At 47.1% G+C, this 144,179-nt stretch overlaps 2 protein-coding genes across 2 annotated transcripts; both read left to right on the top strand.

Annotated features, from left to right (window-relative positions):
* Positions 1 to 53,822: 53,822 nt before the first annotated feature.
* On the top strand, positions 53,823 to 90,851 carry LOC147092665 (NACHT, LRR and PYD domains-containing protein 12-like). The gene is made up of 7 exons (XM_085975979.1): positions 53,823 to 53,886; positions 58,417 to 58,583; positions 62,173 to 62,344; positions 62,445 to 62,510; positions 80,305 to 82,042; positions 85,523 to 85,609; positions 90,677 to 90,851. The coding sequence occupies exons 1-7, from the start codon at positions 53,823 to 53,825 to the stop codon at positions 90,849 to 90,851; spliced, it is 2,469 nt and encodes an 822-aa protein (XP_085832105.1).
* Positions 90,852 to 90,859: 8 nt separating this feature from the next.
* LOC147092664 (NACHT, LRR and PYD domains-containing protein 14-like) lies at positions 90,860 to 92,004 on the top strand. Its single transcript, XM_085975659.1, has 5 exons — positions 90,860 to 90,900; positions 90,978 to 91,148; positions 91,290 to 91,460; positions 91,594 to 91,754; positions 91,931 to 92,004. Exons 1-5 carry the CDS (start codon positions 90,860 to 90,862, stop codon positions 92,002 to 92,004), a joined length of 618 nt encoding a protein of 205 aa, XP_085831785.1.
* Positions 92,005 to 144,179: the final 52,175 nt, after the last annotated feature.

Here is a 144,179-nt window from a genome sequence, read left to right as displayed (position 1 = left end):
CAAGGGTAGTGCGGTTGATGTAGTGTATATGAACATTCAAAAGGCGTTTGACAAAGTACCACGTAATAGACATGTTAGCAAATTTGTAGCACATAGGGTTAAATGGGCAGAGGCACCGTTGATAGAATGAAAACAGAGAGCAGTTGTGAACGGCTGTTTACCAGACTAGAGGAAGGAGTGCAGTGGTATCCCACAGGGTTCAATATTAGGAGGACTGCTTTTTTCGATATATGTTAATGACCTGCACTTGGGTATACAGAGAATAATTTTAAGAAATTGCAGATAGCGCAAAACTCAAAAAGGTAATAAATATTGAGAGGGGTAATTGCAGACTTCAGGAGGGCATAGCCAGACTGGTGGAATGGGCATACACATGGCAGTTGAAATTTATCGCAGAGAAGTGTGAAATGCTATCGTTCGGAAGGAAGAATGAGGAGAGACAATACAAACTAAACTGTACAAATTTAAAGGGGGTGAAGGAACAGAGACCTCGGGGTTAATGTAGAGAATTATTTGAATTTGGCAGCATCAGTTGAGAAGGCTGTTAAAAAGCAGCTGGGATTCTTGCTTTTATAAATAGAGGCATAGAGTACAAAAGAAAGGACGTTATGCTAAACATTTATAAATCACTAGTTAGGCTTCAGCTTGGAGTATTGTGTCCAATTCTGGGCACCACACGTTATACACTGTCAAGGCCTTGGACAGGGTGCAGAGGAGATTGCACTAAATTAGTACCAGGGATGAGGGACTTTAGTTACATGGGCTGATGGAACTGCTCTGTGGACAGTCTGTTTGACACCTCTGATCTAGATCTATAAACAGGGTCACTTTCATGTAATTCTTTGGTATCCCGTGCTGAGAACATGCCTGAATTGGTTAGTATTCACACACTTGCAGGACGTACTATTACTCGATTGGAAAATTTCCACTATCCTGCTTGGAACAGAGAAGGTTAGCAGGTGAGCTAATGGAGGTTTCAAGATGGCAAGGAGTTTTGATACAGATAGAGAAAAACTATTCCGTCTGGCGAGTGGGTCAATAACAAGAGGTCATAGATTAAAATAATTGGCAAAGATTTAGAGGGCAGTTGAGGAGAATTGTTTTCACTCAGACTGATGTCGGGATCTGGAACTCTCGACCTGAAAAGGTGATGTAAGCTGATGCCATAAATAATTTTAAACGTAGTTAGACAGGTACTTGAGAATGAGGAAATTGCAGGGTTACAGACAAATAGTGGGGATGTGGGCCTAAGTACGGCTGCTCTCTCAAAGAGCCACCATAGGCACTTATGTCTACGCTGTAAGTTTCTGTAATTCTACTAATTATAGCTGTATAATTTGCTTCAACAATCTGAGGATCTTCATAGATCCAAACAGTTGATTTAGCTCTGGTATCAGAATCAATATAATTTGGATCATTCTATTCTGTTCAGCCAACAATCCCCACAGATTTTTCGGCATTGTTTGGGTCCAATACTTGTTCACTGGTTTAGCATTTTATAAAAGTATCACCCCACAGATGCTTTTTTTAAATCATGTCATATTTCCTCAATTTACTTTATATACTTTGTAGGAGACTCAACCTTCCCTTGTCTCTCTTTGACAGAACCTGCTAAAAAATGTTGTTACCTTTGACTTCTGCACAGAAGGGTTATATCGTACCCATTACCCTTTCCTTTGTACAGAGACTGATGGATCCGGTGGGTATTTTCATATTTGTGGGGTTTTTTCAGCTTACAATATCAACAGCTTTAACCATTTCTTTCTTATTTGTCCTGTTTCTCTCCTGTAACATTCTGTGTCCTGTCAGTTCTCTGATGCTTAAATAATACAAGCTCATTCTTTGTCCCTCCCAATTACCCGACATTCTTGTCCACTGAAATGTCTCCGTCTACCACGCCTTCAATCGCCTGTTCCAGTCTGTCCCGGTAGAATTTCGTCAACTGGAACAGCTGATAATCGTCACACTTTGTCAAGAACTCATTGATTGTAAAGTTCGGATCTCTGAACACAAATTTCGAAAACTAAACTAATTATCCACTTTATATGCAAGCTACTACATTGCCTCTTATACCAAACAGCTGAAACCTCCTGTGAGCCGCATTATCAAACACCTTCTTAAGCCACATATACACCGCAGATGCTGCATCCCATCGATCTATACAGTCCATTCTTTAAAAAAAGCTTGCAAATTTGTCAGACATATCTTGCCTCCATCTAGTCCATGCCAGCCTCCGCTGGTCATCCTCTGTATCTCAACATTCACTAATTCAACCTTAAATTAAGGACTCCAGCATTCTGCCCATAACTGCCATAGACTAATTGTTCTAGTTACCCGATATATCTTCTCTCTTCCACTGTTGAACAGAGACGTTATTGGGCTCCTTCAGTGCTCAAATGTATTGTTTATGTCTAAAACGAATTGAACAATTGTGGAGAGTCTGTCCTCCCTCCTCTGTGACTTGATTTAACAGCCTGGAGTGCGTTATCTCTGGGCCCAGTCATTTACCCATCTCGACTATTATTTCAGCTCCAAATCCTTCCCTACATTTAACTCCAACTATGAACCCACATCCTCCTCTAGTCCACCTACATTCACACTGACACCATCATTTTTAGAAACAATTGCAAATATTTGATACCTCCTCAAAACGTCATTCTCCACAACTGGATTCCCCCTTCATCCCCAGTGATAGAACCATGAATTATTACTTTAGTTTTCATAAACCCTGACTTTTTATATTATCAGATGGCCTTGAATCCAAATCGCATTTAACCACCCCACCTCCACCCTACATCCAGAGATCACCACCTTGATGCTTTGTTTTACATTTCATTGCCTGACTTTAAATTCCCTCAATATAGACTTCAAACCAGGCCAGCGTCCTAGACTGAGCTATTCCCAGCTGCTTCATCAGTGACCTTCGCTCCATCATAAGGTTGGAAGTGGGGCTGCTCGCTGATGGTTGCAGTGTGTTCGGCCCCATTCACAATTTCTCCAATAATGAAGCAATCCATGCCCGCATGCAGCAATACATGGATAACCTCCAGTTTTGGGAAGATACGTGGCAAAAAATATTCGCACCACACAAGTGTCAGGCAATGCCCATCTCCAACAAGAGAGAGCTTAAACATGTGCCATGCCAGCCAATGACTTTACCATTAACAAATCCTCCACATCAAGCAAAATAGCACTGGACCAACCACATAAGTCACCCATGTCTACTGGGCCAGGTCAGAGGCTGGGTATTCTGAGGCATGTGGCTCAACTCGTGTCACCCCAAATTCCTACCCCCACCTATAACGCATGTCAGGAGTGTGATGGAATTCTCTCCATTTGTCTGGCCGAGTGCAGTTGCAACAACATTGAAGATGTTCAACAACAGCCAGGACAAAGCATTATCCTTGATCAGCACCCCATCCATTGGGTTAAACATTCACTCCCTCAACCATTGGCTTACCGTTTTTGCAGATTGCTCGCTACTGGATGCCCTCCAGTAAGTCAGCAAAGCAAGTTCGACAGCACATCTCATACCCCCGACTTTCACCAACTAGAAGGACAAGGGCACCAGGTGCATGGGAACATCTTTGCTTCCAAGATCTCCTTAAAATCACATAAAACCATAACTTGGACATAGATCACCTCTACTTTACTGTCGCTGGATTAAAACCTTGGAACACCCTACCGAACAGCACTGAGGGAGTACCTTCAACACATGGCCAGCAGCGATTCAAGAAGGTGGCTCACCATCACCGATTCAATGGCAACTTGGTATGGGCAGTAAATGCTGGTCTTGCCAGCGAAACTCACGTCCCTGGGACAATTCTCTGCCCTACTTGCCTGCACAGAATAGGTCCCAGTGGTTCAAAATCTTCCCTCTGCAATCAGATAACTTTATCATTCTACTCTAACACACGGCTAACGCTGTTGCTCAGGAAGACTATCCTCTGAATCACTGACTCTATCCACCTTACACTCCCCAATACCAGGTATCTGTTGGACAGTTCCAGCACTCAGGGGCTCCCACCGCCTCTGCTTGTAATGCACCTCTAGATGGTCACTCACTTCCCTCTCAGTATTCAGTCCCTGTGGTGTTCCCTTTTCCTGTGTGAGCTGCAGGTTTTTGAACGAGATCTGGACCATTTGTCAGGTCAGAAATTATATTGTAAATAATAGTGTGTGTTCTTACCTGTGTCCATTCTAATTCTTGTTGAAGACGTTGGATCTTCTCCCCTGTATGGACCTGCAGCCATGGTCGTGACAGGCCGAGATTCTTATACTCTTTAATAAATATAATATTAATAGGAGGGTTAGATAGAAATTTTAAAATGAGAATGTAGCCTTGTTAAACATGATATCAAATTCCTTCTCCCCCATCAGTACAACAGTTGTTAGCTCTGTGATCGAGCATTTCCCGAGTGTTACGATGAACTCTCGACATCAGGTGTGACACAGACAGCTGCCCAGTGAAATCCTGTGAGTCCCGCTGATCTCCACAACCGAGTTCCAGACGGGCTCCCGTCGGCCGAGACTCCACACTGGGAGGACCCATTGGTGAGATTTACTCATACAGGCCAAAAGCAGCCTCATTCCTGAGGTGGAGAATATTCTGCAGGGAAATAACGAGCGAGTGATCATTGATTAATTACCTGATCATCTACTGAATATTACAGAGTGTGGCGCTATTGTATTTATTAGTCACATATTTGCATTTATTCAATTTGATTCGTGTTTTGATATTAATTTCTGGTAGTGTATGAATATGATTTCTATCCACGCACAATATCTGTATCTGCTTGTGAGCCCTCTGGTTTTTATGGGCAGTGACATTGTCTGTGTATTCGTGGAGATGTGTCCTGGTTGGTGTTTCTCTTTGAATAATTTGACCATATCTCTCCTGGTGTCAGCACCTGACTAATGGGCACTGCAGGAAGTGAAGATATTTACCGCTGTTCCACTGTATAAACCCTAATGTATAATCTTATGATTCATGTAATTTTAATCAGTAAGGTGATGCAAAGCATTGATTTGAGGAATATTTTTACACGTTTATCGATCTCAGGAATGGCCATGATTATATAAGTGTTAGATTTGGCTGCTCTTTTACAGTGAATATTCTCCACTTGTGCTCGTGTCTCGGTGTGTGCATGCTCACTTGCGTCGAAACAAACCCTCAGTCAGCGTCCTTTCCTTTCCCCACTGTGGAAATGTAAAAGCGATTCAGTCTCAGCCCAGTAATTTCTGCTAGCTATAGTTGAATTTATTCTCCGGCATTCAGTTATAACCAAGTTTGAGATCTTGTAACATTCAGTTTTCTGCTGTGTCACTCACGCTGAAACTGGTACAATAAACACACAGCAACACCAATTTGCATTTCTATAGAAAGGTGCTTCACAGAAGCCAAATACGATAAAAGATGGACTCAGACTAAAGGGGGTAGAAGGAGGCGTGGTCAGAAAGTTGTTCACAAGAGTGAGCTTCGCAGGGTTCTAAAGCAGGAGGGAGCTGGAGAGGTTAGGTGAGGGATTCAGGAGCATTGAGCTGGGACAGCCGAAGGCACAGCCGCCAAAGGTGGAGGAAGGAGAGGGTGAAGTGCCACAAGAGGCCAGAGTCACAGGAATAGAGAAATCTTGGTGTTGATGATTTTAGGTTAGGAGGAGTTTAGAGACAGGAAGGGACATGACCATGAAGGGATATAAAAGACGATGGGAGTTTTAAATTGGAGACGTTCAGGGAACCGGGAGCCAATGCAGGATTAAAAGCACAGGGATGATCAGTGAGCAGATCTTTGATGCAATTTGTCACACCGCAACCGCAGCCACACACACCACTGACCAAGCCTCGCTTCCCACTGACCCAGGCATGCTCAACACTAAAACAACACAACACCCTATTGACCAAGCCCCACACCCCACATTCCCAGCCGCACACTCTACATACACAGTACAACAACTTACTGATACAGCATCGCACTACACTGACCCAGCCCATTACCCCAAATACCCAGCCACACACCACAATGACCCAGGCTGCACCTCCACAGACATAGCCCCACACACCACTGACCCAGCCCCACAACCCACTGACCCAGCACCACACCCAAATGACACAGTCCCACACCCCATTGACCCAGGCCCGCACCACACTGACTCAGCCCCAAATCCCACTGAACAAGCCCCACACACCACTGACCCAGCCCCACAAACCACTGACCCAGAACCACACCCAAATGACACAGCCCCACACCCCAAATACCCAGCCCCGTACCCCACTGACGCAGCCCCACATCCCACTGCCCAAGCCCCACACACCACTGACACAGCGCCACTCTCACTGACCCCACCCGACACCCCACTGACACAGCCCCACACCCAACTGAACCAGCACCACACCCAGCTCACCCAACCCGGCACCCTCACTGACCCAACCCCTCATTCAACTGACCCATCCCTGCACCCCATTGAACAAACCCCACAACCACATTGACCAAGCACCACACCCCACTGACCTCGCCCCGCACCACACTGACCAAGCCCCACACCCCGCTGACCCAGAGCCACACACCACTGACCCAGCCCCACAACCCACTGACCCAGATCCGCACCCCACTGACCCAGCCCCACAACCCACTGACCCAGAGCCACACCCCACTGACCCAGCCCCGCAGCCCACTGAACCAGCCCCAAACCCTACTGAACCAGTCCCACACCCAACTTACACAGCCTCGCAGATCACTGACCCAGGCCCACACACCCCACTGCCCCAGCACCAAACCCCACTGACCAAGCCCCACACCCCACTGACCTAGCTCCGCACCCCACTGACACAGCCCCACACCCCACTGACCCAGCCCCACACACCCCACTGCCCCAGCACCAAACCCCACTGACCAAGCCCCACACCCCACTGACCTAGCTCCGCACCCCACTGACAAAGCCCCACACCCCACTGACCCAGCCCCTCACCCCACTGACCCAGCCCCACATCCCACTGACCCAGCCCTGCACCCCACTGCCCCAGCAACAAACCCCACTGACCAAGCCCCACACCCCACTAACCTAGCTCCGCACCCCACTGACACAGCCCCACACCCCACTGACCCAGCCCCACACCCCACTGACACAGCCCCACACCCCACTGACCCAGCCCTGCACCCCACTGTCCCAGAGAAACACCCCACGTACCCCGCCCAGTACCTCACTGACCAAGATCTGCACCCTACTGGCCGTGATCCACAACCCACTGACACAGCCCTGCACCGCACTGACTTAGCCCCTCACCCCAGTGACCCAGCCCCACACCCCACAAACACAACCCCGCAACCCACAAACCCAGCCCTGCACCCCACTGGCCCAGCCCCACACCCCAGTGACCCAGCACCACACCCTACTGGCCCAGCCCCACACGCCACTGGCCCAGCCCCACACCCCACTTCTAGCCCCAAATCTACTGAGCCAGCCCCTCACCCCACTGATAAAAACTTACACCCCACTGATTCAGCCCCACAACCCACTCAACCAGCCCTGACACCCACACTGACCCAACCCCGCACGCTACTGATAAAGCCCCACACCCACTGATACAGCGTCGCACTCCACTGGCCTAGCCCAACAAACCCCACTGACAAAGCCCCCACACCCCAGTGACCCAGCCACAGATCCAAAGACACAGCCCCACAGACCCCACCGAGATAGCCCCACATCCCACTGACCCAGCACCACATCCGACTGACGCAGCCTCACACCCCACTGACCCAGCCACACACCACAGTGACACAGCCGCATACAACACTGACCCAGCCCCACACACCCAACTGAACCAGCCCCAAACAGTCCACTGATCCAGCCCCACAATCCACTGAACAAGTCCCATACAGCACTGACCCAGACCTGCACCCCACTGAGTCAGCCCGAAACTCTACTGACCCTGCCCCACACCCCACTGACCCAGTCCCACACCCCACTGACCCAGCCGCACACCCCACTGATGCAGCACTGCACACCACCGACCAAGCCCTAAACCCCACTGACTCAACCCCACATGCCACTGAGCGAGGCCCAAAACCTACTGAACCAGCCCACAGACCCAGCCCCGGGCCTCACTGACCAGGCCCCGCAGCCGACTGGCCCAGCCCCAAATCCACTAACCCAGCCCCAAACCCAAATGACCCAGCTCCACAACCACTGACCCAGCCCCACCCATCAAGGACCTAACCCCACACCACTCTGACCCAGCCCCACACCCCACTGACCCAACCGCACACCCCACGGACCCCCACCTCAAACGCCACTGACCCAGCCCTGCACCTCACTGACACAGCCCCACAACCTACAGACCCAGCGCCGCACCCCACTGACCCAGCCCCTCACCCCGCTGACAGAGCTCCAGTTCCCACTGATCCAGCGCCACACCACAATGACCCAGCCCCGCATCCACACCACACTGACCCAGCCCCGGACCCCACTGACCCAGCCCCACACCCTACTGACCCAGCCCCACACCTTCAATGACCCAGACACAAACCCACTGACCTAGACCCCCACACCACTGACCCAGCCCCATACCCCAATGACCCAGCCCCACACATCACTTACCCAGCTGCACACCCCATTGCCCCAGCCCCACACCCCACTGACCAGCCCCATACACCACTGACACAGCAGCACATCGAGGCTCCACTAACCCAGCCCTACACAGAGAAGCCACTGACCCAGCCCTACACAGACAGCCCACTGACCCAGACCTACACAGACACTCCACTGCTCCAGCCCTACACAGACACCCCACTCACCCAGCCCTACACAGATACCCCACTGACCCAGCCCTACACAGATACCCCACCGACCCCGCCCTGCACAAACAACCCACTGACACATCTGTTCAAAAACTGCTGCATCTCCTTCATCTCTGGTTCCAGGAAGTTCAGTGAAATAGAGAGATTTGCTATTGATACCAGGGACCTCCCACCTGTTGGTAATTTGAGTAATTAGTTCTTATATGTTTTATAATAAACCGTTCCTCCTATCTGTGAGAATGTGCTCGGCAACAGTTTAAGTCTAAAACATTCCTGAAGTTTATTCCTCTCCAAAGGGAGCGGCCTCTCTGATTTCCTATTGAGCCAGTTTGACAATTACTACCTTATTAACATGAACGTTTCCTCAGCATAAACGGAAATCCCTGTTCCTTTCTTCCACCTAATTCAACTCCTTTTCCAACTGACTGACACTTACATTTCTCGGTTAAAAATTCAACTGGGCCAGTTTTATCTCCGAAGTTAGGTCTATCATGTGACTGGATCGCTTTAAGTTCGGCCTCAGGGAATCAGAGGTGCATTTTCCAGGTACTCGTCCGAAAGCGATAATCGGCCAGTCAGAATGCGTTAGAAACAAAGAAACATAGAGGAGATTGTTGTGTATGTAACCTGTTCCACCTTAAGAGAGCTTAAGCCTATTCCACCTTAAGAGATGTACTACTTTCTCAGGCTGCTGTAGACGTAATACCGGGGGTGAACACACCGATATATAAGCACTGTGCAGTATTCCTGTATTCAGTATAGTCCCTACCTCCAACCAGTAAAGACCTGTTTTTATTGTTACTCATTAGTCTGTGTCTTAATTAACTAAATAATTCACAGACGTAACACTGGCGACGAGTCAGGTTCTTACCCTGTGGCAGTTATTCCACGGTGGTTGAAGAGAGGTTTCAAACCTCACCACCCCACTGGAAGCGACAGGCATTAGGACCCTGAAGCCTCCATCAGCTTGTGAACCGGAGTAAAAGACAGGGCTGTGGAAGACAGAGGTACAGGGCGATAGCGATCGGCAGATAAGGGCCGGGCCGCTTTCAAATCGATCGCATCTGCGATAAGGGCGCGAGAGCCGCTTCGAGCGGGAGGCATTTCAAGCCAGTGATCGCACTCCAGATAAGGGCCGAGAGCCGCTTCGGTCGGGAGCCGCTTCGCAATCAGCGATCGCATAAAAGATAAGGGCCGCACTCGGGCTTACAGACAGCGTCGGGGGACGGGTGAAGACCGCCAAACGCGGGAAAACCGCCATCTTGGGAGCGGAGGGCGACGACAAAGAGCGGGAAGCCGCCATCTTGTGTAACATAAAATTCCAACAAAATTTAACAATGCCTAAACACGGGAATATTGGCACCTTTGATAGTGACATCGAGGATTGGGCCATATATGTAGAACGAGTAAAAAATTATTGTAAGGCCAATAAAATTCGTGAGCAAGATAAAGCATTAACATTATTAAATTTAATGGGTGCGAAGACATACGGGCAATTGAAACACCTGTTATCACCAGATGAACCGGCGGATAAGACGTTCGATGAGATTGTTACTGTCCTGAAAGATCATCTAAACCCCACGCCGCTGATGCTAGCGGAACGATTTAAATTTTACGACAGAAGGCAACTACAGAATGAAAGCAATGCTGGATATTTGCTGGAATTGCGTAAATTAGCGAAATATTGTCAGTTTGGAACGGGACTGACAGATGCACTACGAGACAAATTTGTGTGTGGTTTATTTAAACAAGATACACAAAAGCGACTGCTCGAGGAGAATGAGCTGACGCTTGAGAAGGCGGTCACTATGGCAGCAGCACACGAAGCCGCAGCGAGAGGCACGGCAGTAATGCAGCTATGGTCACCGGAGCTCAGTGCACACAAATTGGGTGTGAGTTCTGTTAAATGTTATCGTTGTGGAAAGACAACACATGATCAGAACCAGTGTTGGTTTAAAAACCAAGAATGCAGAACATGTGGTAGGCTTGGACATATAGCTAGAGTATGCAGGTCAGGGAAGAAGACCAGCAACAAGAAGTCACCGCAAGGGAAATACGCAAAGGTACACAAGGTGGCCGAACAGGAGTCCGATTCAGACGCTAGCAGTAATGAACTGGCTGGTTTAAGCAGTATTGAACTGGCTAGCTTAAGGGTACTCAACGTTGGTAAGGGTGCAGACCTCCAGACAATTTGGGTTACTCTTCAGATAGAAGGAGTCCAAGTAAAAATGGAATTGGACACTGGATCGGCATTGTCGGTCATGAATAAGAAAGATTACAGAAGGTTTTTACAACATTTTCCCCTACAGGATACGGAGATTATATTGACAACCTACACGGGGCAGAGAGTGTACCCCATCGGGACAATAAAGGTTGCAGTGGCCAACAAGGGCAAAGGAAGTCAAATAATGGACTTATATGTGCTACCGGAGGGAGGTCCACCACTATTAGGCCGGGAGTGGTTTAGAAACATAAATATGGACTGGCATTCGCTAAAAGCCATAAAGAGTGAGAACTCGGTGCAGATAATCAGCCCAGACTCTAGAACTGATGATGGTAAGACCAACCCATGTGCAAAAGACAAAGTTTCAGCACAGAATTCCACTGAGCAACAACAACATAGTTTAACAGAGAATTCTGAGTCTGTCAAGTCTACTGATATGCACATTTTTGAGGGACACTGGGCTCGAACTCAACTCCATTTCAAACTACAACAGCAATTAGAACAAATGATTCGCCGTTTTGAGCAAGAGATGAATGAAATAAAAAAGTTCTTTGTTACAGAGTGGGAGAATCTGGAAAGGCAACAGAAGCAACTGATGGAGAAAATGGAGCAGGAGCACACCAACCATCTGCGCGAGGAGGCCGAACGAATCAAAGCTGATTCAGGTTCTGAAGGTGCGTGCCATAATCTGGTGTCAGAAGAGTTAACGGTCAGCCAACTCCTTCATATGCTGAGGGACAAGACTCTGAAATGGGAAAAACTTAAACACGAGCTGCGATCTTCAAAGGAAAAGGGTTCGGAGCTCTCAAAAGTCATTGAGATGGCTGATGTGACGACACAGACTGAAACGACTGCAACAGAGCAGCCTTTGGATGCCAAAAGTACGCTGACTCACGTCAATGTAGAACAACAGACCGCTGAAACAGCTGCTCCGGTAGAGGGATTGCATAGTCCAATCAATCAATCTCCAAAGGAAGTTGAAGTATTAAAATCACAAATGAGGTCACTAGTAAACGACTTGCTGAAAGCCCAGAAAAAGCTGGATGCAGAGGTACACATGAAGAAGTCTCTTCAGGAAAGATGTCTGGATTTGGAACAGGAGCTGGCTAACGTCCAGCTGGGTATGGAGGAAATAGACGACCCTCTCACTGGTCTAGCTCAGGACGACACCGAATATTACCATGACCTGGTGGACGACACCGAATATTACGATGTCCTGTCCTGCCCAGCTTGTAACTTCGACTCCCAAAGTGCAGAAATCATGGAGGAGCACCAAAAGTCTACGGAACATCGGGAGAAGCTGGCTCTACGACGGAAACAGGAGGAAGAGAAGGAGGAACTGCGCATGCAGCTGGCAGCTGTGGCAGCTGACAATGGAGCCCAGAGAGTCTCCAAGAAGCAGAAAAGGAAAAGTAAAAACAGAAGATGACCCAACTGAACCATTATCACCTCTACCAGATCACACACGTAGTCCCTCCGAACGGAGACAAATCAGTTCGGAAGTTCAAGCTGTTAAATCCATGAAAGGACTATTGAATGAGTAACGTGAACCGACTACACCACAGAGATTGAATCTGTGAACTGTTTTCCACAGAGACTGAATCTGTGATATGTTACGTTAAACATGAAGTTATATATGTATATATGTTATTACGTTATGTTAAATGGGGGGATGACTATAAAGCTAAGAAGGGAGGAGTGTTGTGTATGTAACCTGTTCCACCTTAAGAGAGCTTAAGCCTCTTCCACCTTAAGAGATGTACTACTTTCTCAGGCTGCTGTAGACATAATACCGGGGGTGAACACACCGGTATATAAGCACTGTGCAGTAATCTTGTATTCAGTATAGTCCCTACCTCCAACCAGTAAAGACCTGTTTTTATTGTTACTCATTAGTCTGTGTCTTAATTAACTAAATAATTCACAGACTTAACAGAGATGAGCAGGAGTAGGCCATTCGGCCCCACGAGCCTGTTCCACCATTTAATGAGATCATTGCAGAGCATCCAAATTCAGTACCCTGTCGCTGCTTTTTCCCCATACCCCTTGATCCCTATAACCTTAAGAATAATATATAACTCCTTTTTGAATATATTTATGAATTGGCCTCAACTGCCTGCTGTGGTAGAGAATTCCATAGGTTCACCACTCTCTGGGTGCAGAAATTCCTCCTCATCGCAGTAGAAATGGCTTACCCCTTATCCTTAGAATTGACCCCTGGTTCTTGACTCCCCCGCCGTCGGGAACATCCTTCCTGCATCTAGCCTGTGTAGTCCTGTTAGAATTTTATAAGTTTCAATGAGATCCCCTCTCATTCTTCTAAACTCTAGCGAATATAAGCCTAATCGACCCAATCTCTCTTCATTCATCATTCCTGCCATCCCAGGTATCAGTCTGGTAATTCTTCGCTGCACTCCCTCCATGGCAAGGACATCCTTCCTCAGATAAGGTGACCAAAACTGCACACAATACTCAAGGTGTGGTCTCACCAAGGCCCAGTACAACTGTACGCGAATCCTCTTGCTATGAGGTCCTACATGCCATTTGCCTACTTAACCACTTGCTGCATCTGCATGCTTACCTCCAGCGACTGGTGCACAAGGACACACAGCTCTCGTTGCACTTCCCCTTTTCCAAAGCTATTGCCTTTCAGATAATAATCAGCCTTCCCGTTTTAGGCCCCAAAGTGGATTACCTCGCATTTATCCACATTATATGCATCTGCCATGCATCTGCCCAAGCACCCTAACCTGTGAAATTCAAACTGGAATTTCTCTGCATCCTCTTCACAGCACACACGCACACCCAGCTTTGTGTCATCTGCAAACTTGGAGATATTAAATCTAGTTCCCTCGTCTAGATCATTAGTATATATTGTGAATAGCTTGGGCCCTAGCACCGATCTCTGCGGTACCCCACTAGCCACTGCCTGCCACTTGGAAAAAGACCCGTTTACTCCAGCGCTTTGCTTCCTGTCTGCCAACCAGTTCTCTATCCAAGACAGTACCTTACCCCCAATCCCATGTGTTTAACATTGCATGCTAATCTCTTATGCAGGACCTTATTGAAAGCCTTCCGAAAGTTCAAAAACACCACATCCACTGCTTCTCCCTTATCTATTCTACCAGTTATATCCTAAAGAAATTCCACTAGTTTAGTCAAGCATGATTTTGTAGATCCATGTTGACTTTCTGCGATCCTGTCACTGTTTTCCAAGTGCTCTGCTATTACATTTTTTATAATTGACTCTAGCATTTTGCCCACTACCGATGTCATGCTTACTGGTCTATAATTCCCCGTTTTAGCTATTCTACATTTTTTTAATACTGGTGTTACATTAGCTACCCTCCAATCCATGGGACCTGTTCCATAGTCTCTAGAATTTTGGAAGATGACGAGCAATGCTTCTACTATTTCTAGGGCCACTTCCTTAAGTACCCTAGGTGTAGATTACCAGGCCCTGGGGATTTATAGGCCTTCAATCCCGTCAATTTCCCAAACACCATTTCCCTACAAATACTGATTTCATTTAGTTCCTCCCTCTCATTGGACCATATGTTCCCCGACATCTCTGGGAGGTTATTTATGTCCTCCTTTTTGAAGACATAACCAAAGTAATATTTAATTGGTCAGCCATTTCTTTGTTCCCCATTATAAATTCCACTGGATCTGACTGCAAGGAACCTACGCTTGACATCACCAATCTTTTTCTCTTCACATATCTATAGAAGCTTTTACAGTCAGTTTTTATGTTCCCTGCAGCCTTACTCTCATACTCTATTTCCCACCACTTAATTAATCTCTTTGGCCTGCTTTGCTGAATCGTAAACTGCTGCCAATTCTCAGGTTTGCTGCTTTTTCTGCCCAATTTATATGTCCTCTCCTTGGATTGTATGCTATCCCTAATTCCCTTGTTAGCCACGGTTGAGTCACCTTTTTTGTTTTATTTTCATGCCAGACAGGGATGAACAAATTCTGTAGTTCAGCCATGCAATCTTTAAATGTTTGCCATTGCATAGCCACCGTTAATCCTTTAAGTAACGTTCCCCCATCCATCCAAGCGAACCTGCGCCTAATACCATCGTAGTTTCCTTTATTTAAATTCAGGACCCTAGTCTCTGAGTCAACTATTTCACCCTCCATCTTAATGACGAATTCTGGCATATTATGATCGCTCCTCCCTAAGGGGCCTCGCAAAACAAATTGCTAATTATTCATTTCTCATTAGATAATACCCATTCTAAGATGGCCTGATCTCTAGTTGCTTCCTCGACATATTGGTCCAGTAAACCATCCCGTTTACACTCTAGGAACTCCTCCTCCACAGTATTGTTACTAATTTCGTTAGCCCAATCTATATGTAGGTTAAAGTCACCCATGGTAACTGCTGTGCCCTTATTGCACACGTCTCTAATTTCCCATTTAATCCCATCCCCAATTTCAGCATTACTGTTTGGGGGTCTGTATACCACTCCCAGTGATGATTTCTGCCGAATGGTATTTCTCAGCTCTACCCATACAGATTCCACTTCATCAGAGCTAATATCCTTCCTTAGCATTGTAGTAATCTCCTCTTTACCCAACAATGCTACACCACATCATTTTCCTTTTTGCCTGTCCTTCTTGATTATTGAATACCTCTGGATGTTGAATTTCTAGCCTTGGTCATCCTGGAGCCAAAGCTCCATAATCCCAATTATATCATATCCGTTTACTTCTATTTGCGCAGCTAATTCATCCACCTTATTACAAATGCTCCTCGCATTAAGACACAAAGCCTTTCAGTCTTGTTTTTTTAAACCTCTAAGTCCCTTTAGAATTATGCTTTACAGTGGCCATTTTTGATTTGCACCCTTGATTTCTCTGCCTTCCACATTGGCTTTTCTCCTTCCTGCCTTTTGCTTCTAACCTTGCTTCCCTTTCCACTGTCTCCCTGCACAGGTTCCCAGCCCCATGCCATTTTAGTCCAAAGCCTCCACAACAGCACTAGCAAACACTCCCCCTAGGACATTGGCCTGGTCCTGCCCAGGTGCAAACCGTCCAGTTTGTACTTGTCCCACCTACCCCAGAACCAGTTCCAATGTCCCAGGAATTTGAATTGCTGCCCTTTGCACCATTCCTGTAGCCACGTATTCAGCTGAAATATCCTTCTATTTCTACTCTGATTAGCACATGGCACTGGTAGCAATCCTGAGATTACTATCTTTGAGGTCCTATTTTTGAATTCTCCTCCCAACTCCCTATATTCAGCTTTTAGGACCTGATCCGATTTTTTACCCATATTTTTGGTACCTAATGCATCATGACAACTAGCTGTTCAACCTCCCCCTCCAAAATGCCCTGAAGTTGCTCCGAGATATCATTGACCCTTGCACCAGGGATGCATCATTGCATCCTGGAGTCTCGTTTGCGGCTGCAGAAACGCCTAACTATTCCCCTTACAATACAATCCCCTATCACTATAGCTCTCCCGCACTTTTTCCTCCCGTTTTGTGCAGCAGAACCACTCCTGTTACCAGGAAGTTGGCTGCTGCCTCCTTTCCCCGATGAGCCATCTCCCCCAACAATATCCAAAGCAGTATATCTGTTTGAGAGGGGGTAGGGCACAGGGGCCCCATGCACTATTCTGCCTGGTGGTCACCCTTTCCCTTCCTGCCTGTGCAGCCTTTAACTGCGTTGTGACCAACTCATTAAATGTGCTAGCCACGACATCCATGCATCGCGAATGCTCCAGTGTGTATCCATTCGCAGCTCCAGCGCCACAATGTGGTCTGCCAGTAGCTGCAGCTGGATACACTTCCCGCACACATCATCATCAGGGACACAGCAAGTGTCCCTGATTTCCCACATAGTGCAGGAGCAGCATGCCATGGGTTCGAGCTGTGCTGCCATGACTTACCCTTTAATTAATTTAAATTGAAATAAATCAAATCAATACCACTAATTACACTATAATTAAATGATATACTCAAGGGCCCTTGTTAACTAGCACTCCCCGCTACACAACAGTGAACTTGGAAACTATAAACCACTAACTTTAAGACCTTCTAAACTTTATAAACTTTTAACAACTGTCAAAATATAGAGTAGTATAAGCACTCATCCAATCAGCTGCTTCCTCTTGCCCGCATCACTTTTTGAATCATTACATGGCTCTGGCACGCTGCCGCTGGTCTCCGAGATTGGTAAATCTCTGAGGAAAAAAGCCCGCGAAAGTGAGTTTAAATATTACTGTACTGCCATTCTCCTGCTGCTCCCGACACTGGTCTCTGAGGATAAAAGCCCGCATTAGTGAGTTTAAATTCTCACTGTACTGCCACTCTCCTGCTGCTCCTGTCACCGGTGTCTGAGGGAAAAAGCCCACGAAAGTGAGTTTAAATACTCACTGTACTGTCGTTCTCCTGCTGCTCCCGACACCACTCTCTATTTACTTTACTTTAACCCTTTACTTAACTGAACTGTGTGCTCGCTCTGAACTGCTGGTCCTGATTTTGAACAGTTCAATTAAAATGTACTGGACACCAAATGGTTCAGCGAGTGATATAATAAAAATTTACATACTGAGTCGGATGGACACAGGTTCCCTCCCCTGTCAGTCTGAACTGTAAGTTATACAATAAGGAGGACTAGAATGGGGTCAATCCCCAGAATTCGTGTTCCTGCTTTTGGTCCCACAACAGCTTTAAACTGTGTCTGTGGGGAGACTGATGGCGACCAGGAGTGGGATTAGCCCTGAAATCCCTGGTGTGAAATGGACTGTCCTCAGTCAAGTCTGAGACCTTACTCACAGAATAGCCGCAACCCAAGCTGGCGAACATATCAGAACACGGAAAATAGGCTTTAGGGAGGAAGAATAAAGGGAGAAATGAAATAAAATACAGAAATGAAGCTTAGAAGCTACATTAACCTTCCCCAAATATTTTCTGTATCTTTATTTCCATGTAGATTTTGCGAGTTATATCTTTGTTATTTCACTACAACCAACCAGGTTGAGGTTCTTTTTTGATTTTCACAAATCACAAATTGTGAATTTGATCTGATCCTTGTTCTGTGAGACTCAGTTCTCCACCCTTTGTGTGAAAGAAGCTGCCCGCCCTCAGGATGAATTTCAACTCAAACATTCCTCATTTGCTTCAGAACGGGAAGCGGCCAGTATAATCAAATCGAAGTTGAAGGCACTTTATCTAAATGGACGTAGCATTCACAACAAGGTGGATGAATACATGGCACAAATAGAAGTAAATGGTAATGATGTAATTGCCATTACAGATACATGGTTGCAGGGTAAACAAAGCTGGGACTGAATGTTCCAGGATGCTCAACATTTAGGAAGGACAGACAAAAAGGAAAAGGAGGTGGTGTAGCACTGTTAAGAAGGGATGAGATTGGTACGGTAGTGAAAAATGTTCTTGGCTCAGCAGATCGTGATGTAGAACTGGAATCAGTTTCGGTGGAGCTAAGAAACATCAAAGGACGGAAAACATTGGACTTTAATCTACATATTGACTGGGAAAATCAAATTACCACTAATGGCGTGGAGGACAAATTTTTGGAATGCATACGAGATGGTTGCCTGGATCAATATGTGGAGGAACCAACCAGGGAAAGGGCTATTCTGTATCTGGTTCTGTGTAATGAAAAAGGGTTAATCAATAATCTTGAGGTAAAGGGGCCTTTAGGGACAAGTGACCATAATATGATTGAATTTTATATTAAGTTTGAGAGTGATGTCATAGAGTCATAGAGTCATAGAGTTTTACAGCACAGAAAGAGGCCCTTCGGCCCATCGTGTCTGCGCCGCCCATCCATCCCTGTCCAGTCTAATCCCATTTTCCAGCATTTGGTCCATAGCCTTGTATGCAATGGCATTTCAAGTGCTCATCCAAATGCTTCTTGAATGTTGTGAGGGTTCCTGCCTCTACCACCCTTTCAGGCAGTGAGTTCCAGCTTCCAACCACCCTCTGGGTGAAAAAGTTCCTCCTCAAATCCCCCCTAAATCTCCTGCCCCTTACCCTGAATCTGTGCCCCCTTGTTATTGACCCCCCTACTAAGGGGAAAAGTTCCTCTTTATCTACCCTATCTATGCCCCTCATCATTTTGTACACCTCAATCAGGTCCCCCCTCAGCCTCCTTTGCTCCAAGGAAAACAACCCCAGCCTGTAGAGTCTCTCTTCATAGCTAAGGCGCTCCATCCCAGGTAACATCCTGGTGAATCTTCTCTGCACCCTCTCCAGAGCAATCACATCCTTCCTATAGTGAGGCGACCAGAACTGCACACAGTACTCCAGCTGTGGCCTCACCAGCGTTTTGTACAGCTCCATCATAACCTCCCTACTCTTATATTCTATGCCTCTGCTAATGAAGGCAAGTATCCCATATGCCTTTTTAACCACCTTATCTACCTGCTCCGCTGCCTTCAGGGATCTATGTACATGTACACCAAGGTCCCTCTGACCCTCTGTACTTCCTAGGGCCCTACCACCCATTGTGTATTCCCTTGCCTTATTTGACCGTCCAAAATGCATCACCTCGCATTTTTCCGGGTTAAATTCCATTTGCCACTTTTCCGCCCATCTGACCAACCCGTTAATATCGTCCTGTAGCCTGAGACTTTCCTCCTCGCAATTTACCACCCCACCAATTTTCGTGTCATCCGCGAACTTACTGATCATACCCTTTACATTCTCATCCAAATCGTTAATGTAGATCACAAACAGCAAGGGACCCAGCACCGATCCCTGAGGTACCCCACTGGACACAGGCTTCCAGTCACAAAAGCAACCTTCGACCATCACCCTCTGCCTCCTGCCACTCAGCCAGTTTAGGATCCAACGCGCCAAGGCCCCCTGGATCCCATGGGCTCTTACCTTCTTGACCAGTCTCCTATGCGGGACTTTGTCAAAAGCTTTACTGAAGTCCATGTAAACCACATCCACAGCATTTCCCTCATCTACACAGCGAGTCACCCCCTCGAAAAATTCAATCAGATTGGTCAGACATGATTTACCCTTGACAAAGCCATGCTGACTATCCCCGATTAATCCTTGCCTCTCCAAGTGGAGACTAATTCTGTCCCTCAGAATTTTTTCCAATAATTTCCCTACCACAGATGTTAGGCTCACTGGCCTGTAATTCCCTGGTTTATCCCTGCTACCCTTCTTGAATAATGGTACTACGTTAGCTGTTCTCCAGTCCTCTGGTACATCCCCTGTGGCCAGAGAGGTTCTGAAAATTTGTGTCAGAGCCCCCGCAATCTCCTCCCTTGCCTCACACAACAGCCTGGGATACATCTCGTCCGGGCCTGGGGATTTATCCACTTTTTGGCCTGCTAAAACCGCTAGTACCTCCTCCCTCTCGATGCTAATATGTTCAAGTATGTCACAGTCCCCTTGCCCGATTTCTATGCCTACATCATCTTTCTCCACAGTGAACACGGAGGCAAAAAAATCATTTAAAACCCCACCTACTTCTTCTGGCTCTACACACAGCTTGCCACTTTGGTCCCTAATGGGCCCTACCCTTTCCCTGGTTATCCTCTTGCCCTTAATATACTTATAAAACATCTTAGGATTTTCCTTTATCTTGCTCGCCAGTGTTATTTCATGGCCCCTCCTCGCCCTCCTAATTTCCTTTTTAAGTATGCCCCTGCACCTCTTATACTCCTCTAGGGCTTCCACCGTCTTTTGTCTTTTGTAACTGCCAAAAGCCCCCCTTTTTTTCCTAATGCATTTTTGTATTCCAATCTGAAACTCAGGTCTTCAATCTAAGCAGAGGAAACTACAAGGGTATGAGGGATAAGTTGGCCATGGTAGATTGGGAGATACACTAAAAGGTATGAAGGTGGACATACAATGGCTAACATTCAAGGAAATAATGCATAATTTGCAACTAACATATATTCCTCCAGTGCAAAAAAACCCAAAAAGAAAGTTATCCAACCACGAGTAACAAAATAAATTAAAGCAATTATTAAGTCAAAGGAGGAAGCTTATAATGTTGGCAGAAAAACGCTCAGCCTGTGGATTGGAATCTTTATAGAAATCAGCAAATGGGACCAAGAAATTGATAAAGAAAGGGAATATGGAAAATTAGCACAAATTAGCGAAAAAATATAAAAACGGATTGCAAAAGCTTCTTTAGGTCTGTGAAAAGGAAAAGACTGGCAAAGTTAAATGTAGATCCTTTACCGTCAGAGACGGGAGAATTTATAATGGGAAATGAGGAAATGGCAGAGAAATTAAATAAATACTTTGTTTCTGTCTTTACGGAGGAAGACACAAAATTCCTTCGAAAAATATGAGAACACCAAGTGGGAGGTGAGAATGAGGAACTTAGAGAAATTATTATTAGTAAAGAAACAGCACTAGAAACATTTATGGGACTAAAAGTCGATAAATCCCATGAACCGGATGACCTACATTCTAGGGTTTTGAAAGAGGTGATCATTGGGATAGTGGACGCATTGGTTGTCATCTTCCAAAATTCTTTATAGTTTCTGGAATGGTTCCTGCAGATTGGAGGCTAACAAATGTAACAGCACTATTTAAGAAAGGAGGGAGAGAGAAAACGGGGAACTACAGACCTGTTAGCCTCACATCAGTAGTTGGCAAAATGCTTGAATCTATTATAAAGGTTAATAAGTGGACACTTAGAAACTAACAGTAAGTTTGGGCAGAGTAAACATGGATTTATGAAGGGGAAATCATGTTTGAAAAACCTATTCGAGTTTTTCAGAATGTAACTAATGGATTAGAAAAACGGAAATCAGTAGATGTGGTGTAATTGGATTTTCAGAAGGCCTTCGATAATGTCCCACACAAGTGGTTGGTGAACAAAATTAGGTCACATGGAATTGGAGGTAATATATTAGCATGGATTGAGAATTGGTTAACGGTCAGAAACCAAAAAGTTGGGATAAATGGGTCTTTTTCAAGATGGCAGGATGTGGCTAGTGGGGTATCGCAAGGATCGCTGCTCAGTCCCTAGCTATTCACAATCCATATCAATGATTTGGATGAGGGGACTAAATGTAACATTTCCAAATTTGCTGAAGATACAAAGCTAGGTGGCAGTGTCAGTTGGGAAGAGCATGTGAAGAGACTTCAACGGAATCTCGACAGGCTCAGTGAGTCAGCGAGAACATGCCAGATGGAATACAATGTGGATAAATGTGAAGTTATCCACTTTGGTAGGAAAAACAGAAAGGCAGAGTATTTCCTAAATGGTAAAAGATTGGGGAATGCAGATGCTAAAATGGACCTGGGTGTCCTTGTACATGAGTCACTGAAAGTGAATGTGCAGGCGCAGGAAGCCATTAGGAAGGCAAATGGTATGCTGGCCTTCATTACAATAGGATTTGAGTATAGGAGGGAAGAAGTCTTACTCCAATTATATAGGGCCTTGGTGCGACTACACCTGGAGTACTGTGTAAAATTTTGGTCTCCTTACCTAAGGAAGCATATACTTGCATTGAGGGAGTGCAACGAAGGTTCACGAGATTGATTCCTGGGATAGCAAGACTTTCGAATGAGAAGAGATTGTGTAAACTAGGCCTGTATTCTCTTGAATTCAGAAGGACGAGAGGGGAGCTCATTGAAACATACAAAATTATCACAGGGCTTGATAGGGTGGATGCTGCAAGAATGTTTCCCTTGGCTGGGGAGTATAGAACCAGGGGCCACAGCATCAGGATAAAGGGTAGGCCATTCAGGACTGAGATGAGAAGTAATTTCTTCACACAGAGGGTGGTGAATCTTTGGAATTCTCTACCCCAGAGGGCTCTGGAGGCACAGTCATTGGGTATATTCAAAACGGAAGTCGATAGATTTCTGACTAGTAAATGCATCAAGGGATATGGCGATAGGGCTGGTGAATGGAGTCGAGGCAGAAGATCAGCCATGATCTCATTGAATGGCAGAGCAGGTCAACGGGCCGAGTGCCTACTCCTGCTCCTATTTCTTATTTTCTTATGTTCTTAAATCCAACTGGTTTCAAAATTCGCTGACGCCTCGCCTGTGTACAAAGTTACTTTTACCTTATCTCTTCTTGTTCCAGTGAAGTTCAGTAAAACAGACACATGGTTTGAAGTAAATTGCTACAGTTCCATGTGGAACATTGATTGCTAAAATTCCCATCGATTTCCTGATGTTTTAGCTTTGACCCCAGGGCCCCACAGCTAGTTTCCTGTCAGTGAGCTGAGAGGAGGCTGTCGGTTTTGGCCAGATTTAGATTGATAAATATAGCTATGGAAAGTCAGAACTCATTCCCCAGTAGCTGAGGCAATTGATGCTCAGGGACAGTTTACCTCAGCAGTTAAATCGTTAATGCCCTCACGTACAAAAAATGCCTCTCCCTCAAGTCACTGGCTCTATGACCCTGGGCTCAAAGCGCAAATAGAAGAGCATATTAGTAAACAACGTCACAGATGGAAATGTAACAAATTATTAATAATTACCTATCTGTCCAGAGAGGCTACTCCCTGTTCTGAAGCAAATCAGGAATGCTTGAGTTGAAATGCATCCTGCAGGCTGGCAGTAGTTTCACACAGAGGGAGGAGCTCTGAATCCCAAAGAACAAGGATCGGAACAATCATACAATTTCTGACTTGCTAAAATAAAACATGGATTTCGACCTGATAGGTTGCAGTAAAATATCAAGGATATAACTTCCAAAATCTACACGTAAATAAAGAGGCAGAATAGCCTTGCGGGATCAAGGAAAGGTTAAAGTCGCTACTAAGCTTCATTTTTGGTTTATTTCATTTCTCCCTTTCATCCCTTCCCTATAAAGCCTATTTCCCACGGTCTGATACATTCCCTTGTGCCGGGGTTGCAGCTATTCTGTGAGTGTGGGCTCAGACTGTGGCCATTTTACATTAGGGATTTCAGGACTAAAGCCACTCCTGGTCTCCACGAGTTTCCCCACGGACACAATTAAAGTGGTTGTGGGACACAAAGCAGGAAGACGCACTCTGGGACTTACCCCATTCTAGACATGATCCCGATAAAATTTGAAACCCAATATACAATTAGCAGCACCCCAATACACCGTGACACTCTATACGCACCAGGCAGGATCCTGAAACACCTTGAAACCCCATACACACCTGCCAGGATCCTGATACACAGAGAAGCCCCATACACAACTGGCGGGATCCTGACACACTGTGAAACCCCATACACATATATCAGGGTCCTGAAAAACTGTGAAATCCCATAAACACCTGACAATATCCTGATATACTGTGAAACTCCATAAAACCCTGTCAGGAACCAGAGACACTCCAATTCCCCGTAAAGACCTTGCAGAATCCTGATTCACTCTGGAACCCAATACCACACCTGGCAGTAACCTAACACAATGAGGAAGTACATACACATCTGGCAGGATCCTGATACACTGTGAAAGCAAATAGACAGCTGGCAGGATCCTGATACACTGTGAAAGCAAATAGACAGCTGGCAGGATCCTGATACGCTGTGAAACCTAATACATATCTGGCAGAATCCTGATACGCTGTGAAACCTAATACATATCTGGCAGGATCCTGATGCAGTGTGAAACACCGCAGAAACCTTGCAGCATTATGATAAACTTTGACATCACATACAAACGTGGAATGATCCTGATACACTGTGAAACCCCATACAAATTTGGCAGGATCATAATTCACTGTGAAACTCCCTATAAACCTTGGAAGTTTCTGATACACTGAAACCCCATACACACCTGGCAGGATCCTAATACATGGTGAAAGCCTATACAAATCTGGAAGGATCCTGATATACTGTGAATCCCCAAACACACCTGACAGGATCTTGATGTACTGTGAAACCCCATAGACACCTGACAGGAACCTGATACAACGTAAAACCCCCTACACACATGGCTTGATCCTCATACGTTGTGAAAGCATATACACAGCTGGCAGGATCCTGGTAAACTATGAAATCCCATACACACCTGGTACGATTCTGATGCCTTGTGAATCCGCATACACACCTGTCAGCATTCAGATACACTGTGAAACCCCATATAAACCTGGCAGGATCCTGATACTCTGTGAAACTCTATACACAACTGGCTGGTTTCTGATACACTGTGAAACCCCATAAAATCCTGGCAGGCTCATGAGACACTTCGAAACACCATAGACACCTGGCAGGATACTGATAAAGTGTAAAACCCCATAAACACATGGCAGGATCCTGATAGACTGTGAATCCCCAAACACACCTGGCAGGATCCTGATACACTGTGAATCCCCATAAACACCTGGCAGGATCCTGATACACTGTGACACCCCATATACACCTGCCAGGATCCTGACGTACTGTGACAACTCATACAAACATGGGAGGATCTGGATACAATGACAAATCCCATACACACCTGGCAGGATCCTGATAAAATGTAAAACACCAAACACACCTGTCAGGTACCTGATACACTGTGAAACCCCATACACACATGGCAGGTTCCTGGTGCACTGTCAAACACTTACATGCCTGGCAGGATCCCGATAATCTGCGAAACACCATACAAACGTGGCAGGATGCTGATACCCTGTGAAACACCACAAAAAGGAGAAAGGATCCTGATATACTCTGATCCCCCATACAAAACTGGCAGGATCCTGATAAACTGAGAAACCCTATAAACTCCTGCAGGAACCAGATACACTGTGAAATCCCATATACACCTGGCAGGATTCTGATACTCTATTGAACCCCATAAACACCTGGAAGGATTCTGATACCTTGTGAAACCTCATACACACCTGTCAGGTTCCTGCTCCACTCTGACTCTCCATACACATTGGCAGGATCCTGATGCACGTGAAATCTCATAAACACGAGTCTAGATCCTGATACCTTGTGAAACAGCATACACAGCTATCCAGATCTTGATACACTGTGATTCCCCAAAAAATCCTGGGAGCATCCTGGTGCACTGTGAAACCACATTCACACGTTAGGATCCTGATACAATGTGAAACCCCATAAACACCTGGCAGGTTTCCGATAGATTGTGAAACCGCATTAACCCTGGCTAGATCCTGAGACACTGAAACCCCATAAACACCTGGCAGGATACTGATACACTGTGAAACCCCATATACACCTGGCAGGGTCCTGATAAAGTGAGAAACCCCATAAACATCTGGCAGGATATTGATACTCTGTGAAACACCATACACACCTGGCAGGGTCTTGACAAAGTGTGAAACCCCATACAGACCTGGCAGGATCCTGATGCATTTTGAACCCACATACACAATTGAAACTATCCTTAGACTTTGAAACCCCTACGCACCTGGCAGGATCCTGATGCACTGAGAAAACCCATACAAACCTGGCAGGATCACGATACATTGTAACACCCCATACACATCTGGCAGGAACTTGAATACTTTGAAACCACATTCCAAACTTGGCTGGAACTTGATGCTCTGAGAAACCCTATACACAACTGGCATGTTCCTGTTACACTGTGAAATCGCAAACACACCTGGATGCATCCTGGTACATTGTGAAACCGCATATACACCTGTTAAGATCCTGATAGAATGGGAAACTCCATATGCACCTGGCAGGATTCCAATAGACCGTGAAACCGCAAGAAACCCTGGGAGGATGCTGAGACACTCTGAATTTGCACACACGACTAGCAGGATACCGGGACAGTGTAAAATTGAATAAAAAATTGCTTAAACCTGATACACACCTGGTAGGATACTGATAAACTGTGAAACCCCATACACACCTGGCAGTTAACCGATACAGTGTGAAACCCCATGCACACCTGGAAGGATCCCGATACACTGTGAAACCCTATACACACCTGACAGGATACTGATGCACTGTGAAACACCATTCACATATGGCAGGCTCATAACAAACTGGGAAACCCCATAAATACCTGGCAGGATCCTAATACACTGTGTTTCCCTACAGACACCTGGCAGGATCCTGATACACTGTGAAACCCCATACACAGCTGGCAGGATCATGAATAACGTTGACAACCGACACCACACCTGGCAGGCTCCTGTTACACTGTGAAACCCCATACACACTGGCAGGATCCCGATACAGTTTGAAACCCCATACACACTGGCAGAACCCTGGAACACGGTGAAACCACATTCACACCTGTTCGAAACCCGATACAATGTAAAACCCCATACACACCTGGCAGGATGCTGATAGTCTGTGAAACCCATATAAACCTGGCAGGATACTGAGGCACTCTGGAACCCCATATGCACCTGGCAGGATACAGATACAGTGTAAAACCCCATACCAAACTAAGCAGGAACCTGATACCCTGTGAAACCCAATCAACAACTGGCAGGTTACTAATACACTGTGAAACCTCATTAGACCCTGGCTAGATCCTGAGACACTGAAAACCCATACACACCTGGCAGGGTCCTGATAAAGTGTAAAACCCCATACACACCTGGCAGGATCCTGATAAACTGTGAAACCCCATACACACCTGGCAGGATCCTGATACACTGTGATTCTCCTTACACACCAGGCAGGATCCTGATAGATGTTGAAACCCCAACGCACCTGGCAGGATCCTTGGGAAAACCCTACGCACCAGGTAGGAACCGAAAACACTGTGAAACCCCATCAAATCAATCAAATCAAATCAACTTTTATTGTCATTGTTAGTGCACAAGTGCAGTACAACGAAATGTAGGCTTGCGGCTCCCGAGAGTGTACATTTAGATTAAGACATTTAAACGTTCAACATACATTTGGCTTGTAATACATTAACATAAACATAACCATAATAAAGTGCATTGGCAGATGTGCAGGCTTTAGAGTTTATTTGTGGAGTTCAGTAGGATGACAGCCCTGGGAAAGAAGCTGTTCCTAAATCTGGTCGTACGGGTGTGAATGCATCGGTTTGATCCTGATGTACTGTGAAAACCCATACAATCCTGGCAGGATCCAGAAACAGTGTAACACTCCATAGACATCTGGCAGGATCCTGATATACTTTGAAACCCCATCCTAAACTTGGCTGGAACTTGATGCTCTGAGAAACCCCATACACAACTGGCAGGTTCCTGCTACACTGTGAAATCGCAAATACAGTTGGTAGAATCCTGGTACATTGCGAAACCTCATTCACACCTGTTAAGATCCCGATAGAATGTGAAACCCCATTCACACCTAGCAGGATTCCGATAGACTGTGTAACTGCATGAAAACATGGCAGGATACTGAGACACTCTGAATTCTCATACACATCTGGCAGGATACCGGTACACTCTAAAATCCCATACCAAAACTTGAAGAAATCTGATACTCTCTGTACCCCATGCACAACTGGCAGTTTACTGATACACGGTGAAACCCCATAAAACCTGGGCTAGATCTTGAGACACTGAAACCCCATACACACCTGGCAGGATCCTGATAAACTGTGAAACCCCATACACTCCTGGCAGGTTCGTAATACACTGTGAAACACCATTAAAACTTGGCAGGATCCTGATAAACTGTGAAACCCCATACACAGCTGGCAGGATCATGATAGACTTTGAAACGCAATACCACACCTGGCAGGATCCTGATACACGGTGAAATCCCATTGACAGTGGCATAATCCTGTTACACTGTGAAACCACATTCACACCTGTAAGGATCCCGATAAAATGTGAAACCCCATACACACCTAGCAGGATTCCGATAGTCTGTGAAACCACATAAAAGCCTGCCAGGTTACTGAGGAACTTTGAGTCCCCATACACACCTGGCAGGATAGAGATATTTTTGTTTATATTATTATTCATTCATGGGATGTGGGCGTCGCTGGCTAGGCCTGCATTTAGTGGCCATCCCTAATTGCCATTGAGAAGATGGTGGTGAGCCACCTTCTTGAACCGCTGCAGTCCATATGGTGTAGGTACACCCACAATGCTGTTAGGAAGGGAGTTCCAGGATTTTGGCCCAGCGACAGTGAAGGATCGGTGATACAGGTCCAAGTCAGGATGGTGTGTGGCTTGGAGGGGAACTTGTAGGTGGTGATGCTCCCATGCGTCTGCTGCCCTTGTTCTTCTAAGTGGTAGAGGTCGCGGGTTTGGAAGGTGCTGTTGAAGGAGCTTTGGCGAGTTGCTGCAGTGCATCTTGTAGATGGTACACACTGCAGCCACAGTGCGCCGGTGGTGGAGGCAGTGAATGTTGAAGGTGGTGGATGGAGTGCCAATCAAGCGGGCTGCTTTATCCTGAATGGTGTCGAGCTTCTTGAGTGTTGTTGGAGCTGCACTCATCCAGGCAAGTGTAGAGTGTTCCATCACACTCCTGACTTGTGCCTTGTAGATGGTGGAAAGGCTTTGGAGAGTCAGGAGATGAGACACTCGCCGCAGAATTCCCAGCCTCTTGCCTGCTCTTGTACCACAGTATTTATATGGCTGGTCCAGTTCAGTTTCTGATCAATGGTAACCCCCAGGATGTTGATAGTGGGGGATTCAGCGATGGTAATGCCATAGAATGTCAAGGGGAGATGGTTAGAGTCTCGTTTGTTGGAGATGGTCATTGCCTGGCACTTTTGTGGTGCAAATGTTACTTGCCACTTGTCAGCCCAAGTCTGAATATTTTCCAGGTCTTGCTGCATATGGACCCGGACTGCGTCAGTATCTGATGAGACTCGAATGGTGCTGAACAGTGTGCAATCATCAGCGAACATTCCCACTTCTGATCTTATGATGGAAGGAAGGTCATTGATGAAACAGCTGAAGATGGTTGGGCAAGGACACTGCCCTGAGGAACTCCTGCAGTGATGTCATGTGATTGAGATGAATGACCTCCAACAACCACAACTTCCTTTGTGTTAGGTATGATTCCAACCAATGGAGAGTTTTCCCCTTGATTCCCATTGACTTCAGTTTTGCTAGGGCTCCTTGATGCCATACTTGATCAAATGCTGCCTTGATGACAAGGGCAGTCACTCTCACCTCACCTATACAGTATAAAACCCTACACCAAACTTAGCAGGAACATGATAACCTGTGAAACCCAATACACAACTGGCAGGTTACTGATACGTTGTGAAATCTCTTAAAATCCTGGTAGATACGGAGACACTGAAACCCCATACACACCTGGCATGATACTAATACACTGTGAAACCCCATACACACGTGGCAGGATTATGATAAAGTGTAAAACCCCATACACACATGGCAGGATCCTGAGAAATTGTGAAACCACATACACAACTGGCATGACTGTGATACATTGTGAAACTCCATACACATCTGGCAGGATCCTGATAGACATTGAAACCCGAAACTACACCTAGCAGGAACCGGATACAATGTGAAACCCCTACACACCAGGTAAGATCCTGATAAACTGTATAACCCCATAAAGAACTGGCAGGACCGGATATTTTGTGATTCCCCAATTAGTCCTGGCAAGATCCTGATACACTGTGAAACCGCATATACACCTGACAGGATCCTGTGTACTGTGAAAAGCCACAAACATCTGGCTGGATTCTGATAGCCTTTGAAACCCCATCCCAAACTGGCAGGAACTTGATACCCTGAGAAATTCCATACACAACTGGCAGGTTCCTGTTACACTGTGAAATGGTAAAGAAACCTGGCAGAACCCTGGTACACTGTGAAACCGCATTCACACCTGTTAAGATCCAGATAGAATGGAAAACCCCATACACACCTGGCAGGATTCCGATAGACTGTGGATCCGCATGAAGTCCTGGCAGGATACTGAGACACTCTGAAGCCCCATACACACCTGGCAGGATACCAGTACACTGTAAACTCCCATAACAAAAAATGTAGAAACCTCATACTCTGTGAAACCCCATACACAACTGGTAGGTTACTGATATACGGTGTAACCCCATAAAACCCTAGCTAGATATTGAGACACTGAAACCCGATACACACCTGGCAGCATACTGACACATTGTGAAACCCCATACACACCTGGCAGGATCTTGATACACTGTGAAACACTATTCATACCTGGCAGGAACATGATAAACTGTGAAACCCCATAAATACCTGGCAGGATCCTTGTACACTGTGATTCCCTATACTCACTTGGCAGTGTCCTGATAAACTGTGAAATACCATACACATTGGCAGGATCCTAATACACTGAGAAACCCCATACACATCTGGCAGCAACCTGATTCACTGTGAAACCCCATCCCAAACCTGGCCGGATCTTGATAATCTGTGAAACCCGATACACAACTGACAGTTTCCAGATGCATTGTAAAAACCCATGAAAGCCTGGCAGAGTCCTGAGACACTTTGACACCCTATACAAACCTGGCAGGATACTGATACACTGTTAAAGCACATACCACACCTGGCAGTAACCGGATACAATGAGAAAGCACAAACACACCTTGCAGGATCCTTATACAATATGAAACACTAAACAAACCTGTCGGGACCCTGATACACTATGAACCCGATTCACACCTGGCATGTCCCTGATACAATATTATACCCCATACACACCTGGAACGATCCTGATACATTTTGAAACCTCATACACAATGGCAGGAATTTGATACATTGTGAAAACAAACACACAGTTGGCAGGAACCTTGACACTGTGACACTACATGGATAGAGAACTGGCTGGCGGATAGAAAACAGAGAGTTGGAATAAACGGCTCGTTTTCGGAGTGGCAGGCAGTGACCAGCGGGGTGCCGCAAGGATCTGTCCTGGGACCCCAGCTGTTCACAATATATATAAATGATCTGGATCAGGGAATTGGATGCAATATTTCCAAATTCGCTGACGACACTAAACTAGGAGGAGGGGTGGGCTCTGATGAGGATGTCAGGAGGCTACAGTGTGATTTGGACAGGTTGGGGGAATGGGCGGATACGTGGCAGATGCACTATAATGTGGATAAATGCGAGGTTATCCACTTTGGGGGTAAAAACAGGAGGGTAGATTATTATCTAAATGGCAATAGATTGGGAGATGGGGAAGTGCAGAGGGACCTGGGTGTTCTTGTGCACCAGTCACTGAAGGAGAGCATGCAGGTGCAACAGGCGATTAAGAAGGCAAATGGTATGTTGGCCTTCATATCAAGGGGGTTCGAGTATAGGAATAGGGATACCTTACTACAGCTGTACAAGGTGCTGGTGAGACCGCATCTGGAGTATTGTGTACAGTTTTGGTCGCCCCATCTGCGGAAGGATGTTCTTGCCATGGAAAGAGTGCAACGGCGATTCACCAGGCTGATACCTGGAATGGCGGGAATGACCTACGAAGAGAGATTAAATAGTTTGGGCTTGTACTCACTGGAGTTTAGAAGATTGAGAGGGGATCTCATCGAAACATATAAAATTATGGCAGGCCTGGACAGGCTGAATTCAGAGAGAATGTTTCCAATGGCCGGGGAGCACAGAACCAGGGGCCACAGTCCAGAAATAGCGGGCAAATCATTTAAAACAGAGATGAGGAAGAATTTCTTCACTCAAAGAGTGGTGAGCCTGTGGAATTCCCTGCCACAGAGGGCTGTGAAGGCTAATTCAATAAATATTTTCAAGAGAGAATTGGATATATTTCTGAAGGCTAAGGGGATTAAGGGTTACGGAGAAAAGGCGGGGACGGGGTACTGAACTGGTAAGATCAGCTATGATCTCAGACGAAGATCAGCCATGATCTCATTGAATGGCGGAGCAGGCTCGAAGGGCCGAATGGCCTACTCCTGTTCCTATCTCTATGTATCTATGTACATACACAGCTAGACGGATCCTGGCACATTGATGATCCCGTACAAACCTGGCTGCTTCCCGATGCTCTGTGAAACCCAATACACATCTGGCAGGACCCTGAAACACTGTGAAACACCGTAAAAACGTGGAGAAATTCTGATACAATATCAAGCCCCATGCACACCTGGCAGGAACATGATACACTGTGAAACCACATACAGAGCTGAAGGAGCCTGATATATTGTGAAACCCCATACAACCCTGTCAGGTTCCTGATAAACAGTGAAACCCCATACACACCTGGCAGGACCCTGGTGCACTGTGAACCACATACACACCTGGCAGCAACCTGATACACTTTGAAACCCTGTACACCCCTGTCTGGTTCCTGATAAGCTGTGATACCCCACACACACCTGGCAGGATCCCATTACATTGTGAAATCCCATACACACCTGGCAGGATCCTGATACAATTTGAAACCCGGTACACACCTTGCAGGATTCTGATTCACTGTGAAACCCTGAACACACCTGGAAGGACCCTGATACATTTTGACCCTAACCCTAACCCTAACTCTAACTCTAACCCATACACAACAGGCAGGAGTCTGATTCACTGTGAATCTCCGTACACACCTGGCAGGACCCCGATACTTTGTGAAACCCCATAAACACCTGACAGGAACCTGATATATTGCGAAACCCCATAAATACCTGACAGGAAACTGATACATTGTGAAACCCCATAAAGAACCGACAGTATCCCGATACATTGTGAAACCCCATAAACACCTGGCAGGATCCTGATAATCAGTGAAACCCCATACACACCTGGCAGGATCCTGCTGCACTGTGAAACCCGTACACACTTGGCAGCATCCCGATACATTTTGAACCACAAACACACCTGGCAGCAACCTGAAACACTTTGAAACCCTATACACCCATGTCAGGTTCCTGATAAACTGTGAAACCCCACACACACCTGGCAGGATCCCGTTACATTGTGAAATCCCATACACACCTGGCAGGATCCTCATACACTGTGAAACATCAAAAACACCTGGCAGGACCCCGATAAAATTTGAAACCCCACACACACTTGGCAGGATTCTGATTCACTGTGAAACCCTGTACACACCTGGAAGGACCACAATACATTTTGATCCTAACCCTAACCCTAACCCATATACAACGGGCAAGAGTCTGATTAACTGTGAATCCCAGTACACACCTGGCAGGACCCCGATACATTGTGAATCCCTGTACACACCTGGCAGGACCCCGATACATTGTGAAACCCCATAAACACCTGACAGGAACCTGATATATTGTGAAACCCCATAAACACCTGACAGGATCCTGATACACTGTGAAAGCCCATACTCACCTGGCAGGACCCCGATACATTGTGAAACCCCATAAACACCTGAAAGGAACCTGATGCATTGTGAAACCCCATAAACACCTGACAGGATCCCGATACATTGTGAAACCCCATACACACCTGGCAGGATCCTGATAAACTGTGAAACCCCATACACACCTGGCAGGATCCTGATACATTGTGAAACCCCATACACACCTGGCAGGATCCTGATACATTGTGAAACCCCATACACACCTGGCAGGATCCTGATACACTCTGAATCCCCATACACACCTGGCAGGATCCTGTTGCACTGAGAAAACCCACACACACCTGGCAATATCCTGATACACCGTGAAACCCCATACACATCTGGCAATATCGTTATACATTGTGAAACCCCATATACACCTGGCAGGTTCCTGTTACACTGTGAAACCCCATACACGCCTGGCAGGATCCTGATACACTGTGAAACACAATACATACCAGGCAGGATCCCGATTCACTTTGAAACCCCATACACATCTGGCAATATCGTGATACACTGTGAAACCCCGTACACACCTGGCAGGATCCAGATACACTGTATAACCACATACACATCTGGCAGGATTCTGATTCACTGTGAAACCCAGTACACACCTGGCAGGATTTTGATAAAGTGTAAAACCCCATACACACCTGGCAGGATCCTGATAAATTGTGAAACCACATACACAACTGGCAGGACCGTGATACACTGTGAAACTCCATACACACCTGGCAGGATCCTGATAGACTTTGAAAGCCAAAACTACACCTAGCAGGAACCGGAAACAATGTGAAACCCCTTCACACCAGGTAAGATCCTGATAAACTGTATAACCCCTAAAGAACTGGCAGGACCGGATATTCTGTGATTCCCCAAACAGTCCTGGCAAGATCCTGATATACTGTGAAACCGCATACACACCTGAAAGGATCCTGTGTACTGTGAAAAGCCACAAACATCTGGCAGGATTCTGAAAGCCTTTGAAACCCCATCCCAAACTGGCAGGAACTTGATACCCTGAGGAACCCCATACACGACTGGCAGGTTCCTGTTACACTGTGAAACCGCAAAGAAACCTGGCAGAACCCTGGTACACTGTGAAACCGCATTCACACCTGTTAAGATCCAGATAGAATGGAAAACCCCATATACACCTGGCAGGATTCCGATAGACTGTGGATCCACATGAAGCCCTGGCAGGATACTGAGACATTCTGAAGCCCCATACACAACTGGCAGGATACCAGTATACTGTAAACTCCCACAACATAACATGTAGAAACCTGATACTCTGTGAAACCCCATACACAACTGGTAGGTTACTGATATACGGTGAAACCCCATAAAACCCTAGCTAGATATTGAGACACTGAAACCCGATACACACCTGGCAGCATACTGGCACATTGTGAAACCCCATACACACCTGGCAGGATCTTGATACACTGTGAAATACCATTCATACCTTGCAGGAACATGATAAACTGTGAAACCCCATAAATACCTGGCAGGATCCTTGTACACTGTGATTCCCCGTACTCTCCTGGCAGGATCCTGACAAACTGTGAAATACCATACACATTGGCAGGATTCTATTACACTGAGAAACCCCATACACATCTGGCAGGAACCTGATACACTGTGAAACCCCATCCCAAACATGGCCGGATCTTGATAATCTGTGAAACCCGATACACAAATGGCAGTTTCCAGATGCACTGTGAAAACCCATGCAAGCCTGGCAGAGTCCTGAGACACTTTGAAACCCTATACACACCTGGCAGGATACTGATACACTGTTAAAGCCCATACCACACCTGGCAGTAACCGGATACAATGAGAAAGCACATACACACCTGGTACGATCCTGATACATTTTGAAACCTCATACACACTGGCAGGAATTTGATACATTGTGAAAACAAACACACAGTTGGCAGGAACCTTGACACTGTGACACTACATACACAGATAGACGGATCCTGGCACATTGACGATCCCGTACAAACCTGGCTGCTTCCCGATGCTCTGTGAAACCCAATAAACATCTGGTAGGACCCTGAAACACTGTGAAACACCGTAAAAGCCTGGAGACATTCTGATACAATATCAAGCCCCATGCACACCTGGAAGGAACATGATACACTGTGAAACCACATACAGAGCTGGAGGAGCCTGATACATTGTGAAACCCCATACACCCCTGTCAGGTTCCTGATAAACAGTGAAACCCCATACACACCTGGCAGAATCCTGGAGCACTTTGAAACCCTTACACACTTGGCAGGATCCCGATACACTGTGAACCACATACACACCTGGCAGCAACCTGATACACTTTGAAACCCTGTACACCCCTGTCAGGTTCCTGATAATCTGTGATACCCCACACACACCTGGCAGGATCCCGTTACATTGTGAAATCCCATACACACCTGGCAGGATCCTGATACACTGTGAAACCCCATACACACCTGGCAGGATCCTGATACACTGTGAAACCCTGAACACACCTGGCAGGATCCTGATACACTGTGAAACCCTGAACACACCTGGCAGGATCCTGATACACTGTGAAACCCTGAACACACCTGGAAGGACCCCGATACATTTTGACCCTAACCCTAACCCTAACTCTAACTCTAACCCATACACAACAGGCAGGAGTCTGATTCACTGTGAATCCCCGTACATACCTGGCAGGACCCCGATACATTGTGAAACCCCATAAACACCTGAAAGGATCCTGATACACTGTGGAACCCCATACTCACCTGGTAGGACCCCGATACATTGTGAAACCCCATAAACACCTGGCAGGAAACTGATACATTGTGAAACCCCATAAACAACCGACAGGATCCCAATATATTGTGAAACCCATAAACACCTGGCAGGATCCTGATACACAGTGAAACCCCATACACACCAGACATGTTCCTGATAAACAGTGAAACCCCATACACACCTGGCAGGATCCTGGTGCACTGCGAAACCCGTACACACTTGGCAGGATCCCGATACATTGTGAACCACAAACACACCTGGCAGCAACCTGATACACTTTGAAACCCTATACACCCGTGTCAGGTTCCTGATAATCTGTGATACCCCACACACACCTGGCAGGATCCCGTTACATTGTGAAATCCCATACACACCTGGCAGGATCCTGATACACTGTGAAACCCCATACACACCTGGCAGGACCCTGATAAAATTTGAATCCCTGTACACACCTGGCAGGATTCTGATTCACTGTGAACTGTGTACACACCTGGAAGGACCACGATACATTTTGACCCTAACCCTAACCCTAACTCTAACCCTAACCCATATACTACGGGCAAGAGTCTGATTAACTGTGAATCCCCGTACACACCTGGCAGGACCCCGATACATTGTGAAATCCCATAAACACCTGACAGGATCCCGATACATTGTGAAACCCCATACACACCTGGCAGGATCCTGATACACTGTGAAACCCCATACACACCTGGCAGGATCCTGATACACTGAGAAACCCCATACACACCTGGCAGGATCCTGATACACTGTGAAACCCCATACACACCTGGCAGGATCCTGATACACTGTGAAACCCCATACACACCTGGCAGGATCCTGATACACTGAGAAACCCCATACACACCCGGCAGGATCCTGATACATTGTGAAACCCCATACATAACTGGCAGGGTCCTGATACATTGTGAAACCCCATACACACCCGGCAGGCTCCTGATACACTGTGAATCCCCATACACACCTGGCAGGATCCTGTTGCACTGTGAAACTCCACACACACCTGGCAATGTCCTGATGCACCGTGAAACCCCATACACACCTGGCAATATCCTGATACACTGTGAAACCCCATACACACCTGACAGAATGCTGATACATTGTGAAACCCCATACACACCTGGCAGGTTCCTGTTACACTGTGAAACCGCATACACACCTGGCAGGATCCTGATACACTGTGAAACCCAATACACACCTGGCAGGAGCCCGATACAGTTTGAAACCCCGTACACACCTGACAGGATCCAGATACACTGTAAAACCACATACAGATCTGGGAGGATTCTGATTCACTGTGAAACCCAGTACACACCTGGCAGGTTCCTGTTACACTGTGAAACCCAATACACACCAGGCAGGATCCTGATAACCTGTGAAAATCAATACACAACTGGCAGGTTACTGATACATTGTGAAATCACTAAAAATCCTGGTAGCTACGGAGACACTGAAACCCGTTACACACCTGGCATGATACTGATACACCGTGAAACCCCATACACACATGGCAGGGTTTTGTTAACGTGTAAAACCCCATACACACCTGGCAGGATCCTGAGAAATTGTGAAACCCCATACACAACTGGCAGGACCTTGCTACACTGTGAAACTCCATACAAACCTGGCAGGATCCTGATAGACTTTGAAACCCGAAACCACACCTAGAAGGAACCTGAAACAATGTGAAACCCCTACACACCAGGCAAGATCCTGATAAACTGTAAAACCCAATACAGACCTGGCAGGATCCTGATACACTGTGAAACCCCATACACACCTGGCAGGAGCCCGATACACTTTGAAACCCCGTACACACTTGGCAGGGTCCTGATACATTGTAAAACCACATACACATCTGGCAGGATTCTGATTCACTGTGAAACCCAGTACACACCTGGCAGGATCCTGATACAATGTGAAACGCCATAAACACCTGGCAGGATCCTGATAAACTGTGAAACCCCATAAACTCCTGGCAGTTTCTTGATACACTTTGAAACCCCATACACAGCTGGCAGGATCATGATAGACTTTGAAACCCGATACCACACCTGGCAGGATCCTGATGCATGGCGACACCCCATTAACAATGGCATAATCCTGATACACTGTGAAACCACATTCACACCTGTAAGGATCCCGATAAAATGTGAAACCCCATACACACCTGGCAGGATTCCGATAGACTGTGAAACCTCATAAAAGCCTGCCAGGTTACTGAGGCACTTTGAACCCCCATAAACACCTGGCAGGACACGGATACAGTACAAAACCCTATACCAAACTTAGCAGGAACCTGATAACCTGTGAAACCCATACATACATGGCAGGGTTTTGATAAAGTGTAAAACCCCATACACACCTGGCAGGATCCTGAGAAATTGTGAAACCCCATACACAACTGGCAGGACCTTGATATACCGTGAAACCACATACACACCTGGCAGGATCCTGATAGACTTTGAAACCCGAAACCACACCTAGGAGGAACCGGATACAATGTGAAACCCCTACGCACCAGGCAAGATCCTGATAAACTGTAAAACCCAATACAGACCTGGCAGGACCCTGATAATCTGTGATTCCCCAAACAGTCCTCGCAAGATCCTGATACACTGTGAAACCACATATACACCTGACAGGATCCTGTGTACTGTGAAAAGCCACACACATCTGGCAGGATTCTGATACCCTTTGAAACCCCATCCCAAAATGGCTGGAACTTGAAACCCTGAGAAACCCCACACACAACTGGCAGGTTCCTGTTACACTGTGAAATCGCAAAGACACCTGGCAGAACCCTGGTACACTGTGAAACCATATTCACACCTGTTAAGATCCAGATAGAATGGAAAAGCCCATACACACCTGGCAGGATTCCGATAGACTGTGGATCCGCACGAAGTCCTGGCAGGACACTGAGACACTCTGAATCCCCATACACACCTGGCAGGATACCAGTACACTGTAAAACCCCATAACAAAACATGTAGAAACTTGATACTCTGTGAAGCCCCATACACAACTGGTAGGTTACTGATTTGCGGTGAAACCCCATAAAACCCAAGCTAGATATTGAGAAACTGAAACCCGATACACAACTGGCAGGATATTGACACACTGTGAAACCCCATACACACCTGGCAGGATCTTGATACACTGTGAAACACCATTCATACCTGTCAGGAACATGATAAACTGTGAAACCCCATAAACACCTGGCAGGATCCTTGTACACTGTGATTCCCCATACTCACCTGGCAGGATCCTGATACACTGTGAAATACAATACTCATTGGCAGGATCCTGATACACTGAGAAACCCCATACACATCTGGCAGGAACCTGATAAACTGTGAAACCCCATTCCAAAACTGGCCGGATCTTGATAATCTGTGAAACGTGATACACAACTGGCAGTTTCCAGATACACTGTGAAAACCCATGAAAGCCTGGCAGAGTCCTGAGACACTTAGAAACCCTATACACACCTGGCAGGATACTGATACACTGTGAAAGCCCATACTACACCTGCCAGTAACCTGATACAATGAGAAAGCCCATACACACCTGGCAGGATCTTGATACATTATGAAATACTAAACACACCTGGCATGACCCTGATACACTATAAAGCCCATTCACACCTGGCACGATCCTGATACAATATTATACCCCATACACACCTAGTAGGATCCTGATACATTTTGAAACCTCATACACAATGGCAAGAATTTGATACATTGTGAAAACAAACACACAGTTGGCAGGAAGCTTTACACTGAGACACTACATACACAGCTAGACGGATCCAGGCACATTGTCGATCCCGTACAAACCTGGCTGCTTCCCGATGCACTGTGAAACCCAATACACACCTGGCAGGACCCTGAAACACTGTGAAACACCGTAAAAACCTGGAGACATTCTGATACACTATCAAGCCCCATGCACACCTGGTTGGAATATGAAACACTGTGAAACCACATACAGAGCTGACAGGAGCCTGATACATTGTGAAACCCCATACACCCCTGTCAGGTTCCTGATAAACAGTGAAACCCCATACACACCTGGCAGGATCCTGGTGTACTCTTAAAACTGTACACACTTGGCTGGATCCAGATACACTGTGAACCACATACACACATGGCCGCAACCTGATACACTGTGAAACCCTATACACCCCTGTCAGGTTCCTGATAAACTGTGATACCCCACACACACCTGGCAGGATCCCGTTATATTGTGAAATCCCATACACACCTGGCAGGATCCCGATACAATTTGAAACCCCGTACACATCTGGCAGGATTCTGATTGACTGTGACACCCTGTACACATCTGGAAGCACCCCGATACATTTTGACCCAAACCCTAACCCTAACTCTAACCCTAACCCATACACAACGAGCAGGAGTCTGATTCATTGTGAATCCCCGTACACAGCTGGCAGGACCCCGTTACATTGTGAAACCCCATAAACACCTGGCAGGAACCTGAAACATTGTGAAACTCCATAAACGCCTGACAGGATCCCGATACACTGATAAGTCACATACACGCCTGGCAGGATCCTGAAAAATTGTGAAACCCCAAAAACCTGACAGGATCCTGATACACTGTGAAATCCCATACACACCGGCAGGACCCCAATACATTGTGAAACCCCATAAACACCTGACAGGGTCCCGATACATTGTGAAACCCCATACACACCTGACAGGAACCTGATACACTGTGAAATCCAATGCACAACTGGCAGGATCCCGATACACTGATAAACCCCATACACGCCTGGCAGGATCCTGACAAATTGTGAAACCCCATAAACACCTGACAGGATCCTGATACACTGTGAAATCCCATACACACCTGGCAGGACACCGATACATTGTGAAACCCCATAAACACCTGATAGGATCCCGATACATTGTGAAACCCCATACACACCTGACAGGAACCTGATACATTGTGAAAGCCCATAAACATCTGACAGGATCCTACTACACTGTGAAACCCCATACACACCTGGAAGTATCCTGAAAAACTTTGAAACCCCATGCACACCTGGCAGAATCCAGATACGAAGTGAAAACCCATACACACCCGGCAGGATCCTGATATACTGTGAAACCCCTTACATACCCGGCAGGTTCATGATACACTGTGAAACCCCATACACACCTGGCAGGATCCTCATACATTGTGAAATGCCGTAAACACCTGGCAGGATCCTGATACATTGTGAAAACCCATACACACCTGGCAGGATCCTGATACATTGTGAAAACCCATACACACCTGGCAGGATCCTGATACACTGTGAAACCGCATACACACCTGGCAGGATACTGATACACTGTGAAACCACATAAACTCCTGGCAGGTTCTTGATACACTTTGAAACCCCATACACAGCTGGCAGGATCATGATAGACTTTGAAACCCGATACCACACCTGGCAGGATCCTGATGCATGGCGACACCCCATTAACAATGGCATAATCCTGATACACTGTGAAACCACATTCACACCTGTAAGGATCCCGATAAAATGTGAAACCCCATACACACCTGGCAGGCTTCCGATAGACTGCGAAACCTCATAAAAGCCTGCCAGGTTACTGAGGCACTTTGAACCCCCATGAACACCTGGCAGGACACGGATACAGTACAAAACCCTATACCAAACTTAGCAGGAACCTGATAACCTGTGAAACCCATACACACATGGCAGGGTTTTGATAAAGTGTAAAACCCCATACACACCTGGCAGGATCCTGAGAAATTGTGAAACCCCATACACAACTGGCAGGACCTTGATATACCGTGAAACCCCATACTCACCTGGCAGGATCCTGATACACTGTGAAATACAATACTCATTGTCAGGATCCTGATACACTGAGAAACCCCATACACATCTGGCAGGAACCTGATAAACTGTGAAACCCCATCCCAAAACTGGCCGGATCTTGATAATCTGTGAAACGTGATACACTGTGAAAACCCATGAAAGCCTGGCAGAGTCCTGAGACACTTAGAAACCCTATACACACCTGGCAGGATACTGATACACTGTGAAAGCCCATACTACACCTGCCAGTAACCTGATACAATGAGAAAGCCCATACACACCTGGCAGGATCCTGATACATTCTGAAACACTAAACACACCTGGCATGACCCTGATACACTATAAAGCCCATTCACACCTGGCACGATCCTGATACAATATTATACCCCATACACACCTAGTTGGATCCTGATACATTTTGAAACCTCATACACAATGGCAAGAATTTGATACATTGTGAAAACAAACACACAGTTGGCAGGAAGCTTTACACTGAGACACTACATACACAGCTAGACGGATCCAGGCACATTGTCGATCCCGTACAAACCTGGCTGCTTCCCGATGCACTGTGAAACCCAATACACACCTGGCAGGACCCTGAAACACTGTGAAACACCGTAAAAACCTGGAGACATTCTGATACACTATCAAGCCCCATGCACACCTGGTTGGAATATGAAACACTGTGAAACCACATACAGAGCTGACAGGAGCCTGATACATTGTGAAACCCCATACACCCCTGTCAGGTTCCTGATAAACAGTGAAACCCCATACACACCTGGCAGGATCCTGGTGTACTCTTAAAACTGTACACACTTGGCAGGATCCCGATACACTGTGAACCACATACACACATGGCCGCAACCTGATACATTGTGAAACCCTATACACCCCTGTCAGGTTCCTGATAAACTGTGATACCCCACACACACCTGGCAGGATCCCGTTATATTGTGAAATCCCATACACACCTGGCAGGTTCCTGATACAATTTGAAACCCCGTACACACCTGGCAGGATTCTGATTGACTGTGACACCCTGTACACATCTGGAAGCACCCCGATACATTTTGACCCAAATCCTAACCCTAACTCTAACCCTAACCCATACGCAACGAGCAGGAGTCTGATTCATTGTGAATCCCCGTACACACCTGGCAGGACCCCGTTACATTGTGAAACCCCATAAACACCTGGCAGGAACCTGAAACATTGTGAAACCCCATAAACGCCTGACAGGATCCTGATACACTGTGAAACCCCATACACAACTGGCAGGATCCCGATACACTGATAAACCACATACACGCCTGGCAGGATCCTGACAAATTGTGAAACCCCATACACACTCGGCAGGTTCCTGATACATTGTGAAACCCCAGACACACCTGCCAGGATCCTGATGCACTGTGAAACCCCATACACACCTGGCAATTTCGTGATACACTGTGAAACTCCATACACAACTGGCAATATCCTGATGCATTGTGAAACCAAATAAACACCTGACAGGATCCTGATACATACACACCTGGCAGGATCCTGATACAGTGTGAAAACCCGTACACACCTGGCAGGATCCTGATAAATTGTGACACCCCATAAACACCTGGCAGGATCCTGATACACTGTGAAACCACATACACACCTGGCAGGATACTGATACACTGTGAAACCACATACACACCTGGCAGGATCCTGATACACTGAAACCCCATACACACCTGGCAGGATCCTGATACACTGTAAAACCACATACACATCTGGCAGGATTCTGATTCACTGTGAAACCCAATGCATACCTGGCAGGATTCTGATTCGCTGTGACACCCCATAAACACCTGGCAAGATCTTGATACATTGTGAAACCCCATACAAACCTGGCAGGATCCTGATGCATACACACCTGGCAGGATCCAGATACACTGTGAAAACCCCTACACACCTGGCAGGATCCTGATACACTGTGAAACCCCATACACACCTGGCAGGATCCTGATACACTGTGAAACCCCATACACACCTGGCAGGATCCTGATACACTGTGAAACTCCTACACACCTGGCAGGATCCTGATACAAAGTGAAACCCCATACACACTCGGCAGGATCCTGATATACTGTGAAACCCCTTACACACCTGGCAGCATCCTGATACACTGTGAAACCCCATACTCACATGGCAGGATCCTGATACATTGTGAAACCCCATACACACCCGGCAGGATCCTGATACATTGTGAAACCCCATGCACACCTGGCTAGATCCTGATATATTCACACCTGGCAGGATCCTGATACACTGTCAAAACCCATACACACCTGGCAGGATCCTGATACACTGTGAATCCCCATACACACCTGGCAGGATCCTGATACACTGTAAAACCACATACACATCTGGCATGATTCTGATTCACTGTGAAATCCAATACATATCTGGCAGGATTCTGATTCACTGTGATACCCCATAAACACCTGGCACGAACTTGATACATTGTGAAACCCCATACACACCTGTCAGGATCCTGATACATACACACATAGCAGGATCCAGATACACTGTAAAAACCCGTACACACCTGCAAGATCCTGATACACTGTGAAACCCCATACACACCTGGCAGGATCCTGATACACTGTGAAACCCCATACACACATGGCAGGTTCCTGATACACTGTGAAACCCCATACACACTCGGCAGGATCCTGATATACTGTAAAACCCCTTACACACCTGGCAGCATCCGGATACACTGTGAAACCCCATACACACCTGGCAGGATCCTGATTCATTGTAAAACACCATACACACCCGGCAGGATCCTGATACATTGTGAAACCCCATACACACCTGGCTAGATCCTGATACATTCACACCTGGCAGGATCCTGATAAACTGTGAAAACCCATACACACCTGGCAGGATCCTGATACACAGTGAAACCCCAGACACACCTGGCAGGATCCTGATACACTGTAAAACAACGTAAACATCTGGCAGGATTCTGATTCACTGTGAAACCCAATACATACCTCGCAGGATTCTGATTCACTGTGAAACCCCATAAACGCCTGGCAAGACCTTGATACATTGTGAAACCCCATGCAAACCTGGCAGGATCCTGATACATACACACCTGGCAGGATCCAGATACACTGTGAAAACCCGTACACACCTGGCAGGATCCTGATACATGGTGAAACCCCATACACATCTGGCATGATCCTAATACACTGTGAAACCCCATACACACCTGGCTGGATCCTGATACACTGTGAAACCCCTACTCACCTGGCAGGATCCTGATACAAAGTGAAGCCCCATACACACTCGGAAGGATCCTGATATACTGTGAAACCCCTTACACACCTGGCAGCATTCTGATACACTGTGAAACCCCATACACACCTGGCAGGGTCCTGATACATTGTGAATCCCCATACGCACCCGGCAGGATCCTGATACACTGTGAAACCCCATACACACCTGGCAGGATTCTGATCCACTGTGAAACCCATAAACACCTGGCAAGATCCTGATACATTGTGAAACCCCATACACACCTGGCAGGATCCTGATTCACTGTGAAACCACATACACACCTGGCAGGATCCTGATACATTGTGAAACCCCATAAAAACCTGGCAGGGCCCCGATACATTGTGAATCCCCATACACACCAGTCAGGATCCTGAAATATTGTGAATCACCATACACACCTGGCAGGATGCTGATTCACTGTGAAACCCCATACACACCTGACAGGATCCTGATACACTGTGTAACCCCATACATACCTGTCAGGATCCTGATACATTGTAACATCCCAGACACACCTGACAGGATCCCGATACACTATGAAACCACATAGACACCTGGCAGGATCCTGATGCACTGTGAAAACCCATACGCACCTGTCAGGACCTTAAACATTGTAACACCCCATACAAATCTGGCAGGATCCTGAATACTTTGAAACCGCATCCCAAACTTGGCTGGAACTTGATGCTCTCAGAAACCCCATACACAACGGGCATGTTCCTGTTACACTGTGAAATCGCAAACACACCTGGTTGAATCCTGGTACATTGTGAAACCACATTCACACCTGTTAAGATCCCGATAGAGAGGGAAACTCCATACGCACCTGGCAGGATTCCAATAGACCGTGAAACCGCATGAAACCCTGGGAGGATGCTGAGACACACTGAATTCACACACACGACTGGCAGGATACCGGTACACTGTCAAATCCAATAAAAAAACTTGCAGAAACCTGATACACGCCCGGCAGGATACTGATAAACTGTGAAACCCCATACACACCTGGCAGTTAACTGTTAAACTGTGAAACCCCATACACACCTGGAAGGTTCCTGATACACTGTGAAACCCCATACACACCTGACAGGATACTGATTCACTGTGAAACACCATTCACATATGGCAGGATCATAACAAACTGGGAAACTCCATAAAACCCTGGCAAGATCCGAATACACTGTGATTCCCCATACAGAGCTGGCAGGATCATGATTGACTTTGACAACCGACACCACAACTGGCAGGCTCCTGTTACACTGTGAATCCCCATACACACTGGCAGGATCCTGATACATTTTAAACCCCATACACACTGGCAGAACTCTGGAACACGGTGAACCCACATTCAAACCTGTTCAAAACAAGATACAACCTGATAAACTGTGAAACCCCATACACCCCTGTCAGGTTCCTGATAAACTGTGATACCCCACGGACACCTGGCAGGATCCCATTACATTGTGAAATCCCATACACACCTGGCAGGATCCTGATACACTGTGAAAGCTCATACACACCTGGCAGGACCCCGATACATTTTGAAACCCCGTACACATCTGGCAGGATTCTGATTCACTGTGAAACCTTTACACACCTGGCAGGACCCCGATACATTTTGACCCTAACTCTAACCCTTTACTCTAACCTTAACCCATAAACAACGGGCAGGACCCCGATACATTGTGAAACCCCGTAAACACCTGACAGGATCCTGATACATTGTGAAACCCCATACACATCTGGCAGGATTCTGATTCACTGTGAAACCCCATAAACACCTGACAGGATCCTTATACATTGTGAAACCCCAGACACACTGGGCAGGATCCTGATACATTGTGAAACCCCATACACATCTGGTAGGATTCTGATTCACTGTGAAACCCGATACACACCTGACAGGATCCTGATACACTGTGAAACCCCATACACATCTGGCAGGATTCTGAATCACTGTGAAACCCCATACACATCTGTCAGGATTCTGATACACTGTGAAACCCCATACACATCTGGCAGGATTCTGATTCACTGTGAAACCCCATGCACATCTGGCAGGAATCTGATTCACTGTGAAACCCCATACACACCTGGCAATATCCTGATACACAGTAAAACCCCATACACACCTGGCAGGATTCTGATTCACTGTGAAACCCCATAAACACCTAGCAGGATGCTGATACATTGTGAAACCCCATACACATCTGACAAGATTCTGATTCACTGTGAAACCCCATACACACCTGGCAGGAACCTGCTAGACTGTGAAACCTCATACAGACCTGGCAGGATCCTGATAAGCTGTGAAACCCCATACGCACCTGGCAGGATTCTGATTCACTGTGAAACCCCATAAACACCTGGCAGGATCCAGATACATTGGCCCAATAATTCCAGGCCCAACGCGTGAGTAAGGACGGGGTACTCACGCATGTGCCCGGCGGAATTGCCGGTTTTCAGCATGCACAACGATTACGCAGAAAACCGGCATTTCCTGCTGAATGCGTGCGTGGTATCGGGCAGCACGTGTGACTTGGATTTCCTCTATTTTTAGAGAGTTGCGCGTGTGTAAAGGCCTCCGGTATTTACACATTGAAAAACCACACGTAAGTACTTAGTTTTACAGGTAAGTGGTCTATTAATACAATTGAGAATTTTTTTTTCCACAGATTTGTTATTTTTAAAGAATTTACAGTAAGGTAAGTTTAGTTTTAGCTCCGATTTTTTATATAAAAGTTTATTTCAAATTTTAAAATTATTGTTTAAAATAGTTTTTCAGAGGTCTTTACGGTTCATTTAAGTAGTGCAATGTTTTTTTATAATTTACTTTCAGGTTTAAGTAGTGTTTTGGGGCCAGGAGTTTTCATGAGTTTGACAGCTCTTACTGTCAAACTCATGAATGAACTTTTGCAACCTCCCATTGGTTGCCCTGTGCTCACGTGATCCCAGCCGGCTCATCGCACTAAGTACGCTGCTGGGTCATGCATGCACAGCGTGGCAGGACCTCAAGCAGGCCAGTGAGAGGAAATGCATTGCGGGCCAGAATTAAAATGTCAGCGCGCCGGGTAAGTGAACATCTGGGGCTTGCATGCGCAGCAAGCTCCCAATCCTAATTTCAGGGCCAATGTGAAACCCCATACACACCTGGCAGGATCCTGATACACTGTGAAACCCCATACACACCTGGCAGGATTCTGATTCACTGTGAAGCCCCATAAACACCTGGCAGGATCCTGATACATCATGAAACCCCATACACACCTGACAGGATCCTGATACACTGTGAAACCCCATACACACCTGGCAGGATTCTGATTCACTGTGAAGCCCCATACACACCTGGCAGGATTCTGATTCACTGTGAAACCCCATACACACCTGGCAGGATCCTGATACATTGTGAAACCCCATACACACCTGGCAGGATTCTGATTCACTGTGAAGCCCCATACAAATCTGGCAGGATCCCGATACATCATGAAACCCCATACACACCTGACAGGATCCTGATACACTGTGAAACCCCAGACACACCTGGCAGTTTACTTATACACAGTGAAAACCCATACAACGCTGAAAGGATGCTGAGACACTCTGAAACTGGCAGGTTTCAGTTATACTGTGAATTCCCATACACACTGGCAGGAGCAGTGCCGAGTACCCTGCTTCAATAAATGTTTTATTTTCCCCTTAGTATTAGACCAGTTTTATCGCATTAGTGACTCTATAATGACCTGCTTTATAGACATGGTGTTACTGCCATGTGCCAGTGTCTGTTTTGATTATAGAGCTGCTAAAATCATTGATAAAGTGATGCCGGAAATGTCAGGAGTGAACAGCCAGTCTGTAACTCCCTCCCCCAGCAACGGCTTAATCCAGAACGTTAAAGCAGACAAGCTAGACACAGGCCAGAGCATCGCATCAGTGGTCCATAAGTTGCACAAATAAAATGGTCGGGGCAGGGAGGCTGTGTTTGTGCATTGCTGCGGGTAAAGCAGGCCAGTTAGATGGCCTGCATTGTGCCGCTCACCAACAACACAACAAGCTTCTGTGCAAGTGTAGTCCTGTCCCGCCAGGTGGATGCAGGAGAACTGCTGGGACTCGCTCGGCAGAGGCGGAGATTCTGAAACGAAGCCAGAAAGCGCTTTGTTCTGACCTGTCCCACTGTTTGTCGATTTAACAACAAGTTTATTATTTTAACTCGGGGGAGGGTATATAGTTTGCGATCCAGAATCCTGGATGCATCAGCTCAGCATCAGGGCACGTCATAAATCAGCAATTTCAGAAACTTTGTAATTAAAAGCTATAGATAGAGTATCTCTTGAACAAAAGTTGTAACTTTCTCCGAAATAGAACAACTGGTAATTGTCATGGCTTCACTTTTTAATTCTGACCGGACACAGGGTGGGACATTGGGTGTATTTAATAAACTATATTTTGCAAAGTTTTCCCTCGATTCTCCTGCACCGAGTATCTGACCTTTACCCCCCTGGAATTCTGAGAAATTCACAACAGATGTAGCTCAGCCTTAAATAAAAACAGACAATCAGATCCGTTTAAAGGGGATGTTCAAACCCACCAGTGCTGAAGTCACTGTCCGGAAACTCCAGTTAATCTTCACATTTACCAAATGCTGGAATTCATTATTCAGGAGCTGATTTAATGTAGGAACAGGAGGGGGAGGCCATTCAGCCCCTCGAGCCCGTTCCTTTATTGAATCAGATCATGGCTGACCTGTATCTTCACCCCATGAAGCTGCCTTTGATTCATTTCTTTTTATACGCTTAACTAATAAAATCTGTATCAGTCTTGAAAAGAGCAATTGACATAGAATTCAACATGTTTGGGGAGTTAATTCCATATCTCAACTAACCTTTGTGTGAAAAAGTGCTTCCTGATTTCACACCTAAAAAGCATACCTCTAATTTTAATATAACCCCCCAGTCCCCCGCCGACCACCCGCCCCTTCCCACACACTCACTCCCCGTTGTGGATTCTCCCACCAGAGGAAATATCTCACTGTATCGACTTTCTCGAATCCTTTAATCATTTTAAACACCTCAACCAATGGCCACCGGCTGCAGCAAACCCACCATTTACCCGCACAGTAAATGTAACAGTGAATTGAGAGAGCTGGACTTGATTTTTTTTATATAACACTCATTCAACCTTTAGGTACGTAGTACATTTTTTATGAAATGAACAAAGGCGGGACCAACAGGTCAGACCGAACACATAGTTCAGCTCAGTAAAACTTTATATAATAAATAACTACTCAAGTCACCAACAGGTAGGAGGGCACCGGGACTTTTAACAAATCTCTTGGTTTTTCTGCACATCCCTGGAACAAGAGTAGATAAAGTAAACATTATAACAAATGAACTATAACACAGGTGAATTGGCAGCGAATTAGCAACCCGGTTGGATTTGCATTGTGCAGAGAGGCCGCTCCCTGTTCTGAAGCAAATAAGGAATGTTTGAGTTGAAATCCATCCTGCGGGCAGGCAGCAGCTTTCACACAAAGGGCGGAGCTCTGAATCTCACAGAACAAGGATCAGATCAAATTCACAATTTGTGACTTGCTAACGTAAATCAAGGAACTTCTACCTGATTGGTTGTAATGTAATAACAAGCATATAACTCGGAAAATCTGCACGGTAATAGAAACAGAGAATTCTTGCGGGATCTGGGTAAGGTTAATGTAGCTTCTACTATTTATTTCTGTGTTTTATTTCATTTCTCCCTTTGCTCTTCCTCTCTAAAGCTTATTTCCCGTGGTCTGATAAGTTATCCAGCGTGGGTTGCGGCTGTTCTGTGAGTGTAGGTTCAGACCGTGACTGAGGGCAATCCATTTTACACCAGGAGTTTCAGGGCAAAACCAATCCTGGTGACCACCAGTCCCCCCGCAGACTCGTTTTAAAGCAGCTATGGGACAGAAAGCAGGAACACGAACTCTGGGGATTTACCCTATTGTGGTCCAGCGGCGCCTCCTCCCCATGTTAGAATTTCCAGTTCCGAGACTCGGGTTGGAGACTGGGTCCTCTGATTCAGGATGATATTTTTTTTTGTATCTCTGAATGAACCTTTTTGGTGCCCAGTACCGTTTTATGTAACTGATCAAAGGTGGGACCAGCAGTTCAGACCCAACACACAGTTCAGTGCAGTAACTGATTAATACGTTCGCACTGGTCGATTATCGGTCTCGGCCGAGCAGCTGGAAAATCAACTTATGGTTACCTGACGATGGACTGAGCGTGATCGAGTCACGGGATCAGAGCAACTTCGAAGATATAACTTTTCCTTGATTAATTATAATGAGAAATGAATTTTAACGCAGCAACATCAGTTTCAGTCAGTTAGAAACGGATGTGGATTAGTTGGGCGAATGGAGCAAGCACTTGTGTTTAGCTGATACAAGTTAACATTAATCTGGTGTTTATTTGCCAAACTGGCTGAACAAGAATCAGAGAGGCCGCTCCCTTTAGAGGGAAACAAACTTCAGGAATGTTTTATTTGGAAACCGACCACAGGGCAGAAACCACATTTTGCGTAGAAAGTGTGATACTAATGGTTAATCGTTAAATTACTAACAGGTAGGAGGTTATAAAAATCAATATTTAGGGAAATATAATTTCAAATTAATCTTGTCTTAAAACACTAATGTAATTAATGTAGATTTAATTGCAAATTGTTGCTGCTGTGTGTTTATTGTACTAATGACAGCATGAGTGCAGCAACATATAAATTAAATTTACCAAGTCTCAACTTGGTTATAATTGAATGCCAGAGCATAACTTCAACTATAGTTTGGAGGAAATATTTATACGAGACTGACTCGCTTTTACATTTCCCTAGTGGGGAAAGGAAGGGACGCTGACTGAGAGATTGGACACACGTGCGTGGACACACAGACAGTGATGCACACGCACCAGTGGAGAACTGTGATTGTAAAACAGCAGGCAAATCTACCACTTTTATATTTATGGTCATTTCTGAGATTGCAAGACACCTACAGATATTACACAAATCAATGTTGAACGTCATCTCACCGTTTAAAGTTAAATCATTCACAACATTATACACTAGTGTTAATATTAGTGGAGCAGCGGTAAATGTCTTCACCTCCTACAGTGTGAATTAGTCAGGTGCTGAAAACATGAGAGATATGGTGAATATATTCAAATAGAAACACCAACCATGACACAGCTCCATGAACACCCAGACAATATCACTGCCCGTAGAGACCAGAGGAATTACAGCCAGCTATATATTTTGTGTGTGGATAGATATACCATAATTTAATATCGAAACTCAACAAATCCAAAATATTAAACACAAATCTGTGAATTAACATAATACAATACCACCAAACTGTTTAAAACCAAGCGAAGGATCATTTAATATATCAATGATCACCCCGCTCCATATATCCCTCCATAATATTCCCTACCTCAGAAATAAGGCTGGTTTTGGTCTGCACTCAGGAAATGTTCGATCTCAGAGCGAACAGCTGTTGTATTATGGGGGAGGAGGGACTTCATATCATGATTATCAAGGCAATGTTCTCGTCCTCCTTTTTATATTTCCACCTAACCCCCTATTAATAATATATTTATTACAGAGCAGCAGAGTCTAGGAACGCCCGTCACCACCATGGCTGAAGCTCCATACAGGGGAGAAGATCCAATTTCATCAAAAAGAATAAGAATGGACACAGGTAGGTTCAGAAAATTCTTTCAAATATAATTTCTGACCTGAAAAGAGGTCCTGATCCTAAGCAAGTACTTGCAGCTTACACAGGAAGAGGGACCAGGACAGGGGCTGTGTAGAAAGAAGGTAGTGAGTGACCATCTAGAGGGGCATCACGGTCACAGGTGGAGGGAGACCCTGGGCACTGGAAATGTCCAATAGATACCTAGTATTGGGGACTGTACGGTGGATAGAGGCAGTGACTCAGACTCTTACCGCCCTGAGCAGGCCCCGAATGGTACGTTACCTCCCTGGTGCCAAACGGAAGAACATCCTGGAATGGGTTGGACCACCTCTGGGAAGGGAAGGAAAGCAGAAAATATTAAGTGTCAGAACCATAAATACGTTTATAGAAGAAATATTAAGATTGAGGCCTTAGACAATAAACCAAGGCCACATGGTAGTGATCAGCAGATTGTTTTGCACTGGGCTGTTTAATGATAGAATCATGGACATTTGCGGCATGGAAAGAGGCCATTCGATCCATCGTGTATGTTCCGGCCGACAAAGGCTGTCCAGCCTAATCCCACTTTCCAGCTTTTGATCCGTAGCCTTATTTACGGCACTTCAAGTGCATATCTAACTACTATTAGATTTTTTGGGTGTTATTGCATCCTCCACCCTTTCAGGCCTCCACCATCCTCTGGTGAAAAATGTTCTCCTCAACTCCCCTCTAATCCTTCTACCAATTACTTTAAATCTATGCCCCTGTTTATTGAACTATCTGTTAGGGGAAATAGGTCCTTCCTATCCACTCTATCTTGGCCCCTCATAACTTTATACAACTCAATCTTGCCATACTTGTCATAGAGGGAGTGCAACGAAGTTTCACGAGATTGATTCCTGGGATGGTGTGACTGTCATATGAGAAGCGATTGAGTAAACTCGGCCTGCATTCTCTTGAATTCGGAAGAATGAGAGGGGATCGCATTGAAGCATACTAAATTATTACAGGGCTTGATAGGGTGGATGCTGGGAAATTTTCGCCTTTGCTGGGGAGTCTAGAATCAGGTGCCACAGCCTGAGGATAAAGTGTAGACCATTCAGGACTGAGATGAGAAGAAATTTCTTTACACAGAGGTTGGCGAATCTTTGGAATTCTCTACCACAGAGGGCTGTGGAGGCTCAGTCATTGGGTATATTCAAACAGAAGTCGATAGATTTCTGACAATAAGGGCATCAAAGGATATGGCGATAGGGCCGGTGAATGAAATTGAGGCAAAAAATCAGCCATGATCTCATTGAATGGCGGAGTAGGCTCGAAGGGACGAATGGCCTACTCCTGCTCCCATTTCTTATGTTCTTTATCATATCTCCCTTCAGGTTCTTCAGTTCCAAAGAAAATAACCCCAATCTTTCCTCATAGCTAACATTCTCTAGTCCTGGCAACATCCTCATAAGTCTCCTCTGTACCTTCTCTACTGCAATCACATCTTTCCTGTAAGGTGGTGACCAGAACTGTACACATTACTCCAGCTGTAACCAGCGAGTATTTTACACAGATCAAGCATAACCTCCCTTAAGGAGGGAAATAGGAGGCAGGTCAATGTGCGGAGGCAGGGCTGGAGCAGCAGGGCAGGGTTCACACTCTCTGGGCACTACAGTGAGTTCAGAGAGAAGTGACAGCCGCGATCTGAACGCACCAACAACAATAGTTTTACAGAAAAGGTGAATGGAGCAGTGGGATTGGTATCAGCTTATGTGACTGGACGGTGGGAAATATCAATTCTGAGATTGGAGAGCGGAATTACTGAAACGGTTGGAGCTGAGCCAGAAGATTTATGATCTAATGTAAAGTTCTTAGCAGGAAATAATGAAGGAGGTTTTGGATTAGTGAGAGAAAGTCATTTGGTATCTAAAAAATAAAGCGGGTTAACATTCAAGTAAATTATAGTTAGTATTGATTGTTGTGTCTGTGAATGTACAAATCATTGCAAAATCATTTGGAAAATCAGAAGCAGGAGAGATGTGATCTTTTATCTATAAGACAGGATATCGGTTTTCACAGGACTCAGGGAATTATTCTTGGTTCGAACATTTTGAGGGGAGAGAATAATAGTTTTCTATGCCCATATTAAGAAATGGTTCTATACGACCAATGGCGGAGAGATAAATACCATCTGGTTCACCCAGCCTGTCCCACACAACTGCGATACCTTGTGTATCACAATATATACACTGTCCACCCCACCACCTTGTGTATCACAATATATACACTGTCCACCCCACCACCATGTGTATCACAATATATACACTGTCCACCCCACCACCTTGTGTATCACAATATATACACTGTCCACCCCACCACCTAGTGTATCACAATATATACACTGTCCACCCCACCACAAACCATGTGATCTCCTGGGAGAGGCAGAAGGAGCAGGTAAATACTCAAGCCAATTTGGGGGAAAAATAAGGAAAATTCCTCTCCAGCCCATCTGCGCGATCCAAACAAGTCCAGGAAATCACTCTGACCCAGAACTCCTTCCAGTACCTGCCTTTTGTAAGAGGTGATCTCGGCCCCAGCCAGACCAGGTCCAGCTCTAGCTTGAAGGAATTCAGCAAATTGGGATAAACCGCACGAGACTGCACCCTGTTCCAGAGGTCCACTATTCTCTGGGAAAAGAAACATCTCCTGACATCTAATCTAGATCTGGCCTTATACACCTTAAATGTTGAACCCCCTGGTCCTCCCTAACATATTTAATTGAAAAGATTGTCATCTGGAATACAATCTATCCCCTTCGTTATCTTTTAAACCTCAATCAGATCCCCTCCAAGTCTACGCTTCTCTAAAGTGCACATTCCCAACTCATTTAGCCTATCATGATAACTAAAATGCTATGGCTGGGAATTAATCTAAAGTCCCTCCTCTGCGCCCCTTCTAAATCCTCAATATCTCCCACCATGTGAGGAGACCAAAATTGGACACAATATTCCAAGTGCGGCCTGATGAAGGTTTTGTACAAGGACCAACAGTCTTCTTCGTCTTAAAATCAAGTGTCCTATGGACACACCAATACCATATTTTCTCAAGCTATCGCTTCATGACATTGCTCATGTGCCTTTAAGGAACTATGCACTCGAATGTCCAAATCTCTTTCTATCTCCATCTGTATTGATTTTCCCTAAAGTTGCTTCCTCGATCCTATTCACATCAAACTGCTGACCACTCAACTTCGTTTTCTGGCTCCTATGCTAGCTGACATTGTTAATGGTTCACTCCCCTCAGGTACTTTCCCCCTCTCCCTCAAATCTGCCATCATCACCCCTCTCCTCAAAAAGCAACTCTTGACCCCTCCAACATTCCAAACTACCGCCCCATCTCCAAACTTGCCTTGCTCTCCAAAATTCTTGAACGTGTTTTCGTCTCCCAAATCCGTACCAATCTTTCCCGCAACTCCATGTTTGACTCCCTCCAATCAGATTTCCACCCCTGCCAGGGTACGGAAACAGCTCCCAGAGTCACACATGACATCCTGTGTGACTGAGAAAGGTAAGCTATCCCTCCTCATCCTTCTATACATGTCTGCAGCCTTTGATAGTTTTGAACACTCCCTCCTCCTCCAACAACTCTCCGCCGTCCAGCTGGGTGAGACTGCAGTCGACTGGTTCCAATCTTACCTATCGTAGTCAGCGAAGCACGAGCACTGGCTTCTCTTCCCACTCCCGCATTGCTGCCACTGGTGTTTCTCCAAGGATCTATCCTTAGGCTCGTCCTAGTACTCATCAACATGCTGCCTTGGCGACATCATATGAAAGCACAGCATCAGTTTTCACATGTAAACTGACGACACACAGCTCTACCTCGCCATCACTTCTCTCGACCGCTCCACAGTCTCTAAATTTTCAGACTGCTTGTCTGACATTCAGTACCGGATGAGCAGGAATATTCTACAATTAAATATTTGGAAGAGGGAAGCATTTGCTTTCGGTCCCCGCCACAAACTCAGTTCCCTAGCCACTGACAACATCCCGCTCCATAAGATCTGTCTGAGGCTGAACCGCACTGTTTGCAACCTTGGTGTCACATTTGACCCTGAAATGATCTTCCGACCACACATCTGCAGCATAACTAAGAGCACATATTCTACCTCCGTAGCATCGCCCCTCTCCACCCCTGCCTCGGCTCTTCCACTACTGAAACCCTCATCCATGCCTTTCTTATCTCTAGACTTGACTATCATTACTATTCTACCCGACATAAGCTACCCTACATAAATTTGTGGTCAACCAAATGCCGTCTGCCCGTGTCCTAACACGTACAAAGTCCCGTTCAGCCATCACCCCTGTGCTCACTGACCTACAATGGTTCCTCCATTGTAGCTGCTTCAAAAGTGTACCCCTGCCGCCCACTCCCTCTAGAAACACAGGTCGTGTTTGACAAATTTGCAATACTTGTTGTTAAGAAGTGATTATACAAGTCGATGGAATGTAGCATGTGCGATGTATATGGACTTACATAAAGTGTTGATAATGTGACCATTTCTGTTCACAGATGCGAACTCGATATTCAGAAAGTTCTTGGCAAAGTGCGATGATTACCAGTTGTTCCAGTTGACGAAATTCTACAAGAACAGACTGGAACAGGCGGTTGAAGAGGGTGTGGAGGGACTTGGTCTCTTTTTAACAGGCGAGGACCATTTCAGTGGACAAGAGTATCAAGTAAGTGAGAGGGACACTGCATGAGGTTAGATTATTCTAACATCACAGAAATGACAGAATGTCATAACAGAGGAACAAAGGAATTATTAGGTGAGACAAGGCCAAGGCCTGGTAGACGAGTGCTACAATGCTAATGGAGTTGTTGGCTAATCGAACTCTACCAATTACTCTACAACAGACACAGACATGAGGTGAGGAAACCCCCAGTGGTGGAGAGCTTTGGGAACAACAGAACCAAACGCACATGTTCCTCCCGACTATGCTGCCCTTGCCACATGTCATATCTCAAATTACTCATATACTACATCCAAAAATGTTATTTTCAGAACTAAATCTATCTAATTTGCCCTACAATGAATGAATATAAACTGCTTCCTTCAATTCCCTAGGGGGCCTGTTCCCCAGATTGACCAATCACTCACTGAAATATTGCTTCCACAGAGTAGTTTTGAATTTACCCTCCTTCAAGCCCAGGCTGTGCCTTCTGTCTCTACCATATTGGACAAAGTGAAACAGCAATAATATTACCTCTCAACCTACACTTTTCCAGTGAGAACATTTCCAATTTACACAACAGCTCCTCCTAATCCAACCCCTCCACCCTGTAAATCACTCTAGTTGATCTCTTCAATAGTTGTGACAATCTTTTTGTACTGAGGCAAGCAGAACTGTGCACAGTATTCGAAGTGTGGTCAGACCAATGATTTATAAAGTAGTTGGATTATCTCAAAAAAATCATTTACTTTCCTCACTGCACTGAGAATTGTTTCAATATCAAATCGTCAAATCGTAGAAAATTACAGAATAACAACCGGCAAAATAGGAAATAAATACACCAAATGGCGAATATTGTGTATCTGAAACAATGATGCGAAGTGCTGAAAATTCCAAGCAGATCCATCAGTTTCTGTACAAAGGACAGGGGAACGGTTCAGGCATAACTCTTGTGTGGACTGAAAACAAAGGGAAACCATTTTAGTTGGGAAAAGGAGAGCCAAGTGACAACGTACTCGAGTTAAAAGTAACAGATTTGGGCAGTGCTGCTGAAGAAGCCTTGGCGAGTTGCAGCAGTGCATCCTGTAGATGGCACACACTGCGGCCATGGTGCACTGGTGGTGGAGGGTGTGAATGTTTAACGTGGTGGATGGGGTGCCAATGAAGTGGGCTGCTTTGTCCTGGATGGTGTCGAGCTTATTGAATGCTGTTCGAGCTGCATTCATCCAGGCAAGTGGAGAGTATTCCATCACACTCCTGACTTGTGCCTTGTAGAAGGTGGAAAGGCTTTGGGGAGTCATCAGGTGAGCCAGTCGCAGCAGCATACCTAGCCTCTGACCTGTTCTTGCTGCCACAGAATTGATGTGGTTTGTCCAGTTACTTTTCTGGTAAATGGTGGCCTCCAGGATGTTGATGGTGGGGGAATAGGCGATGGTAATGCCGTTGAATATCAAGGGATGGTCGTTAGATTTCACTTGATGGAGATAGTTATTGTCTGGTACTTGTGTGGCGCAAATGTTACCAGCCACTTATCAGCCCAAGACTGAATTCTGGCCTGTTCTTGCTCTATGCGGGCATGGACTGCTTTATTATCTGGGGAGTTGTGAATGGAACTGAACACTGAGAAATCATCAAAGAACATCCCCACTTGCGATCTTTTGTTGGAAGGAAGGTCGTTGATGAAGCAGCTGATGATGTTTGGACCTAGGGCACTGCCCTGAGGAAATCCTGCAGCAATGTCGTCGGGCTGTGATGACTGACCTCCAACAACCACAACCATCTTCCTTTGTACTATGTATGACTCCAGCCAGTGGAGAGTGTCACCCGATTCCCATTGACTTCAATTAATAGTAATTGATGGATTTCTGTTCCATTTTAGATACACTTAGAAAGACTGAGAGGTGAAATATTAATAGCTGCACATTTTTATGTTCTTTTCCTGTTTAGATTTTATGATTGTTTGCGATCCTGCTATTTCATTAGTTTTAAATTTCCTCCACTCATCCATGCCTTTGTCAATCCAGACTCGAGTATTCCAATGCTCCCCTGGCTGGCCTCCCACCTCCCACCCTCTGTAATCCTCAGCTGCTCGAAAATTCTGCTGCCTGTACCCTGTCCCTCCCCGTGTCCTGCTCCGATTTCACATGCGTGCTCGCTCACACATTGTGGCTCCGGTTTCTAGAAATCCTCCAATTTAAAGTTACCATCATTCTGTTTAAATCCCTTCATGGCCTCGCCCCTCACTATCTCTTTAACTCACTCCAGGCCTATAACCGTCCCGTGCTATTTGGAATTATCTGTTCCTCTGACTCTAGCCTCTTGTGCACCCGCTTCCTTTACATCAACACTGGAGGTCGAGCGTTCAGTTGTCTTAGGACCTACACTCTAGAATTCACTCCATAAGCCTCTCCACTTTCTTCTACTCCTTAAAACTTACCTTTGCTCTCGATCTGTGTCACCTCTACTAGTATACCCTACTTTGGCTCAGCTCCATTGTCTGAGTGCGACACTGAACCCCCATAAACCCGAAGTGTAACAGCAGGAAGGGTGTGTTTGAAGCTAGTGGCCTAGAAATTCAGTTGCCTTAGCGCCGCTTTTGAGGCGCTAGAGGGACTAGCGCCAGAGGTATGGCCAGTTTAAAAATTCCCTGGGGCCCTAAATCGGCGTTGCACCGGTAGCGCTGCGCCGGCACCGATGACGTCATCGGTGTGCGCAGCGTCCCGGTTGCCGTGGTAACCCGCCCGAACTCCGAAATTGAGTTGCGGCCGCCTCACCCGTGGCAGCCGCACGCAACGTTCTGTCAGAGGTGCCTTACTCCAGTTTGCACCGGCGCATTAAAGGCCCCGCGGCGGCCGGCCACTTTCCCGCCGGCCGCCTGCCCGCAGCTCCCTCCCCGGACTTCTCCCCCCCCCCCGAACAGATGCAAGCCCGGCACTTGTCCGAGGTGCCGGGCTCATTTTTAAGCTGATTTGCGCGGGCCGCGGCCGGGTGCAGGCAGCTCCTCCTTAACGGGAGGAGGAGGCCTGCACATCCCCAGCCTGCCGCACCTCATCGGGTGCCGCAGCGCCGGAACAGCGCCGCAATGGGGCAGTTAGCGCCCATTGGGAGGCGCTGAAACCCTCCAGTAGCGCCGGCAGCCGTTTGCGCGCGGCGCTACTGAATTTTTGGCACGCGCAGGGGGATTTAGCGCCAGCACTAACTTCCGGCGCTAAAGCCCTGGCTGCGCCAAAACTCAATTTCTAGGCCAGTGTATCTTATTGTCAGTTAGTAATCGGATGTCATGTTGGACACTGAGGAACAGAGAAAACTCATGGCATTAACACTAGTGCAGATTGTCAGTGATTCCTCACTCCCCTAGAAATATATTCCTGATTTCCGTTTTAGTTTTATCTCATACAATGGCCGTGAATGAGGGAATCATGATGTTTACAGAATATTCAGTCCTTGTTGAGAATGGATCAGTACCCAGCCCAGTGACTGCTTTCTGTGCTCAAATAACTGAGAGATCCCATCACAAAAGCAGATCCTTTCCTTCTCAATCTCAGTGTTTGTCATTCACTCCAATCCTCAATATATGCATTATTATTCTTTACAGAAAGTCACTGAGCTCGCGGAGAAGGGAACCCGGGCAGACAGTTCCAAACTTCTACTAAATCTGGTGATGGAGAAAGGCTTTCAGGCCCAAAGGGTGATGTGGGAATCTTTTGTGAAAATGCGCCACAGGTTACCAAAGTTGAACAAAATACTGAATGAAATTCAGGAACGTGGTATGGAAAAGTCACACGTGGAATTCAATGTCAGATTTCAGCAATTCTGATTTTACTATAATGTTACAGACATCTGATAAATGTTAATTGATTTAAACAGGTTCTGATGCTTTTGCTTACCTGAACACCCCACGAGGTTTATCCGAAGTTCCCAGTCACCTGAAAGGTAAGTGAGGAAATGGAGATTTCAAACAGTTTATTTCACTCCTGAGAATCTGAATGTTTGAATGCAGCCGTTTGTTTCGAGATTGTCAGAATCCGGGAATCAGAAGATCAAAGGCTGGGGAAACAATTGAACTTCATTTGTATTTGTGATTAATGGTCAAATGATCTGCTTAAATTTAAGGTCCAATGCCCTGTGATTTTGGAATAATTGGTAAATTTGCAGGTGTTGTATCAAACTCATTAACCCAGCTACGTACATACCTGCAGGATCTCGATACACTGTGAAATCGCTCACACTCCTGGCAGGGTCATAAGAACATAGGAAATGGGAGCTTGGGTCGGCCATTTGGCCCTTCGAGCCTGCTCAGCCATTCACAATATCATGGCTGATTGTTTACCTCATCTCCATCTTGCTGCACGAGCCCCATATCTCTTAATTCACTTAGTTCCCAAACAATTGTCGACCTCAGCGACAGAGCATCTATAGTTCTCTTGGATAGAGAGTTCCAAAGATTCGCCACCCTCTGAGTGAAGAAATGTCTCCTCATCTCAGTAGTAAATCGCCGACCCCTTATGCTGAGACTGTGACACCGTGTTCTAGATTCCCCAGCCAGGGGAATCATTTTCCAAGCATTGACCCTGTCAAGCCGCTTAAGAACTTTATATGTTTCAATTAGATCACATCACATCCTTCTAAACTCAAGAGAATATAGGCCTAGTCTACTGAATCTCACCTCATAGAGCAATCCCCTCATCCCAGGAAACAGACTAGTGAACACTTGTTGCACTCTCTGTAAGGCTAGAATATCTTTTCTTAGGTAGGGAGAACATAGCTATACACAGTGCTCCAGGTGTGGCCTCACAAATGTCCTGTCTAATTGTAGTAAGACTTCTTTACTCTTATATTTTAATCCCTTTGTAACTAAAGCTAACATAATTTACTTTCTTAATTGCTTGCTGTACCTGCCTGTTAACTTTCTGTGATTCATGTAAAGGACACAAAAATACCTTTGAATGCATACATTTCCCAGTCTCTCACCATTCAAAAATAGTCAGCTTTTCTGTTGCTCCAACATAAAGGGATAATTTCACACTTCCACACATTTTATTCCGTTTGCCAGGTTCTTGCCCACTCAGTCAACCTATTCTATATCTCTCTGCAGCCACTTTGCATTCTCCTCACAGCTTACTTCCGTACCTAACTTTGTATCATCAGCAAACGTGGAAACAATACACTAAGTCCTATCAAATAAGTCATAGATACAGATTGTGAATAGCTGAGGCTCAAGCACTGAGGCATGCGGTACCACATTAGTTAAAGCTTGCCAACCCAAAAAGGTCCTGTTTAATCCTATTCTCTGTTTTCTGTCCATTAATCAATCCTCAATCCATGCTAATATATTACCCCCAATCCCATGAGTCCTAATTTTCTGTTATAAACTCTTGTGTGGCACCTTATCAAATCCCTTTTGAAAATCCAAATAGAATGGTGGTAAACATAAAAGGGAACCCAAAAATATTCTACAATCATGTAAACAGTAAGCGGGTAGTAAGAAGTGGGGTGGGGACTATTAGAGAAAAAGAAGGAGATATGTGCTTAGAGGCACAGGGCAAGGCCAGAATACTCAATGAGTACTTTGTATCGGTGTTTACTAAGGAGGTGAATGCTGACAAAGTATCGGTAGAAGTGGAATAGGTAGAAGCAATGGAAGGGGCAAAAATTGATTGACAGGATGTACTAAAAAGGCTAGGTATACTTAGAGTGGACAAGTCGCCTGGTCCAGATGGTTTGCATCCCTGGTTGCTAAGGGAATTTGGGGAGGAGATAGTGGAAGTGCTTGCCATAATTTTCCAATCTTCCCTAGATGCAGGGGAGGTGCCTGAGCATTTGAAATTGGCAAAAGTGACACCATTTTTCAAGAAAGGGTGTAAGGACAATCCTAGTAACTTCAGGCCGGTCAGTTTAACATCAGTGGTGGGTAAAGTTTTAGAAACAATAATCAAGGAAAAAATTAACGGTCACTTGGAGAGGTTTCTTCTAATTAAGGAGAGCCAACACGGATTTGTAAAATGCAAATCTTGTTTGAGTAATCTAATGAATGGGTTGATGAAATAACAGAGATGATTGATGTAGGGACTGAAATGCATGTTGTCTGCATGCATTTGACAAAGTACCACATAGAAGGCCGGTTATCATAATTGAGGCTCATGGAATAGAGTGAGTCAGTGGCTGCTTGGATAAGGAATGTAATTAAGGCCAGGAAATGGTGAGTTTTGGTAAATGGCTGTTTTTCAAACTGAAGGATGGTAGACAGTGGCGTTCCCCAAGGATCAGTGCTGGGGTCACTGCTATTTTTGATATATCCATAAATGACCTGGTTATTGAAATACTTAATTTCTAAGTTTGCCGATGACAAAAAACTTGGGGGTGTGGCAAACAGTGATGATGATATCAATCTACTGCAACAGGACTTAGAAAGGCTAGCAGAATAATCAGACATTTACAGCAAGGAAAGAGCCTGAGAGCGGGAGCAGTCAAACAACAACAACTGCGAAACCGCTAAAGTGACGTCACAACCAGGGAAGGCGCAAAGTGATAAGTAGGACCTGGTGAGTATTTCTACAGTCCAGACGTTAAAGTCAAAGTAAGGTCGCTAGTTTAGAGTAAGTAGTGATTAACGGGAAGTAAGGTCCCTAGTGTATTTAATATTCTTTAATTTAAAGGAAGTAAAGGGAGTAAATTAAGTATAGGACATGGCAGGGCAGCTCGGCTGCATGTAGTGCTCCTGCTGTGCTATGTGGAAAGTCAGGAACACTTTAGGTGTCCAGGGTGAACACATCTGCAGGAAGTGTCTTCAGCTGAAGTTATTGGAAACAAGCGTTTCGGAGCTGGAGCTGCAGCAAGAGTCACTGTGGAGCACCCAGAAAGCTCAGATACTCGTGGGTAGTGCGTTTAATGAGGTGGTCACACCGCAGGTAAAGAGTGCACAGGCAGACAGGAAATTGGTGACTGCCAGACAGAGTAAAAGAACTAGGAAGGTAGTGCAGGAGTCCCCTGGGTGCATCTGCCTCTCCGACAGAATTTTCGTTTTGGATACTGATGGGGGAGATGGTTTCTCAGGGGAATGCAGCAAGAGCCAATTCTGTGGCACTATGAGTGGCTCAGCTGCACAGGAGAGGAGGAAAAAGTGTGGGAGGGCAATAGTGATAGGGGATTCTATCGTAAAGGGAACAGATATACGTTTCTGTGGCCACAGACGTGACTCCAGGATGGTATGTTGCCTCCCTGGAGTAAGTGTCAAGAATGTCACTGAACAGCTGCAGGGCATTCTGAAGGGGGAGGGTGAACAGTCAGAGGTCATCGTTCACATTGGTACCAACGACATAGGTAGAAAGAGGGATGATGTCCTGCAACAAGAATTTAGGGAGCTAGGTAGCAGATTAAAAAGCAGGACCTCGGTGCCACGTGCTAGTGAGAATAGGAATAAGAGGATAGCGCAAATGAATGCGTGTCAAAAGAGTTGAGGCAGGAGGGAGGGCTTTAGTTTCCTGGATCACTGGGTCTGCTTCTGGGGTAGGTGGGACCTGTACAAGTCGGACGGGTTGCACCTGAACCAGAACGGGAGCAACATCCATGCGGGAAGGTTTGCTGGTATTGTTGGGGGCGGGGGGTTAATTTAACTTGGCAGAGGATGGGATACAGATTGGAGCTACAGAAGGGGGTGATGCACAGCCAAATATAGAGGGATAAACAAGTCAGCCAGTAAGGCAGAGCAAATATGTAACGGCACAATAGAATAAGGCAAGGCAGGATGGCATTTATTTTAATGCAAGGAGTCTTGCGAGTAAGGCAGATGAATTGAAGGTGTTGATGGATGCATAGGAGTATGATATTGTTGCTATCACAGAGACATGGTGGAGGGAGGGGCAGGACTGGCAGCTCAATATTCCGGGGTATAGAAGCTTCAGGCGTGACAGAGGGCGGTGTAAAAGAGGATGAAGTGGTGCAATATTAATCAAGGAGTCAATTACGGATGTAAGGAGGGATGATATCTTAGCAGGTCCCTCTAATGAGGCCATATGGGTAGAACTTAAAAAGAAAAAGGGGACAAGCCCTTTGTTGTGCATGTACTATAGGGCCCCAAACAATCAGGGGGAGATAGAGGAAGAGATATTGAGGCAAATCTCAGAGAAGTGTAGAAATAATAGGGTAATAATAGTATGGGATTTCAAATTCCCCAATATTAACTGGGATAGTCAGAGTGTGAAAGGCTTAGAGGGTGCGGAATTCTTAAAGTTCAGCAGGGGTGACTCATTTGGCTGTAAACAAACAAACAGTATAAAAAGACCAGTCCTAGTGCGAGCAAGCAATGAGTGCGAGTCACCAAAGAGTGCTCTCAGTTTGGGTAAGTGTAAGAGTTCTTTAATTGTTATTTCTCTTTAAATCATTCTTGATAAGATTACTTAAGCAGTTTAAGTAAAGGGGAAAAGTTAAATAATTGGGATTCTGTTGGTTTAAGAAGAGTAAAACAAGGTTACACTGCAGTAGCAGTAAATTGGCACAGAAGGCAGTGGAATCCACTTTTCTAACCAATCAGCAGGGGTGACTCATTTGGCTGTAAACAAACAAACAGGATATAAAGACCAGTCCTAGTGCGAGCAAGCACTGAGTGCGAGTCATCAAAGAGTGCTCTGAGTTTGGGTAAGTGTGAGTTAGGGTAAGTGGGGTGTTAGGTGCTCTTTTCAAACTTTAACTCTGTGGGTTGTAATTAATAAGGCCTTTCTGGTGCAGAGTGACTTTTGGTAAACCACTTAACTGGTGTAATGAGTGGGATTGATTTAATTTAAATGCAACTAATTAAAGGGGATACTAGCATCTAAAATCTGGCAGAGGGTGTCCATAACTAACAATAAAAAATGTAATTAATTACATAGAATGGAGCAGGTGATGTGTTATTGTTGCGAGATGTGGGAGCCGGTGAACCCCATTGAGGCTCATGGTGATTACATCTGTGACAAGTTTCTGCTGCTACAGGAACACCAGCTCTGTGTTGATGAGCTGGAGTCTGAGCTTCAGACACTGCGACACATCAGGGAGGGGGAGAAGTACCTGGACTCTGTGTATCAGGAGGTGGTCACACCTATGAAGTTAATTTATTCAGATGTAGCCCATGGTCAGGGACAGGACAGTGTGACTACGAGTGAGGCAGGCACGGGGATCCAAGAGGTAGAGCTGGAGGAGCCGCAGCCCTTGCTCTTGTCCAACAGGTTCGAGGTTCTTACTCCCTGTGGGAACAGGAGCAGGGACAGCAGGGAGGATGAGCAACCTGGCCACAGCACCGTGGAACAGGGGACCATTCAAGAGGGGGAGTAAATAGAAATGTTATAGTGGTAGGGGATTGTATTATTAGGGGGATAGATAGAGCTCTCTGCAGCCGAGAGCGAGAGTCCCGAAGGCTGTGTTGCCTACCCGATGCCAGGGTTAAGGACATCTCCTCTGGGCTGGAAAGAAACTTGCAGTGGGAGGGGTTGGATCCAGTTGTCGTGGTCCATGTTGCTACAAACGACGTAGCTAGGACTAGGAAGCCGGTTCTGTGAAAGGAGTATGAGCAGCTAGGGGTCAAATTAAAAAACAGAAACTCCAGGGTAATAATCTGGATTATTACCTGAGCCGCAAGCGAATTTGGGTAGGACCAATAAAATTAGAGAGTTAAATGCGTGGCTCAAAGACTGGTGTGGGAGAAATGGGTTTTGCTTCCTGGGACACTGGCACCAGTACTGGGGCAGGAGGGAGCTGTTCCGTTGGGACTGGCTTCACTTGGCCAGTGCTGGGACTAGAGTCGTGGCGGATCATATAACTAGGGCTGTAGAGTGGGCTTTAAACTAACTAGTGGGGGGGAGGTTCCTAGAGATCAAATAATAAAAATGACAACAGAGAAGGTCATAGATTAGGTAGCAGTGGGGAAATTAAAAACCAGAGCGTGTCAGGAAGGAGCAGAAGGTATGGAGTAAAAGGTAAAGTAATAAAAAGGGCAAAAGCAGGAACTAAGTGTCACAAAACATATTTGAAAGTTCTCTATCTGAATGCACGTAGCATTCGTAACAAAATAGACGAGTTAATGGCACAAATAACTACATATGGGTATGATCTTGTGGCCATTACAGAAACATGGCTGCAGGGTGACAATGCCTGGGAATTAAACATACCAGGTTATTTAACGATCAGGAAGGACAGGCAGGAAGGATGTGGAGGTGGGATGCCTATGTTAATAAAGGAAGGAATCACTGTAATACAGAGAAATTATATTGGCTCAAAGATCAGGATAATGAAACAGTTTGGGTGGAGGTAAGGAATAATAAGAGGAAAAAAACACTAGTGGGCGTAGTCTATAGGCCTCCGAACAGTTGCAACACTGTTGGACGGAGTATCAATCAGGAAATAGTTGAGGCTTGTAATAAGGGAACATCTATAATTATGGGGGATTTTAACTATCATATTAATTGGACAAATCAAATTGGGCAGGGCTGCCTTGAGGATGAGTTCATTGACTGTATTAGGGATGGGTTTCTTGAGCAGTATTTAACTGAACCGACCAGGGGGCAAGCAACCTTAGATCTGGTCCTGTGTAACGAGACAGGATTAATTAAAAATGTCCTAGTAAAGGATCCCCTTGGAATGAGTGACGATAACATGGTTGAATTCTATATTCAATTAGAGGGTGAGAAGGTTGGATAAAGGAAACTATGAAGGTATGAGAGCGGAATTGAGTAGAGTGGATTGGGAAAATAGATTAAAGGATAAGACGATACATGATCAGTGGTGTACATTTAAGGAGTTATTTTACAACTTCCAAAAAAATATATTCCACTGAGAAGAAAAGGGTGTAAAAGAAAAGACAGCCATCCATCGCTAAGTAAATAAATTAAGGATAGTATTCGACTAAAAACAAGGGCATATAAGGTAGCCAAATCTAGTGGGAGGAGAGAGGATTGGGAAAACTTTAAATGACAGCAAAAAATAATAAAAAGATTGATTAAGAAAGGGAAGATAGATTATGAAAGTAAATTAGCAAAAAATATAAAAACAGATAGTAAGAGGTTTTATATTTATATAAAAAGAAAAGGGGTTGCTAAAGTAAATGTTGGTCCCTTAGAGGATGAGGCCGGGAAATTAATGGTGGGAAATATGGAGATGGCAAAAACACTGAATGAATATTTTGTATCAGTCTTTACAGTAGAGGACACTAAGAATATCCCAACACTGGACAAACAGGGGGCTAAAGGGGGGGAGGAGCTAAACACGATCAAAATCACGAAGGAAGTGGTACTCGGTAAAATAATGGGACTCAAGGCGGATAAATCACCTGGACCTGATGGCTTACATCCTAGAGTCTTGAGGGAAGTGGCGGTAGGGATTGTGGATGCATTGGTAATAATTTTCCAAATCTCCTTGGACTCAGCAAAGGTCCCGGCAGACTGGAAAACTACTAATGTAACAACCTTATTTAAAAAGGGCAGTAGACAGAAGGCTGGAAACTATAGCCTAACATCTGTGGTAGGTAAAATTTTGGAGTCCATTATTAAGGAGACAGTAACAAGACATTTGGATAATCATAATTGAATAGGACAAAGTCAGCATGGTTTTATGAAGGGGAAGTCATGTTTGACAAATTTGCTGTAGTTCTTTGAGGAAGTAACATATAGGGTGGATAAAGGGGAACCAGTGGATGTAGTGTATTTAGACTTCCAAAAGGCATTTGACAAGGTGCCACACTAAAGATTATTGCTTATGATAAAAAATCACGGGATTGGGGGTAATATTCTGGCATGGATAGAGGATTGGCTATCTAACAGAAGGCAGAGAGTTGGGATAAATGGTTCATTCTCAGACTGGCAATCAGTAACTAGTGGTGTTCCGCAGGGGTCAGTGCTGGGTTCCCAACTCTTTATAATCCATATTAACGATTTGGAGGAGGAGACCGAGTGTAACATATCAAAGTTTGCAGATAATACTAAGATTGGAGGGAAAGTAGTGAGTGAGGAGGACATAAAAAACCTGCAAGGGGACATAGACAGGCTAAGTAAGTGAGCAGAGATTTGGCAGATGGAATACAATACTGGAAAGTGTGAGGTTATGCACTTTGGCAGGAAAAATCGTAGAGCAAGTTATTATCTTAATGGCAAGAAACTGGAAAGTACTGATGTACAAAGGGATCTGGGGGACCTGGTGCACGAAGCTCAAAAGGTTAGTATGCAGGTGCAGCAAGTGATTAAGAAGGCCAATGGAATGTTGGCTTTCATTGCTAGGGGGATAGAATATAAAAATAGGGAGGTATTGCTTCAGTTGTACAAGGTATTGGTGAGACCGCACCTGGAATACTGCATACAGTTTTGGTGTCCATACTTAAGAAAAGACATACTTGCTCTCGAGTCAGTACAAAAAAGGTTCACTCGGTTAATCCCGGGGATGAGGGGATGGACATATGAGGAGAGGTTGAGTAGATTGGGACTCTACTCATTGGAGTTCAGAAGAATTGGAGGCGATCTTATTGAAACATATAAGATTGTGAAGGGGTTGGATCGGGTGGATGCGGGGAGGATGTTCCCGATGATGGGTGAAACTAGAACTAGGGGGCATAGTCTTAGAATAAGGGGCTGCTCTTTCAAAACTGAGATGAGGAGGAACTACTTCACTCAGAGGGTGGTAGGTCCATGGAATATGCTGCACCATAAAGCTGTAGAAGCTACATCATTACATAAATTTAAAACAGAAATAGACAGTTTCCTAGAAGTAAAGGGAATTAAGGGTTCCGGGGAGTGGGCAGGAATTTGGACATGAGTCTAGGTTCGGATTGGACATGGCCCTGTGGGTAGCAGAGCGGCCCCAGGGGCCATGTAGCCTGATCCTGCTCCTATTTTGTGTGTCTAATTCTGTTAGATTCAGGAGATGGTTCTGTGATAGTAGATTGACGGTTAGGATCAGATCAGCCATGATCTTACTGAATGGCGGAGCAGGCTCGAGGGGACGATTGGCCTACTCCTGCTCCTATTTCTTATGTTCTTATGTTCATCCAGGAGAGCTTTTTGAGCCAGCATGTTGAAAGTCCTACAAGAGAGGGGGCGGTACTTGAGCTAATTCTAGGGAATGTAGCCGGGCAAGTGGTAGAAGTGTCAGTGACCACAATTCAGTGAGATTTAAGGTAGTCATGGAAAAGGACAAAGAACGACTGAAAATTAAGGCTCTAATTGGGGGAAGGCCGATTTTAATATGATAAGGCAGGATCTGGCCAAAGTGTACTGGGATCAGCTACTTGTAGGAAAATCCACATCAGAGCAGTGGGAGACTTTCAGAAAGGAAATAGAGAGAATACAACGCCAACATGTCCCTGTAAAGGTGAAGGGTGGGACCAATAAACCCAGGGAATCCTGGATGTCAAGCGATATACAAGAATTGATTAGGAAATAAGGGAATATTTTGGCAGATACAAAGGACTGAAAACAGTGGAAAACCTAGAGGAGTATAGAAAGTGCAGGGTGGTACTTAGAAACGAAATTAGGAGAGCGAAGAAGGGGCATGAAAAGACATTGGCAGGCAAAATAAAGGAAAATCCCACGGAAATTTATAAGTATATAAGTATACTAGCTGGGGGGGGGCCCGCGTTGCCAGGGCTGTTTTGGGCCGGGCGGTTTAAATCGAGTCCCAGGCTTTGGGCCCTGTCTCTCTGTCCCTCTGTGAATCTGCTGCCGGGCAACATTTGTACCTTTTAATACCTTCAAAGATGAAAGTGAAAGTACTTATAAAACGTTTTTGGTAAATGTTATGTTATTTTTACAAGAGATACTAACTTTTTCGAAGCTGGTTTAGCAGATTTTGAGCTGGAAGTAGTTGAAGCTGCCCGATGCCTGAGTTCAAAATGATTAGTCCCGCCCACAGATGCAGCGATTGGCCAACCATCAGGTGACTGAACTGTAGGATTGGTCAATCATGACGGCACAGGATTGGTCGACCTTGACGTCAGTCAATCAATGCTAATGAGTGGATAATGAGTGGAATTTTGAAGGTTTTTTGTATAACGCGCGAACAATTTTTGTCCGACCGAAAAGTAAATATGCTTACGACCGTCCTGGAATCGTAAGCTTTCTTTGGACGTAACGCACGTGTAGGTACGCTCTATAACTTTCGAGTGTATAGCCGGACAGACACACCGAAGGACAGAGACAGACAGACAGATAGACAGACAGACAGACAGACAGATCTATCCTTTTATATATATATAGAAGATTAAGGGCAAGAGGATAACCAGGGAAATAAAAGGGTAATAATAGTACGTGATTTCAACTTCCCCAATATTTATTAGGACAGTCAGAGAGTGAAAGGCTTAGAGGGTGCGGAATTCTTCAAGTGCATCCAGGGACCAAAGTGGCGAACTGTGTGTAGAGTTGGAATAGATGTAGGTGAGGTTTTAAATGAATATTTTGCATCTGTGTTCACTATGGAAAAGGACGATGTAGGCATAGAAATCAGGCAGGCGGGTTGTGATATATTTGAACAAATTAGCATTGAGAGGGAGGAGTTACTAACGATTCTAGCGGGCTTAAAATTGATAAATCCACAGGACCTGATGGGATGTATCCCACACTGCTGTGTGAGGCAAGGGAGGAGATTGCAGGGGCTCTGACACAAATTTTCAGAACCTCGCTGTCCACAGGGGAGCAGCCAGAGGGCTGGAGAGCAGCTAATGTAGTGCCATTGTTCAAGAAGGGTAGTAGGGATAAACCAGGGAATTACAGGCCAGTGAGCCTAACATCAGTGGTTGGGGAATTATTGAAAAAAAATTCTGAGGGACAGAATTAATCTCCACTTGGAGAGGCAGGGATTAACCAAGGATATTCAGCATGGCTTTGTCAGGGGGAGATCATGTCTGACCAATCTGTTTGAATATTTCGAGGGGCTAACTATGTGTGTGCATGAGAGTAGTGCAGTTGATATAGTCTACATGGACATCAGGAAGGCTTTTGACAAAGTCCCACATGGTTGACTGGTCAGGAAGGTCGGAGCCCATGGGATCCAGGGCAATTTGGTACATTGGATCCAAAATTGGCTTAATGGCAGGAGGCAGAGGGTGATGGTCGAAGGTTGTTTTTGGGACTGGAATCCTGTGTTCAGTGGTGTACCACAGGGATCGGTGCTGGGTCCTTTGCTGATTTTAGTGTACATTTATGATTAAAATATGAATGTAGGAGGTATGATCAGGAAGTTCGCAGATGACACGAAAATTGGTGGAGTGGTAAATAGCGAGGAGGGAAGCCTCAGGCTACAGGACGATATAGATGGGATGTTTAGACGGGCAGAACGGTGGCAAATGGAATTTAACCCTGAAAAGTGTGAGTTGAAGCATTTTGGGAGGACTAACAAGGCCAGGAAATACACAATGAACTGTAGGACCCTAGGAAGGACAGGCTCATAGGGACGTTGGTGTGCATGTACATAGATCCATGAAGGCAGCAGGACAGTTAGATAAGATGGTTCAAAAGGCATATGGGATACTTTCCTTCATTAGCCGAGGCATAGAATATAAGAGCACGGAGGTTATGAGGGAGCTGTACAAAACGCTATTTAGGCCACAGTCGGAATACTGTGTGCAGTTCTGATCACCAAACTACTTTTACGGATGTGATTGCATTGGAGAGGGTGCAGAGGAGATTCACCAGGATGTTACCTGGGTTGGAGCACTTCAGTTATATGAAGAGAGACTGAACAGGCTGGGGTTGTTTCCTTAGAGCAGAGCAGGCTGAAGGGAGACCTGATTGAGTTGTACAAAATTATGAGGGGCCTAGATAGGTTAGATAGAAAGGAACTTCTCCCCTTAGTGCAGGGGCCAATAACCAGGGGGCATAGTTTCAAGGTATGGGGCAGGAGCTTTTGAGGGGATTTGAGGAAAAACTTTTTCAACAGGAGTGTGGTTGGTTTCTGGAACTCACTGTCTGAAAGGGTGGTAGAGGCAGGAATCCTCACAACAATCATGTAGCATTTAGAAAAGCACTTGAAGTGCCACAGCATACAAGGCTAGGGAGCAAGCGCTGGACAATGGGATTAGAATAGACAGGGCTTGATTGCTGGCACGGACACGATGGGGCAAAGGGCCTCTTACTCTGCTGTATAACTCTATGACTCTATGACAAGTGGCAGATGGAATTTAATGCAGAGAAGTGTGAGGTGATGCATTGTGTCAGAAGGAACAGGGAGAGGCAATGCACACTTAATGGCACAGTTTGAAAGAGTGTGCAGGGACAGCGGGTCCTGGGAGTTAACGTGCAAATGTCCCTGAAGGTGGCAGGATATATTGAGATTGAGATATTGAGATATATTGAGGTTAACAAAGCTTATGGAATCGTGGGCTTCATAAATAGAGGTACTGAGTGCAAAAGTAGAGAAGTTATGCTGAATCTTTATAAAGCGCAGGTTAGGCCACAACTAGAGTATTGCGTCCAGTTCTGGTCACCACCCTATAAGAAGGATGTGAAGGTCCTTTCGAGGGTGCTGAGGAGATTTTACCAGAATGGTAAAGGGTGGTAGAGGCAGGAGCCTTCACAACAATCAAGTAGCATTTAGATAAGCACTTGAAGCGCCATAGCATACAAGGCTAGGGACCAAGCGCTGGACAATGGGAATAGAATAGAATGGGGATGGTGGATCTCAGCTACAAGGACAAGTTGGAGAAGCTGGATTTGTTTCCATCAGAGCAAAAGATGTTGAGTGGTGATTTGATAGAGGTGTACAGGATTATGACGGGTTTGGATAGGCTAGCCAGAGATAGGCTGTTCCCACTAGTTGATGGTACAGGGACTAGGGCACACATATTTAAGGTTTTTTGGCAAGAGTTACAGGCGGAATTTATATTTTTTTGTAAATTATGTTTTAATTCTTTAAATGCTCAGCATTGCTTGTCTACCGTCATAACTTTTAAAGTAGTTTACCAATCTGCTTGTGCCAACACGCCTCTCATACCTATGCAGGTTGCTTTGTTTAGATTAAGACCCTAGTTTCGGAAGTAACTAATTCACTTTCAAACTCAATATGAAATTATAATCATATTATGGTCGCTCTTCCCTAAAAACCCCTTTACTACAATGTTATTATTTAACCGCTTCTCATTGCACAATAATCGATCTAAAATAGCCGGTTCCCAAGTTGATTCCTCAACATACTGATCAAGAAAACTATCTTGTATACATTCCATGAACTCGTGCTCCACACTGTTACTGCAAATTTGGTTTACCCTAGTCCGTATGTAGAATAAATTCCCCCATGATTACTGTATTACCATTGATACATGCGCCTCCAATTTCCTAATTTATATTCTGTGCTACATTGGAACTATTGTTTGAAGTCCTCCAATTTCTATTTCCATATCTCCCCACCACTTTTCTGACAGTTTATAGGATAGAGCTGGAGGAGCACAGATAACCTAACATAACTAGCTCAAGGTGCTGTCATTTCCCTGTGAGTCGAGGGCACACAGCAGGAAGGATAGGTAGAAAGGAAAAGGAAATGGGGCCGCTCTGTTAATAAAAGATGAGGTCAGTACAATGGTGAGAAATTATCTTGGCTCGGAAGATCAAGATGTAGAATCAGATAGGGTGGAAATAACGAATAGAAAGGGAAAACAGTCACTGGTGGGAGTACTCTATAGGCACCCTAACAGTATCTACACTGTAGGACAGAGTATAAATCAATTAATAATGGGGGCTTGTAAGAAAGGTACTACAATAATCATGGGCGATTTCAATCTTCATATCGATGGGACAAATCAAATTGTCAATGGTAGCCTTGTGGACAAGGTCATAGATTGTATTTGGGATGCTTTCTTGGAACACTACGTCGTGGAACTGACCAGGGAACAGGCTGTCTTGGATCTGGTAAAGTGTAATGACACAGGCTTAATTAATGATCTCATAGTAAAGGATCCTCCGGGGAAAAGTGATCATAACATGATAGAATTTCACATTCACTTTGAGGATGAGAAACCTGAGTCTGAAACTAGTGTCTTAAACTTAAATAAAGGCAATTACAATGGAATGAAGAAAAAATTGACTGAAGTGGACTTGGACCATAGATTAAATGGCAAATCGGTAGATAGGCTGTGGCAGACATTTAAAGAGATATTTCATAACTCTCAACAAATATGTATTCCATTAAGAAAGAAAGACTCTACGAGACAGAAGAACCATCCGTGGCTAACTGAGGAGTTTAAGGATGGTAACAAATTGAAAGAAAAAGTGTACAATGTTCTGAAGATTAGTGCTTGGCCAGATGATTGGGAATTTTATAGAAACCAGCAAAGGATGACAAAAAAATTATAAAGAAGAAGAAAATACATTATGAGAGTAAACTAGCAAGAAATGTAAAAAGAGACAGTAAGAGCTTCTACAAGTATATAAAAAGGAAGAGAGTAGATAAAGTAAACGATAACCCCTCAGAGGATGAGACTGGGGAATTAATAATGAGAAACAAGGAAATGGTAGAGACTTTAAACAAAAATTTGTATCGGTCTTCACGGTAGAAGATACTAAAAGCATCCCAATAATAGTACATAACCAAGAGGCAAAAGGGAGGGAGGAAATTCAAAACAATCACTATAACCAGAGAAAATGTGCGAGACAAACTATTTGGACTAAAGGCTGTCAAGCCCCGTGGACCTGATGGCCTGCATCTTAGGGTCCTAAAAGAGGTGGCTGCAGTGAGAGTTGATGCGTTGGTTGTGATATTCCAAAATTCATTTGATTCTGGGAAGTTTCCAGTGGATTGGGAAACCGCAAATGTAACGCCCCTATTCAGGAAAGGAGGGAGACAGAAGTCAGGAAATTTTAGGCCGGTTAGCTTAACATCTATCATTGGGGAAATGCTGGAATCGATTATAAAGCGAACAGTAGCACGACATTTAGAAAATCATAATATACTCAAGCAGCATCAACATGGTTTTATGAAAGCGATATCATGTTTCACAAATTTATTAGAGTTCTTGGAGGATGTAATGAGCAGGGTGGTTCAAGTGGAACCAGTAGATGATTGTATTTGGAATTCAAAAAGGCATTCGAAAAGGTGCCACATAAAAGATTACTGCACAAGGTAAGTGCTCACTCTGTTGGGGGTAATATATAAGTATGGATATAATATTGGACAACTAACAGAAAACCGAGAGTTGGGATAAATGGGTCATTTTCAGGTTGGCAAACTGTAACTAGCGGGGTGCCACAGAAATCAGCTTTAACTATTTACAATCTATATTAATTACTTGGATAAAGTGGCCGAGTGTTGTGTAGCCAAATTTGCTGATGATACAGATATAAGTGGGAAAGCAAGTTGTGAGGAGGACACAAAGAGTCAGCAAAGAGATATAGATAGGTTAATGAGTGGGCAAGGATCTGGCAGATGGAGTATAATGTGGAAAATGTGAGGTTATCCACTTTGGTAGGAAGAATAGAAAAGCAATATTTTATTTAAATGTAAAGAGACTACAGGATGATGTGGTACAGAATGATTTGGGTGTCCTCGTACATGAGACACAAAAGATTAGCATGCAGATACAGCAAGTAATTAGGAAGGCAAATGGAATGTTGGCCTTTATTGCTAGGGGGATGGAGTATAAAACTAGGGAAGTCTTGCTACAGCTGTACAGGGCGTTGGTGAGACAACACCTGGAGTGATGCGCACAGTTTTGGTCACCTTATTTAATGAGGGATACACTTGCATTGGCGGGTGTTCAGCGAAGGTTCACTATGTTGATTCCTGAGATGAAACGGTTGTCTTATGAGAAAAGGTTGTGCAGGTTGGGCCTATACTCATTGGAGCTTAGAACAATGAGTGGTGATCTTATTGTAAAATATAAGATTCTGAGGGGGGCTTGACAGGGTAAATGCTGAGAGGATGTTTCCTCTCATGCGAGAATCCATAGCTAGGGGACAAAGTTTCAGGATAAGGGAACGCCCATTTAAGATGGACATGAAAAGAAATTTCTTCTCTCAGAGGGTCGTGAATCTTTGAAATTCTCTACCCCAGAGAGCTGTGGAGGCTGAGTCAGTGAATATATTCAAGGCTGAGATAACAAGTTATATGAGCTACAGGAGAGTTAAGGACTATGGGGAACAGGCAGGAAAGTGGAGTTGATGCCAAGATCATATCAGCCATGATCTTATTGAACGGCGGAGCTGGCTCAAGGGACCGAATAGCCTACTCCTGCTCCTATTCTTTACATTCTAATGCAACCCACATACCGCTCCTCTCAGTGTCTCCACCCGAACTCGTTCAATAATCTCTGGACCCCACTGGCACTGCCCCTTCCGTGTCCTTCACTGGTAAATAAACCCCTCTCTGTTACTTTTGGATGAAAAATCTCAACCTGATTTCCCTTCTCAATCCTCACTTCAGACCTTCAGTTGATCCGTTATTAAATACTTGTAGTCTGTGAGTCTCTTTCCATCATTTGTTTAATGTATTCCTTTCAATGTTTGGATCAATATGTCAACATCCTATATCTCATCCCCCAAACAATACATGTCCAACTCTCACGCCCTTTCCTCTGTCTTAATTCCTGGCACATATAACCATATTTCTAATTCTCCTCAGTAACTTCAATGTTGCAAAAACACTCTTCCTGTGGTCAGCTGACTAGAACTTCATAGAATATCCAAGATAACCTGCCCACGCTCTGATAAAATAAAGGTGAAACTCCTCTCCAATAACAGTCTGCCCCTCTCCCAGTGAAAACAATAACCCAGGTAACTTGCCCACGGTCTGATACAATTATAATAGAATTTTTTATAGTAGTATCATAGTATGATACAGCAGAGAAGGAGGACATTTGGCCCATCGTGCCTCTGCCAGCTCTTTGAAGAGCTCTCCAATTAGACCCAGTCCCCTACTCTTTCCACATAGCCCTGTATTGTCCCCTTTAAGTAGCTGTATAATTCTCTTTTGAATGTTATTTTGAACCCGTTACCACCACCCTTTCATGCAGTGCATTCCAGATCATCATAACTCACTGCATAAAAAATTGTCACCTCTGGTTCTTTTACCAATCACTTTCAATCTGTGTCCACTGGGTACTGACCCTTCTGCCACTGGAAACAGTTTCTCCTTATTTACTCTATCCAAAAACTTCATTATTTCGAACACCTATCAATTCTCCTCTTAACCTTCTTTGCTGTAAGGAGAGCAGCTCCGGTGTTTCGAGACTCTCCACATAACTGAACTCCATCATCCCTGGTTCCATTCTAATAAAACTCTTCAGCCCCCTGATATCTTGCCTTGAATATGATGTTCAGATTTGAACACATTACTCCAGCTGAGGCCGAACCAGTGTTTTACAAAGGTCTAACATAACACTGTGGCTTTTTTACTCTATTCATCTTTTAATTAAACCAAAGATCCTTATGCTTTTTAACAGCATGCTCAGCTTCTCAACCAAAGATGTATGTACGTGTATTTGTAATTAGATGTCTAGAGTACAGGGCAGGCTGGATAGTTTAACCATCAGATGAAAAATATCACCTTCATAGAAGTCTCCATGTTCAGTAAATATATAGAATTAAATGAGGATTTGAAACTTTTATCAGCCATTGTTCATTTTCAGGCGCAATTTCCATTAGCTGATTTTAATTTCAACACACACCGATATTGAAGCTGTGAATTAAATTTCGCAACAGTTTACTGAATAGTGGAATCGGATTAAGCAGTTCCTTTTATGTCAAATCAATTAACATTAGGAACAAATTTATGGCTGTTTTAATTGAAGATGTTCAACAGAAACACAAGGAAACACTGCGGGTACAAACTGAAACACTGAGAGTGAACACTATCCTAATAAAGGAGAAGGTTAAGATTTTCAGGTTGGTTGATCGATACGCTGAGCTAACGGTCATTTCTACTGTTCGAGATCGGACACTTGTTGAACAGGAACTGCTGGCAAGAGGCCGAGACCATGAAGAGTGTAGAGAGAAACATCTCAGACGAGAACTGGAGAAAATCCGAACTGATCAATTGTTCCAGAGCAGTTTTTCCCCGAGAAAATCCAAATGTGGGAGTTCAGCAGCAGTGAGCGGAGTCCCGGGAATTGGAAAAACAACAATGTTACAAAAGATTGTTCATGACTGGGCCACTGGGAAAATATACCCACACTTTCAATTTGTTTTCAGCTTTAAATTCCGGGATTTGAACTCTATTAATTGTAGAATAAACCTGAGGAATCTGATACTGGATCTGTATCCTTACTTTGGAAATATTCTGGGAGAGGTCTGGAAGAATCCAGAGGTATTGCTGTTTATATTCGATGGTCTGGATGAATTCAAGGACAGGATCGATTTTGCTGACAATCGGAGAAATACAGAACCTCAGCACATGTGCACAGATCCCGAATACTGGTGTGAAGTGTCTGACATTGTGTACAGTTTAATACAGCACAAGCTGGTCCCAGGATGTTCAGTGCTAGTGACCAGCCGCCCCACTGCATTACATTTATTGGAAAAAGCTGAGATCAGTTTCTGGGCTGAAATCTTGGGATTTGTTGGTGAAGAGCGGAAGCAATATTTCAACAAGTTTTTTGAAGATCAGACAGTGGCAGCAGCTGTTTTTAAACACGTGGAGGAGAACGAGATCCTGTACACCATGTGCTACAACCCTTCCTACTGCCGGATCCTCGGGCTCTCACTGGGCCCCTTCTTTACACAAAGAGAAAGGAAACAGCAGCGAGTTCCCAAGACTATCACCCAACTATATTCCTACTATATTTACAACATTCTGAAAAACCACAGCCGAGAGATTGAAAGCCCCCGTGATGTGTTACTGAAGATGGGTGAGATGGCCTTCACAGGAGTCTCTGAGAAGAAGATTGTATTTAGAAATGGAGATTTGATCAAATACAATCTGCAACCTTCCCAGTTCCTGTCTGGGTTCATGATGGAACTTTTGGAGAGAGATGTTTCTGTCCAGAGCGTGGTGTACACATTCCCGCACCACACCATCCAAGAGTTTGTAGCCGCACTCGCACAATTCCTGACTCCAGATCCCGGGGACATCCAGAAACTGCTCAGTGAAGCCCACAGCAAGGAAGATGGGCGATTTGAGATATTTCTCCGTTTTGTTTCTGGTCTCTCCTCCCCACAGGCTGCTCAAACCCTGGAGGAGTTTCTAGGTCCATTTCTTTATCAAACCACCTGCCGAGTGATTGATTGGGTGAAGGAGAAGATTGAAGGCCATATTGGGAACACGGAGAGTGAAGCTGGTAAAAAGAAGCTCCTGAACACATTGCACTACCTGTTTGAATCTCAGAATACAGCACTGGCTCGGGCCACAGTAGGATCTGTGGGAACACTTACATTTAGTGGCTTGACATTGACCCCGATTGACTGTGCAGTCCTGTCACATGTTATTGGACTCTGTGATACAATAAAACACCTTGATCTGGAGAACTGCTCCATTCAGTGTTCAGGACTCCAACGATTGGGACCCGTACTGCACAAATGCCGGGTGTTGAGGTAACTGTTAATTTGTCTCTAACTGTTGGGTGGATTGTAGAACAGTCACGGACTATGTTGTTGCTCAGTATTGAAGGGAAACAAGCAGTTCAGTTAAACCTGAGAGAAGCAGGTTCAACACAAATATGCCTATTAATAACAGGATCGGTTAGTAATTCCCAAAGTACTGCTAAATCAAAAATGGATCCTTGTGAACAAGTCGGGATTTTACAGTCTTTATCAGATCAGCAATTACAGGTCACTGAGAGTCTGATAATTTAATAACAATAAGTCTTGTTTGAAAATGTTGGACGCCTGAATGCAAATACAAAATAGAAGCCGGCAGTAAAGATAAAGGCCTAGAAATTCACTAGCCTTAGCACCGCTTTTGAGGCGCTAGAGGGACTAGCGCCAGAGTTATGGCCAGTTGAAAAATTCCCTGGGGCCCTAAAGCGGCGTTGCACCGGTAGCGCTGCGCCGGCACCGATGACGTCATCGGTGTGCGCAGCGTCCCGGTTGCCATGCCGACGGGCCCCAGCGCCGAAATTCAGTTGCGGCCGCCTCGCCCGTGGCAGCCGCAACTAAGGCCTAGAAATTGGGTTTTGGCTTAGCCAGGGCTTTAGCGCCGGAAGTTAGTGCCGGCGCTAAGTCCCCCTGCGTGCGCCAAAAATTCAGTAGCGCCGCGCCCAAATGGCTGCCGGCACTACTGAAGGGTCTTAGCGCCTGGAAAAGGGCGCTAACTGCCGTTTAGTGCCGCAATTCCGGCGCTGCAGCACCCGATGCGGTGCGGCAGGCTAAGGAAGTGCAGGCCTCCTCCTTCATGTGTTTGCGGCCCGCGCAAATCTGTTTAAAAATGAGCCAGGCACCTCGGACAAGTGCCGGGCTTGAATCTGTTCCGGGGGGAGGGGGGAGAAGTCCGGGGAGGGAGCTGCGGGCAGGCGGCCGGCGGGAAAGCGGCCGGCCGCCGCGGGGCCTTTAATGCGCCGGCGCAAACACATGTTGGACTCTGTTGCCAGAGTCTTAGTTGCGGCTGCCACGGGCGAGGCGGCCGCAACTGAATTTCGGCGCTGGGGCCCGTCGGCATGGCAACCGGGACGCTGCGCACACCGATGATGTCATCGGTGCCGGTGCAGCGCTACCGGTGGAACGCCGCTTTAGGTCCCCAGGGAATTTTTCAACTGGCCATAACTCTGGCACTAGTCCTTCTAGCGCCTCAAAAGCGGCGCTAAGGCTAGTGAATTTCTAGGACTAAGACTCTGGCAACAGAGTCCAACATGTGTTTGCGCCGGCGCATTAAAGGCCCCGCGGCGGCCGGCCGCTTTCCCGCCGGCCGCCTGCCCGCAGCTCCCTCCCCGGACTTCTCCCCCCCCCCCGGAACAGATGCAAGCCCGGCACTTGTCCGAGGTGCCGGGCTCATTTTTAAACAGATTTGCGCGGGCCGCGGCCGGGTGCAGGCAGCTCCTCCTTAACGGAAGGAGGAGGCCTGCACTTCCCCAGCCTGCCGCACCGCATCGGGTGCCGCAGCGCCGGAATTGCGGCGCTAAACGGCAGTTAGCGCCCTTTTCCAGGCGCTAAGACCCTTCAGTAGCGCCGGCAGCCGTTTGGGCGCGGCGCTACTGAATTTTTGGCGCGCGCAGGGGGACTTAGCGCCGGCACTAACTTCCGGCGCTAAAGCCCTGGCTAAGCCAAAACCCAATTTCTAGGCCAAAATGAATTAAAATATTTTCCACATCAATCATTTAACCAGAAACAGGACAGAAACCCAAGTTTAAACAACTAACAGTTACATATTTAATCCAATACAGTCTAGGAGGTGTCTTGTCATTGGGGAGTTTTCCTGGATTGGGATGTTTGGGAAACGAAAATTCTTTCAGCTGTTAATGTTTACAATTATTCACATCCGTAATATTAAGAAAATAATGACATTCAGGATATTAAATCTGCTGGTAAAAAGGTTCCAATCTTATGTGTTGTGGGGTAGTAGACCCGGAGTACAGACACACACTGGCCAGCGGGGTAAACCAGGGGCAGTAAACCTGGGAATTCCCCATAATCCGCCCCCTTGGTGTTCGGCCCCGCTTGGAGAGGGAACTTCCGAAAATTCCCCAGAACTGTCGGGCCAGTTACACTGTAATAAATGTAGAGTCAGTGTAATGGGAAATTAAGTGAGCGACTCCGCTCCCCTATAAACGAGGGGCTCAGGGACATTTAAAACTTGTAACGGGACAGTATAAACTCTGCTTGTTACATTAAACCCTGGGGGCGGATTATAAGGCAGCAATTAGCGCCGCTTCACAATATAACTCACCCCGAGATATTATATAGATTAATATAAGGCACAGACTATAAAGTATATGGAATCACCGCTTTATCAATTAATTCCGGGAACATTGGCCTTTTCCCATAAACACCGGAATTTAAGGAGCAGCAGAAATGAAATAAATTTCCCCAAACATGATGGGGCCGGTCATAGGAGGCTGATTCTGATCATGAGGGAATGATACCGGACTGAGGGACATTTAAAGGCTTCACACAGACAGCACTTTATTTAATGGCCCAGAAATTCGTGTCACGGGCTTCCCGCAGGTGCAAGCCCCCGATCTGCACTTACCTTGTGCACCGGCCATTGAGCTCTGGGCCCCCGTGGAATTCCATTCCAGGGCCTGGTCCAGCTGCCGGCGCGCAGTGCTTGTGTATTCCAGGGGCGCAGTTAGTTTGATGCATCCCCTGGGATCACGTGGGCCATGGGGAGCCAATCAGAGCAGGGAATGCTCCATTCATAAGTCTGACAGGAAGTGCTGTCAAGACTTATAAATACTACGGCCCCAAAATAGCACTAAATCTTCAAATAATTTTTTTTTAAAGCACATTTTTTAAATCAACTATAAATTACATGAAATAACTATTTCAAACAATAATTTAAATTTTTGAAAAAAATATTTTTATTTTCTAATGGGTCTAAAAATAAACTTACCTTGCTTTAAAGTATTTAAAAATAATAAACCTGTGGAAAAAATGTTTTAATTTTAATTAATTTACCATTTACCTTGTAAAAAGCAGGCCTTACGCCTGCTTTTTACATGTCTAACTTCTGCAGGCTTAGCCCCCCGGGAAAACCTGTAACAAAAAAGAAGTTCAATGCGCACGCGCAGCCTCTCCCGCGCACGCGTTCGACCTTTGAACCCCTTCGTTCAGAGGAACGGAAGTGCCGGTTTCCCATGCATGCGCGTTGCATGCAGGGAACCGGCACTTCCATTGGGCCTACGGGTGAGCACCCCGTGCGTACTCACCCGTGGAGAGCCGAATTTCTGCCCAATAAATACATTTACTGACAGTCCCTGAATATATGTGCAGTTGGACAGAGTGAGATTCATTGTCAATAACAGGAAAACCGGGTTATTAATTTCCTGAAGAAATCTCAGTGATTGCTCTAATATCCGAGAGAGAAAATATATCCGATCCAGGGTTTCATGCAGTTTGTTTCTCCCGCTGTGTGTTTAGACTGAAGGAAGTTAAACTGGGAGATTCTGGAGTGAAGCTGCTGTCTGCGGCTCTGAGGAAACCGGACTGTAAAATACAGCAACTGGAGTAAGTACCAGACTGTTTGAGATTGTGTTTATAATAACTGGATGTCTGACAATGTACAATATTATTACTATCAGTAATATTGTTATTAATAAACATTGGGGGATTTACGCTGATTCCTGTTATTTCTCTCTCTGATCCCCAGTCTATGGGGTGTCAGTCTTACAGCCTATTGTGCCGGGGATCTCGCCTCCGCTCTCAATACAAACCGGTCAGTCACGGTTCTGAACCTGAGTTTTAGTAAACTGGGAGATTCAGGATTGAAACTACTGTCTGCGGCTCTCAGGAACCAGGACTGTAAAATACAGGAACTGGAGTAAGTAAGAGACAATGTGAGATTGTGTTTATAATAACTGGATGTCTGACACTGTAAATAATTATTAGGATCAGTAATAGTGTTATTAATAAACACTATGGCCTAGAAATTCAGTTGGGCGCCCAAGCCGTTAGCGCCTTAGGAGGAGTAGATCTCGAGCTCTAGGCGCTTAGCGCCCGGGCGCAGCGCGATCTGCGCCTCGCCCCAACTTCAGTACACATTTAGCGCCTGTGCAAAGTCTTAGCGCGCCCTGCTGCGCACGCAGATCATGACGTCATTTACTAGTGCAACGCCCTTTGTGCGCCCCGAACCGGAACTTCACTCGCGCCGGGCCATTGTGCGCCGGGCGGCCCTAACGACTGTGAAGTGGAACGGTACACAGCTGAGGCGGACCGCGGGGAGTGCTAATTAAAGGGCACTTACCCTGCACTATAAAGGCCAGCCATTTTGCAGCATTCACTCTTGTGCAACGGTTTTTTGGAGAGAGACCAAGGAGGAGAGCTTACTGGTTTGGACCAACACTAGGACAGGTATTTTTGGCTCAGGCCAGAGCCGAGCAATTATCTTTGCCTTCATTGAGAGCTCAGTGTTTGCCAGCATATAATGGAGGCTGCATTGGGTGCCAACGCTGACTTTCAGCCTTATGCCAGAAGGGCTTACAGACGCCGTGAGAGAGTGGCAGCCCTGGCTAGACGCAGAGGGGGCAACAGGCGTCGCCAACTGAGGCCTTACCCACCCAGGGTATAACGCCAGCAGTCCTCCTATCTGACCATGTCTGCCGCGATGTGTGTAAGGAGGCTGCGATTCAGAAGGGAGGTGGTTGCAGACACCTGCCAGCTGCTTCCCAGAGATCTGCAGCCAAAGCTGATCCACAGGAAGTCTCTGTCGGTGGCAGTGACGGTGGCTCTCAACTTCTATGCCACCGGCTTCTTCCGATCCACTGCTGGGGACATCGCTAACATCTCCCAGTTCGCCGTGCATTGCTGCATCCACCAGGTGACCGAAGCCCTTTTCAGAAGGAGACATCAATTCATCTCCTTCCCCATGACCCTGGACAAGCAGCAGCAGCGTGCAGTGGGATTTGCAAGAATAGCAGGCTTCCCCATGGTGCAGGGCACCATTGACTGCACGCATGTGGCTTTGCGGGCACCTCTGGAGCATGCCGAGGATTACCGCAATCGGAAGGGCTACCATTCCCTCAAAGTACAGCTGGTGTGTGACCACAGGCAGCGCATCCTAGCTGTCAATGCCCGCTTTCCAGGCAGCAGCCACGATGCCTTTATCCTGCGACAGACAACTGTGGCTGACATGTTCCAGGCACAGCCTTACCCAAGAGGATGGCTTATCGGCGACAAAGGCTATCCTTTGTGTACCTGGCTCATTACCCCGCTCCGCGCGCCCACGACCCCTGCTGAAGAGGCATACAACGAGAGCCATCAAGCGACTAGGAACATCATAGAACAAACAATCGGCATCCTCAAGCAATGGTTCCGCTGTCTCGATTGCTCCAGGGGAGCCCTCCAGTATTCGCAGGAGCGAGTCTCCCAATTCGTCGTCGTTTGCTGCCTGCTGCACAACCTGGCTATCCGCAGGACTCAGGCACTGTCACCTCACGTTGGACCCCCAGCTCAGGAGGAGGAGCATGAGGAGGAGGAGGAGGAGGAGTACCGGCCCAGTAGGGAGGTAGAAGGTCCAAGGGCCGCCCATCGGCGGCTTATTGAGCGTCACTTCTAGGGCCCTTGTCAGGGAATGGCTTGTGCCAATGAAAGAATATGATTGCAGCCGCTCCGCAAGCCCTCAGCCGGTTAAGGCAACAAACACTTGAAAGATCAAACATGGACAATGTTAATAAATAAAATGCTTTATTGTACAAACTCAGGGCCCTTCCCACATGAAAACCAAAAACAGACGAAACCCCCAAAAAACACTCAAACACATTACTCGCTCCCACAACCTGGAGAGGATTAACAAAACAGTGCAACTAAAATGGCCGTCATCCTCGGCCTTCGTAAAAAACATACATCACATCCTCGGCCTTCAAAAAACAAACATCCAATTCTCGGCCTCAAAAAACAAACATCCAATTCTCGGCCTTAAAAAACAAACTCAACTGGCCACACATTCAACTTTTTGGCCCGCTAGGGCGATGCCTTGGCCATCTTTGTGTGGCCCCTGCCCGCCCTGCTGCTCCTCCTCAAAGTAAGGCCATTGGCTGCTGCAAGGCTGGGGGCAGGCTCCAGAGGGGCACATGTCTTGACGGCAGATGCCCTTGGGGGTCAGCCTAGTCGAGGTCTGGCCGTCGAGCGGGCGGCTGTTGAATGCTGCAGCTGTGGCTGGCCAGCATCAGTCACTGCAGCAGCTCCTGGAAGCTCCACTGGGGGAGTGGCAGTGGCGGCTGGAGGAATGGGGGCAAGCTGGCGGATGGCAGGTGCTCGCTGGTCGCCTGAGACACTGGCACTCGCCCGGGCCAGCACTGCAGCATGCGCACCAATCTGCCGAGGGACAGACCGCTGTGCTGCTGCGGCGCGCCGGATGCCCTGGCAATGCCTGGCTAACACAGCGAGTGTGGCAGCAGTGAGTGCCTGTGTTGACCTGTTCAGTGACCTCATCAGAGCACCCAGTGACTGCACAGCACCACTGATCAGCTGTCCACTCGCTGCCTGAGCTGCCCCGAATGCCGCCCGACTCGCTGCCTGCTCTGCCCCGAATTCCGCCAAACTGATGGCCTGTGAGGCCCCGACGTCGGTGACACTCCGAGAGAGGGACTCGATGGCCTCAGGCAACCGTGCCACTACCCCCATGAGCTCCGTGTGCCGGCGCTCCGAGTGCGCGGACAAGTCCTCGAGGCATTCCATCTCCTCGGCGAGGACCATCTCCGGACTGGAGGCCGGACTCTCCCTCTGGGGAGAAGGCTGCTGAGCTGGCCGACCCTTCCTGCGTTGCTGGATGCCGCTGGGCCCAGCAATTGGGCTCCCCTCCGACCCTTCCCCCCTCTGGGGAGAAGGCCGCCGAGCTGGCACCCCCCTCCTGCGTTTCTGCAGGCCGCAGGTCCCATGAGCTCCCCTCCCCTCCAACACTTCCACCACGCTCCCCTCCAGGGAAGACGTGTCCCCTACATTCGCATGGGTTGCCACTGCTGAGGTATCCCCTGATGGGCCGCCTTCCTCTTGCTCCTCCTGCTCCTCCTCTTCTAAGGGGCTGTCACTGGCAAGTTCAGGGACCTCCTCCTCACCATCTGAAAGCAGGAAGGCACAAGAGTAGCTTTAGAGTGAGGAGAGGGCGTCAGCGAGGGATGCATGAGTGGTGGCATTCAGCGCATTGGTCGGACAGTGGCAAAGGATGTAGATCTGATGCACAAGTGGGACGAGAGAGGTCCAAATGTTGATGTCCTTACCATTGGTGCCCAGAACAGGGTCGGCATCTCCACATGCAACGGGGCCAATCACCCGGCCACCCATGATGCGCTCCATGCGATGTTGCAGCTTGGTGAGCGGCTGGATCTGGGGTCGGCCTCCCCCAGTCGCAGTCCGGCTCTTCCTATTATTGGCCAGCTTGGCCTGCAAGAGAAAGGATGGCCTCTAAGTACAGTGTGTAGCCCTGATCTTGTGTGCACTGCCTCCCATGTTGGAATAGCCTGTCCAGTGTGTCGCCCTGATCTTGTGTGCACTGCCTCCCATGGTGGAATAGCCTGGCAAGTGTGTCGCCCTGATCTTGTGTGCACTGCCTCCCATGGTGGAATAGCCTGGCCAGTGTGTCGCCGTGATCTTGTGTGCATTGCCTCCCATGGTGGAATAGCTTGGCCAGTGTGTCGCTCTGATCTTGTGTGCACTGCCTCCCATGGTGGAATAGCTTGGCCAGTGTGTCGCCCTGATCTTGTGTGCACTGCCTCCCATGGTGGAATAGCTTGGCCAGTGTGTTGCCCTGATCTTGTGTGCACTGCCTCCCATGGTGGAATAGCTTGGCCAGTGTGTTAAGTGCAGAATGTGCAATTGATGTTCATGCCTGTCCCATAGCTGCTGGATGAGGGCTGGCCATTAGGGCTTTCAGGTCCCTTTGCCCATAATGTGAGGTGCACATGCAAGGATGAGGAGGTCACTGGAAAGGGTACTCACCCTGACAATCCGCGTGAGGTCATTAAACTTTTTGCGGCATTGGACACCGGTCCTGGGGACCTCGCTGTTGGCTGACAACTTGCTGGTGACATGCCTCCAGGCTCTCCGGTAGGCGCGGACCGGCGCCTTCCTGCCATTGTCCGGGTACAAAATATGGCGCCTCTTCTCCACACCACCAACCAGCACACTCAGATCATGCTCTGAGAAGCGCTGCGCTCGTTCACGGGCCTTCTGCATGGCTTCAGGCGCTATTTGGGTCCAGCAGCAGTGTTCAGGCCTAGCTGGAGGGCTCCACTATCCAGGGCGTGGCAGCAGACCAAGTCGACCCTTCCCCCTTAAGAGCTGGCCGGCGCCAGGGTGTCTGCTGTCAATCACGAGATGGCCGCACCTGCGCTGCGCCCGGCCTTGGCGCTCTCGCTCAGCACCTCCGGCTTAGCGCCTAAAGAGAGGCGTCCAGCGCCGGTTTTAGCACTCGAGCAAACTCTTAGGGCGAAGCTAATGAATATCGGAGAAGTGGCCTCGATTTGACGGCGGGCGCAAACTTTAGCGGCCGCCCGACTTTACCGCCCCAAAATGGCTACAATGAATTTCTAGGCCTATGGATTTACACTGATTTCTGTTATTTCTCTCTCTGATCCCCAGGTTGGTTGATGTCGGTCTCACAGATTCTTGTGCCGAGGATCTCGCCTCCACTCTCAGTACAAATCGGTCACTGACGGTCCTGAAACTGAGTAATAATAAACTGGGAGATTCAGGAGTGAAACTGCTGTCTGCTGCTCTGAGGAACCCGGACTGTAAAATACAGGAACTGGGGTAAGTAGCAGAATGTGTGAGATTGTGTTTATAATAACTGAAAGCCGGAGACTGTGCATTATTATTAGTAGCAGTAATAGTGTTATTAATAAACCCTGATTCCTCTTATTTTTTCTCTCTCTGATCTCAGGCTGGATAATAACGGTTTCACAGATTATTGTATCGAGCATCTCACTTTCGCTCTCAGTACAAACTGGTCACTGACGGTTCTGAACCTGAACAAGAATAAATTTGGAGATTCAGGAGTGAAACTACTGTCTGCGGCTCTGAGGAACCAGGACTGTAAATTACAGGAACTGGGGTAAGTACCAGACTGTGTGAGATTGTGTATATAATAACTGGATGTCTGACACTGTATATTAGTATTAGTGTCAGTAATAGTGTTTGTATCACTTGTTGGGGATTTACTCTGTTTCCTGTTATTTCTCTCTCTGATCACTAGGCTGGATAATATCGGTCTCACAGGTTCTGGTGCTGAGGATCTCGCCTCCGCTCTCAGTATCAACCGGTCATTGACCAAGCTGGACCTGAACCATAATAAATTGGGAGATTCTGGAGTGAAGCTACTGTCTGCGGCTCTGAGTAACCCGGACTGTAAAATACAGCAACTGAAGTAACTACCAAAATGTGTGAGATTGTGTTTATAGTAACTGGATGTCTGAAATTTTAGATATTTATTATAATCAGTAATTTTGCTATTAATAAATACAAGGTTGATTCATGTTATTTCTCTCTCTGATCCCCAGCCTGGGTGATGTCGGCCTCACAGATTTTTGTGTCGAGGATCTCGCCTCTGCTCTCAGTACAAACCGGTCACTGATGGTTCTGGATCTGAGATCAAACTCCTTCACAGACAAATCTGTTTCCGCTCTCCGCCGCCTCTTACTGACCTGCAAAAGTCTGGAGCGTATCGTGTGAGTGTTTCTGTTAATGTTTAATGCAAAAAATAATGCGTAGATGGGATTCAGTCATTTTTATGGGTAATATTTGTCTGTAATTATTGAAATATTAACCCCAGTCTGCATGTGACTTACACTGTTGTGCAATCTGATTATTTCCTGTTTAATCTTTAATCTGTTTCAGGCTGTGGAGAAATCAGTTCAGTTCACATGGAGAGAGAAACCTCGAGTCACTGCGGGGATTCAGACGTGGACTGAGAGTGGAAGTCTGAACATTTCAATTGATGACCATCTCTGCTCTTAATATATGGCCATTTTGGGCGAGTTTTCTGCCCCTCCCCTTTAGGCGGCCGTGCTCCGGGTTTAAATCCTATCAGCTCCTTTAAGGGTTTGCAGCTGGATTTCAGCGCATGTCATCTCCCATTGTGAGGTCAGAGGCCCAGCCAAAGGGTCAGGAGCCTCAGCCGCACGGCTGCACAGCGCTGCTTCTGCAGGATATCCGGGGCTGAATGTTCCGCAGTGGGACACTGGGGAAATGCACAGATAGGAAGGACCCAGGGTGGGGCTCAGTCTGGGCTGAAGTGGGACACTGACAATTGCACTCAGTATTCCTGGGTGTCTCTCCCAGTGAGGAGCCGAACTCTGCAACAAGTGTCCATTTGTACAGTGAGTATCTCTCCCAGTGACGTGTCGCAATCTGCAACAAGTGTCCCTGCGTACAGTGTGTGTCTCTCCCAGTGAGGAGTCAGACTCTGTATCAACTGTCCCTACAACCCTCCGAGGTCTCTCCACTCCTCTGACCTGTTGCACATCCTCGATTTTCATTGCTCCATATTGGCGCCATGATTTCAGCTGCCAGCGTCCTAAATTCTGGAATTCCCTCCAGAATCTCTTTGCAGATCTATATCTCTCTCCTCCTCCTTGAAACGCTTCTTAAAACCTACATCTTTCACGAAGTTTTAGTTAATCTGTCCTAAAATCTCTTTATATTGCTCAGAATCAATTTTTTCTGATAATTGTCTTGTGACGTTTGAATACCTTAAAGCCGCTATATAAATGCAAGTTATTGTTGTTGTCCCTGTGTTTTGTTAATAAAAATCCACTGCTTTCTTCAGCTCGCACCTGGTTTCCTCACTACTTTCAAAAAACTGGTTTCATTGTATCAATATATTAAATCAGGGTTCCTCCAAAGTACATCTCCCTTTCTCCAAACGACACTGTGGATGCGACCTGTCAGTCTATTGAAGCGGGTGGTATTTCACGGGAGGCTGGATATACAATTTACACAAGATGATGAGACTGAGTGTCAGCAAAAGAACGCAGCTGGGACTCTAAAAATGGCGCCCCACAGGCATCGGGAAATGGCCGCCATGAACCTGTCGCAAAATGGTCAACATCACCCTGCAGCAAAATGGCCCCCATCAATCTGCTACAAATCATAGAATCATACAGCCCATTCGGCCCATCCTGCCTGTGCCGGCTCTTTGAAAAAGTGATCCAATTAGTCCCTCTCTCTCCCCGTAGCTCTGCAAGCTGTGTCTTTACAAGGATACAAGTACAATCTGCAACTCGCTGCAGAAAAAAAAATCCTCCTCATCTCTGCTCTAATTCTTTTGCCAATTATTTTAAACCTGTATCCTTTAGTTAGCCTTCCTCCTGACCTGGAAATAGTTACTCCCTATTTACTCTATCCAAACCACTCAAATGACCTCCATGTCCCCTCAAAGTTGTGTCATCGCTCCGAAGCACAAGCATTATTTTGAAATGTCCATCCACGGGGTCACGTTTCCAATTTAAATTTACTCTCAGCCCCTGTTCATCACGCACCAAGTTAACATATTTTTGTCACATTGCAGGCCTGGGTACTTTAACCCCAGTCTTTAACCTCTTCAAAACACAAGGGCCACAATCGAACAGCAACTTGTTAACCTAATGTAATAATAACAGGTCCCAGAGAGGAAAATAAACCCCAGGAAATAAACAGCCAGAACTCAGGTGGGCACCCTTTACTACAACCGGTGGAGGAGGCCTCGTTCAATCCGCTCTGCAGGAGGTCTCGGTCACTCCCCTCTCATTGAGGACTCGGTCAGTCTCCTCTGGAGGAGATCTCAGTCAGTTCCCTCTGGAGGAGGTCTTGTTCAGTCTCCTCGGGATGCAATCTCGTTCATTCTCCTCTGGAGGAGGTCTCGGTCAGTCCCCTGTGGGGGAGGTCTCAGTCAGTACCCTCTGCAGGAGGTCTCGGTCACTCCTCTCTGCAGGGGGTCTCGGTCAGCCCCCTCTGCAGGAGGTCTCGGTCAGTCCACTCTGGAGGAGGTCTCGGTCAGTCCCCTCTGGAGGAGGTCTCAGTCAGTCCCCTCTGCAGGAGGTCTCGGTCAGTCCCCTCTGGAGGAGGTCTCAGTCAGTCCCCTCTGGAGGAGGTCTCGGTCAGTCCTCTCTGGAGGGGGTCTCAGTCAGTCCCCTCTGCAGGAGGTCTCGGTCAGTCCCCTCTGGAGGAGGTCTCGGTCAGTCCCCTCTGCAGGGGGTTCTCGGTCAGTCCCCTCTGGAGGAGGTCTCGGTCAGTCCCCTCTGCAGGGGGTTCTCGGTCAGTCCACTCTGGAGGAGGTCTCGGTCAGTCCCCTCTGGAGGAGGTCTCAGTCAGTCCCCTCTGGAGGAGGTCTCAGTCAGTCCCCTCTGCAGGAGGTCTCGGTCAGTCCCCTCTGGAGGAGGTCTCAGTCAGTCCCCTCTGGAGGAGGTCTCGGTCAGTCCTCTCTGGAGGGGGTCTCAGTCAGTCCCCTCTGCAGGAGGTCTCGGTCAGTCCCCTCTGGAGGAGGTCTCGGTCAGTCCCCTCTGCAGGGGGTTCTCGGTCAGTCCCCTCTGGAGGAGGTCTTGGTCAGTCCCTCTGGAGCAGTTCTCGGTCAGTCCCCTCTGGAGGAGGCCTCGGTCAGTCCCCTCTGGAGGGGGTTCTCGGTCAGTCCCCTCTGGAGGGGGTTCTCGGTCAGTCCCCTCTGGAGGGGGTTCTCGGTCAGTCCCCTCTGGAGGAGGTCTTGTTCAGTCCGTCTGGAGCAGGTCTTGGTCAGTCCCCTCTGGAGGGGGTTCTCAGTCAGTCCCCTGTGGAAGAGGTCTCGGTCAGTCCCTCCTGGAGGAGGTCTCCGTCAGTCCCCTCTGGAGGAGGTCTCGGTCAGGCCCCTCTGGAGGAAGCCTCGGTCAGTCCCCTCTGAAGGAGGGCTCAGTCAGTCCCCTCTGGAGAAGGTCTCGGTCAATCCCCTCTGGAGGAGATCTCGGTCAGTCCCTGCTGGAGGAGGCCTCGGTTAGGCTCCTCTGGAGGAAGCTCTTTTCCAATATTCCTCTTGCCCAAATTTTCATTCCCTAAATCTTTTCGTGGCAATTTTCAAAAATAATCAGCACTAGATGGCAAAACTAAATTGAGTAAAACAAAGTACAATTTGTAAAGACACAGCACGGGTCCAGGCTCCCTCTCTCTCACTCAGTTATATGGGCAATCTCTTAGCAACACCATTTACCATCCAATCCCAGTTATAAACTGGCGGCAGTTCAAACCGGTGGCAGTGAGTCAGGAGCAGCCAGACTAGAGCGGGCCTTGTGGGAACACAGCATCGGCAGCAGCTCAAACCGGTGGCAGTGAGTCAGGAGCAGCTCGACTAGAGCGGGCCTGTGTGGGAACACAGCATCGACGGCAGCTCAAACCGGTGGCAGTGAGTCAGGAGCAGCCCAACTAGAGCGGGCCTTGTGGGAACACAGCATCGGCGGCAGTTCAAACCAGTGGCAGTGAGTCAGGAGCAGCCCGACTGGAGCGGGCTTTGTGGGAACACAGCATCGGCGGCAGTTCAAACCAGTGGCAGTGAGTCAGGAGCAGCCTGACAAGAGCGGGCCTGTGTGGGAACACATCATCAGCGGCATTTCAAACCGGTGGCAGTGAGTCAGGAGCAGCCCGACCAGAGTGGGCCTGTGTGGGAACACAGCGTCGGCGGCAGTTCAAACCGGTGGCAGTGAGTCAGGAGCAGCATACCAATACAACAGCAGGGGAGAGAGGTAAAATGTAATCAAAGTGTGACGTCACCAGGAAGCAGGTAAGTGATTGGTTGGTAAGTATTTGGTTGGTGAGTATATCTCTTTTTTTTTAAACTTTAACTCTGGTTTATAGTTTCTAAGGTCTCTCTGGTGTAGCAGGGACTGTTGGTAAACCAGTTAACTGTAGTGTAATTAGTGGGATTGATTGATTTAATTTAAATTCAATTAATTAAAGGGTAATTCATGGCAGGACAGCCTGGCCCCATGATCTACTCCTCTTGCGATATGTGGGAACTCAGGGACACTTCCGGTGTACCTGACAACTACATGTGCAGGAAGTGCATCCAGCTGCAGCTACTGAGAGACTGCATTGCGGCACTGGAGCTGCGATTGGACACATACTGGAGCGTTCACGATGCTCAGGACAACGTGAATAGCACATTTACGGAGTTGGACACACCGCAGGTAGAGGTTGGACAGGAAGAAAGGGAATGGGTGACCAACAGGCTGAGTACTAGGCGCAGGCAGGTAGTGCAGGGGTCCCCTGTGGCCATCGCCCTCTCCAACAGATACACCACTTTGAGTACTGTTGGGGGGGATGGCTTATCAGAGGAAGGCAGCAGCAGCCAACTTCCTGGCACCAGGGGTGGCTCTGCTGCACAGAATGGGAGGAAAAAGAGGGGTAGAGCTATAGGAATAGGGGATTCAATTGTAAGGGGAATAGATAGGCATTTCTGCGGCCGCAAACGAGACTCCAGGATGGTGTGTTGCCTCCCTGGTGCAAGGGTTAAAGATGTCTCCAAGCAACTCCAGAACATCTTGGAAGGGGAGGGTGAACAGCCCGTTGTCGTGGTGCATATAGGCACCAACGATATAGGTAAAAACCGGGATGAGGTCCTAAAAGCGGAGTATAGGGAGTTAGGAGATAAATTAAAAAACAGGACCTCAAAGGTAGTCATCTCAGGATTGCTACCAGTGCCACGTGCTAGTCAGAGTAGAAATAGAACGATACCTCAGATGAATATGTGGCTAGAGGAATGGTGCCAGGGGGAGGGATTCAAGTTCCTGGGACATTGGAACCGGTTCTGGGGGTGGTGGGACCAGTTCAAACCGGACGGTCTGCACCTGGGCAGGGCTGGAACCAATGTCCTAGGAGGAGTGTTTGCTAGTGCTGTGGGGGAGGGTTTAAACTAAAATGGCAGGGGGTTGGGAACCTGAGCAGGGATACAGAGGAAAGGGAAACAAGGATAAAAGCAAAAGATAGGAAGGAGAAAAACAAAAGTGGCAGTCAGAAAAATCAACGGTTTAAATCAAACATGGCCACAGTAAATAATAATTCTAATAGGTCTAAGAGCGTTAAAAAAACAAGCCTGAAGGCTTTGTGTCTTAATGCAAGGAGCATTTGTATTAAGGTGGATGAATTGGCTGCGCAAATAGAAGTAAACAAATACGATTTGGTTGGGATTACGGAAACGTGGCTCAAGGAAGGCCAGGACTGGGAACTCAACATCCAGGGGTATTCGATATTCAGGAAAGATAGGCAAAAAGGAAAGGGAGGTGGGGTAGCATTACTGGTTAAAGAAGGGATTAACACAATTGTAATGAAGGATATTAGCTCTAATGAGGTGGAATCTGTATGGGTAGAATTGAGACATACGAAGGGGAAAAAAAGGTTAGTGGGAGTGGTTTATAGACCTCCAAACAGTAAGGCGGAGGTTGGGGATGGCATTCAAAGAGAAATTAAAGAAGCGTGCAATAAGGGCACAGCAGTCATCATGGGTGACTTTAATCTACATATAGATTGGGCCAAATAAATGAGTAACAATACTGTGGAGGAGGAATTCCTGGAGTGTTTACGGGATGGTGTCCTGGACCAATATGTCGAGGAACCAACCAGAGATAGAGTCATAGAGTCATAGAGTAATTCAGCACGGATAGAGGCCCTTCGGCCCATCGTGTCCGCGCTGGCCATCAAGCCCTGTCTAATCTAATCCCATATTCCAGCATTTGGCCCGTAGCCTTGTATGCTATGGCATTTCAAGTGCACATCCAAATGCTTCTTAAAGCCATTATAAATTCCCCTGATTCTGACTGCAAGCATAGGTCCCTTGCAGTCAGGCCATTTAGACTGGGTATTATGTAACGATAAAGGATTAATTAGCAATCTTGTTGTAAGCGGCCCCTTGGGTCGGAGCGATCATAATATGATCGAATTCTTCATTAAGATGGAGAACGAAGCAGTTGACTCGGAGACTAGGGTCCTCAATTTAAATAAAGGAAACTATGATGGTCTGAGGAGCGAGTTGGGTAGGATTGATTGGGGAATGGCACTCAAAGGGTTGACGGTGGATAGGCAATGGCAAACATTCAAAGACCGAATGGATGAACTACACAGAATTTGTTCATCCCAGTTTGGCATAAAAATAAAACAAAAAGGTGACCCAACCGTGGCTAACAAGGGAAATTAGGGATAGCATAAGGTCCAAGGAGAGGGCATATAAATTGGCCAGAAAAAGCAATAACCCTGAGGATTGGGAGCAGTTTAGGATTCAACAAAGGAGGACAAAGGGATTAATTAAGAAAGGGAAAATAGAATATGAGAGTAAGCTTGCAGAGAACATAAAAACAGACTGTAAAAGCTTTTATAGATATGTGAAGAGAAAAAGATTGGTGAAGTCAAGCATAGGTCCCTTGCAGTCAGAATCAGGGGAATTTATAATGGGGAACAAAGAAATGGCTATCCAACTAAATACATATTTTGGTTCTGTCTTCACAAAGGAGGACACAAATAAACTCCCAGAGATGCCGGGGAACATAGGGTCTGATGAAAGGGTGGAACTCAAAGAAATCAGTATTTGTAGGGAAATGGTGTTAGGAAAATTGATGGGACTGAAGGCCGATAAATACCCAGGGCCTGATAATCTACATCCCAGGGTACTTAAGGAAGAGGCCCTAGAAATATTAGATGCATTGCTGGTCATCTTCCAGAACTCGATAAACTCTGGAACGGTACCCATGGATTGGCGGGTAGCTAATGTTACCACACTATTCAAAAAAGGTGGCAGAGAAAAGGCGGGGATAGTGGGGAAAATGCAAGAGTCTCTTATAAAAGATGTAATAGCAGAGCACTTGGAAAGCAATGACTCGATCGGACAATGTCAACATGGATTTACAAAAGGTAAATCATGCTTGACTAATCTACTGGAATTTTTTGAGGATGTAACTGGTTAAATAGATAAGGGAGAACCAGTGGATGTGGTGTATTTGGACTTTCAGAAAGCTTTCGATAAGGTCCCACATAAGAGATTAGCGTGCAAAATTAAGGTACATGGGATTAGGGGCAAGGTATTGACTTGGATAGAGAACTGGTTGGCGGACAGAAAGCAAAGAGTTGGAATAAATGAGTCGTTTTCTGAGTGGCAGGCAGTGACTAGTGTGTTACCGCAAGGATCGGTCCTAGGACCCCAGCTGTTCACAATATATATTAATGATCTGGACGAGGGAATTGGATGTAATATCTTCAAATTTGCAGATGACACAAAGCTGGGGGGGGGAGGATATGCTGTGGGGAGGATGTCGTGAAACTCCAGCACGATTTGGACAGGTTGGGTGATTGGGCAGAAACATGGCAAATGCACTATAATGTGGATAAATGTGAGGTTATCCACTTTGGTGGCAAAAACAGGAAGGCAGATTATTATTTGAATGGTAATAGTTTGGGAGAAGGGGAAGTGCAAAGAGACCTGGGTGTTCTTGTACACCAGTCGCTGAAGGTAAGCATGCAGGTGCAGCAGGCGGTTAAGAAGGCAAATGGTATGTTGGCCTCCGTAGCAAGAGGGCTCGAGTAAAAGAACAAGGATGTCTTGCTACAGTTGTACAGGGCCTTGGTGAGACCACACCTTGAGTATTGTGTGCAGTTTTGGTCACCTTACCTGAGGAAGGACGTTCTTGCCATGGAAGGAGTGCAGCAAAGATTCACCAGGCTGATATCTGGGATGTCAGGGATGATGTATGAGGAGAGATTGGGTCGATTGGGCTTATACTCACTGGAGTTTAGAAGATTAAGAGGGGATCTCATCGAAACCTATAAAATTCTGTCAGGCCTGGACAGACTAGATGCAGGAAGGATGTTTCTGATGGCCGGGGAGTCCAGAACTAGGGGTCATAGTCTAAGGATAAGGGGTAAGCCATTTAGGACTGAAATGAGGAGGAATTTCTTCACCCAGAGAATGGTGAACCTGTGGAATTCTCTGCCACAGAGGGCGGTGGAGGCAGTTCATTAGGTATATTCAAGAAAGAGTTGGATATATTTCTTCAGGCTAAAGGCACCAAGTGATATGGGGAGAAGGCAGGGACCGGGTACTGAATTTGAATGATCAGCCATGATCTCATTGAATGGCGGAGCAGGCTCGAAGGGCCGAATGGCCTACTGCTGCTCCTATCTTCTATGTATCTATAAACCAGAGGATCTGAAGAATAAATGAATGCGAGACAAGACAGAAGTTGATGACACACAGGAGAAAAAGGACTGAGAGGTTTTTCCTCCAGAGTGGGGGTGGTTTGAATTGTGGCTCATCCACCCTTGGGGCCTCCAAACTGGACCACACCCATCCAGACATCAGCCCACATAGAAACCCATCCACCCAGCTACCCACCAATCGAGACACAACCCATCATGGGACCCACCAACCCAAATATTGCCCCACCCAGTGATCCACTTACCCAGGGTCCAACTGATGCGCTATAAATCACTCAAAAGACTGAGGTTAAGCGAGTAACTAACAGGCTTTTATAAACAAGAGAATGAAGGTATGACTCGAGTGGTCGACCAGTCCAGAATAAAGAGGGACTGTGGAGCAGTCACCTTTATACCTGAACTCGTGGGAGGAGTCAACCGAGGCATGTACAGACATGTACACAGTGGAATACAAACAGTGGTTTACCACATTCACCCCTTGTTTAAAAATGAGTCCGGCGGGGTGAAGTGTATTAAAAGTTTGTGTATTGGAGTCTCTCCGGAGGTCTTGTCTGCCGCTGTGATCGACGTGGCGATGGCAGGGGTAGTGAAGCTTCCGGCGTCGAGTCCCGCATAGGCTGGGGCACTGGTGTGTAGTCCTCGTGGGTGTCGAGTGGGTCGCGGGGCCCAGGCGTGCCGTCTGCTGGGGTTGGATATTGGATCGTGGGGGGCGGTGGTAGTGGGTAGTGGGTTACTGGGGCCCCTGAGGGTGCGAGGTCTCGTACAGAGACTGTGTCCTCCCGCCCGTCCGGGTACCCAATGTAAGCGTACTGGAGGTTGGCGTGGAGGAGGTGGACCCTCTCGACCAGGGGGTCCGTTTTATGGGTCCGCACGTGTCATCTTAGTAGGACCGGCCCTGGGGACGTCAGCCATGGTGGTAGCGATGTCCCCGATGTGGACTTCCTTGGGAAGACAAACATTTTCTCATGAGGGGTGGCGTTAGTGGCAGTGCAGAGCAGTGACCGAATAGAGTGGAGCGCATCGGGGAGCACATCCTGCCAGCGGGAGGTCGGAAGGCCCCTAGACTTTAAGGCTAGCAGGGCGGCCTTCCAAACTGTCGCATTCTCTCTTTCCACCTGTCCGTTCCCCCGGGGGTTGTAACTGGTGGTCCTGCTTGTGGCAATACCCCTAGCGAGCAGGTACTGGCGGAGTTCGTCGCTCATAAATGATGAGCCCCGGTCGCTATGGAGGGTGAAGAGGTCGTTCAGACATTTAATGACCGTGGCACTGCTCATGTCCGGGCAGGGGATGGTGAACGGGAAATGGGAGCACTCATCAATAATGTTGAGGAAGTACACATTACGGTCGGAGGAGGGGAGAGGCCCTTTAAAATCAACGTTCAGGCGCTCGAAGGGGCGAGTGGCTTTTATCAGGTGAGCCCTGTCTGGTCTATAAAAGTGCGGTTTGCACTCAGCGCAGACTTGGCAGTTCCTGGTCATGGTCCTGACCTCCTCAATGGAGTAAGGCAGGTTGCGGGCCCTGATGAAGTGGAAGAACCTGGTGACCCCCGGGTGGCAGAGGTCATTGTGGAGGGCCCGCAGTCTGTCGATCTGCACGCTGGTGCAGGTGCCATGCGATAGAGCATCCGGGGGTTCATTTAGCTTCCCAGGCCGGTACAAGATCTCGTAATTGTAGGTGGAATGTTCGATTCTCCACCTCAAGATCTTGTCGTTTTTGATTTTGCCCCTCTGCTTGTTGTTAAACATAAAAGCAACTGAACGCTGGTCAGTGAGCAGGGTAAATCGTTTTCCGGCCAGGTAGTGCCTCCAATGACGCACAGCCTCCACAATAGCCAGGGCCTCCTTCTCAACAGCGGAGCGTCTGGTCTCCGGGCCCTGGGGGGTTCGTGAAAAGAAGGCCACGGGTCTCCCCGCCTGATTAAGGGTAGTGGCCAGGGCAAAGTCGGACACGTCGCTTTCCACCTGGAAGGGGATGGATTCGTCCACTGCGTGCATGGTGGCTTTGGCAATGTCTTCCTTGATATGGTGGAAGGCTAAGCGGGCCTCTGCCGTCAAGGGAAAAGAGGTGGACTTGATCAGCGGACGGGCCTTGTCCGCATAGTAGGGGACCCACTGGGCGTAATAGGAGAAAAATCCTAGGCACCTCTTCAGGGCCTTGAGGCAGTGGGGCAGTGGGAGTTCCATAAGGGGACGCATCCGGTCGGGGTCGGGACCGATGACTCCGTGTTCCACAACACAGCCAAGGATGGCGAGGCGGGTTGTGCGGAATATGCACTTCTCCTTGTTATACGTCAGGTTCAGGAGTTGGGCGGTGCAGAGGAATTTTTCGAGGTTTGCGTCATGATCCTGCTAGCCATGGCCGCAGATGGTCACATTGTCCAGATATGGGAAAGTGGCCTGCAACGCATTTTGATCGACCATCCGGTCCATCTCCCTTTGGAAGACGGAGACCCCGTTGGTGACGCCAAAGGGAACCCGAAGGAAGTGATAGAGGCGGCCGTTTGCCTCAAAGGCAGTATACTGGCGGTCCTCAGGGCGGATAGAGAGCTGGTGGTACGCTGATTTCAGGTCAATGGTCGAGAAGACGTGGTACTGCATGATCTGGTTGACCATACCAGCTATGCGGGGGAGTGGGTAAGCGTCCAGCAGGGTGTAGCGATTTATTGTCTGGCTGTAGTCGATGACCAGGCGCTGCTTCTCGCCGGTCTTAACGACCACAATCTGGGCTCACCAGGAGCTGGTGCTGCCCTCAATAATCCCCTCCTTCAGGAGCTGCTCCACTTCGGTTTTAATGAAAACCCTGTCCCCGGCACTGTATCGCCTGCTCTTTGTGGCGATGGGCTAACAGTCGGGGGTGAGGTTAGCAAGCAGTGCTCTGAGTGTGGAGAGGTTGCACCTGGTGCGCGGCGGGCAAATTGGAAGCTGCTGGCTGTGGACTGTGAGTGGGGGGAGGGGTCCACCGTACGCCATCGTAACACTTTTAAGGTGGCACTGAAAATCTAACCCCAGTAGAACGGCAGCGCAGAGGTGGGGCAGGACCAGAAGTTTAAAATTATCGTACACAGTCCCGTCTACTAAGAGTGTCACCACGCAGTAGCCGCCAATGTCCGCCGACTGGGACTCGGAGGCCATAGAATTCCGCTGGTGTGCAGGCAGGACTGGGAGAGAGCAACGCCGCACCATGTCGGGGTGGATGAAGCTCCCTGTGCTCCCAGAGTCAAAAAGGCAGATTGTTTCGTGACCATTTACCTTAATGTCCATTGTGGACCGGGCCAGTGGGTGCGGTCTCGCTTGGTCCAGCATCACGGAGGCCAGCGTAGGGGTCGGTGTGTCGTTGCGGGTACCAGATGAGGTGGTGTTGGGGGCCTGCTGCATCCCGGCTAGCGTCCAAGATGGCGGCGTCCATGATCCCCATGTGGCTGGAGGCGTCCAAAACGGCTGCTGTTCCGGTGGTTCGCACATGGCTGGGGAGGCCCAAGATGGTGGCCCGCATGGCCCACACGCAGCGCTGCTGGGGTTCGGGGTGGCTTTGGCCCTGCAGATGCTGGCGTAGTGTCCCTTCTTCCCGCAGCCCGAGCAGATCGCATTTTTCGCCGGGCAGCGCGCTCTGGGGTGTTTGGCCTGGCCACAGAAGTAACATTTCTGGCCTTGGGACACTGCTGCGGTAGTTGGGCCATTGCTGGGATGTGGCTGGGGAGGCACGGTGCTATGAGACGGTCCTACCATGTACCAGGCTGTCATTCCCCGCAGCGTCCACGGTGCAGAGGAGTAGGCATCCATGCCCCGGTAGGCTGCGTCCAATGATAGTGCGAGTTCAGAGGCCTTGTTGAAGTCGAGGTCACTCTGCTCCAACAGTCGCTGTCGGTTGTAATTGGACCTGTGGCCTGCTACAAAAGCATCCCGGATAAGTTCCTCTGTGTACACGGCGGCCTTTACATCCTTACAAACACAGGCCCGGCCAAGCACAGACATTGCCTGAAGGTATTCCTCGGTCGATTCCCGTGGTTGTTGTTTACGACTCCCCAGGAGGTGCCTGGCGTACACCTCGTTCACTGGGCACATGTACTGGTCCTTGAGGAGCTTGATAGCAGCCGTGTACGAGGTCGCGTCCTGGATGACCGAGTACGCTCGGTGGTTCACTTTGGATGTCAGGACATCCAGTTTGTCCTCATCCGATTTGACCATTGCAGCGGAGGCGATCAGGAATTTTTCAAAGTACCTAAGCCAGTGAGTAAACTTGGTGGGTGCGTCCGCCTCCCGATGGTCTAAGTCTAGGCATGCTGGTGTGAGGATCTTCTCCATTATAAAAAATCTTGTTAATAAAATTGATGCGCTATCAATCACTCAAAAGACTGAGGTTAAGCGAGTAACTAACAGGCTTTTATTAACAAGAGAATGAAGGTGTGCCTCGAGTGGTCGACCAGTCCAGAATACAGAGGGACTGTGGAGCAGTCACCTTTATACCTGGACTCGTGGGAGGATTCAGCCGAGGCATGTACAGACATGTACACAGTGGAATACAAACAGTGGTTTACCACACCAACCAATCGAGATACAACCCACCCAGAGACACATCCACCCAATACCACACCACCCAGAGACCAGCCCACCCAAAGACCCACCAACCGAGACATTCTCCACACTGGGACTCACCCAGCCATGTGAGCAGCTTTATATTGCAGGCTGGAGCTCCTCCCCTGAGCCTTTGACAGGTTGGTGTATCGCTCGTGTATGCCCTGTCTTTCTGCCCATTCTCATGTTAATCCGGACTAATGCTGTCCAGTCTCGGACTGCTTTGCCCACGACCTTTCCAGGTACCTGTTTTTTCATTTGAAACCTTAATATTTGTTGTGAATATTACTGCAGTTTGATATAATCCTAAGCACTGATTCCACTCGCAGGCCATACACAGGGCTGGCACAAGAACATCACCTGGTGAAACAGATCACAGCTCACACCAAACCACAAGGACCGGGCTGGATGGAGCAATTCTGATGTATGATGGACTCCTTCCCCATCCACTCCACTTCCTCCCTCCCCTGCTCCAAATCCCCCTGTGTGTATTCCTTGTCTGGGGACATTGCCTAACCACCCCACCCCCCATCACCTGCTCCAAATAATCCCCCTGTGTGTATTCCTTGTCTGGGGACATCGCCTCCAGCCCCCACCCCCCGTCACCTGCCCCAAATCCCCCTATATGTATTCCTTGTCTGGGGACATCGCCTCCCACCCCCCAACCCCCCGTCACCTGCTCCGAATCCCCCTGTGTGTATTCCTTGTCTGGGGACGTCGCCTCCCCCCCCAACCCCCCGTCAGCTGCTCCGAATCCCCCTGTGTCTATTCCTTGTCTGGGGACATCGCCTCCCCCCCCCCACCCCGTCACCTGCTCCGAATCCCCCTGTGTCTATTCCTTGTCTGGGGACATCGCCTCCAGCCTCCACCCCCCGTCACCTGCTCCGAATCCCCCTGTGTGTATTCCTTGTCTGGGGACATCGCCTCCCCCCCGCAACCGCCCGTCACCTGCTCCGAATCCCCCTGTGTCTATTCCTTGTCTGGGGACATCGCCTCCCCCCCCCACCCCCCGTCACCTGCTCCGAATCCCCCTGTGTCTATTCCTTGTCTGGGGACATCGCCTCCAGCCCCCACCCCCCGTCACCTGCTCCGAATCCCCCTGTGTGTATTCCTTGTCTGGGGACTTCGCCTCCCCCCCCCACCCCCCGTCACCTGCTCCGAATCCCCCTGTGTCTATTCCTTGTCTGGGGACATCGCCTCCAGCCTCCACCCCCCGTCACCTGCTCCGAATCCCCCTGTGTGTATTCCTTGTCTGGGGACATCGCCTCCAACCCCACCCACCGTCACCTGCTCCAAATCCCCCTGTGTGTATTCCTTATCTGGGGACATCGCCTCCAGCCCCCAAACCCGGCACCTGCTCCAAATCCCCCTGTGTGTATTCCTTGTCGGGGACATCGCCTCCAGCCCCCACCCCCCGTCACCTGCTCCAAATCCCCCTGTGTGTATTCCTTGTCTGGGGACTTCGCCTCCCGCCCCCACCCCCCGTCACCTGCACCGAATCCCCCTGTGTGTATTCCTTGTCTGGGGACATTGCCTCCAGCCCCCACACCCCGTCACCTGCTCCGAATCCCCCTGTGTGTATTCCTTGTCTGGGGACATTGCCTCCAGCCCCCACGCCCCGTCACCTGCTCCGAATCCCCCTGTGTGTATTCCTTGTCTGGGGACATTGTCTCCAGCCCCCACCCCCCGTCACTTGCTCCAAATCCCCCTGTGTGTATTCCTTGTCTGGGGACATCGCCTCCGCAATCCCCACCCCCCGTCACCTGCTCCAAATCCCCCTGTGTGTATTCCTTGTCTGGGGACATTGCCTCCAGCCCCCACCCCCCGTCACCTGCTCCAAATCCCCCTGTATGTATTCCTTGTCTGGGGACATCGCCTCCCCCCCCCACCCCCCGTCACCTGCTCCAAATCCCCCTGTGTGTATTCCTTGTCTGGGGACATTGCCTCCAGCCCCCACCCCCCGTCACCTGCTCCAAATCCCCCTGTGTGTATTCCTTGTCTGGGGACATCGCATCCTCCACCCACCCCCCGTCACCTGCTCCGAATCCCCCTGTGTCTATTCCTTGTCTGGGGACATCACCTCCAGCCCCCACCCCCCGTCACCTGCTCCGAATCCCCCTGTGTGTATTCCTTGTCTGGGGACATCGCCTCCCCACCCAAACCCCCGTCACCTGGTCCAAATCCCCCTGTGTCTATTCCTTGTCTGGGGACATCGCCTCCAGCCCCCACCCCCCGTCACCTGCTCCGAATCCCCCTGTGTGTATTCCTTGTCTGGGGACTTCGCCTCCCCCCTCCACCCCCCGTCACCTGCTCCTAATCCCCCTGTGTCTATTCCTTGTCTGGGGACATCGACTCCAGCCTCCACCCCCCGTCACCTGCTCCGAATCCCCCTGTGTGTATTCCTTGTCTGGGGACATCGCCTCCAGCCCCTCCAGCCCCCACCCCCCGTCACCTGCTCCAAATACCCCTGTGTGTATTCCTTGTCTGGGGAATTCGCCTCCCCCCCCACCCCCCGTCACCTGCTCCGAATCCCCCTGTGTGTATTCCTTGTCTGGGGACATTGCCTCCAGCCCCCACCCCCCGTCACCTGCTCCGAATCCCCCTGTGTGTATTCCTTGTCTGGGGACATTGCCTCCAGCCCCCAACCCCCGTCACCTGCTCCGAATCCCCCTGTGTGTATTCCTTGTCTGGGGACATTGCCTCCAGCCCCCACCCCCCCGTCACTTGCTCCAAATCCCCCTGTGTGTATTCCTTGTCTGGGGACATCGCCTCCGCAATCCCCACCCCCCGTCACCTGCTCCAAATCCCCCTGTGTGTATTCCTTGTCTGGGGACATTGCCTCCAGCCCCCACCCCCCGTCACCTGCTCCAAATCCCCCTGTGTGTATTCCTTGTCTGGGGACATCGCCACCCCCCCCCCACCCCCCGTCACCTGCTCCAAATCCCCCTGTGTGTATTCCTTGTCTGGGGACATTGCCTCCCCCCCCCCACCCCCCGTCACCTGCTCTGAATCCCCCTGTATGTATTCCTTGTCTGGGGACATCGCCTCCAGCCCCCACCCCTCGTCACCTGCCCCAAATCCCCCTGTGTGTATTCCTTGTCTGGTGACGTCGCCTCCCCCCTTGTCACCTGTTCCAAACCCCCCTGAGTGTATTCTAAACCTGGGGCCATCCTCTCCCTCCCTCCCCTGCTCCAAACTCCCTGTGTGTATTCCTTGCCTGAGTTCACCTCCTCCCTCCCTCAGCTGCTCCATACTCCCCTGTGTGTATTTCTGGTCTGGGGATATCCCCTCTTCTTAGAAAGTGATGAACTTTCCCGGCAAACTGGAATTAAGCTGTTGAATCACAGAATCATCGTATCATAGAAGGGTTACAGTACAGTAGGAGGCCATTCGGCCCGTCGGTCCCGTGCTTGCTCTCTGCAAGAGCACTTCAGCTAGTCCCACTCCCTCGCACTTACACCCTGGCCCTGCAGTTTTTTTTCTTTCACGATTCCTTTTTTATGCCACGATTGAATCTGCCTCGACCACCATTTCAGGCAACGCATTCCAGATCCTAACCACTCACTGCACAAAAAGCTTTTCCTCATGTGGCCTTTGGTTCTGCTGCCAATCATCTTAAATGTTTGCCCTCTGGTTCTCGACCCTTCCAATAATGAGAACAGTTACTCTATACCTACTCTGTCTAGAACCCTCATGATTTTGAACACCTATATTAAATCTTCTCTCAAATTTCTCTGCTCTAAGGAGAACATCCACAGCTTCTCTGGTCTATCCATGTAAATGACGTCCCTCATCCCTGGAACAATTCTTGTAAATTTTCTGTGAACGTTCTCTAAGACCTCCACATTCTTCCTAAAGTGTGGTGCCAGGAATTGAACACAATACTCCAGTCGAGCTCGGACCAGTGTTTTATAAAGTTTCATCACAACTTCCTTGCTTATGTGCTCTATGCCTCTATTTATGAAGCCCAGGATCACGAATACTTTTTAATTGCTTTCTCAACCTGCCCTGCCACCTTCAAAGATTTGTGCACACATAACCCCAGGATGTTACAGCCCCTTAGAATTGTACCCTTTAGTTTATATTGCCTCTCCGCGTTCTTCCTACCAACATGTATCACTTCACACTTTCCTGCATTAAATTTCCATTTGCTATGCGTCCGTTCATTCCACCAGCTTGTCTGCTCTCCTCAAGAAGTCTATCATTATCCTTCTCATTGTTGACTCTACTTCCAGTTTTGTGTAACCTGCAAATTTTGAACTCGTGCCCTGTATACCCAAATCCAAGTCATTAATATATATCAAGGAAAACAATGATCTTACAACTGGCCCCTGGGGAACACCACTGTGTAACTTCCTCCAGTCCAAAAAACAAACGTTCACCACTACTCCCAGTTTCCTGTCACTTAGCCGATTTCATATGCATGCTGTCCCTGTCCTCTTCATTCCATGGGTTTCAACTTTGTTGACAAGCCTATTGCGTTGTACTCTATCAAAAGCCTTTTCGGAAGTCCATGTACACCACATCAACCGCATTGCCCTGATCAACCCTCTCTGTTACCTCATCAAAAAACTCATTCAAGTTAGTTAAACATGATTTGCCTTTAACAAATCAGTGCTGGCTTTTCTTAGTTAATCCACACTTGTCCCGTTGAGTTTGTCCCGGATTATCATTCCGTAAATCATCCCCACTACTGAGGTTAAACTGACGGGGCTGTAGTTGCTGGATTTTTCCTTACACCCTTCCTTGAACAAGGGTGTAATGTTTTAATTATCCAGTCCTCTGGCACCACCCCTGTATCTATGGAGGATTGGAAGATTGTGGCCAGTAGCTCCGCAATTTCCACCATTAATTCCCTCAGCATCCTAGGATGCATCCATCCGGTCATGGTGACGTATCTACCTTAAGTACAGCCAGCCTTTCTAGCACCTCCACTTTAACAATTTTGTTTTATTCCATCCAGTATCTCAACTACCTCCTCTTTCACGATGTCTTTGGCAGCTACTTCTTCCTTGGTAAAGACAGATGCAGAGTACTCATTTAATACATCAACCATACCCTCTGCCTCCATGTGTAGATCTTCTTGTTGGTCCCTAATCACCCCCACCGCTCCACATACGAACCCTTTACTATTTATATGCATATAGAAGAATTTTTATTCTTTCTAATGTTAGCTGCCAGTCTTTCTCACATTCTCGCTTGTCCGTTCTTATTTAATTTTTAACTTTCCCTCTGAACTTTCTATATTCAGCCTGATTATCACTTGTAATCTCCACCTAACATCTGACATGTGTACTCTTTTTCTGCTTCATCTTACTCACTATCTGCTTCATCATCCATGGAGTTTTGATTTTAGTTAACCTATATCTCCCTCTCGTGGTAATGTACCTCGACTATACCCGAACCATCTCCTATTTAAAAGCAGCCCATTGTTCATCTACAGTTTGGCCTGCCAATCTTTGATTCCAATTTACCCGGGCCAGATCAATTCTCAACCCAATGAAACTGGTCTTCCACCAATTAAGTATTTTCTCTCTAGATTGCTCCCTGTCCTTTCACATATCTAATCTAAACCTTATGATACTATAGCCATTATCTCTAAATATGCTCCAAATGACATTTGCTCTACTTGACCCACCTCATTCCCCAGAACCAGATGCAGCAATGCCTCCTAGTTTGTTGAGCCAGAAGCTTGCTGATCAAGAAAGAACACACTTCAGAAATCCTTCCCCCTCTTTTCAGTATTACTATCGCAGTCTATATTAGGATAATTGAAGTCCCCATTATCACTATTATATAGTTCTTGCAGCTCTCTGTAATTTTCCTGCAAATTTGTCCCTCTATATCCTTCCTACTGTATGATGGCCTATAGAATACACCTAGTACTGTAATGGCACCTCTACTGTTTCTTAACGCTAACCAAATAGATTCTGTCCTTAACCCTTCCAAGACATCCTCTCTCCAGCACTTTAATATTTCCCTTAATCAATACCGCCGTGACACCTCATTTCTTTCCTTCCCTGTCTTTCCTGAACACCAATGGTTAACTTGTTCATGCCTTTGCTGTCTATTTTACTTGTTGATATTAGATGATGTGGTTGATGACACATCGTCTTTTCACGATTGGAGCTGGGTTCAGATGCATCGCTGACTGATGGAATTAAAATCCCGGCCTGCTGTCTGACTCGTGCCTTAAATAGAGTTGGTCAGCTCAAATGTTTACGGTTCTGAGCTCGTTATCTTAGGCTTTTAAAAATGTCATACTAATTACATACTGCTCGTTTTATCCATTGCTCTCACTCCCGCTATGTGGGAATCGATACAATTCTTTATTACATAATAATATTAAGTTAGTATTTAACTTCCTATGAGGGGAATTATTTTACTTATTCTTTTTAATAACGATAGATGGATGAATAAAAATAGGCTGAAGTGATCCTGAGACCGGGCAGGTAAATTGATTTGAATTAATTGTTAGGGTAGATGGTAAACGCAACCTAGGACTGGTTGTTTCATGTAGCCTTTGCTCCTGTCATAGCATTCTATTCTGTTGGCCAGTTGAGATTTTCAGTTAATATCTGTGAACAAAGATGTCTAATGTCACATTGACGAGACAAGTTCCTATTGTCTCCATCATTAGACACTGATTAGGAGACAGGCCCCGGTGTATTGGTCCAGGAGACAATGGAGAATGGAGGCTGATGGGGAGACCAGCGTCTGCAACATTCACACTGAGATTACAGAATTATAGATAACCACCATTGTAAGATGTTGTTTCTACACTAAAGGAAACTTTATCTGTTAATTAAACTGAGCGCCTCATTCCAGTACCCGCGGTGTGAGGCAGTTAACGCTAACGCCCACGTGGTCTACTCCACTGCTGAAGCTCCATCATGCCTGTTCTTTCAGAGTATTACATAGTTTTTACAGCAGAGAAACAGGCCATGTGGTCCAACAGGTTTATCTGCCGTTAATGCTCCCCACGAGCCTACTTCCACCCCTCTTCTTCTAACCACATCAACATATCCTTCTATCCCTTTCTCCCACATGTGCCTATCCAGTTTCCCCTTTGGACATCTATGTTATTCGCTTCAACTATTTCATGTGGCAGCGAGTTCCACATTCTCACCACTCTCTGGGTAAAGAAGTTCCTCCTGAACTCCCTGTAGGATTTATTAGTGACTCTTCTATTTATGGTCCCTAGTTCTGGTCTCCCCCGCAAGTGGAAACATTTCCCCTACGTCTACGAATGAAACCCTTTCATAATCTTAAAGAACACTATCAGGTCACCCCTCAGCCTTTTCTTTCCTGGGGAAAAGATCCCTAGCCTGTCCAATCTTTCCTGATATGTATACTCTCTCAGTTCTCGTATTATCCAGGAAAATCGTTATTTACACATCCTCCATTGTCTTTATGTCCTTGTTTTTAATATGGAGACCAGAAATGTGCACAAAACTCCAAGTGTGGTCAAACTAGGTTCGATACGAGTTTAACATAATGTAACTACTTTGCAACTCTATTCTTCTAGAAATAACCACTAGAGCTTGGTTTGCTTTTTTATGGCATTATTAACCAGCCTCATTTCTGAATCATGTTATTGTTGATAATGGTGTTATTGGCTGAGCTCAGCAAACAATCTCTTATGAATTAGAGTACAAAAACAACTTGCATTTATATGAAATCCGTTTGAATGTTGAGAGGGAAGGGCGCCTTTTAAGTGGGAATCAATTATGTTCACCCTGAGAAAGCAGCGGACATCAAACACCCGGCACAAATTGGAAGAAACGTTTCCTGATTCCTGCTCATTTTCACAACAAAAATTAGCTTTCGTCCTAACAGAAAGACGGTCATTCCTAAATGGAACACGGGCTGTAATATAACTCGAGTTACGTCAGGAAGATATGCTTTAATGTTACATTAATTTAACCAAAATCAGAATAAATGTTCAAGGAGATTTCACCATCTTCTTCAGCTCTTCCCTAAATTAAGTTTCTGAAGCTGCATAAATACACGTGTTTCTACAGGAACTCAAGTGAATGAGCATAAACCAGCTTTCTGTGGCGATGTGTGCAGGAGATGTATAATCGGGTGGCTGATGAGTGCGTTTGTCAGTTAATAAACTTCCGGCAGATGTCAGCCACAAAAACATTAAACTGCCTGATACACTGAACAGTAAAATGGTGGAATAACAACAGAAAGTGCTGGAAAAACTCAGCAGGTCAGGCAACATCCGTGGAGAGAAATTTGAGTTGACGTTTCGTGTCGAACCCTTCTTCAAAACTGGAAAGAAAAGAAAATAGATCAAAGGCAGGTCTGCGATCTGACAAAAGAAGTAAAAGAAACAAAAGTAGTAAAAGAAACAATAAAAGGTATTCGAAGCTAGACGAGATGGTAATAGGCTGAGATTAGGTGTGAAGTGTACTGGCAGGGCAAGATATAGCTGCCAGGTGTGAGAGTGAAACAAAAGGAAAGGGGGAGGGAAAAGTAGTGGAAAAATTACAAATAAAAATGTGATAGGGGCCGAGGTTATGATCTGAAATTGTTGAACTCGATATTGAGTCCAGAAGGCTGCAGAGTGCCTAATCGGAAGATGAGGTGCTGCTCTTCGAGTTTACGTTGAGCTTCCGTGGAACAATACAAGAGGCCAAGGACAGTGAGGTCCGAGTGGGAATGGAGCGGTGAATTAAAATGACAGGCGACCAGAAGCTCGGGGTCAACCTTACGGACTGAGTGGAGGTGTTCCGCAAGGCAGTCACCCGATCTGCGTTTGGTCTCCCCAATGTAGAGGAGACCGCATTGTGAGCAGTGAATACATTATACTAGATTGCGAGAAGTACAAGTAAATCGCTGTTTCACCTGGAAGGGGTGTTTGGGGCCCTGGACAGTGGGAAGGGGGGAGGTATAGGGGCAGGTGTTACATCTCCTCCGCTTGCACGGGAAGGTGCCAGGCGAAGGGGAAGGGCTGTTTGGGGTGATAGAGGAGTGGACTAGGGTGTCTCAGAGGGAGCGGTCCCTACGGAATGCTGAAAGGGGAGGGGAGGGGAAGATATGTTTCGTGGTGGGATCACTTTGGAGGTAGCGGAAATGCCGGAGGATGATCTGTTGAATGTGGAGGCTGGTGGGGTGAAAGGTGAGGACAAGGGGAACCCTATCATGGTTCCGGGAGGGAGGGGCAGGGGTGAGGGCAGAAGTGCAGGAAATAGAACTGACACGGTCGCGGGCAGTGTCAAACATGGTAGAGGGGAATCTTCGGTTGCGGAAAAAGGAAGACATGTCTGAAGCACTGGTGTGGAAGGTGGCATCGTCAGAGCAGATACAGCGGAGACGGAGAAACTGGGAGAATGGAATAGAGTCCTTACAGGAGACGGGGTGGGGGGAAGTGTAGTCCAGGTAGCTGTGGGAGTCAGTGGGCTTGTAGTGAATATTGGTCGATAACCTATCGTCAGAGATGTAAACGGAGAAGTCGAGGAAGGGAAGGGAAGAGTCAGAGATGGACCATGTGAAGGTGAGGGAAGGGTGGAAATTGGAGGCAAAGTAAATGAAATTGTCAAGTTCGGGGCGAGAGCAGGAAACGGCACCAATACAGTCATCAATGTATTGGAAAAAGAGGTGAGGGAGGGGACCCGAATAGGACTGGAACAAAGATTGTTCAACATAGCCCACAAAAAGGCAGGCATAGCTAGGACCCATGCGGGTACCCATGGCAACACCTTTGATTTGGAGGAAATGAGTGGTGTTAAAGGAGAAGTTGTTCAAGGTGAGAACAAGTTCAGCCAGGCGGAGGAGGGTGGTGGTGGATGGGGACTGGTCGGGCCTCTGTTCAAGGAAGAAGTGGAGCACCCTCAGACCTTCCTGGTGGGGGATGGAGGTGTAGAGGGATTGTACGTCCATGGTGAAAAGGAAGCGGTTGGGGCCAGGAAACTGGAAACTGTTAAAGTGGCAGAGGGCATCCGAAGAGTTACGGATGTAGGTGGGAAGAGACTGGACAAGGGGAGAAAAGATAGAGTCAAGATAGGAAGAGATAAGTTCCGTGGGGCAAGAACAGGCTGAAATGATGGGTCTACCAGGGCAGTCCTGTTTGTGGATCTTGGGAAGGAGGTTGAAGCGGGCTGTGCGGGGTTGGGGAACTATCAGGTTGGTGGCAGCGGGGGGAAGATCTCCAGAGGAGATGAGGTCAGTGACAGTCTTGGAAATGGTGGATTTGCTCCGGCTCTCCATCTCTGGAGCGCTCTGATTCTCACTACTGTGACTCTTGAGGCCTCTGTGGTCTCTACTGGCCAGTAAAATACGTCAGATTGTCAAACAATTAAACAGTAATATCAAAACTAAAGGAATCTAAATCGTTAAAATACCTTGTAACCAGGAGAACACGACACCTGCAGGCGATGGAAAATAGTACAGTCCGGGGTAAAAACCCCAATGAATATTGTTAATTATTCGATCAGGTTTATAGGCAATTAAATCTGGAATGCTTTGCAAATTGATCAGGACAGAGACCGTTGTTATGGCGACAGCCGCGATTTTCACCCTGCAATAACTTGTTTTGAACCTCTGGCAACATAAGGATAGAAATCGGCCAAATATGAACAAGACTGTAAACCACACCGACATATCTAGGCTGGTAGAACTGATGTAAGTAACGATCTTAAAAACGGCAGTGTAGGACAGGAAGGAACGTGGCAAGTGATTTGTACAAATGTGATACACTATTACATTGCGGATCGTGACCAGTAGATCAGCTGTTGCCATGGTCACCATGTAGACAGAGATACATTTTGAAAGGCCGCAGGGTCGTCTGGAGAGAATCACCATTGTCAGTAGATTCGCTGTGAGAAAAAGGGACAAGAGGTGAGTAACGGGGACACTCAAATAAATCTCACAGCTTATTGTGGGGAAATGTTGCACTGTGTTCCTATTATATTTTTATATAGGAGAGCGTTGTCGACATTTTGTTCAAAAAATATATCATTCTACACTCAGTATAGAGGGACTGAGAATGACCATCCTTCCAGCATACTTCAGTCAGTTTTGAAGAAGGGTCAAACCCGAAACGTCAACTCAAATTTCTCTCCACGGATGTTGCCTGACTTGCTGAGTTTTTCCAGCATTTTCTGTTGTTATTTCGGATTTCCAACATCTGCAGTATTTTGCTATCATACTTCAGTCAGACTTTGTCAAAGCGGCGGGGGAGGAGGCTCGCTCGGATTCTGTATCGGGATTGGACACGGAGAGCGCTCCCCAGCACCACAGACACCCAGGCACTGATATAGGCGGATATTAAATTTGTGCGATAATACAAAACCGGCGACATTGGATCAGCCGACCGTCATACATCTCTCCCGATTGTCAGTTCAATCACTGTCGCTCCTGACACTAGACTGAGCCTCCATTCACACTCTAACTGTGTGGCCTAGGTCAAGCCGGAGTACCTCGCAGGGAAGGTGCAGTTACAGATAAAAGACACTTAAAACGAAACCTTTGATGGTTCTCTAATTTGTTCGTTTTGATCGTCAATAAAGAAGGGGATTCCCTTGCATACATCCAAACACACATTCCATTGCAGTGTGGAGCGCTGAAACCATCCCGCCATGAGGCTGGTACCATGTGATGCACCGAGCCAATTTGATGAGTTTCTACAGCAGTCCCAGGGAGCAATCGATGGAATTTTACATTTCATCTCATTGGCTTAATTGGCGAGGGGGATCTCGGGAGCGGCATCAAATGTCAGCTGTATTCAATATCATTTACAATCAATTACTGGAAAGACATGAATTCAAACATAACTTTCAGCTGTAACACAAAGCATTATAACCACAGACCGCAAACGCTGCTGCCGACCAGGGGATCACCGGATGGGGAAAATAACAAGCATCGCAAAGAATAATGGTGACACCTGATCAGTGAACTCCTGGTAAACTAGGGGAGTGAGCAGGAGCTGGGACTCCAAATAGAGAAATACTACTGATTAAAAAGAATTAGATTCCTGAACTTACTATTCATAGAGTTAAATCTATGGGGCTAAGTGGTCAGGTGTAAAACTATGAGAAAGGCCTTGATAGTTTTGACTGCTCCCATGAGACGACGTATTGCATCCCAGCAGCGGATCGTGCTGTAGGGAGTGCAAGGTACTGAAGGATTCTTTCCCGGCTCTTTAAAGAGAGGAAACATTCCGGACAGACCATTCCAGACACAAAGGGATATTCCCAGAAATCCCCGACCCATGGGCACAGCTCTTGGAGTCTGTCCACAGCTGAATGGGAGCTTGAGGTCCAGTGTCTTTTGATGGAAATTCAGCCCCAGCATCAATGGGCCTCAGACCCTCTTCGCCGAATTCACTGATCTCCGTCCACTCTGAGCAAAGCCGAGCCACTCCCGCCATGGCCAGTGATTCTGACAGGGGAATGTTGGCTTTCGCAGCCCGGAGGAAAGGGCTTTCACCCACTGGTGGACTGTCTGAGTTCACTTGGTTCCAGTCATTCTGCAATAATCTGAATCTACCCAGCATCTCCCGGGTTGTCATTTTCAAAGGCGAACACTCTGCTGGGACAGCATTGTAGTATCGGTCAAAGGCAGCACATGGCCCTCAGCAAGACCCAGAGAGACACCCAGTACAACATGGTTTAATTCCCCAGACCAGCCCCATTGTAGTATCGGCCAAAGGCAGCACATGGGCCTTAGCAACAGGCTCAGAGAGACTCCCAGTACAACATGGTTTCATTCCCCAGACCAGTTCCATTGTAGTATCGGCCAAAGGCAGCACATGGACCTCAGCAACAGACCCAGAGAGACTCCCAGTACAACATGGTTTCATTCCCCACACCAGTTCCATTGTAGTATCGGCCAAAGGCAGCACATGGGCCTCAGCAACAGGCTCAGAGAGACTCCCAATACAACATGGTTTCATTCCCCAGACCAGCCCCATTGTAGTATCGGTCAAAGGCAGCACATGGACCTCAGCAACAGACCCAGAGAGCTTTCCAACACAACGTGATTTCATTCCCCACGCCAGACCCATTGCGGTCTCTCTAACGGGGCTATCGTGCCCTTTTGCGGGGTCAGGAGTATTTTCTGTGGTGCGGGCCGATTATATAAAGAACTGACGCTGGCTTTATGAACTAACAGGGACTAGTTTCACAGAACAGACCTGTTGTGACCAAGACTCCCATTGAATAAGACGGCATAAAAAAGGAAGCTTCATCGATGATTGGAAAGGCTGAGAATCGCACCAGTACAGGACTTTTTCAACGTGAGAGACTGACAAGCTTTTGGGAGCCGTTTAATTTCTGGCAGAAGGCTCGGCCTTTGATGCAGTAATTTGACGGTGGATTCACTGGTATGTAAAGCTGGTCCATACCTCATCTGGGAGTGCGTGATGATTACATGTTCGGGGGTTTCTCTCCTGTATTCATACCATGCTGTACGTGTGATGGTGAGCTTCATTGGGTAGAGTCAGAGGAGCTTGTACACTGCATTCGCCACATGATGTTTCTGAGTCCACTGTGCTTGATGATCGATAATACAGTGAGATTTGCAATGTATCCAACTCCTGTGTACCTGTCCTGGGAGTGTATGATGTGACATTATTGAGGGGGTTTTACTCTTTTTTTTAACCCATGCTGAACCTGCCCTGTGCGTGTTGGATGGAACACTGTCGAGGGAGCCTTACTTTGTATGTGACACGTACTGTTCCTGACCTGGCTGTCTTTGATGGGACCGTTTGGAGGGAGCTTTACTCTGTATCTACCCCGTGCTGGGCTTGACATGGGCATCTTTGATCGGCTGTATGAATATGCTGTACACTGTATGTAACCCATGCTGTACACTGTATGTAACCCATGCTGTACCTGACCTGAGAGTGTTTGATGGGACAGTGTAGGTAGTTTTACTCTGCATGCACCGCGTGCCGCACCTGAACTGCGTATGCTTGATGGGATAGCGTAGACGAAGCTTTCACTATTATTGCCCATAATTTCCCCTCCAATTATTGCTCATATGGCCCCACCCGCTGATAGCCCCGATGACCCCTACAGTGTGGCACTGACGCCCATTCCCGTTTTTAGGGAACAAACTCGTTTTAGAACACTGATGTGGTTATTATATCTTCATGCAAGCACAAAGAACTGAAACTGTTTTTCACTGCTGAGGCAGGACGGAGACGCAGTGCTTTTGGGCCATTGAATAGTGGGAACTCCTTTTTGGAGTATGGGATGGGTAAATCATAAATGGCAATTTTGCGTGGTTGTGATCCATGCCTGGGGTCTCAGTACATGGTAACGAGTTTGGTGACAGAACTGAATGTACAACATGTGTTCATCCCCAGAGAGACTGCACACGAGGAGCAAGCCTGATCATGTGACCCTGTGAAACCTCCACTGGGCGGAGCTCCGGCTGCTTTGTGACATTGTTACTGGCTGCTGTGTGATTGGCTCCTGCCTCCTTTCTGATGTCACGTGGATACGCTCCATCAGTGGTGTGTTACTGTTGGCGGAGCTGGAGTTGGCAGCGGATATGGTGAGTGAGTTCAAACTCAATAAATAAGGGCAGGGAAAGGAAAAATCAATTAAATATTAAAATAAGTTATCCAACCAAATGTCATTAATTCTAAATATATTCAAATTAAATATATTGATAGTCCCAAAATTAGACCACTTGCTTTCGAGTAACATGTTCTAGAAATAAACTAAACATTTTTACTTTAAATTATTCTTTTAGTGAACTTTATCTCAGGAAAGTGGAGAGAGCAAAATCGAATCACACCCACACTAACTGGGAGTAGAGAAATGTCGATGGTTGCAGTGAGACTTACAATATATCTAACTCCTGTCTACCTGCCCTGGGAGCTTTTGATGGGTCAGTGTTGGGGGAGCTTTATTCTGTTTTTAACTCGTATTGTACCTGCCCTTTTAGTGTTTTGTGGAACAGTGTCCAGTGTGCTTTACTCTGTATCTGACCCGAGCTTGTTCCTGACCTGGGAGTGTTTTAAGGTACAGTGTAGTGGGATCTTTACTCTGTATCTAGCCCGTGTTGTACTTGCCCTGGGTGTGTATGACGGGAATTCGTAAAGGAACCTTTACTATTCATTTAAGCCATATCTAACCTGGGTGTGTTTATTGGGACCGTGCAGACAGAGCTTTATTCTGTCGCTAACACGATCTTTACCTGGCCTTGGAGTGTTTGATGGGACAGCCTAATGGGAGCTTTACTTAGTAACTACTCAGTGCTGGACAGGACATGGAATTGTTTGATCTGGCTGCTAAGAATGTGCTTTACACTCTATATAACACGTGCTGTACCTGATTTAGGAATGTTTGATGGGACGGTGTAGAATTAGTATTGCTCTGCGTGTATCTCGTGCCTTAACTATTATTGCCCTTGATTTCCCCTCCAATTATTACTCACATGGCTCCAACCATTGATGGCCCTGGTAATCCCTACAATGTGCCTCTGATGCTCCTTCCTATTAATGGGGAATAGATTGGTTTTAGAGAACAGATCTGTTCATTGCATCTTCATCCAAGCATCATTACCACAAACAGACTTTCAATGCCGAGGCAGGAGGGAGACGCAGTGCTTGATATTAAGTAAGGGAGTCTTTAGGGCGTATAAATCAAAAGGTGGACATTTGCGCCATTGAGCATTGGAGACTCATAGTTGGAGAATGGGGTGGAGAATTCTAAATGGGTAATTTCGTGCAGTTGTGTTACCTTGCCTGGGGTCTCAGTACATGGGAACGGGGTAGGATTGCACACCAGGAGCAAAGCATGGTCATGCGACCCTGTAAAACTTCGACGGGGTGGAGCTCCGGTTGCTTTGTGACATTGTTACTGGCTGCTGTATGATTGGCATCTGTCTCCTTTGTGATGTCACCTGGAGACAGGTCTCCGCCCCTGGTTACACACCATCAGTGGTGTGTTACAGTGGGCGGAGCTGGAGTTGGCAGCTGATACTGTGAGTGAGTGCAGCCCCTATAAATACTGCAAGGAAAGAAAGAAACAATTTAATATGTATTTCAACTAAATGTAATTAATTGAAAAAAAAAATTATATATAAAATAATCACACAAATATTCCCCTTGTATTCCGATTACAGTTTATAGAATCAATATGAATCATTTTTACGCTGCTAGATTCTTGGAGGCAGCAGTGTCTCAGGAAGGTGGAGAGAGAGAGAGGTCGAATCATCACCACATTAACTGGGACCGGAGAAAAGCCTCTGGGATTGCAGAACAGACCTGGTGTTAATGACCCCGTGTCAAAGACCGGATAAAACAGGAAGCTTCAGCAATGATTGGAATGATGAGGACCTTTCCTGAGAATCCAATCAGTCCAGGATTTTGTCGAGGTGAGAGTCGAACGCGGTTACTGCAGCTGTTCAACATTTGCCGTAAGGCTCGGCCTTCGATGCGGCAGTTTGACTGGGGACTCACTCGTGCGTGAACCTTGCCCATAGCTCACCTGGGAGAGCTAAAAATTCCTGCAACCGCACCGCCCTGTACCTGTGTTAGTTTGCTTCATTGGAGAGTGTCAGAGGAGGTTACGCTGCATTAACCACAAGCTGTATCTGAGTTGACTGTGCTTGATGAACCAAAATTCAGCGAGATTTACACTCTACTGAACCCCTGCCGTAACTGCCCTGGTAGTATTTGACGGGACAGTAGAATGGAAACTCTATTCTGTATCTATCCTTTGCTGTACCTGCGCTGGGTGTGTTTGATGGGACAGTGTAGAGGCAGCTTTACTCTGTATCTAACCCGTGCTGTACCTGCCCTGGGAGTGTTTGATGTGACAGTCTAGAGGGAGTTTTAGTCTGTATCTAAACCGTGCTGAACCTGCACAGGGAGTGATTTAGGGGAGAGTGCAGATGGAGCTTTACTGTGGAACAAGCCTGTCCTGTACCTGCCCTTGGAGGGTTTGATTGCACGGTGTAGATCGAAACATTACTCTGTATCTAACCCATGCTGGACCTGTCCTGGGAGTGTCAGCTGGTGCAGTGTTGAGCGAACTTTACCCTATATCTTACCCATGCTGTTCGTAAGCCGATGATTCAACCATTTGATGCCACTGATGATCCCTCTAATTATTTTTTCTGATGCTCCTTCTTGTTAAAAGGAAACTCACCCCAATAGCAGAAAGGGGAAGCTTCAACAATGATTGGAAATGTGGGGCGCTTTACTGAGAATCTCTTCAGTCGACGGTTTTGCCAAGGTGAGAGTCTAACAAGCTATTGGGAGAAGTTTAGAATCTGGCATAAAACTCGTCTTTTGATGTGTTAATTTGACTGGGGATTCACTGGTATTTAAAGCTAGCCTATATCTGTAGTTCTTGACCCACTCGCCAGAGGGAATTGTTTTTCTGTGTCTACTCTATCATATCTCACATCATCTTGAAAACCTATACTAGGCCACCTCTCAAGTTGTCTATTCCAAGGAAAACATTCCTAACTTTTCCCACTTCTCCTCATAACTGAAGACCCGTATCCCTGCTAACATCCTGTTAAAACTCCTCAGTTCCCTTTCTATGACCTTAACATCTTTCCTGAAATGTGGTGCTCAGAATTGTCAACAATACTCCAGCTGTTGCTTTACCAGTGATTTATAAAGTTCTGGCCTGGTCGCTTTGCTTTTATATTCTATTCCTCCATTTATAAACCCAAGTAAATCATTTGATTTTCAACAAATGTGTCTACTTGCCCTGCAAAATTTACGGATTTGTTTATAAGGATATCAAGGTTTTTCTGATCACTTACAATGTTCTAAATTGTGCCATTTATAGTATACTGTCTTTCCATTTTAGTACACCCAAAGTTCTTCACTTCACATTTTTTCACATTGAACTCCATGTGCCATCCTTCTTCCTATCCACCATCCTTGTTATGTCATCCTGGATTCTATAACTATCATAATTATCTTCTGCTTTTTGAAGAGCTGTAGAATCTGCAAACTTTATAATGCTGCTCCCTAGGTTGTTAATTAAAAAAATGAAACGGCGAATGGACCCAAAATGACCATTGAGGAACACCACGGCAAACTACCTCCCATTCTGAAAAACATCCATCCACTACCACAATTTACTTCCTGTCACTGAGCCAATTTTGTATCCATACCGCCACATTCCACTTAAATCCATGGGCTTCCATCTTTTTAATAAGGCACATACCCAATCCACATATCCAGGTATTGCGGCTTTCATGACCACCAGATGTCTCTATGAGCTTTATAGCCATTGAAGTACTTTTTGAAGTGTAGTCACTGTTATAAGGCAGGAAATGAGGCAGCCAATTTGCACTCAGCAAGCTCCCATAAACAGCAACGTGATCATGAACAGATAATATGCTTTAGTGATGTTGATTGAGGGATAAATACTGGCCAGGACACCGGGGATACCTCCCCTGTTCTTCTTCGAAATAGTGCCATAGGATCATTTAAGTCCAACTGAGAGAGTAGACGTTTAACGTGTCATCCGAAAGATAGCACTTTCAACAGTGCAGCACTCGCTCAGTACTGCATTGATTTGTTGGCCTAGATTTTAATGCTCAAATCTCTGAAGTATACAAAGATACGCTACATTGTCAACAGTGTAGATTTGAGCATAAACTCATAAAGATATATTCATAGATTAAGTAAGTGTGTGAACTGTGGCAAATGCATATGAATACAAGCATGTGTGAGATCATTCGTATAGACATAAAACGAATAGATCAAATACTTTCTAAATGGTGAAAGATTAGAAACAGTGGAGGTCCAAAGAGGCGTAGGGGTCCATGTACATATGTCATTAAAATATCATGGGCAGGTGCAGAATATAATAAAAAAAACTAATGGAATGCTGGTAATTATATGCAGAGGACGACAATATAAGGGGGAGAAGTTATACTCCAGCTATACAACGCCCTGGTTAGAATATGTTCAGTTCTGGTCACCACACCATAGAAAGATGTATTAGCCTTTGAAGGGGTGCAGCGTGTATTTACCGGAATGATACATATACTCCAGGGGTTAAATTACATGGGGAGATTACGCACACTAGGTTTGTAGTCACTGGAATTTAAAATTTAAGGGATGACTTGATTGAAGTATTCAAGATTTTAAAGGGTAATTATAGGGTAGATAGAGAGAAATTTTATCCGATGGTTGGCGAGTCTAGGACGAGGGGGCAGAGTCTAAAAAATAGATCCAGACATTTCAGGAGTGAAGTTAGGAAAACACATCTACATGCAATGGATGGTAGAAATTTGTACCTGACTTCCGCAAACAGTAGTTAATGCTGGGTGAATTGTTAGTTTTAAACCTGAGATTGATCGTTTTTAGTTAATCTAAGGGATATAGGGAAAAGGGCTATAAACGGAGTTGGGTCACAGGTCAAACATAATCTCATCAAATAGGGGAACAGGCCCGAAGCGGTAATTTGCTTAATCCTGTTCCAATAATGAGTGTTTGAAGGTGCTGTTCGCAAGTGCAGATGAGAATCGCGATTTAAAAGCAACACGCGAACAGGGACTTGAACCTGGACCCTCAGATTAAACGGCTGAGGCGCTACTGACTGAGCTATTCAGGCTCTGATTTTTTTAGGTTATGCAACGACTTTCACTGGCTCACCTGCTTCATTACACACCAGAAATTGCATTTGCTTCTCCAGTAATCCCGCCTATACAGTGCATTTCTCTCACAAACACAGATTGACTGCCCCCACCGACTTCACTTCAGGAATAGTCTCCCTCCCAGAAAGGACACACTCTTTAAAAGCGGCCTCAGATGTGAGAACGGAGGCTTCTGTTTGTTACATTAGAGCATATGGCACTTCTCTCCCTAACACTGGGGAACTAGTGAGACAGAATTTTTAGCAAGTTTCTGTTTATTGTGAGGAAGCAAAGAAACTATTCTTACGGAATTATCCAGACTCCAATCAACGCTGAAAAAATTTTGATCGCGACGTGATTTGTACACTCAGCTTTCTGATGTTGAATCTGACGCGCTACCGTTGCGCCACGAAGTCATGGAAACCGCAGAAATAAACCAGGAAACGGCTCAAAATACACAACAGGTCGAGCAGCTTATGGAAAACAATTAAACTTTCGGCGTGGAGACAGTAGTTCCGAACTGCAAACAAGGCCGTGTGAAAATATAAACTGTGTGTGTGTATGTAGAATCATAGAAACTCACAGCACAGAAGGAGTCCATTCGGCCCGTCCTACCTGTGCTGGCTAAGAAAGAGCAGCCATACTATTTCCGTAATCATCCTCCAAATGTGCATCACTTCACACTTCTCCGGCTTGACCTCCATCTGCCATGCTTTTGCCCATATCACCCTCCTGTCTGTGTCATCCTGAAGTCGACAACTATCCTCATCATTATTTATTAAAGTGCCAAGTTTCGTGAGATCTGCAAACCTTATATTGCTGCTCGAGTCAAGTTCCTTTATAAAAGTTGCAAAGAGTAATGGACCCAAAACAGACCCTTGGGGAGCACCACTGCAAACAACCTCCTCGTCTGACAAACATCCATCCATCACCACCTTGTGCTTCCTGTCACTGAGCCAATTCCGTAACCATACCATCACACTTCCCTTAATTCCATGGGCTTCAATCTTCTTAACAAGCCTCCTATCAGTGTGTGATGTTTATACAGTAAATTAGTGTTTATGTGATGAGTGCGATGCATTATATGTGGGACAGTTTAAAGTTTATTATTATAATATATTAAGTCCTGTTATAAAAATATTAAATATATATAATTACATCTGTGATAATTCTAAATGTACTTGGTTGTATCTATGCACTAGTTATAAATATATTTGTGTGTATCATTGTGTAATTTATCATTGTTATTGTGTGAGTGTTGTCTATGTTATTTGTAAGTATATTTGTGTGTAATTTAAATGTGCCATTTTGAGAAAAGATATATACAAAATACATTTGAAATGAAGACTGATGTCCCCCAATAAAGGAATACATCTTACAGGTACATGGGAAAACTTTTGTAAGCAGCAGTTTCATAGAACATAGAAAAATAGATGCAGAATAAGCGATTTGGCCCTTCGAGCCTGTTCCGCCGTTCAATATGATCATGGCTGATGCTCTCTCTCAATACCATGTTCCCACTCACTCCCCATACCTCTTGATGCCTTCTGTGTTTAGAAATCTATCCATCTCCTTCCTAAATATATTCAGCGACTTGGCATTCATAGTCTTCTGTGGTAGAGAATTTCACAGATTCACCAGCCTCTCAGTGAAGAAATGCCTCCTCATCTCAGTCCTAAATGTTCTTCCCCGTATCCTGAGACCATGACCCGTCGTTCTAGACCCCCCCAGCCAGTGGAAACATCCTCCCTGCATCCAGTATGTCTAGACCTGTCAGAATTGTATGCGTTTCAATTAGATCCCCTCTCATTCTTCTAAACTCTGGTGAATACAGGCCTATTCGTCCCAATCTCTCCTCCTATGACAGACCTGCCATTCCTGGAATCAATCTGATGAACATTCGATGCAATCCCTCTATGGCAATTATATCCTTGCTTAGGTCAGGTGACCAAAACTGCACACAGTACTCCAGGTGTGGTCTCACCAAGGCCCAGTATAACTGTATAAGACATCCTTGCTCCTCTACTGAAATTATCTTGCAATGAAGGCCAACATAATATTTGCCTTCATAACTGCTAGCTGCACATGCATGTTTGCTTTCAGTGACTGGTGTATATGGACACCCAGGGGCCTTTGTACATCAACATTTCCCAATCTATTATCATTTAAATAATACGCTGCCTTTCTGTTTTTCCTACCGAAGTGGTTAGCTTCACATTTATCCACGTTATACTGCATCTGCCATGTATTTGCCCACTCACTCAACTTGTCTAAATCGCCTTGAAGCCTCTTTGCATCCTCCTCACATCTCACAATTCCACCTAGTTTCGTGTCGTCAGCAAATCTGGAAATCCCTCATCCAAATCATTGATATATATTGTGAATAGCTGGGGCCCAAGCACTGATCCCTGCGGTACCTCAATAGTCACCACTGCCACCCCAAAAAAGACCCATTTATTCCTACTCTCTGTTTCCTGTCTGATAACAAATTTTCAGCCCATGCCAGTATATTACCCCCAATCACATGTGCTTTAATTTTGCATACTTACCTCCATTGTGGGACTTTATCAAAGACCTTCTGAAAATCCAAATACACCATATCCACTATATCTCCCTTAATTTTCTTTCAGTTACATCCTCAGAAAACTCCAGTAGGTTTCTCAAACACGATTTCCCTTTCATAAAGCCATGTTGACTTTGTCCAATCCCGTTGATATTTTCTAAGTGTCCTGTTATCACATCCTTTATAATAGACTCTAGCATTTTCCCTACTTCTGATTTTAGGCTAACCGGTCTGTAGTTACCTGTTTTCTCTCTCCCTTCTTTTTCAAATAATGGGGTTACATTTTCCACCCTCCAATCGGCAGGAACAGTTCCATAATCTGTAGAATTTTGAACGATGACAACCAATGCTTCCATTATTTCCATGGCTACCTCTTTTAGTACTCTGGGATGAAGATTATCAGGCCCTGGGGATTTATCGGCTTTTGGTCCCATTAATTTCTCCAGCACTATTTTTTACTAATACTAATTTTCTTTAATTTCTCCTTCTCCCGATACCCTTGGTCCCCTAGCATTTCTGGGAATTAATTTGTGTCCTCTTCCATGAAGACAGAACTAAAGTATGTGTTTAATTGATCTGCCATTTCCTTGTTGCCCATTATAAATTCTCTCGTTTCTGACTGTAATGGACCTACATTTGTCTTTACTAATCTTTTTCTTTTTACATACTTGGAGAAGCTTTTACAATCTGCTTTTACGTTCCTTGCAATTTTACTCTCATACTCTATTTTTCCCCTCTTAATCAATCTCTTGGTCCCTTTTTGCTGAACTCTAAACTGCTCCCAATCCTCAGGCTTGCTACTTTTTCTGGCAACTTGATATGACTCCTCTTTGGATCTAATTCTATCCTTAATTTCTTTTGTTAACCATGGTTGGGCCGCTTTTCTTTTAGTGTTTATATGCCAGAAAGGAATGTATAACTTCTGCAATTCATGCATTCGTTCCTTAAATGTTAGCCATTGTTTGGCCACCGTCATGCATTTTAATGCAGCTCCCCCAATCTATCATAGCCAACTCACACCTCATACCTTCGTAGTTTCATTTGTTTAGATTTAGGACCCTAGTTTTGGATTGGACTACTTCACTGTCCATCTTAATGAAGAATTTTATCATGTTACGGCCACTCTTCCCTAAAGGGCCCCACACAACAACATTATTAATTAACCCCTTCCTATTGCACAATACCCAATCTAGGATAGCCTGTTCCCTAGTTGTCTCCTCAACGTACTGTTCTAAATAACATCTCGTACACACTCCAGGAATGAATCCTCCACAGTACTTTTGCTAATTTGTTTTGGCCAGTCTATATTTAGATTACAGTCACCCATGATTATTGTAGTTCGCTTTTTACATGCATCTCTAATTTCCTGTTTGATGCCATCCCCTACATTAGCACTACTGTTTGGAGGCCTATAGACGACTCCCATCAATGTTTTATGCCCCTTGGTGCTTCTTAGCTCTGTCCAGACTGATTCTGCATCTTGACTTTCTGAGCCAATATGCAATCTCACTATTTTTCTGATTTCATCTGTTACTAACAACGCCATCCCACCTCCTTTTCCTTTTTGCCTGTCCTTTCTAAATATCTAATATCCTTGGATATTCAGCTCTCAGCCTTGGTCACCCTGCAGCCATGTCTCCGAGATCACAATGATATCGTGTCAGTTTATATCTCTATGCGCTGTTAATTCATCTACCTTATTATGAATGCTTCCTGCATTCAATTACAGTGCCTTTAGATTTGTATTTTTAACATTTTTAGACATCTAAAAATGTCTTTGTATATCAGCCGTATTTGTCTTATTACCATTTTTTCTTAACCGGACCCCATTAGTTTGTGCGCTCCTTTGATTGTACGCTTTGTCCCTTTCTGACACCACCTGGTTATCCTTACCCCAATCACTTTCCTGCACTGCTTCCTTGTTTTTTTATCTTTAGCATTCTAGATTTCTCTCCACTGGGAACCTCCCCCGCTTATTTACTTAAAAGCCCTATCTACTTCCCTAGTTATTCGATTCGTAAGATCAATGGTCCCAGCATGTTTCAGGTGTAGTCCATCCCAACGGAACAGCTCTCTCTTTCCCCAGTACTGATGCCAGTGCCCCACGAATTGAAACCAACTTCACCCGCACCAAACTTTGAGCCACGCATTCATCTCCCTGATGCTATTAACCCTATGCCAATTTTCTTGAGGCTCTGGTAATAATCCAGAGATTATGTCCTCTGTGGTTCTGCTTTTTAATTTAGACCCTAGCTGCTCAAACACTCTCAGCAGAACCTCGTTCTTTGTCCTACCTATGTCGTTGGTACCTACATGGACCACGACAACTGGATCCTTCTCCTCCCACTTCAAGTTCTTCTCCAGCCTGGAGGAGATGTCTCATATCTTGGCACTGGGTAGGCAACCTGGCCTTCGGTTCTCACGCTCCTGGCTGCAGTGAACAGTGTCTATCCCCCTAACTATACTGTTGCACACTCCAACCACCTTCATTTTTACTCACCCTACCTGAACGGTTTCCTGTACCACGGTGCCGTAGTCAGGTTGCTCGTCCTCCCCACAAAGGTTGCAAGAACCTCGAATCTATTGGACAATTGCAGGGACTGAGGCTCCTGCAATACTACCACCTGGATCCCCGTACATGCCTCACTCGCAGTCACACCCTCCTGTCCCTGACCATGTTTCAATTCTTTAGTATTTAATCTAAGGGGTGTGGCTGCCTCCTTGAGCAAAAGGTCCAGGTAACTTTCTGCCTCCCGGATGTCTCGCAATGTCTGCAGCTTGGACTCCAGCTCCTCAACTCGGAGCCGAATTTCCTTGAGTAGCTAACACTTTCTGCAGATGTAGTCCTCCTGGACAAAAATGCTCAGAAGCTCCCACATATTGCAGCATCAACACATCTCCTGTTCATCCATAATTTTTTTTATTTCTTTAATTAGATATGTATTAATCAAGTTATTTATCTCGTTTAGTTTATTAAATTAATTAATTTAAGTTTAGTTTTTAAAATTTAGTTATATATTATATGTTATCTTAAATCTTAGCCCACAGTCACTACCAATCACTTACCTGCCTTACCTGTGACTTCACACTGCCGTTATCTTTTGCTGATGCAAGTCAGCTGATGCTTTTATCCCCGCTCTTGGGTGTTGGTCTGTACCCGCTCAGGTCTGCCACCACTCTGTGGGAGAGGTTAGGAAAAGCAAGCACCTCCTTTCTCCACTTCACCGAACGCCCACACTTATCAAACTCCCAGCTGTTCACTCTGTGTGCATTTACATGTAATACAAGTCAACATAAATTTGCATTAAAATGGATAGACCCAATTATATTTAAAATTAGCACAATATTTTGATTCAGTTTTCCTTCGTGGTTAGCTGTTAGGAATCGTAGTGGTAATGTCACTGGGCTAGTAATCCAGAGGCCTGGACCAATGATCCAGAGACTTGAGTCCAAATCCCAACACAGCAACTGCAGAATTTAAATTCAGTTAAGTAAATAAATCTGGAATAAAAGGCCAGTATCAATAATGGCAACTTTGAAAATATTGGATTGTTGTGAAAACCCATCTGGTTCACTAATGTCATTAAGGGAAGGAAATCTGCCATCCTTACCTGGACTGGCCAATATGTGACTCCAGATCCACAGCAATGTGGTTGACTCTTAACTCTGCAATGGCCTAGTAAGTCACTCAGTTGTAACTAACCGCTATGTAACAGAATAAGAATGAAACCATATGGACCACCCGGCATTGACCTCATCACCGGCTATGGACACAGAAACGGCACACACAGCCCAGTTATCCCTTCAAAGTCCTCCTCACCAACATCTGGGGACTTGTGCCAAAATTGGGAGAGCTGTCCCACAGACTAGTAAAGCAGCAGCCTGATATAATCATACTCACAGATTCATGTTTCAGCCAATGTCCCAAACTCTTCCATCAACATCCCTGGGTATGTCCTGTCCCACAGGCAGGACAGACCCACCAGGGATGGCGGCACAGTGGTATAAAGGTGGAAAGGAGTGGCCCTGGGAGTCCTCAACATAGATTCTGGACCCCATGAAGTCTCATGTCTTTAGGTCAAGCATGGGCAAGGAAACCTCCTGCATATTACCATCTACCGCCCTCCCTCAGCTAATGAATCAGTACTCCTCCATGTTGATCACCAATTGGAAGAAGCACTGAGAGTAGCAAATGTAGAACACCAGTTGGAAGAAGCACTGAGATTTGCAAGGGCACATAATGTACTCTGGGTGGGGGAATTGTCCATACCAAGAATGGCTCAGTAGCAACACCACTCACCGAGCTGGCCGAGTTTTGAAGGACATAACTGCCAGTCTGGGCATGCGGCAGGTGATGAGAGAACCAACACGAGGGTAAAACATAGTTGACCTCGTCCTCACCTATCTACCTTTCGCAGATGTAACTGTCCATGAAAACATTGGTAGCAGTGACCACAGCACAATAATTTTGGGGGCGATGTCCCTTTTTCACAGTGAGGGCACCCTCCATCGTGTTGTGTGGCACTACCACCGTGCTAAATGGGATAGATTCAGAACAGATCTAGCAGCTGAAAATTGGGCATCCATGATGTGCTGTGGGCCATCAGCAGCAGCAGAATTATATTCCACCACAATCTGTAACCTCATGGCCCAGCATATCGGCAACTCTACCATTACCGTCAAGCCACAGCACTAACCCTGGTTCAATAAGGAATGTAGAAGAGTATGCTGGGAGCAGCACCAGGTGAACCTGAAAATGAGGTGCCAACCTGGGGAAGCTGCAACACAGGACTAGATGCATGTTAGAAAGCGGAAGCAACATGATATAGACAGGGCTAAGCAATCCCACAATCAACGGATTAGATCAAAGCTCTGCAATCCTGCCATATCCAGTCGTGAATGGTGGTGGACCATTAAACATCTAACGGGAGGAGGAGGCTCCATGAATATCCCTATTCTCAATGATGGTGGGGCCCAGCAGGTGACTGCAATGACAAGGCTGATGCATTTGCAACCATCTTCTGCCAGAAGTGCCGAGTGGATGATTCATATTGGCCTACTCCAGAGGTCCCCACCATCACAGAATCCAGTATTCAGTGAATTCGATTCACTCCGCGTGCTATCAAAAATCAGCTGAGCAGACTAGATACAGCAAAGGCTATGGGCAGCGACAACATCCTGGCTATCATGCTGAAGACTTGTGCTCCAGAGCTAGCCTTGCCTCTATTCAAACTGTTCCAGAAGAGCTACAACACAGGCAGCATTTGACTGAGTCTGGCATCAAAGTGCCCTAGTAAAACTGAAGTCAATGGGAATCAGGGGGAAAACACTCCACTCCACTGGCTGTAGTCATACCTAGCACAAAGGAAGTCGGTTGTGGTGATTGAAGGTAAATCATCACAGCCCCAGGCCATGGCTATAGGAGTTCCTCAGTGCAGTGACCTAGGCCCAACCATCTCCAGCTGCTTCATCAATGACCTTCCCTCAGAAATAGGGATGTTCGCTGATGACTGCACAACATTCAGCGCCATTCACAACTCCTCAGATAATTACGCTCTCCATGCCCGCCTGCTCAGAGCTCTTAAGCGAATGAAAATTTGACTCTTTCATTGTCTCGGCCTGTGTTCGAGTCCCAGCCAAAGGCTAAAGCGCAGCTTTTAATTAAATTATTTTCATGCATCTGCTATGAGAGAAAAAAAAAACAATTGTTTTAATCACCATTAATTAACTCATGACCATCTTTTTTTGAACAATGAAAGAAATGCTTATTGATCAAGAGTTGATACTTCAATATTTTTTTCTGTGAAGAAATGTTACCCACACCACATTTCACACATAGGAGTCTGGTTTAAAAAGTTAATTGCTTCTGACACCAGGATTCTGGGACACTTTGGTTAAACTTAACAGGACGGGATTTTTCTCAGACAATAATGGCCCGTATTTTCTGATGGCTGTGGCTATGTGCAAGCTGTGTACACACCTGTCGGGACATCAGAAATGCCGGTTTCAGGCATGCGAATCGAATGTGCTGAAAACCGGCATTTCTGATCTGTCAGGAATTGTCATGACATTTCGGCTGCCTGCCCGGGAGAGAGGTTTCTGCAGAACCTCCGCTCACTGAAATCACTTTAAAATCTTGGCCCTGAAATTAGGATCGGGGGCTTGCCGCACGTGCAAGCCCCCGATGTGCACTCACCCTGCGCTGACATCTGAAGCCCGGGCCTGCTCGCATTTCCTGTCACAGGCCCGGTTCCGATGTCGGCGCGATGTGCTTACCTGATCCAGCGGCGTAGTTAGTGCGATGTGCCAGCTGGGATCAGGTGAGCACTGTGCAGCTAATCAGGGGAGGGGAAACTCATTCATGAGTTTGACAGTAAGAGCTGTCAAACTCATGAAAAGTATGGGCTGCCAAAACACTACTTTAACTTTAACTAAACTTACCATCCTGTAAATTCTTTAAAAATAACAAACCTGTGGAAAAATAATTTCTACATTGTACTAAAAGCCTACTTACCTGAAAAACTAAATACTTACGTCTTGTTTTTCCACTGGAGGCCTTTACACGCGCGCAACTGTGAAAAAAAAAGAATTTTACTGCGCACGCGCTGCCTGTGCAGTCGTGCACATTCTGCCTCTTAACCCCTTGGGTCAGAGGACAGGAAATGCCAGTTTTCAGCGCATTCGCTGTGCATGCTGAAAACCGGCAATTCCTCCAGGCACACGCGTGAATCCCCCGTCCGTACTCACGCATTGTGCCCGGAATTACTGGGCCCTTAAGTCTGGTAAAGCAGGCATAAGGTTTGCTTTTAGCAGCATAAGGCCTAGAAAATGGGTATAGCCCCGCTTGAGGCGTTAGAACTGGTGCTTTGCAAATTTTATAGCCAGACGAAACTTATCGCTGCCTGGCGCGATATTGGGTTGCATTGCCCCCAAAGGGGATGGAGGCACTAAATCAGCCATTGCACCTTGCTCTTAAGGCGCAAAAGTTCAGGCGCTACTCAATATCGACGCGGACGGGCACAGCGCAGGTGATCTCAATTACGGGAAAGCACGAGACCTCCAGGCGCCGGCCAGCTCTTAAAGGGCGGGTCAGCCAGCCTGAGCTTCAACACCCAACGCCCTGTAGGCCTCAGATTCGGCGCTCGCCCTTGTCTGGCGGTACAAACTTGTTCAGCATGGAGAAGGTTAGACAGAGAGCAGAGCGCTTCAGCACTGAGGCTGTGGACCACTTGGTGGCTGCAGTTGAACTCCGTCGAGAGGTCCTGTATCCGGATAATGGCAAGAGGCCGAATCAGAAGGCTTACCGACGATCTTGGAGGGAGGTTCCTGTGAGGGTCAACTCCAGCAGCATGGTGACCAGGACCCCTGTTCAGTGCAGGAAGAAATTCAACGACCTCACATGGATCGTTAGGGTGAGTGATGGTTTACCAAACTTGTGCTTCCCTCCATCTGCAGCTGACTTCGGGCACCCTGCTGCAATGATGCGCCAATGGCCATCTGTCAGTATGCACCCATGGCCCTTTCTGGGCACACACATGGACAGATGTCTCAAGGCCTCATGTAAGGGCTCTTGCACCATGGGGGGCATGCGATGATGTCTCAAGGCCTCATGTAAGGGCTCTTGCACCATGGGGGGCATGCAATGATGTCTCAAGGCCTCATGTAAGGGCTCTTGCATCATGGGGGGCATGTGATGAGGTCTCAAGGCCTCATGTAAGGGCTCTTGCACCATGGGGGGCATGCGATGAGGTCTCAAGGCCTCATGTAAGGGTTCTTGCACCATGGGGGGCATGCGATGAGGTCTCAAGGCATCATGTAACAGAACCTCCCCTTCTTTCCCCTGCAGTCCAAGCTGGCGATGATTCGAAAGGAGCAGCGTCGAACCGGTGGCAGACCTGCACAAGTGGTCAGCCTCATGGATCTGGAGGAGAGAGTGCACCAGATACTTGGAGGACGTCTGTCTGGTCCTGTGACCACTGCATCTGCCGACCCCATTACCGACAGCGAGGGTAAGACTCTCACCTTTTTCACTTGTTACCTTCCACTTGGTCCCCCCGCCAGCATGCATCCTCAGTGTGCAGCCATGTCAGAGCCTTGCCGCAATCTGGCATGCCTTTCAGGAAACCTTTCCTTTTGCTAAAGCTGTAGTGTATGTAACCTGTACCACCTTAAGAGACTACCTTAAGGTGATGGACTACTTTCTGTTGGCTCCTGTGTATTGTAGTACTGGTGGTGACCACACCGGTATATAAACCCTGTGGAGCAAATAGTTTTTCAGTTCAGCCCTGACCCTCAGTTACTAAAGACCTGTTTAAGTATTCTGTTGTCTGTGTCCAGTTATTCAGCATAACTACATTTGGAAAGCACAGACTCAACAAAAGCCACTCTTCCACCTCCCACTTTCAGATGAAGCAGCACCAACTCAGGCTCAATGCGCTGAAGCTGCCAGTGCCAGTGCCACCGGAGGCGAGTACCAGGAGGAATCTGGACCAGCCATTGCAGAATCCAGGGAGCTGAGACATCTGCAGACTGGGGATAGTAGTCCCCTGGAGGGGAGGCGGGGGGCTCTGAGGATGAACTAGTTGCCAGACCAAGCGGCATGCAGCAACGCACGGGGGATAGGCAAGTTCGGCCACCGTCTCCCCGCAGGGCAAGGCAGGTCGTCATGACTGCTGCACAGAGTGCAGATGAGGTCCGTCGCCTGGCTGAGATGAGCAAACAGGCCCGGGTCAGACACACGGAGCTGATGGCTGCAATGGAGAAGATGCCTGAGTCAATAGACTCATTGGCTAGGAGTATGTTGGACTTCGGGGCAACAATGGAGAGGTCTCTGCAGGGCTTTGGGGCAACAATGGATAGGACTCTCCAGGTGTTCGGGGAAACAATGGACAGGTCTATTCAGGGCTTCGGGGCAACAATGGACAGGACCACCCAGGGCTTCAGCCCAACAATGGAGAGGACTGTCCACGGATTTGAGTCGGCTATGGAAAGGACTGTTCAGGGCTTCGGACAATCCCTGGAAAGGTCTGTGCAGGGCTTGTCCGAGGCAATGGAGCGGTCGGCACCTGCCTTGTCCGAAGCAATGGGAAGAACTGTCCAGGCCTTCTCCGAAGCACTGGCACCTGGCACACAGGTCCTCACTGTTGCCACGCAGTCACTTGCTGGGCTCCTCCACAGCCAGATTGACGCAACGCGATCTCTCACTGTAGCCACCCTCTCTGCATCAGTTCGGATTGCCCCGGGCCCTTCCAGTCCCATACAAGGCCAGGAATCAGTGGAGCATGCGATTGTGGTGGATGAGCCGAGCTGCTCCCCTCAGATAGCCAATGTGTCAGCCGACCATGGTGCAGGTGTCCTCTCTCGGCAGGAGACCATTGCACATGCCAGCGCTGGGACGCCTGCATTGCAGCTGCCACCACCTGCAGGCCACACTGCTTCCAGCCATGGTCACATCAAGCATCCTGCGTCCGCACCCTCCAAGCCCAGAGGTCGGCCAGGTCGTCCCTCAGGGGCTTCAGCGCTTCCAGACAGTAAGCAGGCGTCCCCCAGCCTTGAGCCCGCCACTGGGGACCAATTATGTCGGAGCAGCAGGGAGGGAAGAGGCCGGGCGTGAAAGAGAAGTCGTTCTCCCTCAAGGGGCCAGTTGTAGAGGGAGGTGCTGAGACGTTTGTTTGTCCAAATTCAAGGACACCCTCACCTGTTGTTATATTAGCAGAAGGTTTGTGGAGTTTTGCGGCTTTGCCGAACAGTTCACAGTTTTTTTGAAAGTTATGGTTTCTGTTGACATTACGTTGTTTAGCTGTAATGAAAGATTTTTGTGCCAATAAACTGAAGTTTCAATGTGGCATGGTGCATGTGACTACTTTCAGTGATGCTGGCATTCAGAGGCCCTCAAACATCCAAAGTGCGCATGAGTTAAGACTCTCATCAGTCCGCCACAGGGGTGTTAACAGGAGTCCAGATGAGCCTCTGACGTATGGACCTTCCACTTTCAGCAGCCCTTCCATCTTCCTCTTCCTCCTCCTCCTCCTCCGCCTGCTCTTCCTCCTCCTCCTCCTCCTCATACTCCTCCTCCTCCGCCTGCTTGTGCAGGGTCCAAGGGAAGGTAATGAATTGACGCCTTCGCCTATAAAGGGCATCTGTCACTTGTCAGATGCAACAGTGGACTGCAGCCTGAGCGACAGTCGCATTGTCCCCAATGGCTGACTGAAAGGATCCGTTGGCATAAAAATGGAGGCCATCAGTCAGTTTAGCCAACACGGACAGAGAGGTTCTGCAGCATTCACACGGCTGCAGATCCTGACCAAGCAGGTGGCACAGATCAGTAACAATGTCCCTCCAGAATCGGGGCCTTCCCAATCACTGCTCCTCCAACATGTCAAGGCTTGTCACCTGCTGCCTAAAGACCCTCGCAGCATCCCGTCAGTTTGGCTGACCTCCATTGCCCCTCCTCCTTCTGGCCAATCCCGGCCCTCTCTCCTGCCGTCTCTCTGCCCCTTCACAGTGTTGGGCGATGAGGCCATCACCCTCCAAACAAGCTCCCATTCCGATGCCAGTTGGTCAAAAGGCTTTTAGGTGTAGTGCTGCAAGTGCTTCGGACAGGGTTGAAGGTCCCAAGTACTGTAAAGCTAAATTCCCAGAACTCCGCTCCACATTAGCTCGCCAACTCTCTCTAGCAATGATCACAATGAGCAGGCCAAGTGGCAGAAGATTCTGCACCAAAGCTGTCCCCTTTAAATAGCGCCCCCTACTACGAGAAGGGCCTGTTAGCCCTCCCTCGAACTGTCACTAATAGCGCTGGGCACTAAGGCTCCGGGTGCCACCCAATATGCGCTCAGGCGCTTCTAAAAGGTGTTGCACACTGAAATGACGTCATGAGCTGCTTGCGCTCGCGGGGCGCGCGCAAACATTTAGCGCAGGCGCTAAATATATAGTCAACTAGCTGAAGTGCCCGGCGGTGCCGAGGCTATTTCGAGGGCATGTTGTTGTTGGAAGAGAGAGAGAGAGAGTGAATGGGGGGGGGGAGAGAGAGAGAGAGAGAGAGAGCGCGACTGGGGGGGAAGAGAGAGAGCGACTGGGGGGTAGAGAGAGAGCGACTGGGGGGAAGAGAGAGGGCGGGTGGGGGGAAGAGAGGGCGGGGGGAAGGGAGGGCGCGGGGGGAAGGGAGGGCGGGGGGGCGGGGAGGGAAGGGAGGGTGGGGGAGGAAGGGAGGGGGGAGGGAGGGGGGAGGGGAGAGCGGAAGGGGGGGAGGGGGAGGGGAAGGGGGGGGAAGGAGGAGGGGGAGGGGGAGGGGGTGGGGGAGGGCGGGGGGGAGGGAGGAAGGGAGGGCTTGAGGCTGAGAGACGGCCACGGCCACGACCAGTTGCCGGGGTAACCCTGCCGCGCCGCCCCGACCCGCAGTCCCGAGAGCCCCGCTCTCGAAGCCCCAGCCACCCCGCCCCGCACTCCCGAGAGCCCCGCTCTCCGAGCCCGCCCCGCACTCCCGAGAGCCCCACTCTCCGAGCCCCGCCCCCCACGGCCGAGAGCCCCGCTCTCCAAGCCCCAGCCGGCCCGCCCCGCACTCCCGAGAGCCCCGCTCACCAAGGCCGAGATCCGCACTCTCGAGAGCCCCGCCCGAGCCGAGCGCGGAACAGAGAGAGATGCCGCGTCTCACCTGCTCCTGCTGTGCGCGCACCCTGACCCTCGTGGCTGACGCCGTTGCCCCGGGTAACGTGACACGGGGGGGGTGGTGAGGAGCTTAGCAGAAGCCCAATTACCTAGCTCGGGCCTGGCTGGGCAAGAAAGGCCCAGGCTTTCAGGCCTAAGAAAAAAACGGGGAAAGGTAGGAAAAAGAATCTTCAGGTTAGAGAAAATATTTACAAATGAGTGATTTTTTTTAAAACAATTTAATAAATTCAATTTTATTTTGCTGGAAATGTATATTTGAAAAGAAAGACGCAGAAAGCAGGAAAAAGAATGGAAGCAAGATGGCGGCTACTCACCTCGGTTCAGAACGATAAGGCCCGCCCACACACGCACCGATTGGTTGACCGTCAGGTGACCAAAGCATAGCATTGGTCAATCGTCCCGTCACTCGACCGTAGGAGTGTCCGGCCGCACGTGGCAGCAAGCCGGCGTACGATTGGTCGACCTCGAGGTCACTCTGTCGCTAATGAGCGGATAATGAGATGCTAATGAGCGGAATGTTGAAGGTTTCTTTGATACCGCGGGTGCGAGTTTAGCCTGGCCAAAACACAAATACGCTTAAGAACGTTTTGGAAAGGTAAGCTTTCTTTCGACGTAACGCACGCGTAGGTACGCCCTGTAACTTTCCAGCGCATAGCCGCCCAGACGCACACGCGATGACAGACAGATAGACAGACAGAAGGACAGACAGACAGAAGGACAGACAGACAGAAGTACAGAAGCATCGCTTTATATATATAGACTAGCTGAAGTGCCCGGCGGTGCCGAGGCTTTTTTGAGGGCATGTTGTTGTTGGAAGAGAGAGAGAGAGAGAGCGACTGGGGGGGGGGAGAGAGAGAGAGAGACTGGGGGGGAAGAGAGAGAGCGACTGGGGGGAAGATAGAGAGCGACTGGGGGGGAAGAGAGAGAGCGACTGGGGGGAAGAGAGAGAGCGACTCGGGGGGAAGAGAGAGAGCGACTGGGGGTAAGAGAGAGAGCGACTGGGGGTAAGAGAGAGATCGACTGGGGGTAAGAGGGAGAGCGACTGGGGGTAAGAGAGAGAGCGACTGGGGGTAAGAGAGAGAGCGACTGGGGGGAAGAGAGAGAGGGACTGGGGCGAAGAGAGAGAGCGACTGGGGGGAGGAGAGAGAGCGACTGGGGGGAAGAGAGAGAGCAACTGGGGGGAAGAGAGAGAGCGACTGGGGGGAAGAGAGAGAGCGACTGGGGGGAAGAGAGAGAGCGACTGGGGGGAAGAGAGAGAGCGACTGGGGGGAAGAGAGGGAGGGGAGGGGAGGGGAGGGAAGAGAGGGAGGGGAGGGGAGGGGAGGGGACGGGAGGGAAGAGAGGGAGGGGAGGGGAGGGGAGGGAAGAGGGAGGGGAGGGGAGGGAAGAGAGAGAGGGAGGGGATGGGAGGGGAGGGGAGGGGGAGGGGAGGGGGAGGGGATGGGAGGGCGGAGGGGAGGGGAGGGAGGGGAGGGCGGGGGGGAGGGGAGGGTGGGGGAGGGGAGGGGGGAGTGGAGGGAGGGGCGGGAGGAGGGAGGGGAGGGGGGAGGAGGGAGGAGGAGAGAGCAGGGTGGGAGGGATGGGCGGGGGGCAGGGAGGGGAGGAGGGGGGGAGGAGGAGAGAGGAGGGGAGGGGAAGGGGGAGAGTCCCCGAGCCCCCTGATCCCCGTCCCCCCAAACACCCGAGCCTCCTGGTTGGTCCCCCCAAGACTCGCCTCCCACCCCCGAGGCTCACCCCCCCCAACCAACCAAGCACCGAACTCCGGAGGCGCGATCTTCCGAGCACAGGCCTCCCGAGCTGGCTTCAAGATTGCGGCTGTGCGAGACGGCCGGCGTGCCCGGTTGCCAGGGTAACCCTTGATGCTCACCAAGCCCCAACCCCCGGCCGAGCCAGAGAGAGAGACGCCGCGTCTCAGCTGCTCATGCTGCGCGCGCACCCTTTAGTAAGGTAGCGGCGCTGAGCTGAGGCCTGCCCCCCAGCCTTCGAGTGGGGCCGGGAGGTGCCTAGCTCGGGCGTGGGTGCGGAGGAGAGGCCGAGGCTTCGAGGCCTACCTGGAAAAATGGGGAAAGGTAGGAAAATTAATGAGATTAGATAAGTTAATTACTTTCTAAATCATTTATTTTTAAAACAATATGGCCTAGAAATTCACTATGGCCCCGCCAGCTGCCTAGCGCCCAAAAGTTAGCGCTGGGCGGGAAGCCTATAGCGATCATCAAATATTCATTGTTAGCGCCCCAATTCGGAAGCGGGCACTATACCAGTGTGTGCCCGCCTCTGCTTGGTGCGCTGACACTGAATATCAGCGCTCTTGGCGCTGCTGCGCCAGGCGCCGCTGCGCCAGGCGCTGCGCAGCAGCAGGCTGCAGTACTGCAGGCCTCCTCCTTCTCTTAAGGGGGAGCTGCCTGCAACGGGGAGATCGCCGCTGGATAGTGCCAGCAAATGAGCCCAGCACCACGGAGAAGTGCCGGGCTCACGGAAAGCAGCCGGCAATGCCGCGGGGGTGGGGGAGGAGGCCAGGGAAGGAGTTGCGGGCAGGCGGCCACCGCAAAAGCGGCCGGCCGCACCTTCCGCTTTAAAGCGCCCCACTAAGGCAGCAGGACGGCCCCGTTTTCTGGTCGCTGTTTGCGGCCGCTTCGGAGGATGGGGATTGGCGCAGTTTCGGGGTGGAACTGGGGCACTGCGCACACCGATGACGTCATCGGTGCTGGCGCAGCGCTAACGGCTACCGCCGCCAATACCGCTGCGCTGAATATCTGCGCAAACTAATTTCTGGCACAAAATCACCCTTTAGGCGTTAACTGGGCGCAAAGCTGGCAGCGCCTTAATGAATTTCTAGGCCTATGTGTTTTAAAAGCAACGTTTTTTTTAAAGACGCAGAAAGCGGGAAAAAGAAAGGAAAAGTTTGGAATCAAGATGGCGGCGACTCACCTCGGTTCAGAATGATAAGGCCCGCCCACACACGCACCGATTGGGCCAGCGGCACACGCCAGCAACCCGGCGTACGATTGGTCGAGCTCGAGGTCACTCTGTCGCTAATGAGCGGATAATGAGATGCTAATGAGCGGAATGTTAAGGTTTTTCGGATACCGCGGGCGCGATTTTAGCCCGGCCGAAACGTAAATACGCTTAAAACCGTTTTGGAAAGGTAAGCTTTCTTTCGACGTGACGCACGCGTAGGTACGCCCTGTAACTTTCGAGCGCATAGCCGCCCAGACGCTCACCTGCAGACAGAATGACAGACAGCAGGACAGAAGGACAGACAGAAGGACAGACAGAAGGACAGACAGAAGGACAGACAGAACGACCAATTTATATATATAGATATCTGAGTTGGCGCTATCTTCATAGCGTCTGCCCCAACATAGGGCATCGCCCCAATTCTCGGTCCCTTTAGGCACTCAGCGCCGGCGCTACCAACCCAATTTCTAGGCCTAAAAGTTTAAAAAAGTAAAATAAAAAGGTTTTCAATCATTTATAACTTAAAAGTGCTTTTAAGAAAGGTAAATCTTTAAAAATTAAAAAATCTTAGCCCCGAAAATCACATTAATTATTTTTTTCAATAATTTAAATGTTTGTTTCAAGTATTTAATTTAATGTAATTTTAACTCTTTTAAAAAAAGTGATTTTTTAATTTATTTAATGTTTTAGTCTCTTTTTTCATTGATCCCCATTCATACAGGTCAATCTATCAAAAGTATGAAGGGAGATTCCATTCTTTCATTGCCTCACCTGGCCCACGTGGTCCCAGGGATTCTTGCGAACCGCATGTGCTCCTGGGACACCTGGGCCCTGCGCATTTGACTCAGGAGAGGCCCAGGAGTGGAAATGGCCGGACCTCGTGAGCCCTCAGGTAAGGGTGTACATTTTTTCCCGATCGGAGGCATCCGCACTCAGGAAGCCTCCTATCGGAAATTATGGGCCAATATTCGATGTCACAATATTCCCGCTCGGGCCTGGGGCATTCCGTGCTTGAGGCGAAGGTGATACCCGCTCCGATCCGGAAACCAGCCCTTCACCGCGCACACACACTGTTCAGTGAGATGCTCAATTCCTCTTTCTGCAAATTTGTCACTCGTGAACGAACAATCACATGGTGCTGGGTTTCAGATTTACATCAATAACCTTTTAAATAAAGTCATGTCACCGCGAAACAGCTCTCCTGCAACCGGTGCGGTCTCCCTTCCAGCCTTTTGGTGCCTTGTTTGTTCCGATATATTCTGATTGTCATCGAGCTGAAATGTTAACTAAGTTTTTCTCTCTCCACAGATGCGGCCTGACCTGCTGGATATGTTGATGGGGTTAGATGAAGGAGGATGGGAGGAGGCTCATGTGGAGAATTAAAACACGGGCAAGGACCTCTTGGGCTGAATTGCCTGTTTCCAAGCTGTAAATACTGTTCAATACTGTGTAATACATGCACAGATATTCCCTCCTGCAAACGTCATCTACTTGTGCAACATTTAAGTGGTTCCAGGCATCAATTGTTCAAATGTTTACCGCCGGTTTGATGCTGGCGTAGACCAATTTCACTCAACGATCTTCTGACGCGTAGATGACAGTGCTGGTACTGAGTCAAAGCTATTCTGAACCCTACCTCTGTTCCTATATTGTTGTTTGGGTTGTTTGCTATTATCCTACTCTTTTCCATTCCAGGCTATGAAAGTTCCGACCCTCAGTTGTTGAATAAAATGATCACAAATCTTCGATGACCGACACTTATAACTTTCTCAGTTTCCACACCCACTTTCTCCTAATATTGTTCGAAATGCCAGACCAATATCCAAACCACTTTTATATTAATGGTAATTATAATCCAAGTTCATCTCTCTTGAAAATATTCCTCAAGCATTGCCAGCTGTGCTGTTATCCAGTATGTTCCTACACAAATACTTTTATGAGTGCTCATTCCAAATCAAATGATGAAAACATGTCGATGGATCATGCTCCTCCAAACAACCAATTACAAACATATTAATTTATTGGGTTCAAATAAACTGTTGGAAATTGATTCTGTACCTACGTGTATAGAATTGGAACACGCCATCACACCGTGTGAGGCTACATTGAATGTGTGGTTATTGTACAGCTGATATTAGGGGAAACAATTAAAACACACTGGGCCATTTTAGTGATAATTTAGCTGCATCAAGTAACTTTATTTTTTCAATGTAAAACATTGTAAAACGCTGGGGTCTGATCGAAGGCACATGCAAACATGATGCAATATTTGTGTAGGCATCATGCACTGGAACTCCCTGCCTAAACCCCACCACCTTTACCCCACCGTCAACTCCTTTCAGACCCTCCTTAAAACCGAAGGCTTTGAACAGTTTGTGTCACCCCCTCTTACTAGTTCCATACTTGTGTAATATAATGAGCTAAATCTGACGCCGATCAAAGGGACATAACACACTAAATATAAGGATGAGCTCACAAATATCAGGCGCAGTGCGGGACTGGTCAACGTCAAACTCCTCCTTTCTCATTAAATAGAGGAAGAAGAGACTCAACGGGAGTCAGACGCCAGAAAGTTTAATAAATAGAACAACAAAAGACACAAATATAAGTGACA

Source organism: Somniosus microcephalus, unplaced genomic scaffold (genome assembly GCF_052327205.1).
Source record: "Somniosus microcephalus isolate GS21.2 unplaced genomic scaffold, FLI_Smic_1.0 unresolved_chr2, whole genome shotgun sequence".
In the NCBI taxonomy this organism is placed as follows: domain Eukaryota; kingdom Metazoa; phylum Chordata; class Chondrichthyes; order Squaliformes; family Somniosidae; genus Somniosus; species Somniosus microcephalus.
This window is presented reverse-complemented; position numbering and strand designations above follow the sequence as displayed.

Bases quoted from the DNA above. Each gene is read 5' to 3' on its own strand.
- LOC147092664 (XM_085975659.1), top strand. From the start codon at position 90,860: ATGTGTGAGATTGTGTTTATAATAACTGAAAGCCGGAGACT. The intron at 90,901-90,977 runs GTGCATTATTAT...CTCTGATCTCAG, and splicing joins ATAACTGAAAGCCGGAGACT to GCTGGATAATAACGGTTTCA. The intron at 91,755-91,930 runs GTATCGTGTGAG...AATCTGTTTCAG, and splicing joins GACCTGCAAAAGTCTGGAGC to GCTGTGGAGAAATCAGTTCA.
- LOC147092665 (XM_085975979.1), top strand. From the start codon at position 53,823: ATGGCTGAAGCTCCATACAGGGGAGAAGATCCAATTTCATCAAAAAGA. The intron at 53,887-58,416 runs GTAGGTTCAGAA...TTCTGTTCACAG, and splicing joins AAGAATAAGAATGGACACAG to ATGCGAACTCGATATTCAGA. The intron at 62,345-62,444 runs GTATGGAAAAGT...TGATTTAAACAG, and splicing joins GAATGAAATTCAGGAACGTG to GTTCTGATGCTTTTGCTTAC.